Source organism: Manis pentadactyla (genome assembly GCF_030020395.1).
Source record: "Manis pentadactyla isolate mManPen7 chromosome Y unlocalized genomic scaffold, mManPen7.hap1 SUPER_Y_unloc_6, whole genome shotgun sequence".
NCBI lineage: Eukaryota > Metazoa > Chordata > Mammalia > Pholidota > Manidae > Manis > Manis pentadactyla.
This window is the reverse complement of record NW_026644611.1, coordinates 158,152-302,330: the sequence shown is the minus strand read 5'-3', so window position 1 is coordinate 302,330 and position 144,179 is coordinate 158,152. Positions and strand designations below refer to the sequence as shown.

At 42.2% G+C, this 144,179-nt stretch overlaps 1 protein-coding gene across 1 annotated transcript; it reads left to right on the top strand.

Annotated features, from left to right (window-relative positions):
* The first annotated feature begins 5,595 nt into the window (after positions 1–5,595).
* On the top strand, positions 5,596–8,921 carry LOC130682323 (vitamin K epoxide reductase complex subunit 1-like protein 1). Its single transcript, XM_057496705.1, has one exon. It carries the CDS (start codon positions 5,707–5,709, stop codon positions 6,235–6,237), a length of 531 nt encoding a protein of 176 aa, XP_057352688.1. The 5' UTR covers positions 5,596–5,706; the 3' UTR covers positions 6,238–8,921.
* The last annotated feature ends 135,258 nt before the right edge of the window (positions 8,922–144,179 follow it).

The following is a 144,179-nucleotide window of genomic DNA, read 5'->3' as shown; positions in this document are numbered from 1 at the left end:
GGAGAGATAGAAAGATAGATGATAGATAGATAGATAGATAGATAGATAGATAGATAGATAGATAGATAGATAGATAGTTAGGTAGTAAGAAGGATAGAAGGATTGATAGATAGACAGACAGACATACAGATAGATAGATACTTAGAAACAGATACTTTTCTATTTACACAAAGCTTTTGCTCATAACCAGGAGATCATTGGTGAAAGCACATAGCGAAACTACAAACAGAAAGTTAGAATGAAGTCCAGTTTAAAAACTGCAGTTAGCAGCCATAAGAAGAAAACAAATGGTACCATTAGCAATGACGTGGATGGAGCAAGACGGTAGTATGCTCAGTGAAAGAGGACAGGTGGAGAAAGACAAGTACCCAATGATTTCACTCGTGTGGAGTATAACAACAAAGAAACACTGAAGGAAAAAAATAGCAGCAGACTCACAGAATCCGAAAGTGGACTAACAGTTACGAAAGGGAAAGGGACTTGGCAGGGAGGTTGGGAAAGGAGGGATAAGGGCGGGGAGAAAGAAATGGGAGACTAGGATTAGCATGTATAATGCATTGGTTCAGTGGGGCATGGGGAGGGCTGTACAACACAGAGAAGACAAGTAGAAATTCTACAGAATCTTACTACTCGCTGATGGACAGCGATTGTAATGGGGTGTGTGGGGGGGAAAATAGTGAATGGGTCTACAGCATCCAACTCCGCTGATTGACAGCAACTGTAAGAGGTTTTTGTGGGGGACTTGGTGAACGGTGGAGCCTAGTAAACATAATGTTCCTCAAGTGATTGTAGGTTAATGATAACAAAAAAAATTTATTAAGTACAATAAGGGCACAGCTCTGAATCATCAGAATAAAAGGACAGGCTTTGAGAGCTCCAAATCAAAAGACGCAGGGTTCAAAGAAGGACGAAAACTCAAGACCACTTATGTGCTCCCTTACAGGAGACTCACTTGAGATCCAAGGAAACAGACAAACTACAAGCCGAAGGGGTGAGGACAGGTACCCAACACAAGTGAAACTGAAATACAAACAAACAAATGGACCCTGTTTGAGTCCACAGAGACAGTCAGTAGAAAAAAGCCCTATCTTTCCACCGTGAATTCTTTTCTTTTATTTCATCCGTGTCCAGCCATAGATTTAGTGGTAGAGCAACGTCCTTCTCATTTTCTCTCACCTCAACAACAGAATTTCTGTAAAAATATGCATCTGGGCCTTAGTAATCAGTGGGTTTTATGATGTTCATGAATGTAAAGAAGTAATAACTGTATAAAGAGGGAAGTTTGGACACTCAAATAAACACGTCACTCCACAACACACTCTTTGCTAACAACTGCTCCTGTCTAGTAATTGGTGTTCAATTTCATTTGTCGTTCCATCCTATCAGCGGTGATCACGCCGATGTCCCTCAAACATGGTGGTGAGCAAAGCACCAAGTTAACTTTTCTGTCAAGTACAGACCCAGGGGAAGGATACTTGTGAACATCAGGAAGACCTTAGTCAATGAATGTGACTAAATACAGTCAACAAGTGAGAAGGAGATAAAAGAGGAGAGAGGACAGAGACACGGGTTCAAGACCCTGCAGCAAACTTTCCCGGTTTTGTAGGAATATGCGGCTGACTCTTCCTGCAAGAGTCTCGGTGAACCAAGTGCTTTCCCTGCAGACTAGTTAGCTTGAAAGATTTTTGGAAGCACAACGTAAGCAAGTGACACAGGTTATGTTGATAACTCTTCTGTACAAAAGGACAGATGGGCAGACAAAAAGATGATTGACTGATTGATAGACTGATAGAGAGATAGACATACAGACAGATAGATAGATATAGGAACATATCGATTAAAACAAAGCTATTGCTCATAACAAGGAGAGCAAAGGAGAAAGCATATAGCGAAACTACAGACAAAAGAGAAGACAGAAATCCAGTTTAAAAAGTGCAGTAAGCAGCCATAAGAAGAAAACAAATCCTATCATTTGCAATAACGTGGATGGAACTAGAGGGTAGTATGTTCAGAGAAATAGGCCAGGCGGAGAAAGACAAGAACCGGATGATTTCACTCATGTGTGGAGTATAACAACTAAGAAAATCTGAAGGAAAAAAATAGCAGCAGACTCACAGAACCCGCGAGTGGACCAACAGTTACCAAAGGGAAAGGGACTGGGTAGGTTGGGTGGGAAGGGAGGGATAAGGGCGGGGAGAAAGAAAGGTTGCATTGGGGGCATTAGTATTAGCGTGTATACTATGTGTGGTAGGAGGAGCTTGGGGAGGGCTGTACAACACAGAGAGGACAGTAGGGATTATACACCATCTTACTACATGCTGATGGGCAGAGACCTAAGAGGTTTTACGGGGGGAAAGGTGAATCGGAAGCCTAGTAAACATAATGTTCTTCACGTGATTGTAGATTAATGATAACAAAAAAAATTTTTTTAATGCAATAAGGGAACAGCCCTGAATCATCAGAATAAAAGGACAGGCTTTGAGTGCTCCAACCAAAAGACACAGTGTTAGAAGAAGGGATGAAAACTCAAGACCACCTTTGTGCTCCCTTACAGCAGACTCACTTGCGATCCAAGGACACAGACAAACTTCATGCCGAATATGTGGAGATAGGTACCCTACAAGTGAAAATGAGAAACAAACAAATAAATGGATTCTGTTTGAGTCCCCAGAGACATTCAGTAGAAAATAGCCCCATCTAGCCACTGTGAATTCTTTTTGTTTGGTTACAGCAGTGCCCAGCCATAGATTTAGTGGTACACCAACGTCCTTCTCATTTTTTCTCACCTCAACCACAGAATTGCTGTAATAATATGAGTCTGGGCTTTTGAAATCAGTGGGTTTTATGATATTCACGAATGTAAAGAAGCAATAAACCCCTAAAGAGGGAAGTTAGGACACTCAAACAAACACGTAACTCCGCAACACTCTCCTTGCTCCCAAATGCTCCTGTCTAGACATAGGTGTTACTTTTTATTTGACCCTCCTCCTATCAATGGTGATCACGCCCATTTCCCTCAAACATGGTGGTAAGCAAAGCACCAAGTATACTTTACTGTCTACAACAGGCCCAGACGAAGAATACTTGTGATCCTCAGGAAGCACTTAGTCAATGAATGTGGCTAAATACAGTCAGCAAACGAGAAAGAGGGAAAAGAGGACAGAGGACAGAGATATGGGTTCAAGTTCCTGCAACACCATTTACCGGTTTTGTAAGCACACGTTGCTTACTCGAACTGCAAGTGTCTCAGTGAACCCAGTGCTCTCAATACAGCCTACTCAACTTGCAAGATTTTTGGAAGCATAATGTAGGAAGGTGATATAGGCTATGTTGTTAACTGTTCTGTACATAAGGATAGATGAGCAGACAAAAAGATGATTGATTCATAGATAGATAGATAGATAGATGACAGATGATAGATAGATAGATGATAGACATGATAGATAGATGATAGCCATGATAGATAGATAGGAATTAAAGGTAGATAGATAGATTGATTGATAGATAGATAGATAGATAGATAGATAGATACAGATACATATCAATTAACAGAAAGATATTGCTCATAACTGGGGATAAATGATGAAAGCACACAGCGATACTACAAACAAAAAGAAGAATGAAATCCCGTTTAAAAAGTAAAGAAAGCAGCCATAAGAAAAAAACAAATCCTACCATTTACAGTGATGTGGGTACAGCTAGACGGTAGTATGCTCAGTGAAATAGGCCAGGAGGAGGAAGACAAGTACCAAATGATTTCCCTCATGTGTGGAGTATAAAAACAAAAAAACTGATGGAAAAAACAGCAGCAGAATCCCAGAACCCGAGAGTGGACTAACAGATACCAAAGGGAAAAGGACTGGGCCGGGTGGGTGATAAGGGAGGGAAAAGGGTGGGAAGAATGAAAGGGGACATTATTGTTAGCATGAATAATGCGTTGGGTCGGCTGGGCATGGGGAGGGCTGTACAACACAGAGAAGAAAATTAGAGATTCTACAGCATCTTACTACATGCTGATGGACAGCGACTGTAACGGGGTGTGTGTGGGGGGACATGGTGAAGTTTTCTACAGCATCCAACTACGCTGAAGGACACCGACTGTAAGACGTTTTTGGGGCGAACTTGGTGAAAAGGGGATCCTACTAAACATAATGTTGTGCATGTGATTGTAGATTAATGATAACAAAAATACCATTTTAAAGTGCAATAAGGGCACAGCTCTGAATCATCAGTGTAAAAGGACAGGTTTTGAGTGCTCCAAACAAAAGACACAGGTTTAAAAGAAGGGATGAAAACTCAAGAACAACTACGTGCTCCCTTACAGGAGACTCACTTGAGATCCATGGACACAGACAAACTGCAAGCCGAAGGGGTGGGGAGAGGTACCCAACACAAGTGAATCTGTAAAACAAACAATCAGTCAAATGGATTCTGTCTGTGCCCCCGAGACAGTCAGTTGTAAATAGACCTATCTGGCCACTGTGAATGCTTTTTGTTTGGTTATCAGCAGTGCCCAGCCATAGATTTAGTGGTGCAGCAACATCCTTCTTATTTTCTCTCAACTCAACGACTGAATTGCTGTAATAATGTGCATCTGGTCTTTGGAAATCAGTGGGTTTTATAATGTTCTTAATGTAAAGAAGTAATAACCACCTAAGAGGGAAGTTTGGAGACTCAAACAAACACATATCTCCACAACCCTCCCATTGCTCCCAAATGCTCCTGTCTAGAAATAGGTGTTCCTTTTTATTTGTCCCTCCTCCTATCAGCGGTTCTCCACCGATGTCCCTCAAAGTTGGTGGTGAGCAGAGCACAATGTATACTTTTCTGTCTTCAACAAACCCAGAGGAGGGATATTTGTGGTCTTCAGGGAGCACTTAGTAATTGAATGTGGCTAAATACAGTCAGGAAGCGAGAAGGAGCTAAAAGAGGACAGAGGACAGAGATATGGGTGCAAGTCCCTGCAACACCACTTACTGGTTTTGTAAGCACACGTGGCTGACTTGACCTGCAAGTGTCTCAATGAACTCAGTGCTCTCCCTACGGCCTAGTTACCTTGCAAGATTCTTGGAAGCATAATATAGGGGAGTGACATAGGCGATGTTGTTAACTCTTCTGTACATAAGGATAGATAGGCAGAAAAAAAGATGATTGATTCATAGATACATAGATAGACAGATAGATAGATGGTAGAAGATAGATAGATAGATACATAGATAGAAGAGAGAAATGAGAGATAGATAAGATAGATAAATAGATAGAAAGATAGATACATAGAAAGAAAGATAGAAGGAGAGATAGATAGAAAGATAGATGATAGATAGATAGATAGATAGATAGATAGATAGATAGATAGATAGATAGATAGGTAGGTAGGTAGGTAGTAAGAAAGATAGAAGGATTGATAGATAGACAGACAGACATACAGATAGATAGATAGATAGAAACAGATACTTTTCTATTTACACAATGCTATTGCTCATAACCAGGAGATCATTGGAGAAAGCACATAGCGAAACTACAAACAGAAAGTTAGAATGAAGTCCAGTTTAAAAACTGCAGTTAGCAGCCATAAGAAGAAAACAAATGGGTGGCGGCGGAGGCGGTGGCGGTAGCGGCGGCGGCTGGGTCGGGCACCGACGGGCGGCGGTGGCTGAGGTGGAGGCGGAGGGAGGCGGCGGCGGCGGCGGCCGCGGAGGGGGGAAGATGGCGGCGCCCGTCCTGTTGAGAGTGTCGGTGCCGCGGTGGGAGCGGGTGGCCCGGTATGCAGTGTGCGCCGCCGGGATCCTGCTCTCCATATACGCCTACCACGTGGAGCGGGAGAAGGAGCGGGACCCCGAGCATCGGGCCCTCTGCGACCTGGGGCCCTGGGTGAAGTGCTCCGCCGCCCTTGCCTCCAGATGGGGTCGAGGATTTGGTCTTTTGGGTTCCATTTTTGGAAAGGATGGTGTATTAAACCAGCCAAACAGTGTCTTCGGACTTATATTTTATATACTACAGTTATTACTTGGCATGACAGCAAGCGCAGTTGCAGCTTTAATCCTCATGACCTCCTCCATCGTGTCTGTAGTAGGCTCTCTGTACCTGGCCTACATTCTGTACTTTGTGCTGAAGGAGTTCTGCATCATCTGCGTGGTCACGTACGTGCTGAACTTCATTCTTCTGATCGTCAACTACAAACGACTCGTTTACTTGAATGAGGCCTGGAAGCGACAACTGCCGCCCAAGCAGGACTGACAGCCTGACAGACTCTTAAATGACAGTCTGAAGTCCCTTTCTCCATTAAGTTTATTTTGCAGCAGTTTTTTTTTTTATTCTTCAGAACAGACACTTGACCTAAACTGATTTCCTTAAACTGATTTTTTAAAATCCTGTAAATTAGAAGGGGCCCTAGCTATTTCCTGTGTCACTCTTCATTTTAAATATGGATACAAGGCAAAAAGGACACACTGAGCCAGTCAAAGACAAGCTTTAACTTTACTTTGAAGATGTTTCTGAATAATAAAACATAATCCTAACTCCTTGCCTTCATTTGTAAAGTGAGCAACCATTGCTAGTAATTCTCTAATGTTTATAAACTCAATTTCAGGTATAACAAATGTGATCATGACAGAATATTTTAGAATAGATACTGTATTAAATATTGCCATGTTTACAATATGTAATGTTTTTAGCCAATGGATTTAAACACATAGATTCAACTAGAATCCATTTATGTGATATTTGTAAATAAAGGTAGAAATATTGGATCCATCCCTGAAGAACTTACTGTACAGTTTAGTTGAAGTGTAGCAATGAAGAATTGTTAGCTCAATGTTGACTGAAGAAATAATGAAAATAGTAAGTCCATACAGAGCATCTTGTGGAAAGTACTGACAGCTGTGGGTCCAGTACTGAAAGCAAAAAATAGTAGGGTGGTTGGTTCCCTTTCATTTCCTTCCTCTGAAAGGAAGAAACTAAATTTGGACATTCAATTCAAGCTTGTGTCTAGTCATAAAACTGGACCAATTATGACCTTATGGAATGTCATGTGACCAGACCTTCAGGTGCAAGGACTTCAATACATTAAAGATGGGAAAATGGGTAGATTTGTTTGGAGAAAAGCTGGAGATATTAAAATGGCACTTTTGGGTAAAGTCTCTTATAATGGTTGAATTTTCATGCAGATATTTTTCCTTAACATTGGTGTCAGTCAACCAAACAGTATTAGGACTTTGAAATAACCAGTATAAGCTCAGTCACTCCAGAGCAGGATCGCTTTTGGGTAGTTCCATAGTGTTTTCCCTGTTTCATTGTGCACTAACTAATCGGATGTCTAGTTTAATTGTTCTAAAGTCAGATACTGGGTTTGTAAACTTTAGGGCTGACATGCAGCTCAGTTTGCTTCATTGGGAAGAACACTACAGGTAGAAATATCTGAAGGTGAAATACAGTACTGGTGTCACTACTCTAAATAACCACACAAATGCAGAAATTTTCAACGCAAATAAACCCAAATGATATTGTAACAGTATGTTTTTATGGTTAACATCTTATATCAGAATGTTAAAAGTGCCTTCTGTCTTAAATCTCAAACCAAATATTTTGTGCTGTTGAACTTGGGCTGAAGTGTCCTTGCTTCCTTTCTTACATAAAGTAGAAAACGTGCATTCTATAGAAAGGTTCTGTATGATTTTGCTCCTTAGATTGAGAAGCAGTAGCTGTTTTTTGCTTCCAATTAGATTAATCATTATGTTAAGAATAGACCAGTAACTTTTGAGCACTTTATTTGCCTTCTCTTTGAAGGGAGGGGATAGACTCTGCTCTGTAAACCATAATGTGTAGAGTCAGCAACTCTTCAGTTTCCGACTGTCAGAATTGACACAACATATTCTTCTGGCCCAAGGTGGATATAAATCTGGATTGTGATGAACTTCTAACCAGTTCTAACCAGTTTTATAAATGACATGCTTAATTCTGATTTCATCAAGGCTTTTGTTTTCTCATAAACGTGAATATTTCAATGCCTGTTTTATTATGTATGTATTGTTCTTGTTTCTATAGTTGAAGAACTCTAGAAGCATTGATTGGATGTCTGGTGTTTATGGAGAAACAAGTCTTCATTTTCTGCACAGTGAGGTCATCTTGTCGCAGTGCTTCCAGTTCTACCAAGCAGTTTTCTGGGTTTTTTCCTAAGCAACAGTGGAAATGGCTTAATGGTTAAGATGTTTGTTATATATATAACACTGGTTCTGCCAAATAAGTTTTTCATGTCCGTTTAAAATGGTTTTTCATCATATTTTGTATCAATCAGCAAAGTACAAAGCTTGTCTTGATGTTAGTTCTTGCAAATGTCTTCAATCTCTTACATAAGAAAACAAAAATATTCAGTCAGAGCTTTCAAGTTTTTCCTTTGCTTTCCTAAGCCTTGGGGGAAACACCATCTCAGTTGTACAAAAATGTTTGCCACATTCCTGTGAACCAGTATAATTCCTATCCTTTCTCTCACTGAGTGATGAGTGGGTGCTGCCTGAAATAACCACATGGTAATGCCAGTGTCTCAGGAAGCAACCCAACCCCGGTGGCTGTTACTTGGTGTTTTTGCCCTGGAAGAATTTAGGCTCCCCTCTACATCCTCTGTTCTACCCCAGAAGGGGAAAACACGATGTTATAAAATCTGAGGATGGTTATGACTATTTTAGACTATTTAAACATTGCAACACTACTAGCCACCAATGTTGAATAATTAGGAAAAAGTTGAGTTCCTGGGTTTTGGCAGTAATTCCTTGCTTCTTGGCTTTTGAAATGATTTGTAAAAAATGAGGCCACTTACTTACTGGATAGTCACAATTTGAATAAGGGAAGTTGTGGTTAGATGATAAATTCCATGGAGTCTAGGTGGATTTGGAGGATTTCATTTGTTTTTTTCTACAGCTAGTTGTTGTCAAGTGAGGGTAAACTGGTGAAACAACTCAGGTTTAACCAGCTGCATGGCAGGAATTACTTTTACTTGATGTACGTAGCCTCTCCTTAAATCCATTACTTTTAAAGATATTGAGAGCAGTGACTCTTGTCACTGGATACCAGAGATCTTCAGACCGACTAGGTAGGATACAGGACCAAGACTACAGTGAAATTAAAACTGTTTGTTGGCTTTAGTTTGCTTATATTTATTTTTAAGACTATCCACAAAAATGCAAAGTTACCTTCAGTAATTACTTTGTAACTTCAGTTGGTAACCCACTGCCTGACACCAGTGAATGCTAATAGGTCTTGAAAATCAGTATTAAACAAATGCCAACAAGAAACCCACTATTTTTGGTAGCCTATTTGGGAAAGAATACCTTATGTGCAACCTTTGTGCTCTTTTCCCCCCAACACGCAAGCAATGGTGAACCATTCCTATTGAGACATTTTAGGCAGCACTTAACATTTGTGAGAACTACCCTTCATTAAAACAACAGGGGTGGGGTGGGAGTCCAGGCTACTTGAATACGTTTGTGACAGATTAGCCCAGAAAAGGTGAAATGTTGTTATAAACTATATTAAGCATGGCCTAAGGGTTAGGTATATGGTCTGTATAGTATGTCCCATCAAAAATATTTATTACTAGTGCTTTAAGCTCCAGAGTAAACATTCTTTTAAAATGGTGTCCACTAGGCAGATCTCCCCATTACTATAGGAAGAAATACTCCTTATCAGAGATTTAGGACAGTTTTGCTAACTGGTAAAAAAAAATGTAAATATGTAAGAATGTTTATTTGTTGCACATAACTTTTTTGGTATAAAATAAATGTAGAAGTCACATGTAAAAAAAAAAAAAAAGAAAACAAATGGTACCATTAGCAATGACGTGGATGGAGCAAGACGGTAGTATGCTCAGTGAAAGAGGACAGGTGGAGAAAGACAAGTACCCAATGATTTCACTCGTGTGGAGTATAACAACAAAGAAACACTGAAGGAAAAAAATAGCAGCAGACTCCCAGAATCCGAAAGTGGACTAACAGTTACGAAAGGGAAAGGGACTTGGCAGGGTGGTTGGGAAAGGAGGGATAAGGGCGGGGAGAAAGAAATGGGAGACTAGGATTAGCATGTATAATGCATTGGTTCAGGGGGGCATGGGGAGGGCTGTACAACACAGAGAAGACAAGTAGAAATTCTACAGAATCTTACTACTCGCTGATGGACAGCGATTGTAATGGGGTGTGTGTGGGGGAAAATAGTGAATGGGTCTACAGCATCCAACTCCGCTGATTGACAGCAACTGTAAGAGGTTTTTGTGGGGGACTTGTTGAACGGTGGAGCCTAGTAAACATAATGTTCCTCAAGTGATTGTAGGTTAATGATAACAAAAAAATTTATTAAGTACAATAAGGGCACAGCGCTGAATCATCAGAATAAAAGGACAGGCTTTGAGAGCTCCAAATCAAAAGACGCAGGGTTCAAAGAAGGACGAAATCTCAAGACCACTTATGTGCTCCCTTACAGGAGACTCACTTGAGATCCAAGGAAACAGACAAACTACAAGCCGAAGGGGTGAGGACAGGTACCCAACACAAGTGAAACTGAAATACAAACAAACAAATGGACACTGTTTGAGTCCAAAGAGACAGTCAGTAGAAAAAAGCCCTATCTTTCCACCGTGAATTCTTTTCTTTTATTTCATCCGTGCCCAGCCATAGATTTAGTGGTAGAGCAACGTCCTTCTCATTTTCTCTCACCTCAACAACAGAATTTCTGTAAAAATATGCATCTGGGCCTTAGTAATCAGTGGGTTTTATGATGTTCATGAATGTAAAGAAGTAATAACTATATAAAGAGGGAAGTTTGGACACTCAAATAAACACGTCACTCCACAACACACTCTTTGCTAACAACTGCTCCTGTCTAGTAATTGGTGTTCAATTTCATTTGTCATTCCATCCTATCAGCGGTGATCACGCCGATGTCCCTCAAACATGGTGGTGAGCAAAGCACCAAGTTAACTTTTCTGTCAAGTACAGACCCAGGGGAAGGATACTTGTGAACATCAGGAAGACCTTAGTCAATGAATGTGACTAAATACAGTCAGCAAGTGAGAAGGAGATAAAAGAGGAGAGAGGACAGAGACACGGGTTCAAGACCCTGCAGCAAACTTTCCCGGTTTTGTAGGAATATGCGGCTGACTCTACCTGCAAGAGTCTCGGTGAACCAAGTGCTTTCCCTGCAGACTAGTTAGCTTGAAAGATTTTTGGAAGCACAACGTAAGCAAGTGACACAGGTTATGTTGATAACTGTTCTGTACAAAAGGACAGATGGGCAGACAAAAAGATGATTGACTGATTGATAGACTGATAGAGAGATAGACATACAGACAGATAGATAGATATAGGTACATATCGATTAAAACAAAGCTATTGCTCATAACAAGGAGAGCAAAGGAGAAAGCATATAGCGAAACTACAGACAAAAGAGAAGACAGAAATCCAGTTTAAAAAGTGCAGTAAGCAGCCATAAGAAGAAAACAAATCCTATCATTTGCAATAACGTGGATGGAACTAGAGGGTAGTATGTTCAGAGAAATAGGCCAGGCAGAGAAAGACAAGAACCGGATGATTTCACTCATGTGTGGAGTATAACAACTAAGAAAATCTGAAGGAAAAAAATAGCAGCAGACTCACAGAACCCGCGAGTAGACCAACAGTTACCAAAGGGAAAGGGACTGGGTAGGTTGTGTGGGAAGGGAGGGATAAGGGCGGGGAGAAAGAAAGGTTGCATTGGGGGCATTAGTATTAGCGTGTATACTATGTGTGGTAGGAGGAGCATGGGGAGGGCTGTACAACACAGAGAGGACAGTAGGGATTATACACCATCTTACTACATGCTGATGGGCAGAGACCTAAGAGGTTTTACGGGTGGAATGGTGAATCGGAAGCCTAGTAAACATAATGTTCTTCACGTGGTTGTAGATTAATGATAACAAAAAAAATTTTTTTAATGCAATAAGGGAACAGCCCTGAATCATCAGAATAAAAGGACAGGCTTTGAGTGCTCCAACCAAAAGACACAGTGTTAGAAGAAGGGATGAAAACTCAAGACCACCTTTGTGCTCCCTTACAGCAGACTCACTTGCGATCCAAGGACACAGACAAACTTCATGCCGAATATGTGGAGATAGGTACCCTACAAGTGAAAATGAGAAACAAACAAACAAATAAATGGATTCTGTTTGAGTCCCCAGAGACATTCAGTAGAAAATAGCCCCATCTAGCCACTGTGAATTCTTTTTGTTTGGTTACAGCAGTGCCCAGCCATAGATTTAGTGGTACACCAACGTCCTTCTCATTTTTTCTCACCTCAACCACAGAATTGCTGTAATAATATGAGTCTGGGCTTTTGAAATCAGTGGGTTTTATGATATTCACGAATGTAAAGAAGCAATAAACCCCTAAAGAGGGAAGTTAGGACACTCAAACAAACACGTAACTCCGCAACACTCTCCTTGCTCCCAAATGCTCCTGTCTAGACATAGGTGTTACTTTTTATTTGACCCTCCCCCTATCAATGGTGATCACGCCCATTTCCCTCAAACATGGTGGTAAGCAAAGCACCAAGTATACTTTACTGTCTACAACAGGCCCAGACGAAGAATACTTGTGATCCTCAGGAAGCACTTAGTCAATGAATGTGGCTAAATACAGTCAGCAAACGAGAAAGAGGGAAAAGAGGACAGAGGACAGAGATATGGGTTCAAGTTCCTGCAACACCATTTACCGGTTTTGTAAGCACACGTTGCTTACTCGACCTGCAAGTGTCTCAGTGAACCCAGTGCTCTCAATACAGCCTACTCAAATTGCAAGATTTTTGGAAGCATAATGTAGGAAGGTGATATAGGCTATGTTGTTAACTGTTCTGTACATAAGGATAGATGAGCAGACAAAAAGATGATTGATTCATAGATAGATAGATAGATAGATGACAGATGATAGATAGATAGATGATAGCCATGATAGATAGATAGGAATTAAAGGTAGATAGACAGATAGATAGATTGATAGATAGATACAGATACATATCAATTAACAGAAAGATATTGCTCATAATTGGGAGATAAATGATGAAAGCACACAGCGATACTACAAACAAAAAGGAAGAATGAAATCCCGTTTAAAAAGTAAAGAAAGCAGCCATAAGAAAAAAACAAATCCTACCATTTACAATGATGTGGGTACAGCTAGACGGTAGTATGCTGAGTGAAATAGGCAAGGAGGAGAAAGACAAGTACCAAATGATTTCCCTCATGTGTGGAGTATAAAAACAAAAAAACTGATGGAAAAAAACAGCAGCAGAATCCCAGAACCCGAGAGTGGACTAACAGATACCAAAGGGAAAAGGACTGGGCCGGGTGGGTGATAAGGGAGGGAAAAGGGTGGGAAGAATGAAAGGGGACATTATTGTTAGCATGAATAATGCGTTGGGTCGGCTGGGCATGGGGAGGGCTGTACAACACAGAGAAGAAAATTAGAGATTCTATAGCATCTTACTACATGCTGATGGACAGCGAGTGTAACGGGGTGTGTGTGGGGGGACATGGTGAAGTTTTCTACAGCATCCAACTACACTGAAGGACACCGACTGTAAGACGTTTTTGGGGCGAACTTGGTGAAAAGGGGATCCTACTAAACATAATGTTGTGCATGTGATTGTAGATTAATGATAACAAAAAAACCATTTTAAAGTGCAATAAGGGCACAGCTCTGAATCATCAGTGTAAAAGGACAGGTTTTGAGTGCTCCAAACAAAAGACACAGGTTTAAAAGAAGGGATGAAAACTCAAGAACAACTACGTGCTCAATTACAGGAGACTCACTTGAGATCCATGGACACAGACAAACTGCAAGCCGAAGGGGTGGGGAGAGGTACCCAACACAAGTGAATCTGTAAAACAAACAATCAGTCAAATGGATACTGTCTGTGCCCCCGAGACAGTCAGTAGTAAATAGACCTATCTGGCCACCGTGAATGCTTTTTGTTTGGTATCAGCAGTGCCCAGCCATAGATTTAGTGGTGCAGCAACATCCTTCTTATTTTCTCTCAACTCAACAACTGAATTGCTGTAATAATGTGCATCTGGTCTTTGGAAATCAGTGGGTTTTATAATGTTCTTAATGTAAAGAAGTAATAACCACCTAAGAGGGAAGTTTGGAGACTCAAACAAACACATATCTCCACAACCCTCCCATTGCTCCCAAATGCTCCTGTCTAGAAATAGGTGTTCCTTTTTATTTGTCCCTCCTCCTATCAGCGGTTCTCCACCGATGTCCCTCAAAGTTGGTGATGAGCAGAGCACAATGTATACTTTTCTGTCTTCAACAAACCCAGAGGAGGGATATTTGTGGTCTTCAGGGAGCACTTAGTAATTGAATGTGGCTAAATACAGTCAGGAAGCGAGAAGGAGTTAAAAGAGGACAGAGGACAGAGATATGGGTGTAAGTCCCTGCAACACCACTTACTGGTTTTGTAAGCACACGTGGCTGACTTGACCTGCAAGTGTCTCAATGAACTCAGTGCTCTCCCTACGGCCTAGTTACCTTGCAAGATTCTTGGAAGCATAATATAGGGAAGTGACATAGGCAATGTTGTTAACTCTTCTGTACATAAGGATAGATAGGCAGAAAAAAAGATGATTGATTCATAGATACATAGATAGACAGATAGATAGATGGTAGAAGATAGATAGATAGATACATAGATAGAAGAGAGAAATGAGAGATAGATAAGATAGATAAATAGATAGAAAGATACATAGAAAGAAAGATAGAAGGAGAGATAGATAGAAAGATAGATGATAGATAGATAGATGGATAGATAGATAGATAGATAGATAGATAGATAGATAGATAGATAGATAGGTAGGTAGTAAGAAAGATAGAAGGATTGATAGATAGACAGACAGACATACAGATAGATAGATAGATAGAAACAGATACTTTTCTATTTACACAAAGCTATTGCTCATAACCAGGAGATCATTGGTGAAAGCACATAGCGAAACTACAAACAGAAAGTTAGAATGAAGTCCAGTTTAAAAACTGCAGTTAGCAGCCATAAGAAGAAAACAAATGGTACCATTAGCAATGACGTGGATGGAGCAAGACGGTAGTATGCTCAGTGAAAGAGGACAGGTGGAGAAAGACAAGTACCCAATGATTTCACTCGTGTGGAGTATAACAACAAAGAAACACTGAAGGAAAAAAATAGCAGCAGACTCCCAGAATCCGAAAGTGGACTAACAGTTACGAAAGGGAAAGGGACTTGGCAGGGTGGTTGGGAAAGGAGGGATAAGGGCGGGGAGAAAGAAATGGGAGACTAGGATTAGCATGTATAATGCATTGGTTCAGGGGGGCATGGGGAGGGCTGTACAACACAGAGAAGACAAGTAGAAATTCTACAGAATCTTACTACTCGCTGATGGACAGCGATTGTAATGGGGTGTGTGTGGGGGAAAATAGTGAATGGGTCTACAGCATCAAACTCCGCTGATTGACAGCAACTGTAAGAGGTTTTTGTGCGGAACTTGGTGAATGGTGGAGCCTAGTAAACATAATGTTCCTCAAGTGATTGTAGGTTAATGATAACAAAAAAAATTTATTAAGTACAATAAGGGCACAGCTCTGAATCATCAGAATAAAAGGACAGGCTTTGAGAGCTATAAATCAAAAGACGCAGGGTTCAAAGAAGGACGAAAACTCAAGACCACTTATGTGCTCCCTTACAGGAGACTCACTTGAGATCCAAGGAAACAGACAAACTACAAGCCGAAGGGGTGAGGACAGGTACCCAACACAAGTGAAACTGAAATACAAACAAACAAATGGACACTGTTTGAGTCCACAGAGACAGTCAGTAGAAAAAAGCCCTATCTTTCCACCGTGAATTCTTTTCTTTTATTTCATCCGTGCCCAGCCATAGATTTAGTGGTAGAGCAACGTCCTTCTCATTTTCTCTCACCTCAACAACAGAATTTCTGTAAAAATATGCATCTGGGCCTTAGTAATCAGTGGGTTTTATGATGTTCATGAATGTAAAGAAGTAATAACTATATAAAGAGGGAAGTTTGGACACTCAAATAAACACGTCACTCCACAACACACTCTTTGCTAACAACGGCTCCTGTCTAGTAATTGGTGTTCAATTTCATTTGTCGTTCCATCCTATCAGCGGTGATCACGCCGATGTCCCTCAAACATGGTGGTGAGCAAAGCACCAAGTTAACTTTTCTGTCAAGTACAGACCCAGGGGAAGGATACTTGTGAACATCAGGAAGACCTTAGTCAATGAATGTGACTAAATACAGTCAGCAAGTGAGAAGGAGATAAAAGAGGAGAGAGGACAGAGACACGGGTTCAAGACCCTGCAGCAAACTTTCCCGGTTTTGTAGGAATATGCGGCTGACTCTACCTGCAAGAGTCTCGGTGAACCAAGTGCTTTCCCTGCAGACTAGTTAGCTTGAAAGATTTTTGGAAGCACAACGTAAGCAAGTGACACAGGTTATGTTGATAACTCTTCTGTACAAAAGGACAGATGGGCAGACAAAAAGATGATTGACTGATTGATAGACTGATAGAGAGATAGACATACAGACAGATAGATAGATATAGGTACATATCGATTAAAACAAAGCTATTGCTCATAACAAGGAGAGCAAAGGAGAAAGCATATAGCGAAACTACAGACAAAAGAGAAGACAGAAATCCAGTTTAAAAAGTGCAGTAAGCAGCCATAAGAAGAAAACAAATCCTATCATTTGCAATAACGTGGATGGAACTAGAGGGTAGTATGTTCAGAGAAATAGGCCAGGCGGAGAAAGACAAGAACCTGATGATTTCACTCATGTGTGGAGTATAACAACTAAGAAAATCTGAAGGAAAAAAATAGCAGCAGACTCACAGAACCCGCGAGTAGACCAACAGTTACCAAAGGGAAAGGGACTGGGTAGGTTGGGTGGGAAGGGAGGGATAAGGGCGGGGAGAAAGAAAGGTTGCATTGGGGGCATTAGTATTAGCGTGTATACTATGTGTGGTAGGAGGAGCATGGGGAGGGCTGTACAACACAGAGAGGACAGTAGGAATTATACACCATCTTACTACATGCTGATGGGCAGAGACCTAAGAGGTTTTACGGGTGGAATGGTGAATCGGAAGCCTAGTAAACATAATGTTCTTCACGTGGTTGTAGATTAATGATAACAAAAAAAATTTTTTTAATGCAATAAGGGAACAGCCCTGAATCATCAGAATAAAAGGACAGGCTTTGAGTGCTCCAACCAAAAGACACAGTGTTAGAAGAAGGGATGAAAACTCAAGACCACCTTTGTGCTCCCTTACAGCAGACTCACTTGCGATCCAAGGACACAGACAAACTTCATGCCGAATATGTGGAGATAGGTACCCTACAAGTGAAAATGAGAAACAAACAAACAAATAAATGGATTCTGTTTGAGTCCCCAGAGACATTCAGTAGAAAATAGCCCCATCTAGCCACTGTGAATTCTTTTTGTTTGGTTACAGCAGTGCCCAGCCATAGATTTAGTGGTACACCAACGTCCTTCTCATTTTTTCTCACCTCAACCACAGAATTGCTGTAATAATATGAGTCTGGGCTTTTGAAATCAGTGGGTTTTATGATATTCACGAATGTAAAGAAGCAATAAACCCCTAAAGAGGGAAGTTAGGACACTCAAACAAACACGTAACTCCGCAACACTCTCCTTGCTCCCAAATGCTCCTGTCTAGACATAGGTGTTACTTTTTATTTGACCCTCCTCCTATCAATGGTGATCACGCCCATTTCCCTCAAACATGGTGGTAAGCAAAGCACCAAGTATACTTTACTGTCTACAACAGGCCCAGACGAAGAATACTTGTGATCCTCAGGAAGCACTTAGTCAATGAATGTGGCTAAATACAGTCAGCAAACGAGAAAGAGGGAAAAGAGGACAGAGGACAGAGATATGGGTTCAAGTTCCTGCAACACCATTTACCGGTTTTGTAAGCACACGTTGCTTACTCGACCTGCAAGTGTCTCAGTGAACCCAGTGCTCTCAATACAGCCTACTCAACTTGCAAGATTTTTGGAAGCATAATGTAGGAAGGTGATATAGGCTATGTTGTTAACTGTTCTGTACATAAGGATAGATGAGCAGACAAAAAGATGATTGATTCATAGATAGATAGATAGATAGATGACAGATGATAGATAGATAGATAGATGATAGACATGATAGATAGATGATAGCCATGATAGATAGATAGGAATTAAAGGTAGATAGATAGATAGATTGATAGATAGATAAATAGATAGATACAGATACATATCAATTAACAGAAAGATATTGCTCATTACTGGGAGATAAATGATGAAAGCACACAGCGATACTACAAACAAAAAGGAAGAATGAAATCCCGTTTAAAAAGTAAAGAAAGCAGCCATAAGAATAAAACAAATCCTACCATTTACAGTGATGTGGGTACAGCTAGACGGTAGTATGCTCAGTGAAATAGGCCAGGAGGAGGAAGACAAGTACCAAATGATTTCCCTCATGTGTGGAGTATAAAAACAAAAAAACTGATGGAAAAAAACAGCAGCAGAATCCCAGAACCCGAGAGTGGACTAACAGATACCAAAGGGAAAAGGACTGGGCCGGGTGGGTGATAAGGGAGGGAAAAGGGTGGGAAGAATGAAAGGGGACATTATTGTTAGCATGAATAATGCGTTGGGTCGGCTGGGCATGGGGAGGGCTGTACAACACAGAGAAGAAAATTAGAGATTCTACAGCATCTTACTACATGCTGATGGACAGCGACTGTAACGGGGTGTGTGTGGGGGGACATGGTGAAGTTTTCTACAGCATCCAACTACGCTGAAGGACACCGACAGTAAGACGTTTTTGGGGCGAACTTGGTGAAAAGGGGATCCTACTAAACATAATGTTGTGCATGTGATTGTAGATTAATGATAACAAAAAAACCATTTTAAAGTGCAATAAGGGCACAGCTCTGAATCATCAGTGTAAAAGGACAGGTTTTGAGTGCTCCAAACAAAAGACACAGGTTTAAAAGAAGGGATGAAAACTCAAGAACAACTACGTGCTCCCTTACAGGAGACTCACTTGAGATCCATGGACACAGACAAACTGCAAGCCGAAGGGGTGGGGAGAGGTACCCAACACAAGTGAATCTGTAAAACAAACAATCAGTCAAATGGATACTGTCTGTGCCCCCGAGACAGTCAGTAGTAAATAGACCTATCTGGCCACCGTGAATGCTTTTTGTTTGGTATCAGCAGTGCCCAGCCATAGATTTAGTGGTGCAGCAACATCCTTCTTATTTTCTCTCAACTCAACAACTGAATTGCTGTAATAATGTGCATCTGGTCTTTGGAAATCAGTGGGTTTTATAATGTTCTTAATGTAAAGAAGTAATAACCACCTAAGAGGGAAGTTTGGAGACTCAAACAAACACATATCTCCACAACCCTCCCATTGCTCCCAAATGCTCCTGTCTAGAAATAGGTGTTCCTTTTTATTTGTCCCTCCTCCTATCAGCGGTTCTCCACCGATGTCCCTCAAAGTTGGTGGTGAGCAGAGCACAATGTATACTTTTCTGTCTTCAACAAACCCAGAGGAGGGATATTTGTGGTCTTCAGGGAGCACTTAGTAATTGAATGTGGCTAAATACAGTCAGGAAGCGAGAAGGAGTTAAAAGAGGACAGAGGACAGAGATATGGGTGCAAGTCCCTGCAACACCACTTACTGGTTTTGTAAGCACACGTGGCTGACTTGACCTGCAAGTGTCTCAATGAACTCAGTGCTCTCCCTACGGCCTAGTTACCTTGCAAGATTCTTGGAAGCATAATATAGGGAAGTGACATAGGCAATGTTGTTAACTCTTCTGTACATAAGGATAGATAGGCAGAAAAAAAGATGATTGATTCATAGATACATAGATAGACAGATAGATAGATGGTAGAAGATAGATAGATAGATACATAGATAGAAGAGAGAAATGAGAGATAGATAAGATAGATAAATAGATAGAAAGATACATAGAAAGAAAGATAGAAGGAGAGATAGAAAGATAGATGATAGATAGATAGATGGATAGATAGATAGATAGATAGATAGATAGATAGATAGATAGATAGATAGGTAGGTAGTAAGAAAGATAGAAGGATTGATAGATAGACAGACAGACATACAGATAGATAGATAGATAGAAACAGATACTTTTCTATTTACACAAAGCTATTGCTCATAACCAGGAGATCATTGGTGAAAGCACATAGCGAAACTACAAACAGAAAGTTAGAATGAAGTCCAGTTTAAAAACTGCAGTTAGCAGCCATAAGAAGAAAACAAATGGTACCATTAGCAATGACGTGGATGGAGCAAGACGGTAGTATGCTCAGTGAAAGAGGACAGGTGGAGAAAGTCAAGTACCCAATGATTTCACTCGTGTGGAGTATAACAACAAAGAAACACTGAAGGAAAAAAATAGCAGCAGACTCCCAGAATCCGAAAGTGGACTAACAGTTACGAAAGGGAAAGGGACTTGGCAGGGTGGTTGGGAAAGGAGGGATAAGGGCGGGGAGAAAGAAATGGGAGACTAGGATTAGCATGTATAATGCATTGGTTCAGGGGGGCATGGGGAGGGCTGTACAACACAGAGAAGACAAGTAGAAATTCTACAGAATCTTACTACTCGCTGATGGACAGCGATTGTAATGGGGTGTGTGGGGGGGAAAATAGTGAATGGGTCTACAGCATCCAACTCCGCTGATTGACAGCAACTGTAAGAGGTTTTTGTGGGGGACTTGGTGAACGGTGGAGCCTAGTAAACATAATGTTTCTCAAGTGATTGTAGGTTAATGATAACAAAAAAAATTTATTAAGTACAATAAGGGCACAGCTCTGAATCATCAGAATAAAAGGACAGGCTTTGAGAGCTCCAAATCAAAAGACGCAGGGTTCAAAGAAGGACGAAAACTCAAGACCACTTATGTGCTCCCTTACAGGAGACTCACTTGAGATCCAAGGAAACAGACAAACTACAAGCCGAAGGGGTGAGGACAGGTACCCAACACAAGTGAAACTGAAATACAAACAATCAAACAAATGGACACTGTTTGAGTCCACAGAGACAGTCAGTAGAAAAAAGCCCTATCTTTCCACCGTGAATTCTTTTCTTTTATTTCATCCGTGCCCAGCCATAGATTTAGTGGTAGAGCAACGTCCTTCTCATTTTCTCTCACCTCAACAACAGAATTTCTGTAAAAATATGCATCTGGGCCTTAGTAATCAGTGGGTTTTATGATGTTCATGAATGTAAAGAAGTAATAACTATATAAAGAGGGAAGTTTGGACACTCAAATAAACACGTCACTCCACAACACACTCTTTGCTAACAACGGCTCCTGTCTAGTAATTGGTGTTCAATTTCATTTGTCGTTCCATCCTATCAGCGGTGATCACGCCGATGTCCCTCAAACATGGTGGTGAGCAAAGCACCAAGTTAACTTTTCTGTCAAGTACAGACCCAGGGGAAGGATACTTGTGAACATCAGGAAGACCTTAGTCAATGAATGTGACTAAATACAGTCAGCAAGTGAGAAGGAGATAAAAGAGGAGAGAGGACAGAGACACGGGTTCAAGACCCTGCAGCAAACTTTCCCGGTTTTGTAGGAATATGCGGCTGACTCTACCTGCAAGAGTCTCGGTGAACCAAGTGCTTTCCCTGCAGACTAGTTAGCTTGAAAGATTTTTGGAAGCACAACGTAAGCAAGTGACACAGGTTATGTTGATAACTGTTCTGTACAAAAGGACAGATGGGCAGACAAAAAGATGATTGACTGATTGATAGACTGATAGAGAGATAGACATACAGACAGATAGATAGATATAGGTACATATCGATTAAAACAAAGCTATTGCTCATAACAAGGAGAGCAAAGGAGAAAGCATACAGCGAAACTACAGACAAAAGAGAAGACAGAAATCCAGTTTAAAAAGTGCAGTAAGCAGCCATAAGAAGAAAACAAATCCTATCATTTGCAATAACGTGGATGGAACTAGAGGGTAGTATGTTCAGAGAAATAGGCCAGGCGGAGAAAGACAAGAACCGGATGATTTCACTCATGTGTGGAGTATAACAACTAAGAAAATCTGAAGGAAAAAAATAGCAGCAGACTCACAGAACCCGCGAGTGGACCAACAGTTACCAAAGGGAAAGGGACTGGGTAGGTTGGGTGGGAAGGGAGGGATAAGGGCGGGGAGAAAGAAAGGTTGCATTGGGGGCATTTGTATTAGCGTGTATACTATGTGTGGTTGGAGGAGCATGGGGAGGGCTGTACAACACAGAGAGGACAGTAGGGATTATACACCATCTTACTACACGCTGATGTTCAGTGACCTAAGAGGTTTTAGGGGGGGAATGGTGAATCGGAAGCCTAGTAAACATAGTGTTCTTCACGTGATTGTAGATTAATGATAAGAAAAAAATTTTTTTTAAGTGCAATAAGGGAACAGCCCTGAGTCATCAAAATAAAAGGACAGGCTTTGTGTGCTCCAACCAAAAGACACATGGCTAGAAGAAGGGATGAAAACTTAAGACCACCTATGTGCTCCCTTACAGCAGACTCACTTGCCATCCAAGGATACAGACAATCTTCATGCCGAATGTGTGGAGATAGGTACCTACACAAGTGAAACTGAGAAACAAACAAACAAACAAATGGATTCTATTTGGGTTCCCAGAGACAGTCAGTATAAAATAGCCCTATCTTGCCACCGTGTATTCTTTCTGTTTGATTTCAGCCATGCCCTGCCATAGATTACTGGTACACCAATCTACTTCTCATTTTTCCACAACTCAACAACTGTATTGCTGTAGTAATATGAGTCTGGGTTTTTGAAATCAGTGGGTTTTATGATGTTAACGAATTAAAAGTAGTAATAACCCCCAAAAGAGGGAAGTTTGGACCCTCAAACAAACACGTTACTCTGCAACACTCTCTTTGCTCCCAAATGCTCCTGTCTAGACATAGGTGTTTCTTTTTATTTGACACTCCTCCAATCAACGGTGATCACGCCGATGTCCCTCAAACATGGTGGTAAGCAAAGCACCATGTATATTTTACTGTCTACAACAGGCCCAGGGGAATTATACTTGTGGTCTTCAGGATGCACTTAGTCAATGAATGTGGCTAAATGCAGTCAGCAAGCGAGAAGGAGGGAAAAGCAGACAGAGGACAGAGATATGGCTTCAAGTCCCTGCACCACCATTTACTGGTTTTGTAAGCACATGTTGCTGACTCTACCTGCAAGTGTCTCGGTGAACCCAGTGCTCTCAATACGGCCTACTCACCTTGCAAGATTTTTGGATGCATAACGTAGTTAAGGGACATAGTCTATATTGTTAACTGTTCAGTATACCAGGAGAGATTTTCAGATAAAAAGATGACTGATTGATTGAATGATAGATAGACAGATAGCCAGGCAGATAGGTAAATATAGGTAAATATCGATTAACACAAAGCTATTGCTCATAACCAGGAGAGCAATGGTGAAAGCACTTAGCGAAACTACAGACAAAAGAGAAGACAGAAATCCAGTTTAAATAGTGCAGTAAGCAGCCGTAAGAAGAAATCAAGCCCTATCATTTTCAGCAACGTGAATGGAGCTAGAGGGTATTATGCTCAGTGAAATAGGCCAGGCAGTGAAAAACAAGTTCCAAATGATTTCACTCATATGTGGAATATAACAACAAAGAAAAACTGAAGGAAAAAAACAGCAGCGGACTCATTGAACCCGGGAGTGGACTAACAGTTACCAAAGGAATGTGACTGGCCCGGGTAGGTATGAAGGGCGGGATAAGGGCTGGGGAACGAAAGGAGGCATTAGGATTAGCATGTATAATGCGGGGGGTCGGGGGCACATGGCGAGGGCTGTACAAAACAGAGAAGACAAGTAGAGATTCTACAGCATCTTACTACATGCTGATGGACAGCGACTGTAACGGGGTGTGTGAGGGGGGACATGGTGAAGGGGTCTACAGCATCCAACAATGCTGATGGATAGCCACTATAATGGGTTTTTGGGGAGGACTTGGTGTACTTGGTGATCATAATGTTCTTTCGCGTGATTGTAGATTAATGATGACAAAAAAGATTTTTTAAGTGCAATAAGGACACAGCTCTCAATTATCAGAATAAAAGGACAGGCTCTGAGTGCTCCAATCAAAAGACACATGGTTAAAAGAAGGGATGAAAACTCAAGAACACCTACCTGCTCCCTTACTGGAGACTCACTTGATATGCAAGGACGAAGACAAACTACAAATTGAGGGGTGCAGAAAGGCACCCTAAACAAGTGAAACTGAAGAGAAAAAACAGAAAAAAGATGTGCTGATGGAATTAATGACGCAGGCTCACATGAGAGTGGAGCGGAAACCTTCTCCCAAGATCAAAACCACATAAATACGTACTATATGGAAATAGAACAACTATAACAAATCGTGGAAGAGCAGCAGGGAGGAATGCTGCTGCGGCAGCCTGTCACCTCAAGGAGAAGTGTGACATACAGCCGTGGAGATGTGCTCTCTGAGCATGAACCTACCGTACATGTGGTGCATACTGGAGGATCGGTGGGGTTGGAAAGCAAAGGGAGGCGAAAGACTTCGAGAGACTTGAGGTTCCAGCCACTTGTGGGACAACAGAGGGATCCACATCCGGCCGCTGTTTGACAAAAGAAAGGCGGACAGTCTGAGAGACTTCCTAACAGCGAGAGAACTGCTAAAGGGGCAAGGCTTCCACACGGCTTGCCACTCAGGATAAAGGACAGGTGCTTCCAAACTGCACGGGTGCACTCTGCCCGGCAGGCGGGTTAGCTTTCAGGAGCTCCGGTAGCTTCATTACCCTGGCTGGCCTCGCAGCTCCGAAGCCCCTTACCATGCTGTGACTGGTACATGGCCTGCCTCCCCGCCATCACCAGCCTGCAAAACGGCCGCCCCCACATACGGCAGCTTCTCCCTGCATGCTCCGCACTCTGTCCCTGGCAGTGGAGTTGGGTACTGAGGCCGTGAAGCAGGAAAAACCTCTTTACTCCCGGCGGGGATGGGCACCGGCACCGCTCCCCTTGAACCCCTGCCATCCAACCAAGGCCTGTGCATCTCCAGAGAGTAAAGCATCTGGTAGCTAGAGTGAACCACCTACAAATATGGACCTTCAAGGGAACCTGGTCACTGACCTCAAATCAATCTTCGTGAGAAAGGGTTCTCAAAATAAACATCAGGAGCTTGCTCATGGAGCTACAGAAAACAAAACAGTCAATTTCTCTAGAACGCAATTCTCTCTCTACTATCTCTCTCCAGGAAGTCCTGCTGAGGCCCTGTTCCAAGAGGGGTGCTGCAACTGCCAGCAGGAATGGCACAGCTGTCGGGTCCACCCCGGCCAGTGCTAGGACAGTCCCACACGGGCTCTGACTGAACTGCAATCGGGGGACCCTGCACGTCTAACTCCGCAGGAAAGACAACAGTGCCGCATGCTAGCTTTCCCATCAATGGCGAGAGGCTACGTGGCTCCATTGATACCAGGTGACATCAACACCCCAGGCTTCATATCCTTCGCAATCTTTTTTTACCTATGACACGTGAAAGCAGCACATGGAAAGATACAACCTACCAGTCTCCACATCACCTCACCTCTCAGTTTTACACTAGATGTTCCTGCATCACAGCTTCTCCTCTTCGTTACAGTTTTCTCGGCTGGTTTGTGTTCTTAAAAAAAATTTAGTCAGATTGGGAATGAAGTGGTAGGCGGTTTAGTAAGATTCTGTTTGACCACCATCAGTAGAACCAAAGGCATCCTTCTGTATGGGAGAATATATTCACTGATGACATATTTGATAAAGCATTACCATCCAAAACATGTATCAAGAGCTCATGAACCTCAACACACAAAAAGCAAATAAATCCAATTACAAAATGGGCAGAGGATCTGGACAGACACGTCTCCACAGAAGTAATTTCAGGTTGCCGACAGGCACATGAAAAGACGCTCCACATTGCTAACCATCAGAGAAATGCCCATTAAAACCACAATGGGGTATCACCTCACACCAGTTATGATGGCCACCACCCAAAAGACAGACAACAACAGATGTTGGCAAGGGTGTGTAGAAAGGGGAACCCTCCTACACTGCTGTTGGGAATGTCAGTCAGCTCAACCATTGTGGAAAGCAGTGTGGATGATCCCGAAAAAAACAAAGAACAGAAATACCGTCTGACCCAGGAATTCCTCTCCTGGAATTTACCCTAAGAGTGCAGGAGCCCATTATGAAAGAGTCAGATGCACCCCTATGTTAATACAGCACTATTTACACTACCCAAGAAATGGAAGAAACCTAAGTATCCTTCAGGAGATGAATGGATAAATGCCCCGGCCAGTGGGGAGTTCAACAAGGGCTCGAGGGGAAGTTAAACTGGATGAGAGACAAACCAGACACAAAGAAGGAGACCAAGTCGAAAGTCCTATCAAGGTCTCAAAGTTTATTGTTACAAGGTAGATTATATAGGAGATATGAGGGGGAAACAGCCCCAGCTGAATTGGCAAGGATTATCTAGGTTACTAGGATACCTAAATGAAGAATGTTCTCTGGAAAAGATCATGGGTGGGGGATTACTGAGAAAAGACAGAATGTTTTACTAAGGAGGAGATGTTATCACAGCAGCTGCTTAATCTCTATCCCAGCGTCTAATCTCAAGCTGCTCAATTGATCTTTCTTAAATGGGGCAGAAATTAGAGGCCTAGGCGAAAAGGGCGAGACCATTGTTTCTATGTCCTATGGCTCCCGATATCTCCTCCCTTCTTTTATAGAAAAGAGGGGTAGGCCTGCTATTTAGCGGTGGGCATTAACCAATTTGGGGATTAGTGACTTGGCTCCTCCGAGACTCCCCATTTATTGGGTCAACGTTGGCCCTTTTGTGGAGGGGAGGAAGGGCGTATATATTTTAGACACTAAACTCCATGCAAGCCAGGTTTTTCTCTCAGGGAATTCAGAGGCGGTTCATGGACCTTCCCTTGCAATGCTTAGCTTCGCAACCACATTGGTGCCCATATCGCACTCACTTTATTGTGAGCCGATATGCATAGGTCTGTATCCTATGCAGCTTCTAGAGGAGGGGAGTCATCGGGCACATCATAGCCTTGTTCCACCAGGACAAAATGGTGACAGTGGAATTGTATCTGTCTGCCGAGGGCCATATTGATCTGTTCTTTAATGAAGGTGGTAATTCTCTGGAAGGCCCAAGGGCCAAGGGAGAGCACAAGCATGAGACTAAGGAAGGGTCCTAGTATAGGGAGAAGATAAGGAAGAAACCTGCTCATCCAAGACCATAGGGTATTTTCAAACAGTTTTTTCTTTCTTTGCACGAGATCTTCTTGGAGTCTTTTTATTTTGTCACGAACTACTCCAGACTTGCTTGCATAGAAGCAGCATTTCTTTTCTAAGGCTAAGCAGATTCCGCCTTGTTCAGCGGTGAGAATGTCTAGGCCACGCCTTTTCTGTAAGACTACTTCTGCAAGGGAATCTATTTGGTCTTGAAGAACTTGTAAGGTTCCGCGAAGAAGGTGAAAATGAGAGAGTTGATGGGCTTCATCTTTTTATAAGGTGCTGTTAAGAAGTGCGAATACGCCAACAAGGATCCAGTAAGTGGTAACAAGAATGGTCTGCTGTACAAGGGTCCACTGGTGAGGGGTGGAGGCGGCGAGTCGTATGCCTAAGATAAAGGCAAGGACTAAACCGATGGATAGAATCTATGGAGAGAAGAAGAAAAAGGATGTCTCAGGGGATGTCACCACCCTGAACAGTTGGATAAGATTTTTAAAAATCTTCTGGTAGATCTATTGGTTTAATCAAATGCTCTGGCAGCCAGCGAGCAGCTCCTTCTTTGGTGTCGAAAACACAGGCAGATCCCTGGCCCCATATGAGTAAGGGCTCGGGGCCATTCCAATGGGATGTGAGGTTGTCTCTCCACATGACAGTGGCATATATTTATCATGTTGTGGGTGCCAAAGGCGACGAGCTGCAGGTTTGCCATGAGCATCCAAAGTTAGAAAATTAAGAATAAACAAGGCATGATGAAGAATGTTTCTTGGAGAGCCTTTCATGGGATATAAATCTCCCATTTTTAATTTGTGGAAGGTATGATTATTAGTTAAATGGGCTCGTTCGACAATCCCTTGACCTTGGGGATTGTATGGTATGCCTGTAACATGCTTAATTTGTAATTGGCGACAAAATTCTTGGAAATTTTTTCCAGTATATCCAGGACCATTAGCAGTCTTGATAATCTCGGGTTTTCCCATGACACTAAGACAATTGAGTACATGAGCAATAAGATTTTTTGAAGCTTCTCCAACGTGGAGGCTGGCAAAAATAAATCCACTAAATGTATCTACAGTAACAATAAGATATTTAAGATTTCCGAATGAGGGGATGTGTGTTACATCCATTTGCCAGATCTCATTGGGAACTAGGCCCCTAGGGTTCACACCAAAGTGAGGAACAGGCAGGAGAGTGACACAATTTGCACATTATTTAATAATCTGACAGGCTTGTTCTCTAGTAATTTTAAAAAGAAGACGTAAGGTTTGAGCATTATGGTGGTGTAAAGAGTGAGCTTCTTTGGCTTGAGCCGCAGGATCAAGCTCAATGAGAAGAGAAAAGTTGGGTAGCTTTATCGGTCACAGCATTGCCTGTGGCTAGAGGTCCAGGAAGACCAGAAAGGGCAAGAATATGGCTTATATAAAAAGAATGTTGCCTGGAATGTATGCACTGCTGCATGGAAAAAAACAGAGGGGTGGGGTTTGTAGTGGGTTTTATATAGGGCACGGTCTCTAAAAGGGGAATGGATTGAGCAATATAAGCACTGTCAGTGTATAGGTTAAATGGAGTATTTGGGAGTTGTTGAAAAACTTGTAAAATAGCGAAGTGTTCAACCAATTGAGTGGAGTGGAATGGGGATTGTAGGGAAGTGGTTTGATTATCTATGGTGAAGGCTGTCACTCCGTTGGAGGAGCCATCGGTGAGAACTTGGGGTCATGAGGATGGGGTTGGGAGGAGGTCAATGTAGGGAAAACAAATGGTTGGGTCCTTAGAAAATGGAGAAGCTTGTTAGCAGGGTAATGATTGTCAAGGGCTCCCTGAAAAGAATTGCAGGATGTTGCCCATTCATCGTCATTCTCTATCAACCACTGGATTTAGGTAAGGGAATAGGGTAGGATAATTTTGTCGGCATCTTTACCGAATATTTTCCTGCTCTGTTCGCATCCGATTTTTACCAGTTCAGCCACCCAGGAGGTATAGGGGTTAAGGACTTTGGCTGGGAAGGCGGGTAAATGGAACCAAAAAAGATGACCCTCTTGCAAGAACACTCTGGTGGGTGTAAAATCAGTAGCACAAATGACTAGGAGAAGAGGCTTCTCATAAGAGATAAAGGTGACCCTTTGGTTTAGAATTGCAGCTTAAACTGCCTTTAGGGCTTCTAGGGCGGGGGCTGTTAATGAGCAACTCGAAGTAGGATCTGGGTCCCCTTTAAGAATATTAAACAAGGGTTTAAGCTCTCCAGTAGTTAGCATGAGATAAGGCCTGAGCCAATTAATATCTCCAAGAAGTTTTTGAGAATCATTTAAAGTTTTTAAGCTAACGGTTCTAAGTTGAACCTTTTGTGAAAGAATCTTATTATGAAAGAGTTCAAAGCCTAAAAGCAAGTAAGGGGGTTTTAATTGAATTTTATCAGGGGCTATCTAAAGACAGCTCTGGTAAGGGCCCTAGAAAGCTCTTGGGAATAAGCAAGGAGTTCAGTGGGGTTAGGACCAGCCATGAGGATGTTGTCCATGTAATGAATTAAATATGTACAAGGCCATCTTTGTCTAAATGGGTCTATAATTTGAGCTGCAAATTTTTGGCACAGCGTAGGGCTGTTTGCCATTCCTTGGGGCAGAACTTTCCATTGGAATCTTGGCATAGGGCCTTTAAAATTAATCACCAGCAAACTAAATGCAAAATGCTTGCAGTCTTTAGGATGTAGGAGGATTGTGAAAAAGCAATCTTTTAGGTCAATTATGATTTCTCAGTATCCCACAGGAGACGCCACAGGAGTGGGAGGACTGGTGAAAGGGCCCCCATAGGTATCATAGCTTTATTAATTTTTCTAAGATCTTGAAGTAACCTCCATTATCCTGATTTTTCCTTTATGACAAAAATAGGAGTATTCCAGGGGAAGGTGGTAGGCTCGATATGGCCTGCAGCAAGTTGTTCCTGTACTAACATTGTGGCTGCAGCCAGTTTTTCAGTAGTTAAGGGCCATTGATCAACCCATACAGGATATGTTGTTTTCCAGGATATTTTATCTGCATGGGGTACAGGCATGTCAACAGCCGTTATGGTAAATTTTCATAGCCAATTCCAGCATGATCAGTTTTTATGGTGACCGGGACCGGCTCTTTTGAGCCCTGAGAGTGTTTGCCCAACCTTTGCCCAGGGCGAAAGCCTTAATTGAGCATCTGGTGAGTGACTAGCTCATTAGGGCTGCACATAATGAGCTTCACTTGAGAGAGAATATCTCTGCCCCAGAGGTTGATAGGTAGGCCTGCAAGCACGCAGGGCTAGACAGTACCATGATTGCCTTCTTCATCTTCCCATTGAATAACTTTTTATCTTTGTAGGGGGTTGGAGGTCTGTCCAATACCTCTAAGGTGAGTCATGGAAGCGGTGAGAGGTCAAGATGAAAGCCAATCCTTACTGGAAATAGTTGTGGCATCCACGCCAGTATCTATAAGGCCTTCAAAGGTTTTCCTTTTAATTTTAAGTTAAGAAGGGGTCTTTTTTGAGTGATCTATTGTGCCCAATAAACATCTGATGATCCAAACCCATGGGAGCCTCTCTTTTGCTCATAGCTAGGATTTTTATCATCGAGGGGGAGTAATATTAATTGAGCAATCCGTTTCCCAGGGGAAATGGTAACTGGTCCCTGAAAGGCTGTAGCCATAAATTTAATTTCTCCATTATAATCGTTGTCAATGACTCCTGGAGAAATAGTGAGGCCCTGAATAGTGGAGCTGGCACGACCCATTATAAGAACAAAGGTGCCTTGCGGCAAAGGGCCAAAAATCCCCATTGAAAGAATTTGATTTCCCATTTATGGGGTCAATATTGACTGGGAGGTGGAACAGAGGTCCAGTCTTGCGCTACCGGCAGTTGCTCCAGAGAGGAGAGTGATGCTGGATTTTGGACTGACTGGGGAACGAACCTGATGACACCAGGGTTCCGTCCTGGGTAGGCTTTGGGGCCCTGGGGTGGGCCCTTTATCAAGTTTCCCTGCTTTGGAGGCAGAGGATTACCCTGTATATCAGCCTTGGAGCGGCATTCGGAGGCCCAATGCTTACCCCATTTGCATTGCGGTCACAGGAATGATGGGAGCGATCGTTCGGTCCTAGGGGCTGTGCACTCTCTTGAAAAATGACCTGTTTGCTTGCAATTAAAGCAGGTCTTGGGCCTGGCTCCCTGAGTAAACTCTTTAAGAGCTCTTCCTATAGCTATTCCGATATTGCGAGAGGTTGGGTCATCGGCACAAAGTTTTATAAAATCAGAGAACTTTTTGCCACTGTGATGGGGACGCATAGCTGCTTGACAAGCTGAATTAGCATTTTCAAAAGCAAGATGTTTAATGAATTCATTATCTGTTTCCTCCGTTCCCATGAGGCGTTAGGCGGCCTCTGTAAGGCGGCCTATGAATTCACTGTAAGGTTCCTGCTTCCCCTCTCTAACATTGTCAAGAGAGGTGATAACTGACCCTTTAGAAGGGAGGCTCTTCAAGGCCTTAAGGGCTGCATGTTGGATTTGTGTGAGTAAGCCTGGAGAAAACTTAGCCTGTTTTTCATTTGTGTCATAGGGGCGATTTCCCAGAAGATTGTCTAACATCCAGGATTTGGAAGGACCGCCGGCAGCCATATTGCGGTATGCAGTATCCTGGCATCTTTCAGTGTAATCAGCTTTCCATAAGAGAAAGTCACCTCTTGTTAAGGTGGCTTTAGTTAACATACCCCAATCATTAGCTGTAAGCCAGTCTTCGCTTAGAGACTCTAACAATGAAATTGTAAAGGGGGCAACAGGGCCATATGAGGAAACAGCATTCTTTAAGTCTTTTATACTTTTAAATTTAAGGTGGCGGTTCCGCTGAGTCCTAATGGTTGAAGTTGCATTCTCGTCCTCTCCCTCAGTGCTTTCTGACTCAAGCTGGGCTATAGGCTCATCTGCATCCATATCTGCCCCTTCTGATTCTCGTGGTTCATCCTCATTTGACTCTCCCTCAGTCGGTTCTCCCTCAGTTGGTCTAGTTTGGGATTGGGTCACTGGGAAGACATGAAGGGTTTTATTTTTGGTTTTAACTTTCTGAACGGGGGGAGCAGAGGGGGAACTTACTTTTATTTTCTGAACAGGGTGGTCGGGGGGGAGCTTATTTCTAAGTCAAGGTCACATAATTGCCTAAGCAATTGGGATCTCTCCCTTTTGTTCTGAACCAGTGCCTTAAGGGACTGCGCCTCCCAAGAGAGTTTAACAGTGGCTTGTTAAAGGGGGTGGTATGCCATAGGGCAGTGGTATGTTATAGGGCGTTGTATGTTATAGGGTGGTGGACCTGCACCTAAAGTTGCTTGAGGGGACCAATCAAGATTATGGTGCTTACTGGCAGCGTCCTTTAGTTTGGCCACCTCTTCAGGTTAGAATGGATCATCATTAGGGCTGTTGGACCTGAGACCGGCAGGACTGGGTAAATAGATTTTTGGGGGCCGCTAGACGGTGGATCACCCTTAACCTCGGGCATGGGTAAGGAGACAGAGGGACAATTAGAGGCTGGGGAGGATGGATGAAGTTCCTCATACACTTCCTTTTATGGAGAGAAGTCTGACTGGTTTTAAACTTTCCCTTCAAATAATTTTCACTATCGTCAACAATCTTTGAAACATCTGGGTGACAGTGGCGGACCTGCAACATATCGTTTATGAGATTCCAATAGAAAATACCTGTACTGGGACCTTCTCAGGGCCAAAGGAATGATAATAATCATTGAGGCAGTTGCCAAATCGGCGCCACTGTTTTTCATCTATAGTTTCTTCCTGGGGGAACCATGGGCCGACATCCTCTAGCAAGATAAAGTATTTAACTAAATCTTTTTTCTTAACCCGTATTCCTCATGTCTTGAGAGAAGCCTTAAGTCCCTTAACAAATTACTCATGCTTATTTAGTGTTTGCCCCATGACTGCGTCTCATTCCTTACCTTTATCGATCTGTGTCACAGGCGGTTACTCCTGTGATGATCTTCATGCGAATCTTGTATCACCGGTGGGGTGGTGATCCAAAGAAACAATAATGCCCGTCCATATTAGCGATGACCAGATCAGGCTTCGTACCTCGAGCCCCACGTTGGTCGCCACATGCCCCAGCCGGTGGGGAGTTCAACAAGGGCTCGAGGGGAAGTTAACCTGGATGAGAGACAAACCAGACACAAAGAAGGAGACACAGTCGAAAGTCTGATCAAGGTCTCAATGTTTATTTTTACAAGCAATATTATATAGGAGCTAGGAAGGGGAAACAGCCCCAGCTGAAGTGGCAAGGTTTATCTAGGTTGCTAGGATACCTAAATGAGGAATGTTCTCTGGAAAAGATCATGGGTGGGGGATTACTGAGAAAAGACAGAAGGTATAACTAAGGGGGAGATGTTATCACGGCAGCTGCATAATCTCTATCCCAGCAATCTAATCGCAATCTGGGTCAATTGATGCTTCCTAAACGGTACAGGCTTGAGAAAATAGAGGCCTAGGTGAAAAGGGAGAGACCATTGTTTCTATGGCCTACGGCTCCCGACAATAAAGAAGCATTTGTACATACACACCATGGAATATTATTCAGCCATAAGAAGAAAAGTAATCCTACCACCATTTGCAAGAACACGGACGGAGCTAGAGGTTGTTATGTTCAGTGAAATAAGCCAGGTGGAGAAAGACAAGTACCCAAGGATTTCACTCCTCTGTGAGGTATGAGAACAAAGCAAAAACCGGAAGGAACAAAACATCAGCAGACTCACAGAACCCAAGAATGGACTAACAGTTACCAAAGAGAAAGGGACCTGGGAGGATGGGTGGGAAGGGAGGGATAAGGGTGTAAAGGGGCATTACGATCCACAAACGTAATGTAGGGGGTGGTGGGCCACGGGGATTGAAGCATAGCACACAGAAGACAGGTAGTGATTCTATAGCATCTAACTATATTGATGGACAGCAACTGTAATGGGGTGCGGATAGTGGACTTGATAATGGTGGGGAGGGGTGAGGAGGGGGAGTCTAGTAACCACAATGTTGTTAAAATAATTGTACATTACAGACACCAAAAAAAAAAAGTGACTCTGTTTGAGTGCCCAGAGAGACAGTCAGTAGAAAATAGCCATTCCCGCAACCGTGGATGCTTTGTGTTCAGTTTTGGCAGTGCCCAGTCATTAATTCAGTGGTACAGGGAGGAACTTTTCATGTTCTCTCACCTCAACAACTGAATTGCTGTAATAATGTGCATCTGGGCTTTTGAAATCAGTGGACTTTATGATGTTTACAAATGTAAAGAAGCAATAAGCAGATAACGACGGAAGTTTGCATGCCAAATAGAACACGTTACTCGAAAACACACTCTTTGCTCCAAACAGTTCCCTCTAGAACTCAGTGTTCATTTTTAATTGACCCTACTCCTATCAGTGGTGAACACGCCAATGTCCCTCAAACATGGTGGTGAGTAAGGCACCAAGTATACTTTTCTGTCTACAACAGGCCCAGAGGAAGTATACTTGTGCTCTTCAGTGAGCACTTAGTCAATAAATGTGGCTAAATACAGTTAGCAAGCGAGAAGGAGGTTTAAGAGGACAGAGGAGAGATATACGGGTTCAAGTCCATGCACCACCAAGTACACGCGGCTGACTCGATCTGCAACTGTCTCAGTGAGCCCAGTGCTCTCCCTACGGCCTAGTGACCTTGCAATGTTTTTGGAAGCATTATGTAGGGAAGTGACATAGGTGATGTTGTTAACTGTTCCGTACATAAGGATAGATGGGCAGACAGAAAGATGACTGATTCATAGATAGATAGATGACAGATGATAGATAGATGATACACATGACAGATAGATGATAGGAAGTTAGATAGATGGATAGATAAATAGAGAGATGGATAGAGAGATAGATAGGAGGATATATAGAAATATAGATAGATATACAGACAGACAGAGTGATAGATAGATACAGAAACATATCGATTGACACCAAGCTGTTGCTCATAACCAGGAGATGAATGGAGAAAGCACATAGATAAACTACAAACAAAAAGGAAGAATGAAATCCAGTTTACAAAGTGCAGTAAGCAGCGATAAGAAGAAAACAAATCCTACCATTTGCAATGACGTGGATGGAGCTAGACGGTAGTATGTTCAGAGATATAGGTCAGGCGAAAAAAGACAATATCAAATGATTTCACTCATGTGTGGAGTACGCTAACAAAGAAAAACTGAAGGAAAAAACAGAAGCAGACACACAGTACCCGAGAGTGGACTAACAGTTACCAAAGAGAACGGGACTGGGTAGGGTCTGTGGGAAGGGAGTGATAAGGGAGGGGAAAAAGAATGGGGTCATTAGGATTAGCAAGAATTATGTGTAGGGTGTAGGGTCATGGGGAGGGCTATACAACACAGAGAAAACAAGTAGTGATTGTACAGCATCTTACTACATGCTGACGTACAGCGACTGTAACTGGGATTCGGCAAGGACTTGGTGAAGGGGTTTGACTAGTAAAAATAACGTTCTGCATGTGATTGTGTATTAATAAGAACAAAAAATTTCAAAGTGCAGTAAGAGCAAAGCTCTCAAATATCAGAATAAAAGTACAGGCTTTCACTGCTCCAATCAAAAGACACAGGGTTAGAAGAAGTGATGAAAACTGAAGAACACCAACGTGCTCCCTTACAGGAGAGTCACTTGAGATCCAAGGACACAGACAAACTACAAGCTGAAGGGGCGGGTACAGGTACCCTATAAAGGTGAATCTGAGAAACAAAGAAACAAATGGATTCTGTTTGAGTCCCCAGAGACAGTCCCTAGAAAATAGTCCTACCTAGCCACCGTGAATTCTTTTTTTTGGTTTCAGCAGTGACCAGGTATAGATTTAGTGGTACTGCAATGTCCTTCTCATTTTTTCTCACATCAACAAATGAATTGCTGTAATAATATGTGTCTGGGCTTTTGAACTCACTGGGTTTTATGATGTTCATGATTGTGAAGAAGTAATAACCATATAAAGAGGGAAGTTTGGACACTCAACCAAACACGTCTCTCCAGAACACACACTTTTCTCCCTAATGCTCCTGTCTAGAAATAGGTGTTCCTTTTTATTTGTCCCTCCTCCTATCTGTGGTGAACACGCCATGTCCCTCGAACATGGTGGTGAGTAAAGCACCAAGTATACTTTTCTGTCTACAACAGGCCCAGAGGAAGTATACTTGTGGTCTACATTGAGCACTTCGTAAATGAATGTGGCTAAATACAGTTAGAAAGCGAGAAGGAGTATTAAGAGGACAGAGGACAGAGATACGGGTTCAAGTCCCTGCAACACCATTTACTGGTTTTGAAAGCACACGTGGCTGACTCGATCTGCAACTGTCTCAGTGAGCCCAGTGCTTTCCCTATGGCATAGTGACCTTGCAATGTTTTTGGAAGCATTATGTAGGGAACTGACATAGGTGATGTTATTAACTGTCTGTACATAAGGATAGATGGGCAGACAGAAAGATGATAGATTCATAGACAGATAGACAGATGACAGATGATAGATAGATAGATGATACACATGATAGAGAGATGATAGGAAGCTAGATAGATGGATAGATAAATAGAGAGATGGATAGAGAGATAGAAGGATATATAGAAAGATAGATAGATATACAGACAGACAGAGCGATAGATATATACAGATACATATCGATTGACACCAAGCTGTTGCTCATAACCAGGAGATGAACGGTGAAAGCACATAGCTAAACTACAAACCAAAAGGAAGAATGAAATCCAGTTTACAAAGTGCAGTAAGCAGCCATAAGAAGAAAACAAATCCTACCATTTGTAATGACGTGGATGGAGCTAGACTGTAGTATGTTCAGAGAAATAGGTCAGGCGGAGAAAGACAAGTATCAAATGATTTCACTCATGTGTGGAGTATAACAGCAAAGAAGAACTGAAGGAAAAAAACAGCAGCAGTCTCACAGTACCCGATCGTTGACTAAAAGTAGCCAAAGGCAAAAGGACGTTGTAGGGTGGTTCTGAAGGGAGGGATAAGTGCAGGGAGAAAGAATGGGGGCATTAGGATTAGCATGTATATTGCGTGGGTTCAGAGTGGGCCTGGGGAGTGCTGTAAAACACAGAGAAGTCTAGTAGAGATTATATAACATCTAACTACTCGCTGGTTGACAGTGACTGTAACGGTGACTGTGAAAGAGTACGTGGTGTAGGGGTCAATAGCATCCAACAATGCTGATGGACAGCGACTGTGAGAGGTGTTTCGGGTTGGACTTGGTGAAGGGGGAGCATAGTAAATATAATGTTCTTCACGTGATTGTAGTTTAATGATAACAAAAAAAATTTTTAAGTGCAATAAGAGCACAGCTCTGAATCATCACAATAAAAGGTCAGGCTCTGAGTGCTGCAAACAAAAGACACAGGGTTAAAAGAACGGATGAAACCTCAAGAAACCTTCGTGCTTCCTTACGGGAGACTCACTTGAGATCCAAGGACACAGACAAACTACCACCTGAAGATGTGGGAAGAAGTTCACAAAAGTGAAACTGAAAAACTAACAATCAAACAAATGGATTCTGTTTGAGCCCCCAGAGACAGTCAGTAGAAAATAGCCCTATGAGGCCTCCGTCAATTTTTTTGTTTATTTTCAGCAGTGCCCAGCCATAGATTTAGTGGTGCAGCAATGTCCTTCTCATTTTCTCTCACCTCAACAACTGAGTTGCTGTAATAATAAGCATCTGGGCCTTTGAAATCGGTGGGTTTTATAATCTTCACGAATGTGAAGTAATAACCACTTAAGAGGGAAGTTTGGACACTCAAATAAACATGTCACTCCACAATACACTCTTAGCTCTCAACTGCTCCTGTCTAGAAATTGGTGTTACTTTTCATTTGACCCTCCGTCCTAACATCATTGATCATGAAGATGTCCTTCAAACATGGTGGTGAGCAAAGCAACAAGTTTACTTTTCTGTCGACAACAGGCCAAGAGGAAGGATGGTTGTGGTATTCATGGAGTACTTAGTCAATGAATGTGGCTAAATACAGACAGAAAGTGAGAAGGAGTTCAAAGAGGACAGAGGACAGAGACATGGGTTCATATCCCTGTACAACCATTTACTAGTTTTGTAGTACACGCGGCCGAAACGACCTGCAAGTGTCTTGGTGTACCCAGTTCTCTCAATACAGCCTAGGTACTTTGCAGGTTTTTTGGAAGCATAATGTAGGAAAGTGACATAGGCTATGTGGTTAACTGTTCTGTACACCAGGACAGATGTTCATACATAAAGATGATTGATTGATTGATTGATTGATTGAAAGATAGATAGATAGACAGAGAGATAGATAGATATACGTACATATCGATTAAGACAAAGCTATTTCTCATAACCATTAGAGAAATGGTTGAAGCACGTAGCAAACTACAAACAAAAAGAAGAATAAAATCCAGTCTAAAAAGTGCAGTAAGCAGCCATAACAAGAAAACAAATCCTATCATTGGCAACAAAGTGGATGGAACTAGAGGGTATTAGGCTCATTTTAATAGGCCAGTAGGAGAAATACATGTACCAAATGATTTCACTCATGTGTGGAGTAAGATAACAAAGAAACACTGAAGCAAAAAACAGCAGCAGACACACAGTACCCGAGATTGGACTAACAGTTACCAAAGAGAAAGGGACTGGATAGGGTTTGTGGGAAGGGAGTGATAAGGGCGGGGAAAAAGAATGGGGGCATTAGTATTAGCATGACTAATGTGTAGGATGTAGTGTCATGGTTAGGTCTATACAACAGAGAGAAGACAAGTAGTGATTCTACAGCATCTTAATAGACACTGACGGACAGCGACTGTAACTGGGATTTAGCGAGGACTTGGGGAAGGGGGTAGACTAGTAAACATAATTTTCTGCATGTGATTGTATATTAATGAGAACAAAAAAAAATTTCAAAAAACAGGAAGAGCATAGCTCTTAAATATCAGAATAAAAGTAATGGCTTTGACTGCTCCCATCAAAATACACAGGTTTGAAGTACTGATGACAGCTCAAGATCACCTAAGTTCTCCCTTACTGGAGACTCACTTGAGATCCAAGGACACAGACAAACAGCAAGCTGAAGGAGCGTGGACAGGAACCCTATACAAGTGAATCTGAGAAACAAAGAAACAAATGGATTCTGTTTGAGTCCCCAGAGACAGTCACTAGAAAATTGTCCTACCTAGCCACCTTGAATTCTTTTTGTTTTGTTTCAGCTGTGTCCAGGTATAGATTTAGTGGTACTGCAATGTCCTTCTCCTATTTTCTAACATCAACAAATGATTTGCTGTAATAATATGCGTCAGGACTTTTGAAATCACTGGGTTTTACGATGTTCACGATTGTAAAGAAGTAATAACCACATAAAGAGGGAAGTTTGGACACTCAACCAAAAAAGTCTCTCCACAACACAGACTTTGTTCCCAAATGCTCCTGTCTAGAAATAGGTGTTCCTTTTTATTTGTAACTCCTCCTATCAGTGGTGAACAGACCAATGTCCTTCAAACATGGCGGTGAGCAAAGGAACAAGTTTACATTTCTGTCAACAACATGCCCAGAGGAAGTATAGTTGTGGTCTTCAGTGAGCACTTAGTCAAAGAATGTGGCTAAATACAGATAGCAAGCGAGAAGGAGGTTTAAGAGGACAGAAGACAGAGATACGGATTCAAGACCCTGCACCACTATTTACTGGTTTTGAAAGCAAACACGGCTGACTCGATCTGCAATTGTCTCAGTGAGCCCAGTGCTCTCTCTACGGCCTAGTGTCCTTGCAATGATTTTGGAAGCATAATGTTGGGAAGTGACATAGGTGATGTTGTTAACTGTTCTGTACATAAGGATAGATGGGCAGACAGAAAGATGATTGATTCGTAGATAGACAGATAGATAGATGACAGATTAAAGATAGATGATACACATGATAGAGAGATGATAGGAAGCTAGATAGATGGATAGATAAATAGAGAGACGGATAGAGAGATAGAAGGATATATAGAAAGATAGATAGATATACAGACAGACAGAGCGATAGATAGATACAGATACATATCGATTGACACCAAGCTGTTGCTCATAACCAGGAGATGAACGGTGAAAGCACATAGCTAAACTACAAACCAAAAGGAAGAATGAAATCCAGTTTACAAAGTGCAGTAATCAGCCATAAGAGGAAAACAAATCCTACCATTTGTAATGACGTGGATGGAGCTAGACGGTAGTATGTTCAGAGAAATAGGTCAGGCGGAGAAAGACAAGTATCAAATGATTTCACTCATGTGTGGAGTATAACAGCAAAGAAAAACTGAAGGAAAAAAACAGCAGCAGTCTCACAGTACCCGATAGTTGACTAAAAGTAGCCAAAGGCAAAAGGACGTTGTAGGGTGGTTCTGAAGGGAGGGATAAGTGCAGGGAGAAAGAAAGTTTCCTGTCTAGAAACTGGTGTTCCTTTTTATTTGACCCTCCGTCCTAATGGCATTGATCACGCTGATGTCCTTCAAACATTTTGGTGAGCAAAGCAACAAGTTTACTTTTCTGTCGACAACAATCCCAGAGGAATGATACTAGTGGTCATCAGGGAGCACTTACTCACTGAATGTGGCTAAATACAGATGGCAAGTTAGAAGGATATGAAAGAGGACAGAGGATAGAGACACGGGTTCAAGTCCCGGCATAACCATTTCCTGGTTTTGTAGGTACACGCGGGCGACTCGACCTGCAACTGTCTCGGTGAACCCAGTGCTCTCTCTACAGCCTAGATACTGTGCAGGATTTTTGGAAGCATAATGTAGGAAAGTGATATAGGAAATATGGTAAACATTTCTGTACACAAGGACAGATAGGCAGTCAAAAAGATGACTGATTGATTGATAAATAGATAGACGGACAGATAGATAGCTATAGGTACATATCGATTAACACAAAGCTACTGCTCATAACCATTAGAGCAATGGTGAAAGCACATAGCGAAAATACAAAAAAAAAAGAAGAATGAAATCCAGTTTAAAAAGTGCAGTAAGCAGCCATAAGAAGAAAACAAATCCTATCATTTGCAATAACGTGGATGGAGCTATAGGGTATTATGCTCAGTCAAGTAGGCCAGGCGGAGAAATACATGTAACAAATGATTTCACTCATGTGTGGAGTATGATAACAAAGAAAAACTGAAGGAAAAAACAGCAGGAGACTCACAGAACCCGAGAGTGGACTAACAGTTAACAAGGAGAAAGGGAATGGGTAGGGTTTGTTGGAAGGGAGTAATAAGGGCAGGGAAAAAGAATGGGGTCATTAGGATAAGTATGTATAATGTGTAGGGTGGGGTGTCATGGGTAGGGCTGTACAACACAGAGAAGACATGTAGTGATTCTAGAGCATCTTAGTACATGCTGACAGACAGCGACTGTACATGGGATTTGGGGGGGACTTGGTGAAGGGGGTAGACGAAATCATAAAGTTATGAATGTGATTGTACGTTAATGAGAACAAAAAAAAATTCAAAGTGCTGTAAGAGCACAGCTCTAAAATATTAGAATAAAAGTACTGGCTTTGAGTGCTCCAATCAAAAGACACAGGGATCGAAGAAGTGATGAAATCTCTAGACCACCTACGTGTTCCCTTACTGGAGAATCACTTGAGATCCAAGGACCCAGACAATCTACAAGATGAAGGGGCGGGGTCAGGTACCCTACACAAGTGAAACTGAGAAACAAACAAACAAATGGATTCTGTTAGAGTCCCCAGAGAGAGTCAGTTGTAAATAGCCCTATCTAGACACCGTGAATTCTTTTTGTTTGGTTTCAACAGTGCTCAGGCATAGATTTAGTGGTGCAGCAACTTCCTTCTCATTCCCTCTCACCTCAACAAATGAATTGCTGTAATAATATGCGTCTGGGATTTACAATCATTGCTTTTTATGATGTTCACGAATGTAAAGAAGAAAGACCCACCTAAAGAGGGAAGTATGGACACTCAAATAAACACTTCACTACACAACACACTCTTTGTTCCCAACTGCTCCTTTCCAGAAATAGGTGTTCCTTTATATTTGTCCCTCCACCTATCAGCAGTGATCACGCCGATGTCCCTCAAACATGGCGGTGTGCAAAGAAACAAGTACACTTTTCTGTCGACAGCAGGCCCAGACGAAGGATACTTGTGGTCTTCAGGGATCACTTACTCACTGAATGTGACTAAATAAAGTCACCAAGCGAGCAGGACGTAAAAGAGTACAGAGGACAGAGATAAGGGTTCAAGTCCTTTCACCTCCATTTACTGCTTTTGTAAGCACACGCGGCAGACTCTACCTGAAAGTGTATCGGTGAACACAGTGCTCTCCTTATGGCTTAGTTACCTTGCAAGATTTCTGGACGCATAATGTAGGGAAGAGACATAGGCTATGTTGTCAAATGTTCTGAACATAAGGATAGATGGGCAGACAAAAAGATGATTGATTCATAGATAGATAGGAAGACAGAAAACAGATGAAAGATAGATAGATAGGTACATAGATTGATATATGATAGACATCATAGATAGATGATAGGAAGATAGATATTTAGGTAGAATGATACACAGATACATATATACATACATACATAGATACATAGATAGACAGTCTGTTAGATAGATAGATACAGATACATATCGATTGACACAAAGCTATTGTTCATATACAGGAGTTGAATGGTGAATAACATAGTTAAACTACAAACAAAAAGGAAGAATGAAATCCAGTTGAAAAAGTGCAGTAAGCAGCCTTAAGAAGAAAACAAATATTACTATTTGCAATAACGTGGATGGATCTAGACAGTAGTATGTTCATAGAAATAGGCCAGGCGGAGAAAGACAAGTACTGAATGATTTCACTCATGTGTGGAGTATAACAACAAAGAAAAACTGAAGGAAAAAAACAACAGCAGACTCACAGAACCGGGGAGTTGTCTAAAAGTTACCAAAGGGAAAAGGACTGGTCAGGGTGAGTCTGAAGGGATGGATAAGTGTGGGGAGAAAGAATGGGGCCATTAGGATTAGCAGGTATAATGCATGGGGTCGGGTGTTCATGGGGAGTACTGTACAACACAGAGAAGACTAGTAGAGTTCATATAGCTTCTTATGACTCACTGATGGACAGCGACTGTCATGGGGTCTGTGTGGGGGACATGGTGAAGGGGTCTGCAGCATCCAACTACGCTGATCGACAGCGACTGAAGAGGTTTTTCAGGGGAACTTGGTGAAGGGTGGAGCATAGTAAACATAATGTTCTTCACGTGATTGTAATTTAATGATAAAAAAAATTTTTTAAGCGCAATATGTGCACAGCTCTGAATCATCAGAATAAAAGGTCAGGCACTGAGTGCTGCAAACAAAAGATACAGGGTTAAAAGAAGGGATGAAAACTCAAGGCACCTATGTGTTTACTTACAGGAAACTCACTTGAGATCCAAGGACACAGGCAAACTACAAACCGAAGGTGAGTGGACAATTACCCTACACGAGTGAAACTGAAAAACAAACAATCAAACAAATGGATTCTGTTTGAGACCCCAGAGACTGTCAGCAGAAAATAGCCCTATCTGGCCACCGTGAATTCTTTTTGTTTGGTTTCAGCAGTTACCATCCATAGATTTAGTTGTGCAGTAACATACTTCTCATTTTCTCTCACCTCAACAACTGAGTTACTGTAATAATAAGCATATGGGCCTTTGAAATCAGTGGGTTTTATGATGTTCACGAATGTTAAGATCTAATAACCATTTAAAGAGGGTTGTTTGGACACTCAAATAAACACGTCTCTCCACAATACACTCTTAGGTCCCTACTGCTCCTGTCAAGTAATTGGTGTTCCTTTTTATTTGACCCTCCATCCTATCGGCGTTGATCACGCTGATGTCATTCAAACATGGTGGTGAGCAAAGCAACAAGTTTACTTTTCTGTCGACAACAGGCCCAGAGGAATGATTCTCGTGGTCTTTAAGGAGCACTTAGTCAATGAATGTGGCTAAATTCAGACAGCAAGTTAGAAGGAGATGAAAGAGAACAGAGGATAGAGATATGGGTTCAAATCCCGGCACAACCATTTCCTTTTTTTGTTGGTACACGCCACCAACTCGACCTGCAAGTGTCTTGGTGAACCCAGTTCTCTCTCTACAGCCTAAATAATTTGCAGGATTTTTGGAGGCATAGTGTAGGAAAGTGATATAGGATATATGGTTAACTGTTCTGTACACAAGGACAGATGATCAGACAAAAAGATGATTGATTGATTGATTGATTGATAAATAGATAGAAAGATAGATAGATAGATATAGGTACATATCGATTAACACAAAGCTACTGCTCATAACCAGGAGAGCAATGGTGAAAGCACATAGCGAAACTACAAAGAAAAAAGAAGAATGAAATCCAGTTTTAAAAGTGCTGTAAGCAGCCGTAAGAAGAAAACAAATCCTATCTTTTGCAATAATGTGGATGGAGCTAGATTTTATTATGCTCAGTCAAATAGGTCAGGCGGGGAAAGACATGTACCAAATGATTTCCCTCATGTGTGGAGTTTGGTAACAAAGAAAAACTGAAGGAAAAACAGCAGCAGACTCACAGATCCCGAGATTGGACTGAGAGTTAGCAAAGGGAAAGTGTCTGGGCAGGGTAGGTGGGAAGGCTGTAATAAGGGCGGTGAGAAATAAAGGGGACATTAGGCTTAGCAAGTACAATGTGTGGGGTTTGGGGAGGGCTGTAGAACATAGAGAAGACAGGTAGTGATTCTAGAGCATCTTACTACTCACTGCCGGACACCAGCTGTAACGGGGTGTGTGTGTGCTGAAATGGTGAAGGGGTCTACAGCATCCAACTACTCTGAAGGACAGCGAGTGTGACAGGTATTTTGGGGGGGACTTGGTGTACTTGCTAAACATAATGTTCTTCGGGTGATTGTAGATTAATGATCAGAAAAAATGTTTTTAAGTGCAATAAGGACACAGCTCTAAATTGTCAGAATAAATGGACAGGCTTTGAGTACTCCAATCAAAAGACACAGGGATAAAAGAAGGGATGATAACTCAAGACCACCTACATGCTCCCTTACAGGAGACTGACTTGAGATCCAAGAACGAAGACAAACTATAAGTTGAGGGGGTGGGGACAGGTTCCCAAGACAAGTGAAACAGAAAAAAGAAAAAGAAAAAAAGATATGCTGATGGGTTTAAAGATGGCGGCTCATGTGAGAGTGGTGCAGAAACCTCCTCCAAAACCGAAAGCACATACATACGTATTGTATGGAAATAGAACAACTACACCAAATCCTGGAAGAGCAGCAGGGAAGAACGCTGCTGTGGCAGGCTGGCACCTCAAGTAGAAGTGTGATGTATAGCCCTGGAGATGTGCTCTAGGAGCACAAACCTACCGTGCACTTGCTGCCTTCTGGAGTATCGGTGGGGTTGGAAAGCAAAGACAGGTGGAAGACTTCGAGAGACTTGAGATTCCAGCCTCTTGGGGGTCAACCCAGGTATCCACATCCGGCCGGTGTGGGAAAAAGAAAGGCAGACAGCCTGAGAGACTTCCTAACAGCGAGAGAACTGCTAAAGGGGCAAGGATCTCACAGGGCATGCCGCTCAGGAGAAAGGACAGGTGTGCCAAACTGCCCAGGTGCACTCTGCTCGGCAGCCGGAGGAGCTTTCAGGAGCTCCGGCGCTCCATTACCCTGCCTTGCCTCGCAGCTCCAAGGCCCCTTACCGTGCTGTGACTAGTACATGGCGTGCTTCCCCGCTGGCACTGGCCTGCAAAACGGCCGCCCCCACCTGCATCAGCTTCTCCCTGCATGCTCTGCAAACTAGCCCTGGCAGTGGAGACAGGCTCTGCGGCCGGGAAGCAGGAAAGAGCTCTTTAGTCCCGGCGGGGGTGGGCAACGATACCGCTCCCCTGGGACCCCTGCCATCCCCCCAAGGGCTGAGCATCTCCAGACATTAAAACTTCTGGGAGGTAGAGGGCGCCACCTACAAATATGAACCTTCAAAGTAACCTGGTAACTGGACTCAACTCAATTTTCCTGAGAAAGAGATCTCAAAATAAACATCAGGAGCATGCTCAGGGAGCTACAGAAAATAAAATTGTCACTGTCTCTCGAGCGCAATTCTCTCTCTCTCTCTCACTCCTGGGAGTGCTGCTGAGGCCCTGTTCCGAGAGGGGTGCTGCGACAGCCCAGTAGGAATGGCACAGCTCTCTGGTCAACCATGGCTGGTGCCAGGACAGTCCCACAAAGGCTCTGACTGAAGTGCAAACGGAGGACGCCGCACTTCTAACTCCGCAGGAAAGACAACAGTGCCGCATGCAAGCCTTCACATCAATGGCTAGAGGCTACGAGGCTGCACCGATACGAGGTGACGTCAACACCCCAGGCTTCGTCTCCTTGGCATTCTTTTTTCCCTATGACCCTTGAAAGCAGCACATGGAAAGATGCATCCTACCAGTCTCCACAAAACTTCACGTCTTAGTTTTACGCTAGATGTTCCTGCATCACAGCTTCTCCTCTTTGTTCCTGTTTTCTCGGCTGGATGGTGATCTGGAAAAAAAAATTAGTCAGATTTGGAATGAAGTGGTAGGGGGTTTAGAAAGATTCTGTTTGACCAACATAAGTAGAACCAAAAGACATCCTTCAGTATGGGAGAATATATTCACTGATGACATACTTGATAAGGTGTTGCCATCCAAAACATGTATCAAGAGCTCACGAACCTCAACACACAAAAAGCAAATGAATACAATTACAAAATGGGCAGTGGATCTTAACAGACACTTCTCCACAGAAGCAATTTTAGGTGGCTGACAGGCACATGAAAAGACGCTCCACATGGATAACCATCAGAGAAAAGCACATTAAAACCACAATGTGGTATCACCTCACACCAGTTAGGATGGCCAGCACCCGAAAGACAGACAACAACAGATGTCGGGAACGGTGTGCAGAAAGTGGAACCCTCCTACACTGCTGGTGGGAATGTCAGTCAGCACAACCATTGTGGAAAGCAGTATGGAGGTTCCCCAAAAAACCAAAAAACAGAAATACCATTTGTCGCAGGAATTCCTCTCCTAGGAATTTACCCTAAGAGAGCAGGAGCCCAGTTTGGAAGGGTCAGGTGAACCCCTATATTGATCGCAGCACTATTTACAATATCCAAGAAATGGAAGCAACCTAAGTGTCCATCAGGAGATGAATGGATAAAGAAGAGGTGGTACATACACGCTATGGAATATTAGTAAGCCATAAGAAGAAAGCAAATCCAACCACCATTTGCAACAACAAGGAAGGAGCTAGAGGGTGTTATGCTCAGTGAAATAAGCCAAGTGGGGAAAGACAAGTATCCAAGGATTTCACTCCTCTGTGAGGTATGAGAACAAAGCAAAAATGGAAAGGAACAAAACAGGAGCAGACTCACAAAACCCAAGGATGGACTAGCAGTTTCCAAAGGGAAAGGTACCTGGGAGAATGGGTGCGAAGATAGGGATATGGGGGTAAAAGGGGCATTATGATCTGCACACATAATATAGGGTGTGGATGCCCACGGGTGTTGCAGTATAACACACACAAGACACATAGTGATTCTATAGCATCTTACTACATTGATGGACAGCTACTATAATGGTTTGCGGACTTGATAATGGAGGGGAGGGGGGTAGATGATGAGTCTAGTAACCATAATGTTGCTTATGTAATTGTACATTACTGACACCACACATGCTCTGCGCTCATCGCCGTTAAAGATAAGGTTGTGGGTTCGGCTCGCCTTGCCTCTCTCTAAGCACCTGGAGGCATACACAGCGGGGACTGAGGGGTCGTCGGTGGCCTCTCGCCCGCATTTATGTTCCGCACTGTTTGGAACCTAACGAACAGTTGGTGGAGGAGCGAGCGGCAGCAGGTACCACTGAACGGGTAGCTGAGCTTTGAAGCCGAGTCCAGTCATTCTCTGTCACCACTGTTCAACAGATACCATGACCTGAAGAGTGATGTGCACAAGCTGACACACTCACGTTTGATAAGGGAGGTTCTCACCAAGTACGGAGAAGGGAGAGGAAGGCATGTCTAAGTCAGAGTGCACGGGAAGCCTCCGTGAGGAGGTGACTAGAGAGGTGGGTCTTCAACGATCCATGTTCTTCTGCTGCGGTGAAAATTCTTAAAAACCAGAGGCAAGAGGTGGGAAACCCCATAGGAAATAGTTCAGAGACGAAAAGGCACGAGACAGGATCTTTTCAAGGAGCAGGGAGCTTGTCTCATAGGGATGGAGATGTAGACAAAGTGAAGGCCACACCGTGAGTTGGGGCTGGAGAATTTCACATTTTATTCTGTAACAATGTCAGTGCTTCCACAGTGAAGCAGTGAGCAAGCAGGGCCTAGGTCCACCAGGAAAGGCCTGAGAAACTAGAAACAGAGTTACTGACACGGGACACGAGCTTCACAGGTTATAACATAAAGGATGAACAGTCAGGATTGGGAAAGGAAAGGCTGACTGCTGAGAGGAGGCGAGGTTGCCCCCAAGCTTCCAGCCTGGCTGATGGGGAAGAACGGTGATGCCATCGAGAACAAGAGTCTAAAGGAGAAGCATTTTAAAAATAAAAAGTGTTTCCCAGTTTACTGTGTTGTGTTATTCATGTACGAGACACAGGCCCCCAAAACTAGATCAGAGAGAAAACCTGGGCGGCCGTGCCCAGTCACAATGCGGGATTTGGCTATGCTGAGTCCAGGTGGTCCCCGACCTATGCTTTCTGTGATAAGCAAAGAACGAACATGCCCTCTGGCTAGAAAGGCATGTCATGGGGTATGCGCCCTCCTCAGAAGTCAGCCGCCTGGCTGGCCATGGCCGAGAAGGCATGCCTGGTTCCAGGTTTCCCAGAGAAAATGGGAGGGCCCGGGAAAGGTCGGGCTGTGCCCCGGGCCGTCTCTGGGTGGCTCCGCGCCATGCCGTGGGCAGGAACTGTCCTCCGGCAGCGTGGGGGTGGGGGAGCAAAGCACTTGCCACTCGCCGTACCCCGGGTGATAAGCCCATGCAGAACCGGCAACCGGGTGGGCTGAGCTCTGATATACGCGGGCACCGCAGCCCTTTCCGGTCCGTATGGTGGCCTCGTTTGTCCGAACACCTGCACCGCCCTCAGAGGGAAGTCCCGGAGGCTAGGGATTCTACTGGGGTTGGCCTTTTGCCCCACTGTGGCCTTGGCCAGGGTCTCCTCTGGGCGGCGCTGGTGTGCTTAAGGCAGTGGGGGCTCGGTGATGCGGCCCCTAGGTGACATCACAGCATCCCTGGTCAATTTGTGATGTGTCCGCTGGCTGACATACATACCAGGCTGGCCCTTGCTGGACAGCTCAACCCGTGGTTGGCCTGAGAAGGAGTTAGTGGAAAAGGAGACCCTCTCCCTAGCTTCAGACCCATTTCTCAGATCGTTTGGCACACACCACAACACATTTATCCATGTGGACAGTTTCCTCCTTACTAAGGATCGTGCCCCACTCCACCCGACACCTCCCCAGCCCCAACTACTTCGCCCGCCAATCTTTCCTGTCCCCGGGACACTGCCCCCTATCCCTCCTACCTGGGAGCACCCTGCACCTGCCTGTTCCCCTGGTCACAGGCTGTTCCACCGGGCTCCTCTGCCTTTAGCGGCTGGCTTTACACACTTTTCCCTGCAGAGTTCCCACTTACACGGGGAACCTCCTAGGCTCTGGACCATCCTAGGCTCCCAGCAGATGGCTGGAGAGAGACCACCCAGACGAGGTCCTCTTCTTCAGTGCACACGGGCACCACTACCAGCCACCTCGAAATGTCCTGCCTCTGCAAAACCGACATCCAGGGTCAGCCAACAGACAAGGCCTTGGTCAGCACAAGCGCTGATACGATGACCTGTTCTGAGGCTCGGGACGAGCCGATGGACACGACGCCACCAAAGCTGGCCATCATCTTCTGGTCTCCACTGGCCCCACATGATGCTGTGGGCAGCACCACCGCCAGCCTCCTGTGCGCCTCAGAAAACCACTGCACGGGCAGTCGTCGTCTGGTCTTCCCTGGCCCCATACGATGCCGTGGGAGGCACAGACGACGGCATCGGCCCTAACTGCAAGGCGGACGATGACCTGAAGGGCCCGCCAGCACCTCAGGGTAAGGCACGTACAACTGCCCCCTGGCCACAGAGAAGTCCGTGTCCTGCACAGGCGCCAGCCTGAATGCTTATGCTCAAGACGAGCCGATGGACACGCACCACCCTCAATGACTGTTATCTTCCATTTGCCCCCGGACCCCCTTGAGGCTGTGGGCAGCTCCACCTTCTGTCCGAGGGCCGGCAAAGACACTCAAGATGAGCCCATGGACACGACACCTTCCTCGATGGCCATCATCTTCCGGTGGACACCGGCCCACATGGGGCCATGTGCAGCACCACTGCTGGCCTCCTGTGCACCTCAGACAACCACGGCGCAGGCGGTCGTCGTCTGATCTCCCCTGGCCCCTTACGATGCAGTGGGAGGCACAGGCGACGGCCTCGGCCCTACCCATAAGTCAGCCTTGGAACCGATGGGCACTCCACCGCCCTAGGGAAAGGCACCTACACCTGCCCTCTGGCGCCAGACAAGGCACAGGGCAGCCCAAGCGCTGGCCCAAAGGCTGACGCTGACGCTCAAGACGAGCCGATGTGACACGACACACCCCTCTATGGCCATCATCTTCCGGTCAACCCCAGCCCCACAAGAGGCCGTGGGAAGCAGCACCGCCTGCCTCCTGCACACCTCAGCCACCCAATTCATGGGAAGTCATCCTCCGGATTAACCTGGAACCACACGATGCCGTGGGAGGCATAGGCGACGGCCTAGGACCTACCTGCAAGTCGGACGATGACTTGATGGGCACACCCCCGCCCTCGGGAAACACACCTACTAGCATCCCAGGGCCCCACACGAGTTCAAGGTCAGCACCATCGCCGTCCTCATGCACACCTCAGAAACCCACCATGCGGGCGATCATCGTCCTATCTCCCCTGGCCACACAAAGCCGTGGGAGGCACAGACGACGGCCTCGGACCTACACGCAAGTCAGACTAGGGCCTGATGTTCACGCCACCGCCATCGGGAAAGGCACCTATTCGTCTCCCCGGGCCCCAGTACATGCAGTGGGCATCACAAGCACCGGCCCAAAGGCTCACTCTGACTCTCAGGATGAGCCAATGGACACGACAAAACCGGCGCTAGTTGTCATCTTCCGGTCCCCAGCAGGATGCACAACAAGCCGTGGGCATCACCACCACTGGCCTCCTGTGCATCACAGATACCCACCGCACAGGCGGTCAACGTCTGGTCTCCCATGGACCCACAAGATGCCGTGGGAGGCACAGACGACGGCCTCGGCCCTACCCCCAAGTCGGACGATGACCAGATGGGCACGTCACAACCTTGGGAATGGCACCTACAAATGACGCCCGGCCCCAGACAAGGACATGGGCAGTACAAGAGCCGGCCTTAAGGCCGACGCTGATGCTCAATACACACCAATGGAAATAACGCCACCCTTTCTATCTGTGAATTTGCAGTCTCCCCAGGCCCCACACGAGAAGATGGGCAGCACCACCACCGGCCTCCTGTGCACCTCAGACAACCACCGTATAGGCGGTGATTGTCTGTTCTCCCCTGGTCCCATATGATGCCGCAGGAGGCACAGCCAATGGCCTCGGCCATACACCTAACTTCACCTCTGACCCGGTGGACACGCCACAGCCCTTGCCAACGGCACCTACAGGTCTCTCCCAGCTCCAGACAAGGCCTATGTCCACCTATCCATTTAACAAAATCTTTCCCACAATATGTGTGTATATTATATATTCACACTACATCCTGCTCTTGCTAGTATGCCTCTGCTCTGTTTACCCTTTGACTCGGCGACAGAGGAAGAACACACATACATGAGTGATAATGTTCTAAGCCACACTTAACTATGCAACGTGTTCCATGCCCCAGTGACTGGGACGTGGAAGTAGCCGCGTTTTATGACTGCATGCTCACCGTGGGGTCTGCGCGCTGAGTGATTAATGGATGACAACCCAGGGGGAGGCAAATCCAGAGGAAGGAGACCGGGTTAGCATTTGTGGCTGTTTCCCTCTCCTCTCCCACTGTTCTGAGCTCACTGGAGGCTAGGGAATCCCTGCTGTGACACAGGAAAACACTCATCATATTGGTTTTTAAACATGTTTATTTCTGCACGTGTGTGCCTTGTGTAACTTAAGACTTTGGCTGATCATCCTCACACATTCCCACTTCCTCACGAGAGAACGGATTTGGCATAAAGTTCCTCGATTCTGAAGGAAGGACAGAAGGAAGTGCTTCTGCCTGCTGTGTGACTAGTGAAATTTAAGCTTACTTAGAATTTATCAAGTAGCTTAGTAATATCAGAAAATGTCCTCTTTAATGACTGTCTGGCTTGACTCTAACCTAAACTGCTAACATGTCAAACCATGTTGAGTTACAACTGTGCCCACTTCTTGCTGACCCTAGAGCCTGCACGGTGTCCAGCAGACTTAATACATGCAGAATTCATAACCTGTGGACACCACATTCTAGTTGGAGGGTAGGAAAGAGGAAATTAACATCTGTAAGTTTTCCGGTAGCTTAGCCATTAACAAACACTATGGAGAATAAAAAGCAGGATATGGAGGACTGAGATTATAGGCAGAGAAAAGCAGGGCTTTCAAAATAAACAGTGGACAGGGTAAGCCTCACCAGGGAGGTGGGACTTGAAGAGTCTAGCAGGAGCTGAGAGAACCAGGTATCTGAGGGAAAAGCATTCCATGCAGTGGGATAAATTACTGATAAAGCCAAGAGGAAGGATGCTTGTGGTCTTCAGGGAGCAGTCAGTCAACAAATGTGGCTAGAATACTGTCAGTAAGAAGGGCAAAGAGGACAGGGGACAGAGATATGGTTTGAAGTCCCCACACCACCACTTACAAGTTTTGTAGTCACACGCTGTTGACTCGATGTGCAAATGTCTCAGTGTACCTGGTGCTGTCTGTCTCTAGGACCTAGTTACCTTGCAGGCTTTTGGAAACATAAGTAGGGAAATGACATATAAGCCATCATGTGAACTGTTCTGTTTATAAGGATAGATGGGTAGAGAAAAAGATGATGAAAGGAGAGATAGACAGATAAATTGATGACAGATTAGACAGGATAGATGATAGGTATGGATAGATAGAATAGATAGGTGATAGGTAGGTAGATGATTGATAGATCGATAGATAAATAGATAGATAGAAAAACAGATAGATAGACAGATTGATAGATAGATAGCCATGTTAGATAGCAGTGCTGTTAACTGTTTGTAAGGCTGGGGGCACTGATGGGAGAAGTGAGCACATTGGACACTGATGATGTGCAAAGTCTCCGGCTGCTGCCCATTCCCACATTGGACACTGATGATGTGCCAAAGTTCTTGGCTGTTGCCCCCTCCCAACCTGAAAAATGTGCCTTGGGATAGAAAATTCTCGCACTGCTGTAAATCTAAGCTCTGCCTCCCCCTACCTTCTTTAAAATCTTGCTGCCTGTCCACTTAGTGTGAATTTCCCAGCCTCCATTTCTATAGACTGGGGAAATTTTGCCGTGTATTTACATTCAAATAAATTACCGGGCCCTTTGTTGCCTCTCTTCACCTGCTTATTTCAGCTAGAATTTATTTTACACTGTTCTGTACATAAGGATAAATGTGAAGACAAAAAGATGATGACAGACAGATGACAGGTGATAGGTGATAGATGAGAAATAGATACATTAGCTAGATGAAAGATATTCATAGATTAGATGAATAGATTGACAGTGATGATAGATCAGAAATATATAGATGACAGATGATAGACAAGATAGGATAAATGATATAGGTAGTTTAGATTAGACAGATAGATGATAGATATTGATAGATTTCATAAACAATAGATAGATGACAGTTACAAAGTTTTGGAATGAATTTTTGGGCCCTCACATCACCATCTTCCGCTCCTCCTAACTCCCCGCCGACACCACACACACACAAACACACACACACACACAAGTTCATGTTTGAAATGAGTCAGGGTTGAAGCCGTAAACCCACTGTCAAGGTATTGAGAGGTGGAGCCATTGGAGGTAATTAGGTTCGTAAGATATCATGAGGGTGTGGGTGGAGCTGAAATTATGCAATCAGTGCTATTAAGAGGAACAGAGGAGAGAGCTTTCTCCCTCGACCCAGTGAGGACAGAGCAGGGATGTGGCCATATGCAAGCCAGAGGAAGGGACCTCACCAGGAACTAAACATGCCTTGGTCTTGGACTTCTGGTTCCAGAATGGTGAGAAGTCAGTGTCCATGGATTAAGACCCAACTCAATGACACTCTGGTTATGAACTTCAATAGACTAACACAGATATATAGGTAAACAGAGATGCACTTAGATGATGGATGGAGAGAGTCTATGCATAGATATCGGTGCTTAGGTGAATGCGTAAGTATCTGTGTCCAACCACCTCTGCAGTTTGAAGTCTGCTCCCTATGGGGGGAACACTAGGAACACAACTTATGCACGTTTCTTTTTTAAAGTGTGGGCTGCAGTTTCCAATAACTAGGGTCTCCGATAACTCTCAGCCATGTGTGTGTGTGTGTGTGTGCGCGTGCGCATGTGCATGTGCGTGTGTCCACCACTGCCCCTATCGGTCTACAATCACAGGAGATGCAAAAGTAACAAAGAAACGCAGGATAGGGCAAACATCTTGCAAAATATGACCAGAAAGAGAAAAATTTTCCACTAGCCTCTGGGTATATCTTTGACAAGTGTTTCTAGGCATTTTTAGGAAGATCTTGCTGGAAATGTTGCTGGAAACACTCTGAAAAATCAAGTTATTTAAGGTAATAAGCCAGGACAGGAGAGCAGCAAAGAGCACCCACGGTGTGTCTCCTACGTATCAGGCCAAGGTGTACAGACTTTAATTCCACTACACCACTTCATCTCACCATGGCTGACGTGGGAAGACCTTATGCAACACCTTCATCTGTGAGTAAAAAGTTACTTCAGAAACACCTCCCTTAAGAGAAAATAAATAAGTGTGGGGACATATACATTCCTAGAATTCCTGCCATCATCACAGAGCACTTTATGCACAGCGCCCTTTTCATACGAACGGAAACATAGCTCTCAACACTACTCTCCCATTTCAGATAGACCTCACTCACATCTAAATGCCTAAGTGCACTGAAACTCCACCTACACCTTGACAGCAGAGGGGAGTAGTTTCCCCACAAGCTAGCTGGCCTGCCACCTCAGCAAGCCCATGGGCCACCAGCCCACAAGTACCCTGCATGTCACCAAAATGCAGTTCCCTTAACCAGTGACTACAGGAATGATCTCTGGAGATGGGCCACCAAGAAGAACCGCCGAGGTGACATCGGTGTACAGGCAAAAAGTCCTACTACTGGGCATGCACCTGCCTCGGACCCCGCAGGAAACCCACGTTTCTCCCTGTGTGGGGCCTCTGATATGCCCGTAAGCTCATGCAGCCACCACAGCACTAACGGCCCAGGGGCAGAACAGCCGGATGCCCTTTCCCACACAGGATCAAGAGCCCAGAATGCCAACCACACCATCCACACCCAGCAGACTCGTTCCCCCTATGCAAGAGAAGTTCCCACCCAAGGCCACTTCTCCCAAGATCCAAAAACACAGCTAACTCACATAAACAAACACAAGAAATTAGACTCAGAAAGACACAGAGGAATCAAAGTGCACCTAGTGACATAATGTTGACAAATGTGAGAAAACAGATACATAGACAGACAGATGATTGATACATAGATTGGACTGATATACATACATATAGATGATAGATTAATTAGATAAATACACAGACGATATTAGATAGATGATAGATCATAGATAGATAGATGACAGAGAGAGAGATAGGTAAATCGATTATATAGAGAGATAAAGATATAGGTAGGTAGGTAGGTTGGAAAGCATCATACTAAACAAAGCTATATTTCACTCAAGATCATCAACGTGCTCCCTTACAGGAGACTCACTTGAGATCCAAAGACAAAGACAAACTACAAGCCAAAGGGGCGGCGACAGGTACCCTACACAAGTGAAGCTGAAAAACAAAGAAACAAATGAATTCTGTTTGAGTTCACAGAGATGGTCAGTAGAAAATAGCGCTATCTAGCCACCATGAATTCTTTTTGTTTGGTTTCAGCAGTGCCCAGGCATAGATTTAGTGATGAAGCAACTTTGTTCTCATTTTCTCTCACCTTAACAAATGAATTGGTGTAGTAATATGTGTCTGGGCTTTTGAAATCCGTGGGTTTTATGATGTTCACGAATGTAAAGTTGTAATAACCAGATAAAGAGGGAAGTTTGGGCACTCAAATATACACGTCACTCCACAATACCCTCTTTGTTCCCAACTTCTCCTGTCTAGAAATAGGTGTTCCTTTTTATTTGTCCCTCCTCCTATCAGCGGTGATCACACCGATGTCCCTTAAACATGGGGGTGAGCAGAGCACCATGTATACTTTTCTGTCTACAACAGGCCCAGAGGAAGGATACTTGTGGTCTTCATGGAGCACTTAGTCAGTGAATGTGGCTAAATACAGTCACCAAGCGAGTAGGAGGTATAAAAGGACAGAGAACAGATATACGGGTTCAAGTCCCTGCACCTCCATTTACTGGTTTTATAAGCACATGCAGCTGACTCGACCTGGAAGTGTCTAGTGAACCCAGTGCTCTCCTTACGGCCTAGATACCTTGGAAGATTTTTGGAAGCATAATGTAGGGAAGTGACATAGGCAATGTTGTTAACTGTTCTGTATCTAAGAATAGATGGGCGGACAAAAAGATGATTGATTCATAGATAGATAGATAGATAGATGACAAATGATAGATAGATAGGTACATAGATTGATAGATGATAGACATCATAGATAAATCATAGGAAGATAGATAGATAGATAGATAAATAGATAGATAGATGGATAGATAGACAGACAGACAGATAGATAGATACAGATACATATTGATTAACAAAAAGCTATTGCTCATTAAAAGGAGATCAATGGTGAAAGCACATAGCAAAACTACAAACAAAAAGGAAGAATGAAGTCCAGTTTAAAAAGTGAACTAAGCTGCCATAAGAAGGAAACAAATCCTACCATTTGCAATGACGTGGATTTAGCTAGACGGTAGTATGCTCCGTGAAAAATGGCAGGCGGACAAAGACAAGTACCAAATGATATCACTCATGTGTGGAGTATAACAACAAAGAAACACTGAAGGAAAAAAACAACAGCAGACTCACAGAACCCGAAAGTGGACTAACAGTTAACAAAGGGAAAGGGACTGGGCAGGGTGGGTGGGAAGGGAGGGATAAGGGCGGGGAGAAAGAAAGGGGACAATTGGATTAGCATGTATAATGCATGGGGTCGGGGGGGCATAGGGAGGGCTGTACAACACAGAGAAGACAAGTAGAGATTCTAAAGCATCTTACTACACGCTGATAGACAGCGACTGTAACGTGGTGTGTGTGGGGGTGCATGGTGAAGGGGTCTCCAGCATCCAACTCTGCTGATTGAAATCAACTGTAAGAGGTTTTTTGGGGGGACTTGGTGAATAGGGGAGCCTAGTAAACATAATGTTCTTCACGTCATTGTAGATTAATGATAACTAAAAAATTTTTTAAGTGCAATAAGGGCAATGCCGTAATTCATCAGAATAAAATAACAGGCTTTCAGTGCTCCAGAAAAAAGACACAGGGTTACAAGAAGGGATGGATACTCAAGACACCTACGTGCTTCCTTACAGGAGACTCACCTGAGATCCAAGGACACAGACAAACTACAAGCCGAAGGTGTGGGTACAGGAACCCTACACAAGTGAAACTGAGAAACAATCAAACAAATGGATTCTGTTTGAGTCCCCAGACATTTTCACTAAAAAGTAGCCCTATCTGACCACCGTGAATTCTTTTTGTTTGGTTTCAGCAGTGCCCAGCCATAGATTAAGTGGTGCAGCAGTGTCTTTCTCATTTTCTCTCACCTCAACAACTGAATTGCTGTAATGATATGCATTTGGGCCTTTGAAATCAGTGAGCTTTATGATGTTTACGAATGTAAAGGAGTAATAACCACATAAAGAGGGACGTTCGGACATTCAAATAAACACGTCACTCCACAACTCACTCTTTGCTCAGAAATGCTCCTGTGTATAAATTGGTTTATCTTTTTATATGTCTCTCGTCCTATCACCGGTGATCATGCAGATGTCCCTCAAACATGGTGGTGAGCAAAGCACCATCTTCACTTCTCTGTCGACAACATTCCCAGAGGAAGGATACATGTGGTCTTCAGAGAGCACTTAATCAATGAACGTTGCTAAATACAGTCAGTAAGTGAGAAGGAGGTAAAAGATGACAGAGGACAGATATACAGGTTCAAGTCCCTGCACCACCATTTCTTGGTTTTGTAGGCACACGCTTCTGACTCGACCTGCAAGTGTCTCAGTGAACCCTGTGCTCTCCCTATGGCCTAGATACCCTGCAAGATTTTTGGAAGCATAATGTAGGAAAGTGACATAGGCTATGTTGTTAACTCTTCTGTACACAAGGATAAATGGGGAGACAAAAAGATGATTGATTCATAGATATATAGATGGAAAGATAGATAGATGATAGATGATGGATTGATAGACCGACAGATAGATATAGGTACATATCGATTAAGACAAAGCTGTTGCTCATAACTAGTAGAGCAAGGGTGAAAGCACACAGTAAAACTACAAACAAAAAGAAGAATGAAATCCAGTTTAAAAAGTACAGTAAGCAGCCATAAGAAGAAAACAAATCCTACCATTTGCAATGATGTGGATCGAGCCAGAGGGTATTATGCTCAGTGAAATATGCCAGGCGGAGAAAGACAAGTACCAAATGATTTCACTCATGTGTGGAGTATAACAACAAAGAAAAACTGAAGGAAAAAAACAGCAGCAGACTCACAGAACCCGAGAGTGGACTAATAGTTACCTAAGGGAAAGGGACTGTCCAGGGAGTGTGGGAAGGGTGGGATCAGGGCGGGGAGAAAGAAAGGGTGCATTAGGATTAACATGAATAATTCGTAGGGTGGGTGGTCATGGGCAGGGCTGTACAACACAGAGAAGTCAGTAGTGATTCTACAGCATCTTACTACACCCTGATGGACAGCGACTGTAAAGGGTTTTATGGGCTGGAATTGATGTACTTGGTGATCATAATGTTCTTTATGTGATTGTAGGTTCATGATAACAAAAAATAATTTTTAAGTGCAATAAGGTCACAGCTCTCAATTGTCAGAATAAAAAGACAGGCTCTGAGTGCTCCAATCAAAAGACACAGGGTTAAAAGAAGGGATGAGGACTCAAGACCACCGACGTGCTCCCTTACAGGAGACGCACTTGAGATCCAAGGACGAAGACAAACTACAAGTTGAGGGGATGGGGACCAGTACCCTAGATAAGTGAAACTGAAAAAAAAAAATGATGTGCTGATGGGATTAAATACCAAAGAACGAAAAAAAAAAATATTTTAATTAAAAAAAAAATGTGGCTGCTCGTTTTTCTTTATTCTCTGTTGCCAGCCTCAGGCATCTGCTCACCGGTCTTGCTGCCCTCTTTCACTAGCATTGGGGTCACTATCCCTTTATGACATCCAAAAAGCGCTAGCCAAAACAAAACAGGAAAAAAAAATTTTCGCTCGCTTTTCTTATGTCCTCCGGGGCCCGGCCTCCGGTGCCCGCTCACTATTCTTGCTGCACTGTTTTCCTAGTATCCAGGGCCCTGCACTCTGGCCCTGATTTCTGGGGCTGGGTGTTTGGCAGTCCTGCGCTCCGTCTCCCTCCCGCTCTGCCTATTCTTCTCTCGCCAGGAGTTGGGGGGATGGGCGCTCGGCTCCCACTGGGCTGTGGCTTGTTTCTTACCACCTTCGTGAAGTGCTAGGTTCTCTCTGGTGCGGATGTAGTCAGAATATTGTCCTGTGTCCTGTTGTCTTTATTCTAGGAGGTGTTGTCTTTGTTATATTTTCACTGATATATGTGGTTTTGGGAGGGGATTTCCACTGCTCTACACATGCCACCATCTTCCGCCCCTCTCCAATGTGCCATGCTTTAGATTAACCTCATGCAAGTAACATAATTTGAGTAAATCCGAATTCTACTCTATTAACTACAGGTTTTAAAGAATTGTGTAAAAAAAAACTTTCTGACATTCAAAAGTTTTTGAGTGTCCTGATGAATCTGAAATAAGAGGTTAAATTGTTTTCTTTGTCACATTTAAGCAGAGTAGGGGAGTGATAATCTAAAATCTAGGATTTATTAATAGTTAATAACTCCTTTCAGAGATAATAATATACAGTATGATGTGAAATAGTTTAAAATAGAAATTTAGAAATCACATCCTTTTAAGATATACATTCTTATATTTTGTCCTGAGGCATTCCCCAATAAAAGAGGAAGATCTGTTTTCTTATATTCACTTCACTTATCGGGCATCTATTTTTAAATATATATATTAGAGTTCATACTATGGAAATTAAAAATACAGTATTTTAAAAACTCACTATTGTCTCTAGATAAACTTGCTGAAATTCTTATGGTCAAAGATAGTGTCTCTGAAGTGCTTGTAAATGCACACCTGCAAATTGCACATTCTGGACAATCAACCTTCTGTAACTATAACAACAATGATCAGGTAATATGTCTTTTGAGAAGGCACAGACACACAAAGTGTATTCAAGATAAATTTGCCCCATTTCAGATGACAATACATTTTTATTTCATTTAGGAAATGGGATGATAAATTCACTTTGTTTGTAGTGCCAACTGCCTATGAAAAGAAAATTTCTGAATTATATAGATATCAGCATAACTGACACTTTTCTTAATGGCACATTTACCGAAACACTACAATTTTAAGAATAAAGCAAGCTAAACAGCTGTTAAAAAGGAAAAGAAAAAAAGCTTACTTCACCTGTACTTGTTTGTGTTCCAGTGAGAACCAGTGGGAGAGACATTCATAAGCTCCTGATAAAATCTCCAACTGGCAGAGCCCACAAGAGCCTTTCTTCAGGGCTCACTAAGGAACTCACCGGTTCTACAATGGGATGGTCATGGGCTCAACAACCATCTCAGACAGAGACAGGGATGTGATCCATCCACCCAGTGCCCCAGGAGCAGTGAGGAAGGCCCACAGCAGGCTCACTGGAAGGTTGTCCACTTCCCATGCTCTCTTGTGACACTTCACTGATAGGATGGTACAAGGAGCAAGAAAAGGAAAAGGATGAGGCCCGAGTGAACAGTGGCAACCACGGGTTCTCAGTGAGCCACAGCAAACCTGGTTTCCCACAGAATTTTTAAAGACATTCTTTCTAAGACTATGAGTTGCTGCAGCTGTGGAAAATGACCACAGGCTCCTTCTAAAAATGTCTTTTAAGCATGAGGGTAGCCTCTGGGCAGTTTCCTCATTTAGTGGATAAGGACCATTAATGCTATATTCCATTTTATGGAATCTGAGTATAGAAGGAAAACACAGTTGGCAGTTCTAATCCTGGTAGGATATGTGCGATGCAGTTGTCTGAAACAGCTTCATTCAGCAATTTTTATGCCAAATACAAAAAAAAAGAATATGCTGCTGAGGATTTTAAATTCCCAATTCAAACCCTACTGGTACAAGATGGAAGAGCAAGCAGGTGTGTCTACAAGCACCAACTGAAATTGCATGGGAAAAGTTTTCTTGTGCTCAAAAGGAAAAGAAACCAGTAATAAAATTTTAAGAAATATCAGAGGAGTAAGTGGAAAGAACAAAATCAATTAAGAAAGATAATCTCTTGGCTATTGACATTTATGTCCTTCTTAAACCACAGTAATTTAGTAAAATAGGATTATTTGCCCTCCTCTCACTGCTCACACAACTGAACAACTCTGTAGAGAACAGTATTTACCTGTCTAAAACAATACAAATATAACATGTATTGAATTTTTAATTTATAATAGTTATTAGTTACAGAAGAGAATGAGACTTAAAAACTAACAAATTTCCGTGTATAAATCAAATGGGTGAGATGAGAGAAGTTCTCAGAATGCAAATTTGTCATCTTTTAAAGAAAGAAGTAAATACTGTCCAAATTTAAAATCAAGGATTATAGACACTAGTATGAGGGACAGGGTGATCATAAAACTGCAAGCAGAACCTCATAAAGAAGATACATCTTGGGGACCTGGGAGAGGTCACATGAAAATAGGGGCAGAGGAAAACTTACTCGTTACCTTTGACCCTCCTGTCAACAGGCTTTACTGGGTGAACATTGGCATTAACATGGCCCTAGTATTTTAAGCGTTCTCTTTCCTTTTCATTCTTTGCTGCATAAGGCTAAGAATGAGAGAAAAATTTTAATGGAAAGAAAATCACCAGTTTGGATTACATAAGATAAATGGCTGGAATCACAACGGGGTGGCCTTTCAATATTCACAGCACAAGGCATTGTTCTAAAGAAAGACATGCCCCAGGGCCTCATCACTGTAGAACACTGTGGCAGACATCAAAGTAAAGTGAAAATGGAAGACTAAACTGCCGGGGACAAAAGGACCCCTCACCCACAAAATGGCGAACTCCCCACTTCTCTTCCGGGTCCTCTGCTCCCGCCGGTGCCAGCCAAGGCCCATTCACCCCTCTACACCTTCCCGCCGGCGCCACCTAAGGTCCAATTATTTTCTGACACACCCCTTCCTTGCTAACCTGTATAAATTGAGCCTGCAAACAATAAACTGTGCCAGCTTGATCAGACATCCTGTCTTGCTGGTCGTGCTTTGTGTCCCTTGCTTGTTTCATTTCTGCAGGTTTCTCATTCTGGCCCTCGTTGATAGACCCGCGGGACGGGACAACTGGCGCCCAACGTGGGGCTCGACGGGACTCCTGCTGAAACGTCTACTCGTAGGCCTGGCCAGGCACTTATTTGAGATGTCGTGCAGGTAGGAGCCTGACGCCGACTCTGCATTGACGATCACTGCGGCCCACCCGTCCGTAATACAGATCCGTGAGAGGTAAGTAGACGCATTTCACAAGCAAGCATTTCAAAATACCTCTTGCGAGTTCGATGTAGTAATTTAATTGGCTTTGGCACTTCCCCAGTCTCCTGCCGCGATTTATCCCTTGTTTTGTCCTCTGGGTGTCCCTCTCTGAAAACCTTGCGCTTACTTTGGGCTAACGGCCGTTCACCTCGAAGGCAAACCCAGGGGACTCTGACTATGGAGTCCCTGCCCTAGAGGGTCCGAGCAGGCGGATTATACCTGCCGGCTGTCCTACGTAAGCAAGGGCTCGCCTGAGCTGATGAGAGTGGCTTCACTGACTCAAGACATTGGTGTAGTCGCGGCTGATTTGGAGGAATTTAAATTTAGGCCGAGCGGAGGATGTAACCATAGCGATGGGCAATTCTCTGAACTCCCACGAGGTATTTCTTAACGGAGTTAAGGATTCTCTCAGGACACGAGGTGTAAGGGTTAAGAAAAAAGATCTTCGACACTTTTTTTAAACCTGGCAAATCTAATTCCCCCAAAATCCCCTCCATTTACCCCACACTCACGTCTTTAAGACATCAAAACAATCATTTAAGCCCGGATGATGAAGAGATATTAAGAGAACAAGCTTCTCATTATCATGATCATGAGAACCCCTGGCGTCTCACGGCGTCAGTCCTTTACACCTTAAGCCTCCCCCATACAAACCTATCCAACCCCCCCAATGCGTCCCTATGCAGCTAAATATATTTTGCCACAAGGGAAGAAAATAGTCAAAAGTTCCATGAACTACTACAATATAGAGCTAGTTTTTAAAATTCTTTTAGTGAACATCTATTCTACTTATTAAGTTCATCACTATCTTTGAGAATTGATAAGTCTTAAACTAAACTTCCTGAGATAGAACAAATTTATCTTCTGCAGTACAGCCTGGCTTTAAATGACTGGAGCTAGAGTTGTACTTGCATTTCATTTCCAGCCCCCTGGACCATACACACAGTCCCTATCAGTCCAGAGCCTTCAACGGCCCTGTTAGTCTGGGGCCGTCTAAACCTTAACCCAGTAATGTAAACTGCTTGCCCTTAGAGTGTATTCTTGAAAACTTAAGTACTTTTAATCAAACAAACTAAGAAAGAAGGCAATTGAATATTAGAAACTCAAATCTTTATGTCAGTTTGTCTGTGTATGTTTTTATATGAAAAGTGTTGCTAACTGTAGTCATTATGTCTTGGTCTGTATGTTTGTGTGTCTAAGTGTGTAAATAAAAAATGTTTTCTACCTCCGGATGGGATTAATAAAAATTGATTTAAAAACAAGCGCTTGTGAAAATTGGGCATTCTAAAACTTCCAGAAAATCTAATAAAAAATATTATGCATTAATGCTAATTTAAGCTTAACTGATACGGACATGTCCTTATAGTTATTAACTTCCAAAGTTTACTTAAAGTCATTTAAGTTGATGTTACCTGTTAAATATTTCAAGAAGATGATTAAAGAAAAGTTTGACTTTGATGTTTAGTAAAAGTTTTATAAGTAATCTGGCATGTTGCTAAAAATAAGTAAACAAGTGTAGCAAATAAACTTTTTAATAATATTACTGTATTAATGTATAAATGTATATATCTGCAAACAGCTTGAGAATTTTTGGGTAACCGAAATTCTTAAAGTTTGCTAAGCTATATAGACATATTTTGTACTTAATAAGAAATTGTGCTATAAGGCACATTTCCAAAAATGATAAAATATGTTCATAAATGTATCAATCTGAAGAATGTTGGTGTAACAGTTTACAGTGGCCTATTTTTCAGTGTTCACTGAAAGTTAAAGTATCAAATAGTTTTAAGTTCTAATGAAAACTACTTGATATAATAAGGAAAATATTTTGGTATGTTAAGATATGTGTTTTAATAAGAGAAAGTATAAAGAATGGAAATTCGTTTTGTTGAGAGAAAAGAAGGTTAATTGTTCTAAAGTACAGCTATTTATTTAAAGGGAGACAGAGAGACAGAGAGAGCAGTGTGGTGCAGCAGCATGGTGCCTTTTGTTGTGCAGATCCGCTCAGCCTGTTGCTTTGGGGGAGGGTCAAGATGTTTAGAGAGAAGGCGGGATAAACCCAGGCAAGCCCAGGCATAATTCTCACTGGCTTATCTGCTTGGGACCGTGGGGCAAATGAAGAATAAATTACTATATTCTTACAGATATAATCATGCTATGTGAAATTAAAGCAAGTGAGTCTTAATATCAAGAACACAGCAAAATCGGAGTTTTGTTTTCAGTTGGAAAGACAAAGTATTCTTTAACTGTTAGTCTGCTCTTAATATTGAAAGATTGCAAAGGGTTCTCTAATTGTTTTATTAAAACAGTTTCTTATGCTTAAAGTCTTAATGAATTGTCTGAGTATTTAAGAAAATACGATCTTAATATTAAAAAGACTAAGCTAAGTGTTTACAACTGTGTAACCTTCTGCATTTGCTTTTAAACTTTCTTATTATCATTCTAGTTCAATAATAAGTGTTATTTAATAACTATAATTCTATTTAGGCAAGTGCCTTAAAACCTTTTGACAACTTCCCAAGACCAAATTTTTAAAAAGTATTTTTACCTCTCAATTAACTCTGATATTTTCCAGAGGGCCCCTGGAACATATCAGTAGAATTTCTTCTCATCAAAGAAAATATTTGACTAATTTGGCTTATTTACCTGATATATACTTACCTAAAAAGTGCTGTCAAAAGGAATAATGCTAAACTTTATTACTGAATGTTTTATGTTACAGAAATATCACTCTTCCCCCTAAGACGCTTACTCCTGATGCCAAATTACATTTACCTGTTAGCACTACTATAATCACTGACTGTGTATGTATTAATTGTACTCTTGTACCCTCTACCAACGCATTTCCCTCTTTCAACAACTCCAAACCTACATATTACTTAGACAAGCCCCTTTCTATATAGGCCACCTGCGAGCCCACACCGACCTCCCTAGTCCCCTCTCCCAAGGTAATGACCTTGCAGATAAAAACACCCGCTTAATGTATTTTATTATGACCGATGCAGTCACCAAAGCTAGTCAATACCATTCTCTTCATCATGTGAATGCTCACACTCTTCGACTTTTATTTAAACTCACCAGAGAACAAGCTAGGCAAATTGTTAAAAATTGTCTGGGGTGTGTTACCTCACTGCCCCTTCCTCATTTAGGAGTTAATCCGAGAGGCCTACTCCCTAATGAAATCTGGCAGATGGATGTTACTCATATTTCTGAATTTGGTGCTCTTAAATATACTCATGTGACCATTGATACTTACAGTGGTTTTATATTTGCCACTCTCCACAGTGGTGAAGCCGCCAAAAATGTTATAGCTCATGTTCTTCAATGCATTACTGTTATTGGCAAACCTCAAATCATTAAAACAGACAATGGACCAAGATACACCTCACAAGCATTTTAAAATTTTTGCCATCAATTTCAAATTAAAAACATCACAGGTATCCCCTACAATACCCAAGGATAGAGAATAGTCGAACGAGCTCATCAAACTTTAAAAAGTATGATCAATAAACTCAAAACCAATACTGTGTATCCTGTAAAAGGCTCTCCAAAGAACCTCCTCAATCATGCCTTGTTCACACTTAATTTTCTGCAATTAGATGATCATGGTAAGTCTGCTGCAGATAAGCTGTGGCACCCTGAAACTAAGACAAAGTTTGCAGAAGTTCTATGGAAAGATCCGCTTACCTCCAGGTGGCACGGTCCCGACCCAGTTCTTATCTGGGGCAGAGGCCACGCCTGTGTATATGATACACTGGGAAATGGACCTCGATGGTTACCTGAACGCCTTGTCAAACCCATCAATACCACTGTGAAATAAAAAATACCTTAACACATCGCAGAGAGGAGAATCCTCCGAGAGCTTTCGTTTTGTGTTTTTGACTCTAAAGAAGGAGGAGCCAGATGGCTCCCTGAAAGATTAATAAAACCTGTTGATAAACCAGTAACAGATAACAAGAACCAAAAACCGCTAAAGTTTTATAAACGCCTCATAACCATCTCCCAGGGTGGCGCCTGAGAAGTACTTTGTATTGTGTTTTGTTTTAGATGATCCTGCTGCTGGTTGCCATCCTGACGTGCTCCATCACTATTGGGGGCCAGCGACTGGAACCCAGGGCTGGCTCCACATATCAAATATGGAATTACACATGGACAATAATTAACCAAGTGGGAGATGTTGTTTCAGCTAAAACAAACTTAGGAGACTCTCCCTCATGGGATCCTTTAGAAGTTCACCTGTGCAAATTAGCCTTGGGGGTCAGCCCAGATTGGGGAACACCGGATATTCTCTGGCCGCAAGCTAACGCTCCCCAACGAACACGCACAGATAAGCCTACACCAATGGACCATCTAGGCCCAGGGTGCGCTAACTCCTTCAACAGAAGGCGTTTAAGCCATTTTCTTGATTATCTAAAAAAGGGTACTGGTTTTTACGTATGCCCTGGGACCCATCGATCCCGCTCCCTTAATTGGAAGTGTGGGCTTGAAAATGATTTTTTCTGTGCTTCCTGGGGATGTGAGACCACAGGGATAACCTATTGGAAGCCCTCCTCTAGCTGGGATTATATTATTATTGGACTTAAGAAACAGAAAGTCCCTGCAGAGAATTGCTTCCCAGGACCCCCCACTATTAGAGGATGGTGCAATCCCCTACAAATTAACTTTACCTCCCATGGAAAAAAGGAGAGCTTGTGGACCTCTCGACCTCTCACCTGGGGTTTACGGCTTTATAAACGCCAATATGATCAAGGTCTACTCTTTAAAATAAAACTCCTAAAAGGAGTTCCGGTCCAGAACCAGGCCTCAGTGGGACCCAATAAACAACTACACCAACCCAGGACCCCACCAAAATCGGGGTGCTACCGCTTCAACCCACCCAAAAACTATGTACCAGCCTACTATTCCCCCAGGTCCTGCCTCCTCCGCGTCCCTCATCATGGCAGTTAACGCTTCGGCGCAAGCTCTATTAGCTGTGACCAATGCTACCACTAATGTCACCTATACAGAGTGCTGGATATGTTACTCCTCAGGCCCACCATTTTATGAAGGTATTGCCATATTTGATAATATTACCTATACCAATGACACCTCCCTGTTATCCTGGGGGCCTGTTGAATTGACCCTTACTGAGGTTTCAGGACTTGGCACTTGTCTCCTCGGACCAAACATGATTCCCCCTGTGCAATTATTAGAGATTTGTAACAAAACCCGAGTTGTTACCACAGCTCACTATGCGAAAGCACCTAATAACACCTATTTGGCCTGCTCCATGGGCTTGATTACCTTTATATCCACCAAGACCTTTATTACAAAAAAGGACTACTGTGTGCTGGTTTGCATATATCCCAAGCTCACCATACATGAAGCTAGTGAATTCTTAAACTTTTGGGAGAAAGGATTACAAGATAAACCTAGACAAAAAAGAGAGCCCCTCACAGCAATGACAATAGCTGTCCTTTTAGGGCTTGGAGCTGCTAGAGCCGGGACCGGTATTAGGAGCCCTTGTTACTTCTAGCCACAATTATAACCTGCTTAGCTTAGCAATAGATAAAGATTTAGCAGAACTAAGAGATGGGCTTGCGAATTTGAAAGTCTCAATTACATCTTTGTCAGAGGTAGTGTTACAAAATAGGCGAGGTTTAGATTTACTCTTCCTCCAGCAGGGTGGACTTTGTGCAGCGTTAAGGGAAGAATGTTGCTTTTACGTAGACAAAACTGGCCTCGTAGAAAATAGTCTTAAAAAAGTAACCGATAGTCTAGAGAAGAGAAAAAGGGAATGGGAACAACAAGAATCTTGGTATAAGAATTGGTTCTCTGTCTCTCCGTGGCTATCTACCTTGCTTCCTTCCATATTGGGGCCCTTGGTTGGTCTTATCCTGCTTATATCCTTTGGCCCGTGGGCTTTTAAAAAACTTACGTTGATCAAACAGCAAATTGACTCTTATAGCAAAACCTATTCAAGTCCATTATCATCGCCTTGACTTGGCGGACCAAGGTGAAGATCCTTAACCGGGGCCTCATACCCGAAGAGACCCAACAGTAACCAGGGAGTAAAACTAGACAAGCCATGTCAAGGTTACTTGACAAACATTCCTGGGCAATTAGACGGGTAGTCAATGATGGGTAACTAAGAGGATATACCTGCAAATAAACATAAGACCTCTAGGGGCTGATCTAATACTGGGGCAAGCTCCTATGCATATAGGCCGATTCAGTATTAGAGCAAGCTCCCCTGAAAACTCCAGGCCGACTCCAGAAGGAGGCAAGCTCCTGGAAGCAGAGGCCTGGTATAAAACCTCTAGACCTAAGACAGGCACCGTCTGCCCAGAAGATAAATGGCTTAAAACACTTCAATAAGTGCTCCACTCCCTCATAAAGGAATAAAAAAGGGGGAGATGCCGGGGACAAAAGGACCCCTCACCCACAAAATGGCGAACTCCCCGCTTCTCTTCCGGGTCCTCTGCTCCCGCCGGTGCCAGCGAAGGCCCATTCACCCATCTACACCTTCCCGCCGGCGCCACCTAAGGTCCAATTATTTTCTGACCCACCCCTTCCTTGCTAACCTGTATAAATTGAGCCTGCAAACAATAAACTGTGCCAGCTTGATCAGACATCCTGTCTTGCTGGTCGTGCTTTGTGTCCCTTGCTTGTTTCATTTCTGCAGGTTTCTCGTTCTGGCCCTCGTTGATAGACCCGCGGGACGGGACACTAAGCATTCGGACAGAAGGTAAGAGAAGTGAAGACCTCCTTGATTAGGTAAGTGATGTTTTAGACAGAATAATACTGATTTTTAAATTCAGATCAAATTTCCTAAGAAAATATTAACTGCAGGATATGCGAGCTTCTAATTGAGGCAATTTCACAAACAGATTTCATCATAAAAACCAGAAGGTTCAGTAAGCTTGCTTTGGAAACACTTGGCTCTGACTGCTATTAGAACAAGTGTGCAAATGCTGGATGAGGCGAGACCCAAAAGAACTGGTTACACACACTCAGCTGAAAACACCTGTAGCTATTGCCCCTTCACATAACAATTATTGTTGAGTACATTCTGTGTTCCTAGCATCACAACAGGTGACAGACACTACAGTAAAGACACCACAGAGCTAGCTGAGAACAAGCACAAGGCACTCAGAGCCCAGCTGAAGGCAAAGTCACGAAAAAAAAACACTCCAAGATAATAAATGTCCTAAGAGTAATAAGGTTTTCTGGGCACGGGGGAGAGAGAAATAATGAGAGTCCTGGTCAATTAGAGGAAGATCAACAACAAGGCCTGCTCAAATTGGGTTTTGAGACAGAAACAGTGCCGACTTATGCAGGAGGTGAAAAGACAGGATTTGGCAACCAACTGGGTAATGAGGTGAGGCAAATGGGGTGGGGCTACTTGCAGGGCTTCACTCTGTAGATGTAGCCATTAACCCTATGTTAATAATGTCTACATTTTAAAGACAGAGCAAAATCTCCTGTGAACAACAATGAAATTTGGAACTTTAGCTTCCCTTTTTGTCTCTGAAGAGTTCTATTAGCACATAACTGCTGCACCCAGTTGGGCTTCAACATAGGTCAAAATTTCTCTCCATCACTACATTCTTTTCCATTCTGCCTAAATATATGCTTAATTTTAATGAAGGAGAGTTTGGGAACAGCCAAGACTGTGTTTCTCATGTGTGATCACTCAGGAGCCCCAGGAGGTAGCAGGACATGTGAATGGACTGTCTACAGCAGGTGTTAGCAATGGAGGAGCCTGTGAGCAAGTGTGCTTTTGTCATTTTTAAAGGGTTAGGAACCAAAACAAAACAACCAAACAGAATATGCAGGAGAGAACTATGTGGCACACAAAGTCTAAAGTATTCACCAAATGGCCCAACCCATGATATAGGGGATTGGAGGATATACTTTGAAGTAGCCCTTGCTAATGTAAAATTTCTTAAATCTTAAATTTCTTAAGTTGAATATGGCATTTTAATCTTAAAAAATTCAGGGAAATCAGTCAAGGCATCCTGCCCCACAATATATCAGTGTTTGTCTTGCTACTAAAACTTGTTATGTTTCACAATGTATTCAAAATCCTCAAGTCAAATGGATGCTCTGGGCAGAGAGCTATCTTTATTCTGTGACTTTGGGAAGTCCTAGGCCCTGAGAAAAACAATTATGGTTTTGCCAGCAACACAGATAATAATCATCTTAACTTTTCCTAGTTTCCATTTCACCAAGTGACTATTTCTTGACCTTGAACTCATCCGGGGCCACCAACATAACCCATCATAGCCTGACAACAGTATGAACGAAAGTACTTTTTTTTTGTAGCAGATTACTAAAACAAATAGTGAAATAGCCTAATATGAAAATGTACTTTCTAAAATAACATTCAATTTAACAAACTCTTTGGAATAGCTTGCCAGTTGCAAACTAATATGGCTAGTAACAAACTAAATAGCCTATAGCAGAGAAATGATTACATTAAAGATAATAATCCTTTAAAGTAATGACATGTATCTAAAAATAAGTTACCTGTATTTGGAAACTATTTTTGTTAGACAACAAAGGAGGGCATAAAATGGTAAATACAGAATGATCCAAAAAAAAGATGTATGGGGGGACTCAATAATATGGGTGATTGTAGTAAACACACTGTTTTTCATGTGAAACCTTCATAAGACTGTATATCAGTAATATCTTAATATTTAAAAAAACACATAGACAAAATGTTTGCTGTCTTCCTTGAAAGATAAAACTGATTACTCCCACTCTTCTTTATCATTCTCATTTTTCTAATATTCTCTGCTTTCATATTCATTTTAGTGCTGGGAAAAAGAAATAATGACAAAAAGACCACTGAGTAACCAGTTCAGTTTGAAAACTTTAAATAACCGTTTCTAACAACTTCCTGTGAGACCGTTGTCTAAACAGCATTTCATATATTTATGTGTGGGTATGTGTGTGTGTGACACACATACATATGAATAACTCTTTCTTTTGAATAATATATGTGTGAATCAGGGATTTGAAAATCTGCTAATTAAGAGAGATGTTTCCTCATGCTTCAAAAGACAACCCCAAATACACTAAATATATCCCTCACAATGATCTTCCCAAAAGTCTTACATAAACACGTCACTTGGGAACAACACAGATTCATAAAACGTAGGAGATTTTGTGGTGCACTTCTGAGCCTCCACCAGTGTTTACAAGATGCCAATACCTCTTGTCTCTATTCATGGAAAAGAAAAGGAGAAGAGATGCCACAATGAACCACTGCTGGGTAATGAGCCTTTCTGCACCTCCTCAAGACGAGCTGCAACCATCTCCAGTCTACTTCAGGTTCCAATTAACAAAGTAAAATGGGGAAATGCTGTCACAGTTGGCCCCAAATCATTACTTACACAAGGAATCTTTTACATAAACATATTTGGTTACCAATATAACTAATGCTTAGGTACAAAGTTAGTACTCCACAAGTATCATCTAAAATTACAAAAATTCAAAAGTTTTTAAAGATAACTAATCTGTTAACTTGCTTTATGTAAAATGGCAAAAAGGTTATTCTTCTATAAAAACAGTCTTCTTTCTCTCAACTGAGCCATCCTCTCTTTATAATCATACAAGACTTACGTGAAAAAATTCTGGAACTGTGTTTTACAATGTGAATAAACTTAACATTACTGAAACGTACAATTAAAGAAGTTAAGGTAGTAAATTCCGTAATATGTTTTTACCACAAGAAAAATTTTTAATGAAAAACAAAATTAAAAAAAAATTTAATGAAACCCACATCAGTTTTTCCCTGAAAAGGTAAGACAAGAAAAGAAAGGGGAGCAAATATTCTCCTTTTGTGTAGAAGATGTGTGTGTTTTCATTTCTGGTGCATTCCACACATGCGAGTTCCACAGAGAAACAACAAAGTATAAAAACCTTGAACATGATTACCTGAGCTTCCTAAAGTCCGAATCAGTCACTGAAGCTCCTCCGAAAAGACTAGGTGTTGGGACACCATTTCAAGAGAGAAATCTAGCTCACTGTGGGTCACCAGAAGGAAATAGCAAGATCAACCAGTCTGTGCCAATCCGGTTCTTAACTACAAACAACAGAAATGAACACTGGCAACTTAAAAGGGAAAGGAAACCGTGGCGGTACAGTAGGAGGTCTCAGAATTCACACTAAAGGCAGAGGACCAGTTTACTTAGAAGGAATTTCCATGACTGTACCCAAGAACACACCTGGCCTTAACCCAGAATCAGCCCATTACCCCTGTGCACTTACTACCAACTCCAACTGGTCCTGTGTTTCTGTACTGTTCCCTCAGTGTTCAGTTTCTGGGGTGGGAGGAACCAAATGGGCATACCAGGGAGCTTCTTTTCAGTGGAGAATTCCTCCCAATAGACAGCATATTCAAATGCTGAGGAGAGAGAGAAGGCAATTTTCCACAGTGGATACCAAGGAACTTAGTAGCCATTTATGACTGCAGGTCTAGCTCATTCCGTTTAAAATAAGTAAGTTTCCAGCCAGTTCCAGGAAACAGAATCTTCATGCTGACTGGATCCTGCCACTTGCGATGCGGTAGGTTTCCACACATTATCACCAGATAAGACTAGTCATAGACCATCATGGGTTAAGCAAGCTGCACAAAAGCAGGTGGAATGAATGAAGCCATGGTTAGTTGCCCTCTAAGCCTTTTGCTTTTGTCTGTCAAACCTGCTTGACCTTGATCAGAGCAGACACTCTCTTCCAAATTCATGCCAGAACAGATTAAGGACAGAGTGTACACCGCAGCATTATGGGGCTAACAATACCCAAGCAGAAAATATGCCATTTATCTGGCACAGTTTGGTCAATATGAAAGCCTCTAACCAGCTTCCAGTCTATATGAACAAACTCCCACAGATACTGTAGGGCAAAGATGCACAGAGATTTAGAAAGTCACAAAGAGGTGAAAGTAAGGACAGAGGACTTTCATAACATTACATTCTCTTTTCATTCAATATATTTCTCTACTCAAAATCCTTTGAAATTCCTCTGTTCAAAGGGCTTCTACTTCTATGATGATAGAGCAAAGATATCTCTACCACCTTTATTTTCTTGAAAAGTCAACAGAACAAGCCTTTAGAAAAAACTGAAATCCATTTTTTAAAGTAAAAGTAGGAGACATCTAGATACCTGCACCACAACATATGCAAAATGTATGTTGAAATGGTGAGGAATGTGAGACACAGAGGATGGCCAAACCTCAGTGTCTGAGGAGGCAGCATCAACATAAACAGGCTGCAGGACCACCTGTGAAGGTGGCTTGTGGGCAAAGGCAGAAACAGGGAGACCATTTGAAAGCCTGTGCAAGGAGTAGTAAGACTCCAAGTCTACTCCACTTTCCCCTTTTTTGTAGAGCAACAATGTTGTAACACCGGCAGTGAAGAAAATAGGGGTGAAATCCAGGTTAGAAAGTATACATGTGCATGTCAGAGCACGAGATCTTCCAGGCCTACAGGAACTCTATCCACACAGGTCAAGAACTCCAGTATCTGGACTGATATTCCCAAAACAAGAGATCAAGGGGCCATCCTCTGGGAAAATTAACCCATCTACTGAAAAGACTTACAGATAAACTATCAGTATCTGCAATGAGAATGCCACCTGGGGACCCAGTCACCCTACAAAGTCTGGCAGAAAACAAGCCCACAGACATATAGGCGCACGTGCCACAAATGGGCACACTCCATTTCTTGATAGATCTCCAGTGCCTAACCTCTTAAATAAGCGAAAGAGAAGGATCACCAGACATCTGAGTAAGCCCACAATAATTAGGAGAACAGACCAAAATAACGTGAAAAAAAGTATAATAGTGGAAAAAGACAATACTGGTAAAAGAGGAAAACTTAAAAGAAATCATATTTAGTATCTCCATTGAGCTAAGATGCTGCATTCATCTCATAAGAGCCTATTATTAAAAAGAAAAAAATCAGAAAGAATGGAAAAGAAACAAAAAAATCAAGGAAAGGATTCAGAGTTTAAAGAAATCTCACGGAAAGGAGAACAAAAATTTAGAGAAGGGGACAATACAAAAAAAAGGTAAGAACACTGGAAAATCAATGTTAAAAAGTTTTATACCAAAATTAATATGCAGTCAAAAAAAGGGAAAAAGGAGAAAATCTTCAAAGGAAATACTATAAGAACATATTAAATAACTCAGAAACATAATTATTAGGTTGTAAGGACCCACTCAGCACTCAACTCAATGAAGGAAAAATAGTTTACATTGTGGTTAATTCACGAACAATTTCTAGGATAAACATGAGTAAGAGACCTAAAAAACTAGCACAGAAGAAAATGACAAAAACATGCAAAAGATCAAGGAAAACGACCTCAGACTTGTCCACTGCAGCACTGGAGAGCAGATGATAATAAATCTGGGTGGCCAGAAAGATTTCCCACCTAGGGTTCTGAACCCAGCAGAACTACCAGGCAGCCTGAGACCACTTTCATGCCTGCAAAGTCTGAGGAAGATGTCGAAAAAGGCTGGATTTTGTTTGAAGCCTCCTAGCTGTATTTGATAGCCTCACTCTATCACATTACCCTAACCCTAACACTAACCCATTCCCGTACCCTAACCCGTTCCTGTACCCTATCCATAGTTCTAACCCCTTCTCTTCCTATTGTCTTATTTCAAACAAAACCCCTACGACAAACCCTACTCTTCACTGTGTTCCAATCCTCCATTTATTAAATATTAGGCAGTATTATTTTAATCCTAAATATCTAAATTATTAAATCCCAACGCTCTGAACCCTTAAATTCCAAATGTAAGCTTCTAAATTAACTAAGCGAAGTTACAAGAAAAAAGGACATTACACAAACATATTTTCCTTGTATACATTAGCGATGAATAATCAAAAAAGGAATTTTTTAATTCTCTACTAAATAATGTCAACATTAATAATATACATGGGAACAGACTTAATTTAAGTGCAAGTATTATGCATTTAAAATTATAAAACATTGATAATACGAAAAATAAAGAAAAGCAAAATAAATGTAAGGTCCTGCTGTGGTGATGGCAGACTTAATATCTCTAAGATGGCAATGGCACAAATGCACCCTACAGACTCAATGTGGTTCCTATGAAAATTCCCAAAGCTTTTTGGGAAGAATTGCTCCTGCTGATCCTGTCACATATTAAATTGCAAGGGACCACAATGAGCCCTTGAGCAGAATCTTGAAAAAGAAAATTAAAGCTGGAGGCACAGGCTTCCCAAAATGTAATCTTAGTACAAAGTGAGCAGTAAATGAAACACTGTGACACTGTCATAAAGATACACAGTTGACCCTAGGGACAGTAGGCATATGAACTCCACAGGTCAAATTAAACTGATTTTTCCCCACAAGTATATTGGGAAAATGTAACGTCAACAATTTGAAACGTTACCTTTTCTCTAGCTTACTTTACTGTAAGAATATAGCACATAATAGGTATAATGTAAAAAATATTGTTAATTGTGTGTTTATATTATTGGTAATGCTTCCAGTCAAAATAGACCATCAGTTTTAGGATAACAAAGGTTTGGCAGAGTCACATGTTTTATGTAGATTGTGATTCTGTGGGGGAGTCAGCACCACTAGCTCCCATGTTGTTCAAGGGACGACTGTATATAAAGATCAACGTACCTGAATGGAAATATCCAGTTGATTTCTGACAAGGGTGGACAACATTAACTTATGGAGAGAAAGTGTCTTTCCAGTAAATGGTGCTTGGCAACCTCCTGTCCACATGCAGAAGAATGAAAATGAATCCTAACTTATATCACATACAAAAATTAACTCAAAATACATAACGGCTTACATGTAATAGGTAAAACATGGGGATAAGTCTTCATGACCTTGGATTTAGCTATGGTTTCTCAGATCTGAAACCAAAGTACAAGCAACAAGAGAAATAATAAATTAATTTCCTCCAAATTAAAATCTTTTCTGCATCAAAAGATTCCAAACAAGAAGTGAAAAAAGTCACGGAATAGAAGAAAATATCTGCACACTGTACATCTGACAAGAGCCTGTTATCCAGAATACACCATGAACTTGTACAGTGCAACAAGGCAACATCCCAACTTTTTAAATGGATGAGAGACTCCAAGACATACAAATGCTCCAACAAGCACATGGAAAGATGTCCCATAGAATTCCCTGCACACACATGGGAATGGCTATATTCAGGAAAACTGAAAATCACACATTGCCAAGGATGCAGAAGAACTGTAGCCCCTAAACTTTGCTTGTGGAAACGTAAAACGTGCAGCCTGTGTACAACACCTTGGTGTTTCCTCATAAAGATAAAATACAATTAATTATGGTTCTACATCCACTCCTAGATAATACTTCAAAGAAATGACTATGGTGTTCAAACAGAAAATTTCCCACGAGTTCTTGGCCGCATTGATCAGCACAGCAAAAAGTCAGAAACAACTCAAATGCCCATCAAGGTTTGAATGGATGGATAAAAACGCGTTGATCCATAAACTGCATTTTTCTGCCATATACAGAAAGAAAGGAAAATGGTCCACAGCCTCCTGGAAAACGGTGTGGAGAGTGGGGAAGGTGTCCCCAGAAACTTGAAGATACAGTTAATATATGAGCAGCAATTACATTTCAGAGCATCTGCCCAAACCACAGGGCATCTGCAATAGCAGGGACTTAGATATTTGGACACCTATGCTCACAACTGCATGACTCACAATGGTTAAAAGGTGGAGAAGACCCACGTGTCCACAGACAAATGGATGAACCAAGTGTCGTCTCCACACAGTGGAGTGAACAAGGGCATCCTGGCACCTGATGCAAGGATGGATCCTAAAGCCAATTTTCTCAGTGAAATGCACCAGTCACAGAAGGATGAATACTATGTGATCCCACTTACGTGAGATCTGGTGGAGCCCATCTGAGCGAAAGTCCCTGGAAGAGTTCCAGAAAAAGGAAATGTGATCAGAATAGAAAGGCATTTGCACACAGCTGGGGTAGATGGAAAGAGCTGTGCTGGGTCTGTGCACTGGATTATCATGTGGAGACCATAATACTTCCCTCATTTAGGGTCAGGTGGTGGCTCCCTATAAACTTGTCCCTATTTAGGGTAGAGGCCAAGAGAATTTTGTGTGAAGTGTCAGGTGTGGTAAAGTGGGACCATGGGACATTTAGTGTAAAGAGTGTTTGTACTGACACTGCAAGTTTTCTGTGTGCTTGAAATTCCTGTAACGTAAATTACTTTGCAGAACAACCATGTCAGTCCTGCACCAGAAATGCAGAGCAGACATCACACCCTGTCACAGAGGCCAAGCCCTCCCCATTCAGTTCACCCGAAGTGGACCACTACTTAGACTGCGGGAGTCACTACAAGGAACGTGGTAAAATTCCCTTGCAGACACTGGGCTTGGGTGTTGGGACGACCTGGAGTGGAACACTGGGATTTTTAAATTCCAATTTCCACACTGCTCCACCAAAAACCTGTTACAGCTAAAAATAAATTCAATAATCTTGCAGGATACAAAATCAACATACAGAAGTTGTTTGCTTCTGTTCACCAATAACCAACCGTCAGGAAGAGACATTAAGAAAACAATGCCCTTTACAACTGCATCATAAAGAATGAAGTACCTAAGGAGAAGCCTAACCAATGAGGCGGGAGGCTTGAAGCTTGAGGCCTGAACACTGTGGACACTGCAGTCCAGGATGGGGCGGGGTTTGGTTAGGTTATTACAAGTCTTGTCCACCAACAGGAACCTTCAGACTCCGTGGGATCCCCCCATCGAAATTCCACCACACTTCACAAAGAAGCAAACACCCAAAAGGCTGGATAGAACCACACAGGACCCCATCCCCACAGCCATCATGAGAAAGCAGAGCCCAGGCATCGTGCCCTAACCTCCCACTACACTGTGGACCTGTAGCAACGGAGACCCCATGTTACGCCCAAGCAGAAGCGGGAGTCTAAACAGAACACCAAGTGCCCTTCATCCCCCAACATGCTCGGCATGATGAACAGGCTCACCAGGCACCGGTCGCAGGCAGTGGGTGTTGGCCACCCTCAGGGAGCCAGGCTGGGTCAGCGCCATGCTGTGCCCAGGGGAGCCTCCCAGGTTGACCCCACTTTGGGGACCCTTCGAAAGAAACCACCCTGTGTGCTGGGCGCTCAGCAAAGGCTGAAGCACAGGTAAGCGAGCCGCTTAAGCAGCCAACTCCCCTCCACCCCCATTCCCATTTCAGAGCCTTGTTAGGAAGGATGCCTGCAGCCTGGAAGGTGTCCCGCAGGTGTGGACAATCCACCAATTGCAATGGGCCCGAGGCACGCAGCGTGGAGACACAGGCTGCCGGGGAAGCGCTGGACACCACATACCCTCCCCAGCCCGGTCTCAGCCTGGGCCCGAACTCTCCCTGAGTGCCGCGCGCCACACCCTGAACTCAGCTGCACCCGTCGTGGTCCAGACTCCGCAAATACTCCGTTAACCATCGCAGGCCTTTATCTCCCGGCCCCTGAAGAGTAGTGCTCAGTACGAGATGCACGGAAAGCTTCTCCTTACCTTTCCATACTGCAGCTCCTCAGGAAACCGAGGTGCCCCTGTGGACGCGGCCCGCGGTGTCACGGAGCTGCAGGGGATCCGGAGCAATAACGGCACCGGTCAGAGCCGGGAGAAAAGGCCTGCGTCATGACCGCGCATGAGCCCTGCTGGTCCACAAAGAGGGCAGAGGCGCCGCTTGCGGTTCACGGTGAGCATTGCAGGATGCGTGCTTACAGCTCAGGGAAGGTGGTGCCCCCTTGTGGCTAAACTGATGAACCACAAATCTTTGGAAATTCAAGCCGCAATGGGCACAAATTTCTTGTGACTTCTCCACTTTGATTGAGAGTGAAATGAATGAAATGAAGTAGGCAAAGGCTTTACAAGTTACACCAAAATTAACTCGAAATTCCCCATAGGCATGTTCCTTAGAAAACTAAAATTAGAAATACCATTTGATCCGGTAATTCCACTCTTTGGAATTTACCCAAAGAATATAGTTTCTCAGATTCCAAAAGACATATGCACCACTATATTTGTTGCAGCACTTTTTACAAGAGCCAAGATATGGAAGCAACCTAAGTGTCCATCAGGAGATCAATGAATAAAGAAGGTGTGGTACATAAACACAATGGAATACTACTTAACCATAAGAAAAAACATATCCTACCATATGCAAGAACATAGATGGAGATGGAAGATATTATGCTCAGTGAAATAAGCCAGGTGAAGAAAGACAAATGCCAAATGATTTCCCTCATTTGTGGAGTGTAACAGCAAAGTAAAAATGAAGAACCAAAACAGCAGCGGACTCACAGACTCCAAGAAGGGACTAGCAGTTACCAAAGGGGAGGGGTGTGGGAGGGCAGGTGAGAATGGAGTGAGAAGGGGATTGAGGGGTATTATGATTGGCACACATGGTGTGGGGGACCACAGAGAAGACAGTGTAGAACAGAGAAGACAAGTAGTGACTCTGCGGCATCTTACTACACTGATGGACAGTGACTGCAATGAGGCATGGAGGGGACTTGATAATATGGGTGGATGTAGTGACCGCAGTGTTCTTTCATGTGAAACCTTCATAAGAGTGTATGTCAATAATACTTTAATTTTAAAAAATCTTTAGTGGTACACTCATAAAAAATTTTTCATAGTCAAATTTTAGATGCAAAATTATAAAATTTGTAGGTAAAGCAAGAAAATCTACATAACCTTGCTGAACCCAACACCAAAGGCCTATCCACAAAAGAAAAATAATCACATGTGCTTTATAGAGTTATAATTTCTACTCTAAAAGACCTTGCTCAGAGAACCCAAACACAAGACACAAACTAAAAGAAAATATTTGCAAAATACATTTTTGATAAAGGATTTGTACTCAAGATATACAAAGATACGTAAAACAAAAATGAGCCATTTAAAATATTTTACAATTAAAAAAGGTCTCACCACGACATTCAAGAATTACATCACCAGTATTTATACAACTGCTTTGAAAAACAATGTCCCAACAAAAGCCACCATGCAGTTTTACATAATAGCTCTATTCATAAAGGCTAAAAACTTAAAGAAATCAGGATGTGTTTCAGCAGATGAATTCTTTGGCAAATTGGGGTACATCCATTACATTTCACTACAATTTGTACAGTGAAATGTACAGTAATTTGCCGAGTGAAGCTGGTGCCTTGATCACTGGTGCTCACAGGTGTACCCCACATGAGAAATGGTTTCTAATAGCTTCTTTGTAATTATGAAGTCTTTGGCCTTGGGCCAGGAGAAGGCTTCATTCTTCCCTGTGGGGTTGGAACACATCGCCCTCCCAGTACACGACATGGATGTGTTTGCCAACCTGGAAGCTCCCGAAAATCAGTATTTTGAGACACTTGTATGATGTATTATTAACTCCATTTTTATCTCGTCCCCTTTCTCTGGAGAATGGAGGTTTGAGGCTGAAAATTCCAAGTTTCTAATCATGGCATGGGTTTTCTGCCTGTCAGACACCTGAGCAGAACCCACCCAGAACCACCTACTTAGTATAAAAGACCCTCTTACCCAGGAATTTCCCAGGGATTTAGGAGCCCAGGATCAGGAATGAAGCAAAGACCAGAATATGTTTTCTGTTGTATTTCTGTGTTCACAGTGGCACATCCCAGGAAGAGGGTCAGGAAGTTCTGCTTCTGCTATCCTAGGATAAGGAGGATTTACAATAAAAACTGTTTACTTCTTTAAAATGTTATAATGTTTTACCCCAACGTGTATGGATTAGATTCGAACTAAAAGGCTGATATGGCTGTAGTGACAAGTATTAGCTTCCACAGCTATTTGAGGGTCTGACCGAGGCAGTTTCTATGACTGTTCATTCTCAGGTCTGGGTGGGGAGTGTAGGCCCCTCCCATGTAGTAGGAGAAAGAGCCCAGGGATCAGAGAAAAGTCTATCTTACAAAAGAACTGGGACTTTGGTCTAAAGTTGCCATAAAAACACAAATTAAATTTGAATTTCAGGGAACAAATAATTTTTTGGACATACTTATATTAACATAATTCTTGATATCATCTGAACTATATCCTGTGTTTTTACCCCAAGACTGGCAGCCCTATCTTAGTCCAGTCATCTAAATGCTTGGAGCTTCAATTTACTCATCTGAGAGATCGAATAATGCCCCCTGTAGAGTGCTGTGCTTAGTATCAACTGGGAACACTGCAAGGGCTGGGGGAGATGTTCTTGACCCTCTTAGGGTTGCAGGGTCTGAAAATGAAACTGACAAAGATTAACCAGAGAAAAGCACACCCATTTATTAATAGGTTTTATGTGATATGGGAGACTTCACAAGGAAGTGAAGACCCAGAGAAGCAGTTGGCCCTGAGCAATTTGTGCTGGGTTTGATAAGGAGTGGACATTTGTGGAGAAATATGACAGGTTCAGGAGTATGAGATAGTGTTGTAAATAGGGGGAACTTATCAAGGCCTGCTCATTAAGATTCCTCTTTCTGTCCCTTTGTCTTCAAAGAAAAGGATTTTCCTTTCCTCTTCGTATAGGGAGGGTACCTCTCACATAAGACTTAAGACAATTAGAAACACTTGATTTTCCTAGCTTACCTTACTGTTATAATACAGCACAAAACATGTGTAATGTACAAAGTATGTGTTAACTGTTTATATTATTGGTAAGTCTTCCAGTAAAAATAAGCAATGATTAGGATAATACTTAAGTTTGGGGGGAGTGAGATGTTTTATGTGTATTCTGATTCTGTGTGATATCAGCTACACAACTCCCCATTTTGTTCAAGGTTCAACTGTATGCACAGATCAACAGAAGTGAGTGGAAAGCCCAGAAGTGACCCAAACCATATACAGTCACTTGCTTTCTGACAAGGGTGGACAAAATTAAATTAGGGAAAGAATTGTCTTCCTTGCTAACGGTGCTGGGCAAATAGCTGTCCATATGCAGATGAATGAAACTGAACCCTTACCACATATCACATACAAAAATTAACTCAGAACAGACAAAGGGCTTACATAATATTTAAAAAACAACAGAGTCTAGAAGAAAACATGAGGATAAACGTTCATGACCTTGGATTTAGCCATGATTTCTCAGATCTGACACCAAAGGACAAGCTACAGAAGAGAGCATAAAATTAAAAACATTTCTGCGTTAAAAGTCACTAACCAGAAAGTGAAAAACAGTCACAGAATGAAAGGAAATATCTCCACGTTGTACATCTAAAAAGAGCCTGTAACCCAGGAAACACCACAAACTAGTACAAGGCAACAAGACAAGACAAATGTTTAAAGTGGATTAAGATTCCAAGTAAGACATACAAATGTTCAACAAGCACATGAAGAGGTCTCACACAGCGTCAGTTGCTATGGAAATGCATATTAGACCACAGAGACCCCCACCCAATGCAAGCACATGGCATTGGCCATACTCAGGAAAATTCAAAATCACATGTTACCAGGGACGCATTGGAATTAGAGCCCCTAACCTTGGCTTGTGGAAATATAAAACATGCAGCTTGTATACAACAGCTTGGCATTTCCTCATAATATATAATACAGTTACCTAATTGTGGATAAAGAACTGATCCTAGATAAATACCACAAAGAAATGAAAATGCTGTTCAAACAGAAACTGGCCCAAGAGTTCTTAGCAGCACTGCTCACCACAGTAAAAAGTTAGAAACAACTCAAATGCCCATCAAGGGATGAACAGATGAACAAAACAGGGTTGATCCATAAACTACATTATTCTGCCAAATATAGAAATAAAGAAGAATGGTCCAAAGCTGATTTGAAAACACTGTGTGTTAAGAGTTTCCCCCAAAACTCGAGCATAGTTAACATATAATTAGCAATTCAATTTCAGGGCATTTGCGCAAATGACAGGAAAGCAGGGACGTAGATATTGCACACCTGTGTTTACAGCTGCATGAGTCACAACAGCCAAAATGTGGAGACGACCCGGGTGTCCAAAGACAGATGAAAGCAATGTTGTCTCTACACAGTGGAGTTAACAAGGAGTCCTAGAACCTGCTGCACAGATGGACCCACAAAGCCATTATGCTCATGGAAATGCGCCCCTCCAAGAAGGACAAATATTATGTGATCCTGCTTATTCAAGGTCCCAGAGAAACCAACTGAGGTAAAGTCTCGGGAACAGTTCCAGAAAAAGGAAACTGCATCAGGATAGTAAGACATGTGCACACAGCTGGTGCGTATGGTGACAGCTGTGGTGGTTCTGTCCATTGCATTATCATGTGACGACCCTAATACTTCCCTCATTTGCAGTCAGATGTTGTTTCCCTGGAAACGTGTCCCTGTTTGGGGTAGACACCACAGAAATTTTGTGTGAAGTGGAAACTGTGGCAAAGTGAGATGCTAGGAAATTCAGTATAAAGTGAATCTGTACTGACACTACAAGTTTTCTGTAGGTTTTAAATTGCTGGAAAGTAAATTAGTTTGCAAAATTACCATAAGAAAAGCACAGCAGACATAACACCCTGTCAAGAGAGGCCAAGCCCTTTCACCCAGTTCAAACAAATGGCACCTTGCAGGGGTCCAGGGCTCATTAGAAGGCCTGTGGAAGGTTCCCCTGCAGCCACTTGGCCTTGGATGTTGGGAAGACCTGGGGTACAAAAAGTGGAATTTTGAAATTCCAATTTCCCGCCCTACTTAACCAAAGACCTGTTAGAACTAAAAATGAATTCAGTAAACTTGTAAGATACCAAACCAACTTATAAAAGTTGTTTGCTTGTATTCACTAATAACGAACCATCAGAGATTAAGAAAATAATGCCCTTTACAAGTGCATCATAAAGAAGAAAGTTTTTTGTAAGAATAAAACAATTCCTACCATTTGCAACAATTTGGATGGTGCTAGAGGGTATTATGCTCAGTGAAATAAGCCAGACGGAAAAAGTCAAGTACCAAATGATTTCACTCATAAGTGGAATGTAAGAATAAAGAAAAAAAAAGCGGAAGAAACAATCCAGCAGCAGATTCACAGAACACAAGAATGGACTAACAGTTACCAAAGAGAAAGGCCCTGGGGAGGGAGGGTGGGAAGGGAGGGTAAGCGGGGAAAGGCATTATGATTAGCACACATAATGTGCCAGGAGAGGTATGGGGAGGGCTGTCCAACACAGAGAAGACTAGTGATTCTACAGCATCTTACTACACTGATGGTCAGTGACTGTAATTGGGTGTGTGCTGAGGATTTGATGATGGGGGGAAACTAGTAACCATAATGTTGCTCATGTCATTGTAGATTAATGATACCAAAGAAATAAATAAATAAGACTAAAGTGCTGTGGAAAAAACTGTAGTATTTCCAAAGTATCTCACCTAGTCTTCGTGCATCTCCACATCAGTAGGTGCTTCCAAGAAGTGAAGAGAATTAGTCCATCTCTCTATCAACAGGTAATTACGAGGGCGAGAGAGGGCATATTTGGACTGGAGAAGTTTGGTGGGGCCCCTTCTTCTGAAGCCTGGTTGTGACAGACACGGGCAAGCCGAAGTGGATGACTACTAGTAAGTAACAAATGGGTTTCTCCCACTTTATTTCACCTTTTGAATGATTTCGGCTCAAAGATATTTAGTTCAGGAATTTTCTTCAGAAGTTACAGGTACCTAAGAACAAACTTAACCGAGGAGGGGGAGACCTGAAAATTGTGGACCCTGCAGACGTGGACGGGAAGAGTTAGGTTGTTACAAGTCCCTCCACACACAGCAATGTGCACAACCCCTGCGAACCTCACCAAAATTCCATCGCACTTCTCACAGAAATCAAGCAAACACCCTGCAGGCTTGGTGGAACTGCACGGAACCCCAAACCCACAGCCGTCCTGGGAAAGTGGAGCAGGAGCATGGCGCCCTATCATCCCATTACAATGCAGTGCTGCAGCAACCGAGACCCCGTGTAGCGCCCAAGCAGAAGTGGGTGTGGTAACAGAACACGGGGCTCCCTCTGCTTCACCAATCCGGCTCTTCCCTTGGAGGTAGCACACGAGGCCCGGGCACAGGCCACGGATGGGGGGCAGCCCTTGGGAAGCTGGGCTGTGTCTGTGCCGTGCTGAGCCTGGGGGAAGCCTCACAGGCGGTCCTCACACAGTGGACACTTCTCAGGAACCCACCCTGTGTGCTCGGCACACCGCAAGACCTGGACCCCAGGTAAGCAGGCCATTCAGCAACCAAGTCCCCTCTGCTCCACTACCGTCTCAGAGCCTTGTCAGGAAGGACGCCTGGAGCCTGGAGGGCCTACAGCAGGTGGGGCCAATCCACCCACCGCACGGGCTCCCGGGGACGCGCTGGCCGAGACTCACTCGCCCCGGCACGGACTCAGCTGTGTCCCGGACTCACCCGCCCCCTCAACTAGACCCGTCTTGTCAGACGCTCCCCCAAATTCAACTGCGACCCCTTTCCCTGCCGCAGGCCTTCCTCCAAAGGCCCGTGAAGGGGAGTGCTCTGCAGGCGACGCACGGGGAGCCTCTCCTCACCTTTCCGTCCAGTGGCTCCTCAGAAAACAGAGCTTTCATGGCGGCCGCGGACGGCAGTGTCCTGGACAGTGCCGCACGGGAGCCTGCGGAAACCCGGCTGCCGCCAGAGCCAGAAGGATGTCCTGGGGCCTGACTGCGCATGAGCCACGCAGGTCCACAGACAGGGCAAAGCCGTCACCTGAGGGCCACAGTGGGCGGAGTACACCCACTTATTTCTAAGTTTTATGTGATAGGGGCCGAGGGCTCACAGCTCGAGGAAGGATAGAGAGATAGAAGGATATATAGAAAGATAGATAGATATACAGACAGACAGAGCAATAAATAGATACAGATACACATCGATTGACACAAAGCTGTTCATCATAACCAGGAGATGAATGGTTACAGCACATAGCTAATCTACAAACAAAAAGGAAAAATGAAATCCAGTTTACAAAGTGCAGTAAGCAGCCATAAGAAGAAAACAAATCCTACCATTTGCAATGACGTGGATGGAGCTAGACGGTATTATGTTCAGAGAAATACGTCAGGCGGAGAAAGACAAGTATCAAATGATTTCACTCATGTGTGGAGTATAACAACAAAGAAAAACTGAAGGAAAAAAACAGAAGCAGACTCACAGAACGCGAGAGTTGACTGAAAGTTGCCAAAGGGAAAAGGACTGAGCAGGGAGGTTCTGAAGGGAGGGATAAGTTTGGGGAGAAAGAATGGGGACATTAGGATTAGCATGTATATTGCTAGGGGTCGGGACGGCATGGGGAGTGCTGTCAACACAGAGAAGTCTATTAGAGATTATACAGCATCTTACTACTCGCTGATGGACAGCGACTGAAGAGGATTTTCGGGGGACTTGGTGAAGGGGAGCATAGTAAACATAATGTTCTTCACGTAATCGTAGACTAATGATAACAAAAAAAATTTTTTAAGTGCAATAAGGGCACAGCACTGCATCATCAGAATAAAAGGTCAGGCTCTGAGAGCAGCAAACAAAAGACACAGGGTTAAAAGAATGGATGAAAACTCAAGAAACCTACGTGCTTCCTTACAGGAGACTCATCTGAGATAAAAGTAAACAGACAAACTACAAGCTGAAGGTGTGGGGACAAGTACCCTACAGGTGTGAAACTGAAAAACAAACAATCCAATAAATGGATTGTGTTTGAGCCCCCAGAGAGGGTCAACAGTAAATAGCCCTATCTTGCCATCGTGAATATTTTTTTTGTTTTCAGCAGGGACCAGCCATAGATTTATTGGTGCAGCAGTGTCCTTCTCATTTTCTCTCACCTCTACAACTGTGTTGCTGTAATAATTAACATCTGTGACTTTGAAATCGGTGGTTTTTATGATCTTCACGAATGTGAAGTAATAACCACCTAAAGAGGGAAGTTTGGACACTCAAATAAACATGTCACTCCACAATACACTCTTAGCTCCCAACTGCTCCTGTCTAGAAATTGGTGTTCCTTTTTATTTTAACATCCGTCCTATCAGCAGTGATCACGCCGATGTCCTTCAAACATGGTGGTGTGGAAAGCAACAAGTTTACTTTTCTGTCGACAACAGGCCCAGAAGAAGGATACTTGTGGCCTTCAGGGAGCACTTAGTCAATTAATGTGGCTAAATACAGACAGCAAATGAGAAGGAGATGAAAGAGGACAGTGGGTAGAGACACGGTTGCAATTTCCTGCACAACCATTTCCTGCTTTTCTAGGAACACATGGCCGACTAGATCAGCAAGTGTCTCAGTGAACCCTGTGCTCTCCCTAAATATTAGTTACATTGCAGTATTTTTGGAAGCATAATGTAGGAAAGTGTCTTAGGGTATGTCGTTAAATGTTCTGTACACAAGGACAGATGGGCAGACAAAAAGCTGATAGATTGATTGATTTTTTGATAGATAGATCGACAGACAGATAGATAGATAAAGGTACATATCGATTAACACAAAGATATTGCTCATATCCTTGAGAGCAATGATTGAAGCACATAGCGAAACTACAAAGAAAAAAGAAGAATAAAATCCAGTTTAAAAAGTGCAGTAAGCAGCCATAAGAAGAAAACAAATCCTATCATTGGCAATAACGTGGATGGAGCTAGAGGGTATTATGCCCAGTCAAATAGGCCAGTCGGAGATATAGATGTACCAAATGATTTCACTCATATGTGTAGTATGATAACAAAGAAAAACTGATGGTAAAAACAGCAGAAGACACACAGTACCTGAGTGTGGAGTAACAGTTACCAAAGAGAAAGGGTCTGGGTAGGATTTGTGGGAAGGGAGTAATAAGGACGGGGAAAAGGAAAAGGGGGCATTAGGATTAGCATGAATAATGTGTAGGGTGTACGGGCAAGGGGAGGTCTATACAACACAGAGAAGACAAGTAGTGATTCTACAGCATCTTACTAAACGCTGACGGACAGCGACTGTAACTGGGATTTGGTGAGGACTTTGTGAAGGGGGTAGACTAGTAAACATAATGTTCTGCATGTGATTGTATATTAATGAGAAAAATAAAAATTGTCAAAGTGCAGTAAGAGCATAGCTGTCAAATATCAGAATAAAGGTACAGGCTTTCACTGCTCCAATCAAATGACACAGGGTTAGAAGAACTGATGAAAACTCAAGATGACCTAAATGCTCCCTTACTTTAGACTCACTTGAGATCCAAGGACACAGAAAAATACAAGCTGAAGGGGCGGGGACTGGTACCCTATACAAGTGTATCTGAGAAACAAAGAAACAAATGGATTCTGTTTGAGTCCCCAGAGACAGTCACTAGAAAATAGTCCTACCTAGCCACCATGAATTCTTTTTGTTTGGTTTCAGCAGTGCCCACGTATACATTTAGTGGTACTGTAATGTCCTTCTCATTTTTTCTCACATCAACCAATGAATTGCTGTAATAATATGCGTCTTGGCTTTTGAAATCACTTAGTTTTATGAGGTTCACGATTGTAAAGAAGTAATAACCACATAAAGAGTGAAGTTTGGATACTCAACCAAACACGTGTCTCCACAACACACACTTTGCTCACAAATGCTCCTGTATAGAAATAGGTGTTCCTTCTTATTTGTCCCTCCTCCTATCAGCGGTGAACACGCCAATGTCCCTCAAACATGGTGGTGAGTAAAGCACCAAGTATACTTTTATGTCTACAACAGGAACAGAGGAAGTATACTTGTGGTCTTCAGTGAGCACTTAGTCAATGAATGTGGCTAAATACAGTTAGTAAGCGAGAAGGAGGTTTAAGAGGACAGAGATATGGGTTCAAGTCCCTGCACCACCATTTACTGGTTTAGTAAGCACACGCGGCTGACTAGATCTGCAATTGACTCAGTGAGCCCAGTGCTCTCCCTATGGCCTAGTGACCTTGGAATGTTTTTGGAAGCATAATGTAGCGAAGTGACATAGGTGATGTTGTTAACTGTTCTGTACATAAGGATAGATGGGCAGACAGAAAGATGATTGATTCATAGATAGACAGATAGATAGATGTCAGATGAGAGATAGACGATACACATAATAGATAGAAGACAGGAAGCTAGATAGATGGATAGATAGAGAGAAGAATAGAGTCATAGACAGAAAAATATAAAGAAAGTTTAATAGATATAGAGAGAGACAGAGTGATAGGTAGATATATATACATATCGATTGACACAAAGCTGTTGCTCATAACCAGGAGATGAATGGTGAAATCACAAAGCTATACTACAAACAAATAGGAAGTATGAAATCCAGTTTACAAAGTGCAGTAAGCAGCCATAAGAAGAAAACAAATCCTACCATTTGCAATGACGTGGATGGAGCTAGACGGTAGTATGTTCAGAGAAATAGGTCAGGCGGAGAAAGACAAGTATCAACTGATTTTACGCATGTGCGGAGTATAACAACAAAGAAAAACTGAAGGAAAAAAACAGTAGCAGACTCACAGAACCGAGAGTTGACTAAAAGTTGCCAAAGGGAAAATAATGGGCAGGGTGGTTCTCAAGGGAGGGATAAGTGTGGGGAGAAAGAATGGGGGCATTAGGATTAGCATGTATAATGCGTGGTGTTGGGTGTGCATGGGGAGTACTGTACAACACAAAGAAGACTAGTAGAGATCATATAGCATCTTACTACTCACTGATGGACAGCGACTGTAACAGGGTTTTTGGGGGGGACATGGTGAAGGGTTCTACAGCATCCAAATGCGCTGATCGACATTGACTGAGGAGGTTTTTCAGGGGGACTTGGTGAAGGGGGGAGCACAGTAATCATAATGTTCTTCACGTGATTGTAGATTAATGATAAAAAAATACTTTCAGTGCAATAAGTGCACTGCTCTGAATAATCAGAATAAAAGGTCAGGCCCTGAGTGCTGCAAACAAAAGACACAGGGTTAAAAGAACGGATGAAAACTCAAGAAACCTACGTGCTTCCTTACAGGAGACTCACTTTAGATCCAAGGACTCAGACAAACTGCAAGCTGAAAGTGTAGGGACAAGTACCTTTCACGAGTGAAACTGAAAAACAAACAGTGGAATAAATGGATTCTGTCTGAGCCCCCAGAGACATTCAGTAGAAAATAGCCGTATCTGGCCACAGTGAATTCTTTTTGTTTGTTTTCAGCAGTTCCCAGCCATAGATTTAGTGGTGCAGCAACGTCCTTCTTGTTTTCTCTCACCTCAACAACTGAGTTGCTGTAAAAATAAGCATCTGGGCATTTGAAATCGGTGGGTTTTATGATCTTCACGAATGTGAAGTAATAACCAACTAAAGAGGGAAGTTTGGACACTCAAATAAACATGTCACTCCACAATACACTCTTAGCTCCCAACTGCTCCTGTCTAGAAATTGGTGTTCCTTTTTATTTGACCCTCCGTCCTATCCACAGTTATCATGCTGATGTCCTTTTAAACATGGTAGTGATCAAAGCAACAAGTTTACTTTTCTGTTGACAACAGGCCTGGAGGAAGGATACTTGTGGTTTTCAGGGAGAACTTAGTCAATGAATGTGGCTAAATACAGATAGCAATTTAGAAGGAGATGAAAGAGGACAGAGGATAGAGACACGGGTATATCTCCCTGCACAACCATTTACTGGTTTTGTAGCACACGTGGCCGACACGACCTGAAAGTGTCTCGGTGAACCCAGTGCTCTCCCTACAGTATAGTTACCTTGCAGGATTTTTGGAAGCATAATGTAGGAAAGTGACATAGGCTATGTCGTTAACTGTTCTGTACACAAGGACAGATGGGCAGACAAATGATGATTAATTGATTGGTTGATTGATAGATAGATAGATAGACAGACAGACAGATAGATATATGTACATATCGTTTAACAAAAAGCTATTGCTCATAACCAAGAGAGCAATGGTTGAAGCACATAGCGAAACTAAAAAGAAAAAAGAAGAATAAAATCCAGTTTAAAAAGTGCAGTAAGCAGCCATAAGAAGAAAACAAATCCTATCATTGGCAATAACGTGGATGGAACTAGAGGGTATTATGCTCAGTCTAATAGGCCAGTCGGAGAAATACATGTACCAAATGATTTCACTCATGTGTGGAGTACGACGACAAAAAAAAACTGAATGAAAAAACAGCAGCAGACACACAGAACCCGTGAGTGGACTAACAGTTACCAAAGAGCAAGGGACTGGGTAGGGTTTGTGGGAAGGGAGTGATAATGGCGGGAAAAAAGAATGGGGTCATTAGGATTAGCAAGAATAATGTGTAGGGTGTAGGGTCATGGGGAGGGTTTTACAACACGGAGAAGACAAGTAGTGATTCTACAGCATCTTAATGCATGCTGATGGATATCGACTGTAACTGGGATTTGGCGAGGACTTGGTGAAGGGGGTAGACTAGTAAACATAATGTTCTGCATGTGATTGTATATTGATGAGAACAAAAAAATATTTCAAAGTGCAGTAACAGCATAGCTCTCAAATTACAAAAATAATAGTAGAGGCTTTGACTGCTCCAATGAAAAGACACACAGTTAGAAGAACTGATGAAAACTGAAGAGCACCTGCGTGCTCCCTTACTGGAGACTCACTTGAATTCCAAGGACACAGACAAACTACAAGCTGAAGGGGTGCGGACAGGTACCCTATACAAGTGAATCTGAGAAACAAAGAAACAAATGGATTCTGTTTGTGTCCCCAGAGACAGTCACTAGAAAATAGTCCTACCTAGCCACCGTGAATTCTTTTTGTTTGGTTTCAGCAGTGACCAGGTATAGATTTAGTGGTACTGCAATGTCCTTCTCATTTTTTCTCACATCAACAAATGAATTGCTGAAATAATATGCGTCATGGCTTTGAAATCACTGGGTTTTATGATGTTCATGACTGTAATAAGTAATAACCACATAAAGAGGGAAGTATGGACACTCAACCAAACACGTCTCTCCACAACAAACACTTTGCTCCCAAATGTTCCTGTCTTGAAATAGGTGTTCCTTTTTATTTGTCAATCCTCCTATCAGTGGTGAACACGCCAATATCCCTCAAACATGGTGGTGAGTAAAGCACCAAGTACACATTTCTGTCTTCAACAGGCCCAGAGGAAGTGTACTTGCAGTCTTTAGTGAGGACTTAGTCAATGAGTGTGGCTAAATACAGTTAGCAAGCGAGAAGGAGTTTTAAGAGGACAGAGGACAGAGATACGGGTTCAAGTCCCTGCAACACCATTTAATGGTTTTGTAAGCACACGCGGCTGACCTGATCTGCAACTGTCTCAGTGAGCCCGTTGCTCTCCCTACGGCCTAGTGACCTTGCAATGTTTTTGGAAGCATAATGTAGGGTAGTGACATAGGTGATGTTGTTAACTCTTCTGTACATAAGGATAGATGGGCAGACAGAAAGATGATTGATTCATAGATAGACAGATAGATAGATGACAGATGATAAACAGATGATACACATGACAGATAGATGATAAGAAGCTAGACAGATGGATAGATAGAGAGAAGGATAGAGAGATAGATAGATAGAAGGATATATAGAAAGATAGATAAATATACAGACAGACAGAGAGATAGATAGATACAGATACATATCGATTGACACAAAGCTGTTGCTCATAACCAGGAGATGAATGGTGAAATCATATAGCTAAACTACAAATAAAAAGGAAGAATGAAACCCTGTTTACAAAGTGCAGTATGCATCCATAAGAAGAAAACAAATCCTACCATTTGCAATGACGTGGATGGAGCTAGACGGTAGTATGTTCAGAGAAATAGGTCAGGCGGCGAAAGACAAGTATCAAATGATTTCACTCATGTGTGGAGTATAACAACAAAGAAAAACTGAAGGAAAAAAACAGCAGCAGACGCACAGAACCGGAGAGTTGACTAAAAGTTGCCAAAGGGAAAAGAACTGGGCAGGGTGGTTCTGAAGGAAGGGATAAGTGCGGGGAGAAAGAATGGGGGCATTAGGATTAGCATGTATATTGTGTGGGGTCGGGGGGGCATGGGGAGTGCTGTCAACACAGAGAAGACTAGTACAGATTATATAGCATCTTACTACTCGCTGATTGACAGCGACTGTAATGGTGTCTGTGAAGGGGTACATGGTGAAGGGGTCTAAAGCATCCAACTATGCTGATGGACAGCGACTCTAAGAGGTTTTTGGATGTGGACTTGGTGAAGGGGGAGCATAGTAAACATAATATTCTTCACGTGATTGTACATTAATGATAACAAAAAAAATTTTTTTTAAGTGCAATAAGGGCACAGCTCTGAATCATCAGAATTAAAGGTCAGGCTCTGAGTGCTGCAAACAAAAGACACAGGATTAAAAGAAAGGATGAAAATTCAAAAAACCTACGTGCTTCCTTACAGGAGACTCACTTGAGATGCAAGGACACAGACAAACTTCAAGCTGAAGGTGTGGGGACAAGTACCCTACACGAGTGAAACTGAAACACAAACAATCAAACAAATGGATTCTGTTTGAGCCCCCAGAGACAGTCAACAGTAAATAGCCGTATCTGGCCATCGTGAATTTTTTTGTTTGTTTTCAGCAGGGCCCAGCCATAGATTTAGTGGTGCAGCAACGTCCTTGTCATTTTCTCTCACCTCAACAACTGAGTTGCTGTAATATTAAGAATCTGGGCCATTGAAATCGGTGGGTTTTATGATCTTCACGAATGTGAAGTAATAACCAAGTAAAGAGGGAAGTTTGGACACTCAAATAAACATGTCACTCCACAATACACTCTTAGCTCCCTACTGCTCCTGTCTAGAAATTGGTGTTAGTTTTTATTTGACCCTCCATCCTATCCGCAGTGATCATGCCGATGTCCTTCAAAAATGGTGGTAATCAAAGCAAGAAGTTTAATTTTCTGTAGACTACAGGCCCAGAGGAAGGATACTTGTGGTCTTCAGGGATCACTTTCTCACTGAATGTGGCTAAATAAAGTCACCAAGCGAGCAGGAAGTATAATAGGACAGAGGACAGAGATACGGTTTCAAGTCCTTTCACCTCCATTTACTGGTTTTGTAAGCACACGTGGCTGACTCTAACTCAAAGTGTATCGGTGAACACAGTGCTCTCCTTATGGCTTAGTTACCTTGCAAGATTTCTGGAAGCATAATGTAGGGAAGAGACATAGGCTAAGTTGTTAACTTTTCTGTACAGAAGGATTGTTGTGCAGAAAAAAAGATGATTGATTCATAGATAGATGTTTAGACAGACGACAGATGAAAGAATGACAGATAGGTACATAGATTGACAGATGATAGACATCATAGATAGATGATAGGAAGATAGATAGACAGATACATAGATACATACATACATAGATACATAGATGGACAGACAGACCGTTAGATAGATAGATACAGATACATATCGATTGACACAAAGATATTTTTCATAACCAGGAGTTGAATGGTGAATAACATAGCTAAACTACAAAGAAAAAGGAAGAATGAAATCCAGTTTAAAGAGTGCAGTAAGCAGCCTTAAGGAGAAAACAAATACTACCATTTGCAATGACGTGGACAGAGCTAGACGGTAGTATGTTCAGAGAAATAGGCCAGGCGGAGAAAGACAAGTTCCAAGTGATTTCACTCATGTGTGGAGTATAACAACAAAGGAAAACTGAAGGAAAAAAACAGCAGCAGACTCACAGAACCCGAGAGTTGACTAAAAGTTACCAAAGGGAAAAGCACTGGGCAGGGTGGGTCTGAAGGGATGGATACGTGTGGGGAGAAAGAATGGGGGCATTAGGATATGCATGTATAATGCATGGGGTTTGGTGTGCATGGGGAGTACTGTACAACACAGAGGACTAGTAGAGATCATATAGAATCTTACTACTCACTGATGGACAGTGAATGTAACGGGGTCTCTGGGGGGGGACATGGTGAAGGGTTCTATAGCATTCAACTACGCTGATCGACAGTGACTGAAGAGGTTTTTCGGGGAGAGTTGGTGAAGGGGGGAGCACAGTAAACATAATGTTCTTCACGTGATTGATGATTAATGATAAAAAAAATACTTAAATGCAATAAGTGCACTGCTCTGAATCATCAGAATAAAAGGTCAGGCACTGAGTTCTGCAAACAAAAGACACAGGGTTAAAAGAACGGATGAAAACTCAAGAGACCTACGTGCTTCCTTACAGGAGACTCACTTTAGATCCAAGGACTCAGACAAACTGCAAGCTGAAAGTGTAGGGACAAGTACCTTTCACGAGTGAAACTGAAAAACAAACAATGAAACAAATGGATTCTGTTTGAGCCCCCAGAGACATTCAGTAGAAAATAGCCCTATCTGGCCACCGTGAATGCTTTTTGTTTGTTTTCAGCAGTTCCCAGCCATAGATTTAGTGGTGCAGCAACGTCCTTCTTGTTTTCTCTCACCTCAACAACTGAGTTGCTGCAAAAATAAGCATCTGGGCATTTGAAATCGGTGGGTTTTATGATCTTCACGAATGTGAAGTAATAACCAACTAAAGAGGGAAGTTTGGACACACAAATAAACATGTCACTCCACAATACACTCTTAGCTCCCAACTGCTCCTGTCTAGAAATTGGTGTTCCTTTTTATTGGACCCTCCGTCCTATCCGCAGTTATCATGCTGATGTCCTTTTAAACATGGTAGTGATCAAAGCAACAAGTTTACTTTTCTGTTGACAACAGGCCTGGAGGAAGGATACTTGTGGTTTTCAGGGAGAACTTAGTCAATGAATGTGGCTAAATACAGATAGCAATTTAGAAGGAGATGAAAGAGGACAGAGGATAGAGACACGGGTATATCTCCCTGCACAACCATTTACTGGTTTTGTAGCACACGTGGCCGACACGACCTGAAAGTGTCTCGGTGAACCCAGTGCTCTCCCTACAGTATAGTTACCTTGCAGGATTTTTGGAAGCATAATGTAGGAAAGTGACATAGGCTATGTCGTTAACTGTTCTGTACACAAGGACAGATGGGCAGACAAATGATGATTAATTGATTGGTTGATTGATAGATAGATAGATAGACAGACAGACAGATAGATATAGGTACATATCGTTTAACAAAAAGCTATTGCTCATAACCAAGAGAGCAATGGTTGAAGCACATAGCGAAACTAAAAAGAAAAAAGAAGAATAAAATCCAGTTTAAAAAGTGCAGTAAGCAGCCATAAGAAGAAAACAAATCCTATCATTGGCAATAACGTGGATGGAACTAGAGGGTATTATGCTCAGTCTAATAGGCCAGTCGGAGAAATACATGTACCAAATGATTTCACTCATGTGTGGAGTACGACGACAAAAAAAAACTGAATGAAAAAACAGCAGCAGACACACAGAACCCGTGAGTGGACTAACAGTTACCAAAGAGCAAGGGACTGGGTAGGGTTTGTGGGAAGGGAGTGATAATGGCGGGAAAAAAGAATGGGGTCATTAGGATTAGCAAGAATAATGTGTAGGGTGTAGGGTCATGGTGAGGGTTTTACAACACGGAGAAGACAAGTAGTGATTCTACAGCATCTTAATGCATGCTGATGGATATCGACTGTAACTGGGATTTGGCGAGGACTTGGTGAAGGGGGTAGACTAGTAAACATAATGTTCTGCATGTGATTGTATATTGATGAGAACAAAAAAATATTTCAAAGTGCAGTAACAGCATAGCTCTCAAATTACAAAAATAATAGTAGAGGCTTTGACTGCTCCAATGAAAAGACACACAGTTAGAAGAACTGATGAAAACTGAAGAGCACCTGCATGCTCCCTTACTGGAGACTCACTTGAATTCCAAGGACACAGACAAACTACAAGCTGAAGGGGTGCGGACAGGTACCCTATACAAGTGAATCTGAGAAACAAAGAAACAAATGGATTCTGTTTGTGTCCCCAGAGACAGTCACTAGAAAATAGTCCTACCTAGCCACCGTGAATTCTTTTTGTTTGGTTTCAGCAGTGACCAGGTATAGATTTAGTGGTACTGCAATGTCCTTCTCATTTTTTCTCACATCAACAAATGAATTGCTGAAATAATATGCGTCATGGCTTTGAAATCACTGGGTTTTATGATGTTCATGACTGTAATAAGTAATAACCACATAAAGAGGGAAGTATGGACACTCAACCAAACACGTCTCTCCACAACAAACACTTTGCTCCCAAATGTTCCTGTCTTGAAATAGGTGTTCCTTTTTATTTGTCAATCCTCCTATCAGTGGTGAACACGCCAATATCCCTCAAACATGGTTGTGAGTAAAGCACCAAGTACACATTTCTGTCTTCAACAGCCCCAGAGGAAGTGTACTTGCAGTCTTTAGTGAGGACTTAGTCAATGAGTGTGGCTAAATACAGTTAGCAAGCGAGAAGGAGTTTTAAGAGGACAGAGGACAGAGATACGGGTTCAAGTCCCTGCAACACCATTTAATGGTTTTGTAAGCACACGCGGCTGACCTGATCTGCAACTGTCTCAGTGAGCCCGTTGCTCTCCCTACGGCCTAGTGACCTTGCAATGTTTTTGGAAGCATAATGTAGGGTAGTGACATAGGTGATGTTGTTAACTCTTCTGTACATAAGGATAGATGGGCAGACAGAAAGATGATTGATTCATAGATAGACAGATAGATAGATGACAGATGATAAACAGATGATACACATGACAGATAGATGATAAGAAGCTAGACAGATGGATAGATAGAGAGAAGGATAGAGAGATAGATAGATAGAAGGATATATAGAAAGATAGATAAATATACAGACAGACAGAGAGATAGATAGATACAGATACATATCGATTGACACAAAGCTGTTGCTCATAACCAGGAGATGAATGGTGAAATCATATAGCTAAACTACAAATAAAAAGGAAGAATGAAACCCTGTTTACAAAGTGCAGTATGCATCCATAAGAAGAAAACAAATCCTACCATTTGCAATGACGTGGATGGAGCTAGACGGTAGTATGTTCAGAGAAATAGGTCAGGCGGCGAAAGACAAGTATCAAATGATTTCACTCATGTGTGGAGTATAACAACAAAGAAAAACTGAAGGAAAAAAACAGCAGCAGACGCACAGAACCGGAGAGTTGACTAAAAGTTGCCAAAGGGAAAAGAACTGGGCAGGGTGGTTCTGAAGGAAGGGATAAGTGCGGGGAGAAAGAATGGGGGCATTAGGATTAGCATGTATATTGTGTGGGGTCGGGGGGGGCATGGGGAGTGCTGTCAACACAGAGAAGACTAGTACAGATTATATAGCATCTTACTACTCGCTGATTGACAGCGACTGTAATGGTGTCTGTGAAGGGGTACATGGTGAAGGGGTCTAAAGCATCCAACTATGCTGATGGACAGCGACTCTAAGAGGTTTTTGGATGTGGACTTGGTGAAGGGGGAGCATAGTAAACATAATATTCTTCACGTGATTGTACATTAATGATAACAAAAAAAATTTTTTTAAGTGCAATAAGGGCACAGCTCTGAATCATCAGAATTAAAGGTCAGGCTCTGAGTGCTGCAAACAAAAGACACAGGATTAAAAGAAAGGATGAAAATTCAAAAAACCTACGTGCTTCCTTACAGGAGACTCACTTGAGATGCAAGGACACAGACAAACTTCAAGCTGAAGGTGTGGGGACAAGTACCCTACACGAGTGAAACTGAAACACAAACAATCAAACAAATGGATTCTGTTTGAGCCCCCAGAGACAGTCAACAGTAAATAGCCGTATCTGGCCATCGTGAATTTTTTTGTTTGTTTTCAGCAGGGCCCAGCCATAGATTTAGTGGTGCAGCAACGTCCTTGTCATTTTCTCTCACCTCAACAACTGAGTTGCTGTAATATTAAGAATCTGGGCCATTGAAATCGGTGGGTTTTATGATCTTCACGAATGTGAAGTAATAACCAAGTAAAGAGGGAAGTTTGGACACTCAAATAAACATGTCACTCCACAATACACTCTTAGCTCCCTACTGCTCCTGTCTAGAAATTGGTGTTAGTTTTTATTTGACCCTCCATCCTATCCGCAGTGATCATGCCGATGTCCTTCAAAAATGGTGGTAATCAAAGCAAGAAGTTTAATTTTCTGTAGACTACAGGCCCAGAGGAAGGATACTTGTGGTCTTCAGGGATCACTTTCTCACTGAATGTGGCTAAATAAAGTCACCAAGCGAGCAGGAAGTATAATAGGACAGAGGACAGAGATACGGTTTCAAGTCCTTTCACCTCCATTTACTGGTTTTGTAAGCACACGTGGCTGACTCTACCTCAAAGTGTATCGGTGAACACAGTGCTCTCCTTATGGCTTAGTTACCTTGCAAGATTTCTGGAAGCATAATGTAGGGAAGAGACATAGGCTAAGTTGTTAACTTTTCTGTACAGAAGGATTGTTGTGCAGAAAAAAAGATGATTGATTCATAGATAGATGTTTAGACAGACGACAGATGAAAGAATGACAGATAGGTACATAGATTGACAGATGATAGACATCATAGATAGATGATAGGAAGATAGATAGACAGATACATAGATACATACATACATAGATACATAGATGGACAGACAGACCGTTAGATAGATAGATACAGATACATATCGATTGACACAAAGATATTTTTCATAACCAGGAGTTGAATGGTGAATAACATAGCTAAACTACAAACAAAAAGGAAGAATGAAATCCAGTTTAAAGAGTGCAGTAAGCAGCCTTAAGGAGAAAACAAATACTACCATTTGCAATGACGTGGACAGAGCTAGACGGTAGTATGTTCAGAGAAATAGGCCAGGCGGAGAAAGACAAGTTCCAAGTGCTTTCACTCATGTGTGGAGTATAACAACAAAGGAAAACTGAAGGAAAAAAACAGCAGCAGACTCACAGAACCCGAGAGTTGACTAAAAGTTACCAAAGGGAAAAGCACTGGGCAGGGTGGGTCTGAAGGGATGGATACGTGTGGGGAGAAAGAATGGGGGCATTAGGATATGCATGTATAATGCATGGGGTTGGGTGTGCATGGGGAGTACTGTACAACACAGAGGACTAGGAGAGATCATATAGAATCTTACTCCTCACTGATGGACAGTGAATGTAACGGGGTCTCTGGGGGGGGACATGGTGAAGGGTTCTATAGCATTCAACTACGCTGATCGACAGTGACTGAAGAGGTTTTTCGGGGAGAGTTGGTGAAGGGGGGAGCACAGTAAACATAATGTTCTTCACGTGATTGATGATTAATGATAAAAAAAATACTTAAATGCAATAAGTGCACTGCTCTGAATCATCAGAATAAAAGGTCAGGCACTGAGTTCTGCAAACAAAAGACACAGGGTTAAAAGAACGGATGAAAACTCAAGAGACCTACGTGCTTCCTTACAGGAGACTCACTTTAGATCCAAGGACTCAGACAAACTGCAAGCTGAAAGTGTAGGGACAAGTACCTTTCACGAGTGAAACTGAAAAACAAACAATGAAACAAATGGATTCTGTTTGAGCCCCCAGAGACATTCAGTAGAAAATAGCCCTATCTGGCCACCGTGAATGCTTTTTGTTTGTTTTCAGCAGTTCCCAGCCATAGATTTAGTGGTGCAGCAACGTCCTTCTTGTTTTCTCTCACCTCAACAACTGAGTTGCTGCAAAAATAAGCATCTGGGCATTTGAAATCGGTGGGTTTTATGATCTTCACGAATGTGAAGTAATAACCAACTAAAGAGGGAAGTTTGGACACTCAAATAAACATGTCACTCCACAATACACTCTTAGCTCCCAACTGCTCCTGTCTAGAAATTGGTGTTCCTTTTTATTGGACCCTCCGTCCTATCCGCAGTTATCATGCTGATGTCCTTTTAAACATGGTAGTGATCAAAGCAACAAGTTTACTTTTCTGTTGACAACAGGCCTGGAGGAAGGATACTTGTGGTTTTCAGGGAGAACTTAGTCAATGAATGTGGCTAAATACAGATAGCAATTTAGAAGGAGATGAAAGAGGACAGAGGATAGAGACACGGGTATATCTCCCTGCACAACCATTTACTGGTTTTGTAGCACACGTGGCCGACACGACCTGAAAGTGTCTCGGTGAACCCAGTGCTCTCCCTACAGTATAGTTACCTTGCAGGATTTTTGGAAGCATAATGTAGGAAAGTGACATAGGCTATGTCGTTAACTGTTCTGTACACAAGGACAGATGGGCAGACAAATGATGATTAATTGATTGGTTGATTGATAGATAGATAGATAGACAGACAGACAGATAGATATAGGTACATATCGTTTAACAAAAAGCTATTGCTCATAACCAAGAGAGCAATGGTTGAAGCACATAGCGAAACTAAAAAGAAAAAAGAAGAATAAAATCCAGTTTAAAAAGTGCAGTAAGCAGCCATAAGAAGAAAACAAATCCTATCATTGGCAATAACGTGGATGGAACTAGAGGGTATTATGCTCAGTCTAATAGGCCAGTCGGAGAAATACATGTACCAAATGATTTCACTCATGTGTGGAGTACGACGACAAAAAAAAACTGAATGAAAAAACAGCAGCAGACACACAGAACCCGTGAGTGGACTAACAGTTACCAAAGAGCAAGGGACTGGGTAGGGTTTGTGGGAAGGGAGTGATAATGGCGGGAAAAAAGAATGGGGTCATTAGGATTAGCAAGAATAATGTGTAGGGTGTACGGTCATGGGGAGGGTTTTACAACACGGAGAAGACAAGTAGTGATTCTACAGCATCTTAATGCATGCTGATGGATATCGACTGTAACTGGGATTTGGCGAGGACTTGGTGAAGGGGGTAGACTAGTAAACATAATGTTCTGCATGTGATTGTATATTGATGAGAACAAAAAAATATTTCAAAGTGCAGTAACAGCATAGCTCTCAAATTACAAAACTAATAGTAGAGGCTTTGACTGCTCCAATGAAAAGACACACAGTTAGAAGAACTGATGAAAACTGAAGAGCACCTGCGTGCTCCCTTACTGGAGACTCACTTGAATTCCAAGGACACAGACAAACTACAAGCTGAAGGGGTGCGGACAGGTACCCTATACAAGTGAATCTGAGAAACAAAGAAACAAATGGATTCTGTTTGTGTCCCCAGAGACAGTCACTAGAAAATAGTCCTACCTAGCCACCGTGAATTCTTTTTGTTTGGTTTCAGCAGTGACCAGGTATAGATTTAGTGGTACTGCAATGTCCTTCTCATTTTTTCTCACATCAACAAATGAATTGCTGAAATAATATGCGTCATGGCTTTGAAATCACTGGGTTTTATGATGTTCATGACTGTAATAAGTAATAACCACATAAAGAGGGAAGTATGGACACTCAACCAAACACGTCTCTCCACAACAAACACTTTGCTCCCAAATGTTCCTGTCTTGAAATAGGTGTTCCTTTTTATTTGTCAATCCTCCTATCAGTGGTGAACACGCCAATATCCCTCAAACATGGTGGTGAGTAAAGCACCAAGTACACATTTCTGTCTTCAACAGGCCCAGAGGAAGTGTACTTGCAGTCTTTATTGAGGACTTAGTCAATGAGTGTGGCTAAATACAGTTAGCAAGCGAGAAGGAGTTTTAAGAGGACAGAGGACAGAGATACGGGTTCAAGTCCCTGCAACACCATTTAATGGTTTTGTAAGCACACGCGGCTGACCTGATCTGCAACTGTCTCAGTGAGCCCGTTGCTCTCCCTACGGCCTAGTGACCTTGCAATGTTTTTGGAAGCATAATGTAGGGTAGTGACATAGGTGATGTTGTTAACTCTTCTGTACATAAGGATAGATGGGCAGACAGAAAGATGATTGATTCATAGATAGACAGATAGATAGATGACAGATGATAAACAGATGATACACATGACAGATAGATGATAAGAAGCTAGACAGATGGATAGATAGAGAGAAGGATAGAGAGATAGATAGATAGAAGGATATATAGAAAGATAGATAAATATACAGACAGACAGAGAGATAGATAGATACAGATACATATCGATTGACACAAAGCTGTTGCTCATAACCAGGAGATGAATGGTGAAATCATATAGCTAAACTACAAATAAAAAGGAAGAATGAAACCCTGTTTACAAAGTGCAGTATGCATCCATAAGAAGAAAACAAATCCTACCATTTGCAATGACGTGGATGGAGCTAGACGGTAGTATGTTCAGAGAAATAGGTCAGGCGGCGAAAGACAAGTATCAAATGATTTCACTCATGTGTGGAGTATAACAACAAAGAAAAACTGAAGGAAAAAAACAGCAGCAGACGCACAGAACCGGAGAGTTGACTAAAAGTTGCCAAAGGGAAAAGAACTGGGCAGGGTGGTTCTGAAGGAAGGGATAAGTGCGGGGAGAAAGAATGGGGGCATTAGGATTAGCATGTATATTGTGTGGGGTCGGGGGGGCATGGGGAGTGCTGTCAACACAGAGAAGACTAGTACAGATTATATAGCATCTTACTACTCGCTGATTGACAGCGACTGTAATGGTGTCTGTGAAGGGGTACATGGTGAAGGGGTCTAAAGCATCCAACTATGCTGATGGACAGCGACTCTAAGAGGTTTTTGGATGTGGACTTGGTGAAGGGGGAGCATAGTAAACATAATATTCTTCACGTGATTGTACATTAATGATAACAAAAAAAATTTTTTTAAGTGCAATAAGGGCACAGCTCTGAATCATCAGAATTAAAGGTCAGGCTCTGAGTGCTGCAAACAAAAGACACAGGATTAAAAGAAAGGATGAAAATTCAAAAAACCTACGTGCTTCCTTACAGGAGACTCACTTGAGATGCAAGGACACAGACAAACTTCAAGCTGAAGGTGTGGGGACAAGTACCCTACACGAGTGAAACTGAAACACAAACAATCAAACAAATGGATTCTGTTTGAGCCCCCAGAGACAGTCAACAGTAAATAGCCGTATCTGGCCATCGTGAATTTTTTTGTTTGTTTTCAGCAGGGCCCAGCCATAGATTTAGTGGTGCAGCAACGTCCTTGTCATTTTCTCTCACCTCAACAACTGAGTTGCTGTAATATTAAGAATCTGGGCCATTGAAATCGGTGGGTTTTATGATCTTCACGAATGTGAAGTAATAACCAAGTAAAGAGGGAAGTTTGGACACTCAAATAAACATGTCACTCCACAATACACTCTTAGCTCCCTACTGCTCCTGTCTAGAAATTGGTGTTAGTTTTTATTTGACCCTCCATCCTATCCGCAGTGATCATGCCGATGTCCTTCAAAAATGGTGGTAATCAAAGCAAGAAGTTTAATTTTCTGTAGACTACAGGCCCAGAGGAAGGATACTTGTGGTCTTCAGGGATCACTTTCTCACTGAATGTGGCTAAATAAAGTCACCAAGCGAGCAGGAAGTATAATAGGACAGAGGACAGAGATACGGTTTCAAGTCCTTTCACCTCCATTTACTGGTTTTGTAAGCACACGTGGCTGACTCTACCTCAAAGTGTATCGGTGAACACAGTGCTCTCCTTATGGCTTAGTTACCTTGCAAGATTTCTGGAAGCATAATGTAGGGAAGAGACATAGGCTAAGTTGTTAACTTTTCTGTACAGAAGGATTGTTGTGCAGAAAAAAAGATGATTGATTCATAGATAGATGTTTAGACAGACGACAGATGAAAGAATGACAGATAGGTACATAGATTGACAGATGATAGACATCATAGATAGATGATAGGAAGATAGATAGACAGATACATAGATACATACATACATAGATACATAGATGGACAGACAGACCGTTAGATAGATAGATACAGATACATATCGATTGACACAAAGATATTTTTTATAACCAGGAGTTGAATGGTGAATAACATAGCTAAACTACAAACAAAAAGGAAGAATGAAATCCAGTTTAAAGAGTGCAGTAAGCAGCCTTAAGGAGAAAACAAATACTACCATTTGCAATGACGTGGACAGAGCTAGACGGTAGTATGTTCAGAGAAATAGGCCAGGCGGAGAAAGACAAGTTCCAAGTGATTTCACTCATGTGTGGAGTATAACAACAAAGGAAAACTGAAGGAAAAAAACAGCAGCAGACTCACAGAACCCGAGAGTTGACTAAAAGTTACCAAAGGGAAAAGCACTGGGCAGGGTGGGTCTGAAGGGATGGATACGTGTGGGGAGAAAGAATGGGGGCATTAGGATATGCATGTATAATGCATGGGGTTGGGTGTGCATGGGGAGTACTGTACAACACAGAGGACTAGTAGAGATCATATAGAATCTTACTACTCACTGATGGACAGTGAATGTAACGGGGTCTCTGGGGGGGGACATGGTGAAGGGTTCTATAGCATTCAACTACGCTGATCGACAGTGACTGAAGAGGTTTTTCGGGGAGAGTTGGTGAAGGGGGGAGCACAGTAAACATAATGTTCTTCACGTGATTGATGATTAATGATAAAAAAAATACTTAAATGCAATAAGTGCACTGCTCTGAATCATCAGAATAAAAGGTCAGGCACTGAGTTCTGCAAACAAAAGACACAGGGTTAAAAGAACGGATGAAAACTCAAGAGACCTACGTGCTTCCTTACAGGAGACTCACTTTAGATCCAAGGACTCAGACAAACTGCAAGCTGAAAGTGTAGGGACAAGTACCTTTCACGAGTGAAACTGAAAAACAAACAATGAAACAAATGGATTCTGTTTGAGCCCCCAGAGACATTCAGTAGAAAATAGCCCTATCTGGCCACCGTGAATGCTTTTTGTTTGTTTTCAGCAGTTCCCAGCCATAGATTTAGTGGTGCAGCAACGTCCTTCTTGTTTTCTCTCACCTCAACAACTGAGTTGCTGCAAAAATAAGCATCTGGGCATTTGAAATCGGTGGGTTTTATGATCTTCACGAATGTGAAGTAATAACCAACTAAAGAGGGAAGTTTGGACACTCAAATAAACATGTCACTCCACAATACACTCTTAGCTCCCAACTGCTCCTGTCTAGAAATTGGTGTTCCTTTTTATTGGACCCTCCGTCCTATCCGCAGTTATCATGCTGATGTCCTTTTAAACATGGTAGTGATCAAAGCAACAAGTTTACTTTTCTGTTGACAACAGGCCTGGAGGAAGGATACTTGTGGTTTTCAGGGAGAACTTAGTCAATGAATGTGGCTAAATACAGATAGCAATTTAGAAGGAGATGAAAGAGGACAGAGGATAGAGACACGGGTATATCTCCCTGCACAACCATTTACTGGTTTTGTAGCACACGTGGCCGACACGACCTGAAAGTGTCTCGGTGAACCCAGTGCTCTCCCTACAGTATAGTTACCTTGCAGGATTTTTGGAAGCATAATGTAGGAAAGTGACATAGGCTATGTCGTTAACTGTTCTGTACACAAGGACAGATGGGCAGACAAATGATGATTAATTGATTGGTTGATTGATAGATAGATAGATAGACAGACAGACAGATAGATATAGGTACATATCGTTTAACAAAAAGCTATTGCTCATAACCAAGAGAGCAATGGTTGAAGCACATAGCGAAACTAAAAAGAAAAAAGAAGAATAAAATCCAGTTTAAAAAGTGCAGTAAGCAGCCATAAGAAGAAAACAAATCCTATCATTGGCAATAACGTGGATGGAACTAGAGGGTATTATGCTCAGTCTAATAGGCCAGTCGGAGAAATACATGTACCAAATGATTTCACTCATGTGTGGAGTACGACGACAAAAAAAAACTGAATGAAAAAACAGCAGCAGACACACAGAACCCGTGAGTGGACTAACAGTTACCAAAGAGCAAGGGACTGGGTAGGGTTTGTGGGAAGGGAGTGATAATGGCGGGAAAAAAGAATGGGGTCATTAGGATTAGCAAGAATAATGTGTAGGGTGTACGGTCATGGGGAGGGTTTTACAACACGGAGAAGACAAGTAGTGATTCTACAGCATCTTAATGCATGCTGATGGATATCGACTGTAACTGGGATTTGGCGAGGACTTGGTGAAGGGGGTAGACTAGTAAACATAATGTTCTGCATGTGATTGTATATTGATGAGAACAAAAAAATATTTCAAAGTGCAGTAACAGCATAGCTCTCAAATTACAAAACTAATAGTAGAGGCTTTGACTGCTCCAATGAAAAGACACACAGTTAGAAGAACTGATGAAAACTGAAGAGCACCTGCGTGCTCCCTTACTGGAGACTCACTTGAATTCCAAGGACACAGACAAACTACAAGCTGAAGGGGTGCGGACAGGTACCCTATACAAGTGAATCTGAGAAACAAAGAAACAAATGGATTCTGTTTGTGTCCCCAGAGACAGTCACTAGAAAATAGTCCTACCTAGCCACCGTGAATTCTTTTTGTTTGGTTTCAGCAGTGACCAGGTATAGATTTAGTGGTACTGCAATGTCCTTCTCATTTTTTCTCACATCAACAAATGAATTGCTGAAATAATATGCGTCATGGCTTTGAAATCACTGGGTTTTATGATGTTCATGACTGTAATAAGTAATAACCACATAAAGAGGGAAGTATGGACACTCAACCAAACACGTCTCTCCACAACAAACACTTTGCTCCCAAATGTTCCTGTCTTGAAATAGGTGTTCCTTTTTATTTGTCAATCCTCCTATCAGTGGTGAACACGCCAATATCCCTCAAACATGGTGGTGAGTAAAGCACCAAGTACACATTTCTGTCTTCAACAGGCCCAGAGGAAGTGTACTTGCAGTCTTTATTGAGGACTTAGTCAATGAGTGTGGCTAAATACAGTTAGCAAGCGAGAAGGAGTTTTAAGAGGACAGAGGACAGAGATACGGGTTCAAGTCCCTGCAACACCATTTAATGGTTTTGTAAGCACACGCGGCTGACCTGATCTGCAACTGTCTCAGTGAGCCCGTTGCTCTCCCTACGGCCTAGTGACCTTGCAATGTTTTTGGAAGCATAATGTAGGGTAGTGACATAGGTGATGTTGTTAACTCTTCTGTACATAAGGATAGATGGGCAGACAGAAAGATGATTGATTCATAGATAGACAGATAGATAGATGACAGATGATAAACAGATGATACACATGACAGATAGATGATAAGAAGCTAGACAGATGGATAGATAGAGAGAAGGATAGAGAGATAGATAGATAGAAGGATATATAGAAAGATAGATAAATATACAGACAGACAGAGAGATAGATAGATACAGATACATATCGATTGACACAAAGCTGTTGCTCATAACCAGGAGATGAATGGTGAAATCATATAGCTAAACTACAAATAAAAAGGAAGAATGAAACCCTGTTTACAAAGTGCAGTATGCATCCATAAGAAGAAAACAAATCCTACCATTTGCAATGACGTGGATGGAGCTAGACGGTAGTATGTTCAGAGAAATAGGTCAGGCGGCGAAAGACAAGTATCAAATGATTTCACTCATGTGTGGAGTATAACAACAAAGAAAAACTGAAGGAAAAAAACAGCAGCAGACGCACAGAACCGGAGAGTTGACTAAAAGTTGCCAAAGGGAAAAGAACTGGGCAGGGTGGTTCTGAAGGAAGGGATAAGTGTGGGGAGAAAGAATGGGGGCATTAGGATTAGCATGTATATTGTGTGGGGTCGGGGGGGCATGGGGAGTGCTGTCAACACAGAGAAGACTAGTACAGATTATATAGCATCTTACTACTCGCTGATTGACAGCGACTGTAATGGTGTCTGTGAAGGGGTACATGGTGAAGGGGTCTAAAGCATCCAACTATGCTGATGGACAGCGACTCTAAGAGGTTTTTGGATGTGGACTTGGTGAAGGGGGAGCATAGTAAACATAATATTCTTCACGTGATTGTACATTAATGATAACAAAAAAAATTTTTTTAAGTGCAATAAGGGCACAGCTCTGAATCATCAGAATTAAAGGTCAGGCTCTGAGTGCTGCAAACAAAAGACACAGGATTAAAAGAAAGGATGAAAATTCAAAAAACCTACGTGCTTCCTTACAGGAGACTCACTTGAGATGCAAGGACACAGACAAACTTCAAGCTGAAGGTGTGGGGACAAGTACCCTACACGAGTGAAACTGAAACACAAACAATCAAACAAATGGATTCTGTTTGAGCCCCCAGAGACAGTCAACAGTAAATAGCCGTATCTGGCCATCGTGAATTTTTTTGTTTGTTTTCAGCAGGGCCCAGCCATAGATTTAGTGGTGCAGCAACGTCCTTGTCATTTTCTCTCACCTCAACAACTGAGTTGCTGTAATATTAAGAATCTGGGCCATTGAAATCGGTGGGTTTTATGATCTTCACGAATGTGAAGTAATAACCAAGTAAAGAGGGAAGTTTGGACACTCAAATAAACATGTCACTCCACAATACACTCTTAGCTCCCTACTGCTCCTGTCTAGAAATTGGTGTTAGTTTTTATTTGACCCTCCATCCTATCCGCAGTGATCATGCCGATGTCCTTCAAAAATGGTGGTAATCAAAGCAAGAAGTTTAATTTTCTGTAGACTACAGGCCCAGAGGAAGGATACTTGTGGTCTTCAGGGATCACTTTCTCACTGAATGTGGCTAAATAAAGTCACCAAGCGAGCAGGAAGTATAATAGGACAGAGGACAGAGATACGGTTTCAAGTCCTTTCACCTCCATTTACTGGTTTTGTAAGCACACGTGGCTGACTCTACCTCAAAGTGTATCGGTGAACACAGTGCTCTCCTTATGGCTTAGTTACCTTGCAAGATTTCTGGAAGCATAATGTAGGGAAGAGACATAGGCTAAGTTGTTAACTTTTCTGTACAGAAGGATTGTTGTGCAGAAAAAAAGATGATTGATTCATAGATAGATGTTTAGACAGACGACAGATGAAAGAATGACAGATAGGTACATAGATTGACAGATGATAGACATCATAGATAGATGATAGGAAGATAGATAGACAGATACATAGATACATACGTACATAGATACATAGATGGACAGACAGACCGTTAGATAGATAGATACAGATACATATCGATTGACACAAAGATATTTTTCATAACCAGGAGTTGAATGGTGAATAACATAGCTAAACTACAAAGAAAAAGGAAGAATGAAATCCAGTTTAAAGAGTGCAGTAAGCAGCCTTAAGGAGAAAACAAATACTACCATTTGCAATGACGTGGACAGAGCTAGACGGTAGTATGTTCAGAGAAATAGGCCAGGCGGAGAAAGACAAGTTCCAAGTGATTTCACTCATGTGTGGAGTATAACAACAAAGGAAAACTGAAGGAAAAAAACAGCAGCAGACTCACAGAACCCGAGAGTTGACTAAAAGTTACCAAAGGGAAAAGCACTGGGCAGGGTGGGTCTGAAGGGATGGATACGTGTGGGGAGAAAGAATGGGGGCATTAGGATATGCATGTATAATGCATGGGGTTGGGTGTGCATGGGGAGTACTGTACAACACAGAGGACTAGTAGAGATCATATAGAATCTTACTACTCACTGATGGACAGTGAATGTAACGGGGTCTCTGGGGGGGGACATGGTGAAGGGTTCTATAGCATTCAACTACGCTGATCGACAGTGACTGAAGAGGTTTTTCGGGGAGAGTTGGTGAAGGGGGGAGCACAGTAAACATAATGTTCTTCACGTGATTGATGATTAATGATAAAAAAAATACTTAAATGCAATAAGTGCACTGCTCTGAATCATCAGAATAAAAGGTCAGGCACTGAGTTCTGCAAACAAAAGACACAGGGTTAAAAGAACGGATGAAAACTCAAGAGACCTACGTGCTTCCTTACAGGAGACTCACTTTAGATCCAAGGACTCAGACAAACTGCAAGCTGAAAGTGTAGGGACAAGTACCTTTCTCGAGTGAAACTGAAAAACAAACAATGAAACAAATGGATTCTGTTTGAGCCCCCAGAGACATTCAGTAGAAAATAGCCCTATCTGGCCACCGTGAATGCTTTTTGTTTGTTTTCAGCAGTTCCCAGCCATAGATTTAGTGGTGCAGCAACGTCCTTCTTGTTTTCTCTCACCTCAACAACTGAGTTGCTGCAAAAATAAGCATCTGGGCATTTGAAATCGGTGGGTTTTATGATCTTCACGAATGTGAAGTAATAACCAACTAAAGAGGGAAGTTTGGACACTCAAATAAACATGTCACTCCACAATACACTCTTAGCTCCCAACTGCTCCTGTCTAGAAATTGGTGTTCCTTTTTATTGGACCCTCCGTCCTATCCGCAGTTATCATGCTGATGTCCTTTTAAACATGGTAGTGATCAAAGCAACAAGTTTACTTTTCTGTTGACAACAGGCCTGGAGGAAGGATACTTGTGGTTTTCAGGGAGAACTTAGTCAATGAATGTGGCTAAATACAGATAGCAATTTAGAAGGAGATGAAAGAGGACAGAGGATAGAGACACGGGTATATCTCCCTGCACAACCATTTACTGGTTTTGTAGCACACGTGGCCGACACGACCTGAAAGTGTCTCGGTGAACCCAGTGCTCTCCCTACAGTATAGTTACCTTGCAGGATTTTTGGAAGCATAATGTAGGAAAGTGACATAGGCTATGTCGTTAACTGTTCTGTACACAAGGACAGATGGGCAGACAAATGATGATTAATTGATTGGTTGATTGATAGATAGATAGATAGACAGACAGACAGATAGATATAGGTACATATCGTTTAACAAAAAGCTATTGCTCATAACCAAGAGAGCAATGGTTGAAGCACATAGCGAAACTAAAAAGAAAAAAGAAGAATAAAATCCAGTTTAAAAAGTGCAGTAAGCAGCCATAAGAAGAAAACAAATCCTATCATTGGCAATAACGTGGATGGAACTAGAGGGTATTATGCTCAGTCTAATAGGCCAGTCGGAGAAATACATGTACCAAATGATTTCACTCATGTGTGGAGTACGACGACAAAAAAAAACTGAATGAAAAAACAGCAGCAGACACACAGAACCCGTGAGTGGACTAACAGTTACCAAAGAGCAAGGGACTGGGTAGGGTTTGTGGGAAGGGAGTGATAATGGCGGGAAAAAAGAATGGGGTCATTAGGATTAGCAAGAATAATGTGTAGGGTGTACGGTCATGGGGAGGGTTTTACAACACGGAGAAGACAAGTAGTGATTCTACAGCATCTTAATGCATGCTGATGGATATCGACTGTAACTGGGATTTGGCGAGGACTTGGTGAAGGGGGTAGACTAGTAAACATAATGTTCTGCATGTGATTGTATATTGATGAGAACAAAAAAATATTTCAAAGTGCAGTAACAGCATAGCTCTCAAATTACAAAAATAATAGTAGAGGCTTTGACTGCTCCAATGAAAAGACACACAGTTAGAAGAACTGATGAAAACTGAAGAGCACCTGCGTGCTCCCTTACTGGAGACTCACTTGAATTCCAAGGACACAGACAAACTACAAGCTGAAGGGGTGCGGACAGGTACCCTATACAAGTGAATCTGAGAAACAAAGAAACAAATGGATTCTGTTTGTGTCCCCAGAGACAGTCACTAGAAAATAGTCCTACCTAGCCACCGTGAATTCTTTTTGTTTGGTTTCAGCAGTGACCAGGTATAGATTTAGTGGTACTGCAATGTCCTTCTCATTTTTTCTCACATCAACAAATGAATTGCTGAAATAATATGCGTCATGGCTTTGAAATCACTGGGTTTTATGATGTTCATGACTGTAATAAGTAATAACCACATAAAGAGGGAAGTATGGACACTCAACCAAACACGTCTCTCCACAACAAACACTTTGCTCCCAAATGTTCCTGTCTTGAAATAGGTGTTCCTTTTTATTTGTCAATCCTCCTATCAGTGGTGAACACGCCAATATCCCTCAAACATGGTGGTGAGTAAAGCACCAAGTACACATTTCTGTCTTCAACAGGCCCAGAGGAAGTGTACTTGCAGTCTTTATTGAGGACTTAGTCAATGAGTGTGGCTAAATACAGTTAGCAAGCGAGAAGGAGTTTTAAGAGGACAGAGGACAGAGATACGGGTTCAAGTCCCTGCAACACCATTTAATGGTTTTGTAAGCACACGCGGCTGACCTGATCTGCAACTGTCTCAGTGAGCCCGTTGCTCTCCCTACGGCCTAGTGACCTTGCAATGTTTTTGGAAGCATAATGTAGGGTAGTGACATAGGTGATGTTGTTAACTCTTCTGTACATAAGGATAGATGGGCAGACAGAAAGATGATTGATTCATAGATAGACAGATAGATAGATGACAGATGATAAACAGATGATACACATGACAGATAGATGATAAGAAGCTAGACAGATGGATAGATAGAGAGAAGGATAGAGAGATAGATAGATAGAAGGATATATAGAAAGATAGATAAATATACAGACAGACAGAGAGATAGATAGATACAGATACATATCGATTGACACAAAGCTGTTGCTCATAACCAGGAGATGAATGGTGAAATCATATAGCTAAACTACAAATAAAAAGGAAGAATGAAACCCTGTTTACAAAGTGCAGTATGCATCCATAAGAAGAAAACAAATCCTACCATTTGCAATGACGTGGATGGAGCTAGACGGTAGTATGTTCAGAGAAATAGGTCAGGCGGCGAAAGACAAGTATCAAATGATTTCACTCATGTGTGGAGTATAACAACAAAGAAAAACTGAAGGAAAAAAACAGCAGCAGACGCACAGAACCGGAGAGTTGACTAAAAGTTGCCAAAGGGAAAAGAACTGGGCAGGGTGGTTCTGAAGGAAGGGATAAGTGCGGGGAGAAAGAATGGGGGCATTAGGATTAGCATGTATATTGTGTGGGGTCGGGGGGGCATGGGGAGTGCTGTCAACACAGAGAAGACTAGTACAGATTATATAGCATCTTACTACTCGCTGATTGACAGCGACTGTAATGGTGTCTGTGAAGGGGTACATGGTGAAGGGGTCTAAAGCATCCAACTATGCTGATGGACAGCGACTCTAAGAGGTTTTTGGATGTGGACTTGGTGAAGGGGGAGCATAGTAAACATAATATTCTTCACGTGATTGTACATTAATGATAACAAAAAAAATTTTTTTAAGTGCAATAAGGGCACAGCTCTGAATCATCAGAATTAAAGGTCAGGCTCTGAGTGCTGCAAACAAAAGACACAGGATTAAAAGAAAGGATGAAAATTCAAAAAACCTACGTGCTTCCTTACAGGAGACTCACTTGAGATGCAAGGACACAGACAAACTTCAAGCTGAAGGTGTGGGGACAAGTACCCTACACGAGTGAAACTGAAACACAAACAATCAAACAAATGGATTCTGTTTGAGCCCCCAGAGACAGTCAACAGTAAATAGCCGTATCTGGCCATCGTGAATTTTTTTGTTTGTTTTCAGCAGGGCCCAGCCATAGATTTAGTGGTGCAGCAACGTCCTTGTCATTTTCTCTCACCTCAACAACTGAGTTGCTGTAATATTAAGAATCTGGGCCATTGAAATCGGTGGGTTTTATGATCTTCACGAATGTGAAGTAATAACCAAGTAAAGAGGGAAGTTTGGACACTCAAATAAACATGTCACTCCACAATACACTCTTAGCTCCCTACTGCTCCTGTCTAGAAATTGGTGTTAGTTTTTATTTGACCCTCCATCCTATCCGCAGTGATCATGCCGATGTCCTTCAAAAATGGTGGTAATCAAAGCAAGAAGTTTAATTTTCTGTAGACTACAGGCCCAGAGGAAGGATACTTGTGGTCTTCAGGGATCACTTTCTCACTGAATGTGGCTAAATAAAGTCACCAAGCGAGCAGGAAGTATAATAGGACAGAGGACAGAGATACGGTTTCAAGTCCTTTCACCTCCATTTACTGGTTTTGTAAGCACACGTGGCTGACTCTACCTCAAAGTGTATCGGTGAACACAGTGCTCTCCTTATGGCTTAGTTACCTTGCAAGATTTCTGGAAGCATAATGTAGGGAAGAGACATAGGCTAAGTTGTTAACTTTTCAGTACAGAAGGATTGTTGTGCAGAAAAAAAGATGATTGATTCATAGATAGATGTTTAGACAGACGACAGATGAAAGAATGACAGATAGGTACATAGATTGACAGATGATAGACATCATAGATAGATGATAGGAAGATAGATAGACAGATACATAGATACATACATACATAGATACATAGATGGACAGACAGACCGTTAGATAGATAGATACAGATACATATCGATTGACACAAAGATATTTTTCATAACCAGGAGTTGAATGGTGAATAACATAGCTAAACTACAAACAAAAAGGAAGAATGAAATCCAGTTTAAAGAGTGCAGTAAGCAGCCTTAAGGAGAAAACAAATACTACCATTTGCAATGACGTGGACAGAGCTAGACGGTAGTATGTTCAGAGAAATAGGCCAGGCGGAGAAAGACAAGTTCCAAGTGATTTCACTCATGTGTGGAGTATAACAACAAAGGAAAACTGAAGGAAAAAAACAGCAGCAGACTCACAGAACCCGAGAGTTGACTAAAAGTTACCAAAGGGAAAAGCACTGGGCAGGGTGGGTCTGAAGGGATGGATACGTGTGGGGAGAAAGAATGGGGGCATTAGGATATGCATGTATAATGCATGGGGTTGGGTGTGCATGGGGAGTACTGTACAACACAGAGGACTAGTAGAGATCATATAGAATCTTACTACTCACTGATGGACAGTGAATGTAACGGGGTCTCTGGGGGGGGACATGGTGAAGGGTTCTATAGCATTCAACTACGCTGATCGACAGTGACTGAAGAGGTTTTTCGGGGAGAGTTGGTGAAGGGGGGAGCACAGTAAACATAATGTTCTTCACGTGATTGATGATTAATGATAAAAAAAATACTTAAATGCAATAAGTGCACTGCTCTGAATCATCAGAATAAAAGGTCAGGCACTGAGTTCTGCAAACAAAAGACACAGGGTTAAAAGAACGGATGAAAACTCAAGAGACCTACGTGCTTCCTTACAGGAGACTCACTTTAGATCCAAGGACTCAGACAAACTGCAAGCTGAAAGTGTAGGGACAAGTACCTTTCACGAGTGAAACTGAAAAACAAACAATGAAACAAATGGATTCTGTTTGAGCCCCCAGAGACATTCAGTAGAAAATAGCCCTATCTGGCCACCGTGAATGCTTTTTGTTTGTTTTCAGCAGTTCCCAGCCATAGATTTAGTGGTGCAGCAACGTCCTTCTTGTTTTCTCTCACCTCAACAACTGAGTTGCTGCAAAAATAAGCATCTGGGCATTTGAAATCGGTGGGTTTTATGATCTTCACGAATGTGAAGTAATAACCAACTAAAGAGGGAAGTTTGGACACTCAAATAAACATGTCACTCCACAATACACTCTTAGCTCCCAACTGCTCCTGTCTAGAAATTGGTGTTCCTTTTTATTGGACCCTCCGTCCTATCCGCAGTTATCATGCTGATGTCCTTTTAAACATGGTAGTGATCAAAGCAACAAGTTTACTTTTCTGTTGACAACAGGCCTGGAGGAAGGATACTTGTGGTTTTCAGGGAGAACTTAGTCAATGAATGTGGCTAAATACAGATAGCAATTTAGAAGGAGATGAAAGAGGACAGAGGATAGAGACACGGGTATATCTCCCTGCACAACCATTTACTGGTTTTGTAGCACACGTGGCCGACACGACCTGAAAGTGTCTCGGTGAACCCAGTGCTCTCCCTACAGTATAGTTACCTTGCAGGATTTTTGGAAGCATAATGTAGGAAAGTGACATAGGCTATGTCGTTAACTGTTCTGTACACAAGGACAGATGGGCAGACAAATGATGATTAATTGATTGGTTGATTGATAGATAGATAGATAGACAGACAGACAGATAGATATAGGTACATATCGTTTAACAAAAAGCTATTGCTCATAACCAAGAGAGCAATGGTTGAAGCACATAGCGAAACTAAAAAGAAAAAAGAAGAATAAAATCCAGTTTAAAAAGTGCAGTAAGCAGCCATAAGAAGAAAACAAATCCTATCATTGGCAATAACGTGGATGGAACTAGAGGGTATTATGCTCAGTCTAATAGGCCAGTCGGAGAAATACATGTACCAAATGATTTCACTCATGTGTGGAGTACGACGACAAAAAAAAACTGAATGAAAAAACAGCAGCAGACACACAGAACCCGTGAGTGGACTAACAGTTACCAAAGAGCAAGGGACTGGGTAGGGTTTGTGGGAAGGGAGTGATAATGGCGGGAAAAAAGAATGGGGTCATTAGGATTAGCAAGAATAATGTGTAGGGTGTAGGGTCATGGGGAGGGTTTTACAACACGGAGAAGACAAGTAGTGATTCTACAGCATCTTAATGCATGCTGATGGATATCGACTGTAACTGGGATTTGGCGAGGACTTGGTGAAGGGGGTAGACTAGTAAACATAATGTTCTGCATGTGATTGTATATTGATGAGAACAAAAAAATATTTCAAAGTGCAGTAACAGCATAGCTCTCAAATTACAAAACTAATAGTAGAGGCTTTGACTGCTCCAATGAAAAGACACACAGTTAGAAGAACTGATGAAAACTGAAGAGCACCTGCGTGCTCCCTTACTGGAGACTCACTTGAATTCCAAGGACACAGACAAACTACAAGCTGAAGGGGTGCGGACAGGTACCCTATACAAGTGAATCTGAGAAACAAAGAAACAAATGGATTCTGTTTGTGTCCCCAGAGACAGTCACTAGAAAATAGTCCTACCTAGCCACCGTGAATTCTTTTTGTTTGGTTTCAGCAGTGACCAGGTATAGATTTAGTGGTACTGCAATGTCCTTCTCATTTTTTCTCACATCAACAAATGAATTGCTGAAATAATATGCGTCATGGCTTTGAAATCACTGGGTTTTATGATGTTCATGACTGTAATAAGTAATAACCACATAAAGAGGGAAGTATGGACACTCAACCAAACACGTCTCTCCACAACAAACACTTTGCTCCCAAATGTTCCTGTCTTGAAATAGGTGTTCCTTTTTATTTGTCAATCCTCCTATCAGTGGTGAACACGCCAATATCCCTCAAACATGGTGGTGAGTAAAGCACCAAGTACACATTTCTGTCTTCAACAGGCCCAGAGGAAGTGTACTTGCAGTCTTTATTGAGGACTTAGTCAATGAGTGTGGCTAAATACAGTTAGCAAGCGAGAAGGAGTTTTAAGAGGACAGAGGACAGAGATACGGGTTCAAGTCCCTGCAACACCATTTAATGGTTTTGTAAGCACACGCGGCTGACCTGATCTGCAACTGTCTCAGTGAGCCCGTTGCTCTCCCTACGGCCTAGTGACCTTGCAATGTTTTTGGAAGCATAATGTAGGGTAGTGACATAGGTGATGTTGTTAACTCTTCTGTACATAAGGATAGATGGGCAGACAGAAAGATGATTGATTCATAGATAGACAGATAGATAGATGACAGATGATAAACAGATGATACACATGACAGATAGATGATAAGAAGCTAGACAGATGGATAGATAGAGAGAAGGATAGAGAGATAGATAGATAGAAGGATATATAGAAAGATAGATAAATATACAGACAGACAGAGAGATAGATAGATACAGATACATATCGATTGACACAAAGCTGTTGCTCATAACCAGGAGATGAATGGTGAAATCATATAGCTAAACTACAAATAAAAAGGAAGAATGAAACCCTGTTTACAAAGTGCAGTATGCATCCATAAGAAGAAAACAAATCCTACCATTTGCAATGACGTGGATGGAGCTAGACGGTAGTATGTTCAGAGAAATAGGTCAGGCGGCGAAAGACAAGTATCAAATGATTTCACTCATGTGTGGAGTATAACAACAAAGAAAAACTGAAGGAAAAAAACAGCAGCAGACGCACAGAACCGGAGAGTTGACTAAAAGTTGCCAAAGGGAAAAGAACTGGGCAGGGTGGTTCTGAAGGAAGGGATAAGTGCGGGGAGAAAGAATGGGGGCATTAGGATTAGCATGTATATTGTGTGGGGTCGGGGGGGCATGGGGAGTGCTGTCAACACAGAGAAGACTAGTACAGATTATATAGCATCTTACTACTCGCTGATTGACAGCGACTGTAATGGTGTCTGTGAAGGGGTACATGGTGAAGGGGTCTAAAGCATCCAACTATGCTGATGGACAGCGACTCTAAGAGGTTTTTGGATGTGGACTTGGTGAAGGGGGAGCATAGTAAACATAATATTCTTCACGTGATTGTACATTAATGATAACAAAAAAAATTTTTTTAAGTGCAATAAGGGCACAGCTCTGAATCATCAGAATTAAAGGTCAGGCTCTGAGTGCTGCAAACAAAAGACACAGGATTAAAAGAAAGGATGAAAATTCAAAAAACCTACGTGCTTCCTTACAGGAGACTCACTTGAGATGCAAGGACACAGACAAACTTCAAGCTGAAGGTGTGGGGACAAGTACCCTACACGAGTGAAACTGAAACACAAACAATCAAACAAATGGATTCTGTTTGAGCCCCCAGAGACAGTCAACAGTAAATAGCCGTATCTGGCCATCGTGAATTTTTTTGTTTGTTTTCAGCAGGGCCCAGCCATAGATTTAGTGGTGCAGCAACGTCCTTGTCATTTTCTCTCACCTCAACAACTGAGTTGCTGTAATATTAAGAATCTGGGCCATTGAAATCGGTGGGTTTTATGATCTTCACGAATGTGAAGTAATAACCAAGTAAAGAGGGAAGTTTGGACACTCAAATAAACATGTCACTCCACAATACACTCTTAGCTCCCTACTGCTCCTGTCTAGAAATTGGTGTTAGTTTTTATTTGACCCTCCATCCTATCCGCAGTGATCATGCCGATGTCCTTCAAAAATGGTGGTAATCAAAGCAAGAAGTTTAATTTTCTGTAGACTACAGGCCCAGAGGAAGGATACTTGTGGTCTTCAGGGATCACTTTCTCACTGAATGTGGCTAAATAAAGTCACCAAGCGAGCAGGAAGTATAATAGGACAGAGGACAGAGATACGGTTTCAAGTCCTTTCACCTCCATTTACTGGTTTTGTAAGCACACGTGGCTGACTCTACCTCAAAGTGTATCGGTGAACACAGTGCTCTCCTTATGGCTTAGTTACCTTGCAAGATTTCTGGAAGCATAATGTAGGGAAGAGACATAGGCTAAGTTGTTAACTTTTCTGTACAGAAGGATTGTTGTGCAGAAAAAAAGATGATTGATTCATAGATAGATGTTTAGACAGACGACAGATGAAAGAATGACAGATAGGTACATAGATTGACAGATGATAGACATCATAGATAGATGATAGGAAGATAGATAGACAGATACATAGATACATACGTACATAGATACATAGATGGACAGACAGACCGTTAGATAGATAGATACAGATACATATCGATTGACACAAAGATATTTTTCATAACCAGGAGTTGAATGGTGAATAACATAGCTAAACTACAAAGAAAAAGGAAGAATGAAATCCAGTTTAAAGAGTGCAGTAAGCAGCCTTAAGGAGAAAACAAATACTACCATTTGCAATGACGTGGACAGAGCTAGACGGTAGTATGTTCAGAGAAATAGGCCAGGCGGAGAAAGACAAGTTCCAAGTGATTTCACTCATGTGTGGAGTATAACAACAAAGGAAAACTGAAGGAAAAAAACAGCAGCAGACTCACAGAACCCGAGAGTTGACTAAAAGTTACCAAAGGGAAAAGCACTGGGCAGGGTGGGTCTGAAGGGATGGATACGTGTGGGGAGAAAGAATGGGGGCATTAGGATATGCATGTATAATGCATGGGGTTGGGTGTGCATGGGGAGTACTGTACAACACAGAGGACTAGTAGAGATCATATAGAATCTTACTACTCACTGATGGACAGTGAATGTAACGGGGTCTCTGGGGGCGGGACATGGTGAAGGGTTCTATAGCATTCAACTACGCTGATCGACAGTGACTGAAGAGGTTTTTCGGGGAGAGTTGGTGAAGGGGGGAGCACAGTAAACATAATGTTCTTCACGTGATTGATGATTAATGATAAAAAAAATACTTAAATGCAATAAGTGCACTGCTCTGAATCATCAGAATAAAAGGTCAGGCACTGAGTTCTGCAAACAAAAGACACAGGGTTAAAAGAACGGATGAAAACTCAAGAGACCTACGTGCTTCCTTACAGGAGACTCACTTTAGATCCAAGGACTCAGACAAACTGCAAGCTGAAAGTGTAGGGACAAGTACCTTTCACGAGTGAAACTGAAAAACAAACAATGAAACAAATGGATTCTGTTTGAGCCCCCAGAGACATTCAGTAGAAAATAGCCCTATCTGGCCACCGTGAATGCTTTTTGTTTGTTTTCAGCAGTTCCCAGCCATAGATTTAGTGGTGCAGCAACGTCCTTCTTGTTTTCTCTCACCTCAACAACTGAGTTGCTGCAAAAATAAGCATCTGGGCATTTGAAATCGGTGGGTTTTATGATCTTCACGAATGTGAAGTAATAACCAACTAAAGAGGGAAGTTTGGACACTCAAATAAACATGTCACTCCACAATACACTCTTAGCTCCCAACTGCTCCTGTCTAGAAATTGGTGTTCCTTTTTATTGGACCCTCCGTCCTATCCGCAGTTATCATGCTGATGTCCTTTTAAACATGGTAGTGATCAAAGCAACAAGTTTACTTTTCTGTTGACAACAGGCCTGGAGGAAGGATACTTGTGGTTTTCAGGGAGAACTTAGTCAATGAATGTGGCTAAATACAGATAGCAATTTAGAAGGAGATGAAAGAGGACAGAGGATAGAGACACGGGTATATCTCCCTGCACAACCATTTACTGGTTTTGTAGCACACGTGGCCGACACGACCTGAAAGTGTCTCGGTGAACCCAGTGCTCTCCCTACAGTATAGTTACCTTGCAGGATTTTTGTAAGCATAATGTAGGAAAGTGACATAGGCTATGTCGTTAACTGTTCTGTACACAAGGACAGATGGGCAGACAAATGATGATTAATTGATTGGTTGATTGATAGATAGATAGATAGACAGACAGACAGATAGATATAGGTACATATCGTTTAACAAAAAGCTATTGCTCATAACCAAGAGAGCAATGGTTGAAGCACATAGCGAAACTAAAAAGAAAAAAGAAGAATAAAATCCAGTTTAAAAAGTGCAGTAAGCAGCCATAAGAAGAAAACAAATCCTATCATTGGCAATAACGTGGATGGAACTAGAGGGTATTATGCTCAGTCTAATAGGCCAGTCGGAGAAATACATGTACCAAATGATTTCACTCATGTGTGGAGTACGACGACAAAAAAAAACTGAATGAAAAAACAGCAGCAGACACACAGAACCCGTGAGTGGACTAACAGTTACCAAAGAGCAAGGGACTGGGTAGGGTTTGTGGGAAGGGAGTGATAATGGCGGGAAAAAAGAATGGGGTCATTAGGATTAGCAAGAATAATGTGTAGGGTGTACGGTCATGGGGAGGGTTTTACAACACGGAGAAGACAAGTAGTGATTCTACAGCATCTTAATGCATGCTGATGGATATCGACTGTAACTGGGATTTGGCGAGGACTTGGTGAAGGGGGTAGACTAGTAAACATAATGTTCTGCATGTGATTGTATATTGATGAGAACAAAAAAATATTTCAAAGTGCAGTAACAGCATAGCTCTCAAATTACAAAACTAATAGTAGAGGCTTTGACTGCTCCAATGAAAAGACACACAGTTAGAAGAACTGATGAAAACTGAAGAGCACCTGCGTGCTCCCTTACTGGAGACTCACTTGAATTCCAAGGACACAGACAAACTACAAGCTGAAGGGGTGCGGACAGGTACCCTATACAAGTGAATCTGAGAAACAAAGAAACAAATGGATTCTGTTTGTGTCCCCAGAGACAGTCACTAGAAAATAGTCCTACCTAGCCACCGTGAATTCTTTTTGTTTGGTTTCAGCAGTGACCAGGTATAGATTTAGTGGTACTGCAATGTCCTTCTCATTTTTTCTCACATCAACAAATGAATTGCTGAAATAATATGCGTCATGGCTTTGAAATCACTGGGTTTTATGATGTTCATGACTGTAATAAGTAATAACCACATAAAGAGGGAAGTATGGACACTCAACCAAACACGTCTCTCCACAACAAACACTTTGCTCCCAAATGTTTCTGTCTTGAAATAGGTGTTCCTTTTTATTTGTCAATCCTCCTATCAGTGGTGAACACGCCAATATCCCTCAAACATGGTGGTGAGTAAAGCACCAAGTACACATTTCTGTCTTCAACAGGCCCAGAGGAAGTGTACTTGCAGTCTTTATTGAGGACTTAGTCAATGAGTGTGGCTAAATACAGTTAGCAAGCGAGAAGGAGTTTTAAGAGGACAGAGGACAGAGATACGGGTTCAAGTCCCTGCAACACCATTTAATGGTTTTGTAAGCACACGCGGCTGACCTGATCTGCAACTGTCTCAGTGAGCCCGTTGCTCTCCCTACGGCCTAGTGACCTTGCAATGTTTTTGGAAGCATAATGTAGGGTAGTGACATAGGTGATGTTGTTAACTCTTCTGTACATAAGGATAGATGGGCAGACAGAAAGATGATTGATTCATAGATAGACAGATAGATAGATGACAGATGATAAACAGATGATACACATGACAGATAGATGATAAGAAGCTAGACAGATGGATAGATAGAGAGAAGGATAGAGAGATAGATAGATAGAAGGATATATAGAAAGATAGATAAATATACAGACAGACAGAGAGATAGATAGATACAGATACATATCGATTGACACAAAGCTGTTGCTCATAACCAGGAGATGAATGGTGAAATCATATAGCTAAACTACAAATAAAAAGGAAGAATGAAACCCTGTTTACAAAGTGCAGTATGCATCCATAAGAAGAAAACAAATCCTACCATTTGCAATGACGTGGATGGAGCTAGACGGTAGTATGTTCAGAGAAATAGGTCAGGCGGCGAAAGACAAGTATCAAATGATTTCACTCATGTGTGGAGTATAACAACAAAGAAAAACTGAAGGAAAAAAACAGCAGCAGACGCACAGAACCGGAGAGTTGACTAAAAGTTGCCAAAGGGAAAAGAACTGGGCAGGGTGGTTCTGAAGGAAGGGATAAGTGCGGGGAGAAAGAATGGGGGCATTAGGATTAGCATGTATATTGTGTGGGGTCGGGGGGGCATGGGGAGTGCTGTCAACACAGAGAAGACTAGTACAGATTATATAGCATCTTACTACTCGCTGATTGACAGCGACTGTAATGGTGTCTGTGAAGGGGTACATGGTGAAGGGGTCTAAAGCATCCAACTATGCTGATGGACAGCGACTCTAAGAGGTTTTTGGATGTGGACTTGGTGAAGGGGGAGCATAGTAAACATAATATTCTTCACGTGATTGTACATTAATGATAACAAAAAAAATTTTTTTAAGTGCAATAAGGGCACAGCTCTGAATCATCAGAATTAAAGGTCAGGCTCTGAGTGCTGCAAACAAAAGACACAGGATTAAAAGAAAGGATGAAAATTCAAAAAACCTACGTGCTTCCTTACAGGAGACTCACTTGAGATGCAAGGACACAGACAAACTTCAAGCTGAAGGTGTGGGGACAAGTACCCTACACGAGTGAAACTGAAACACAAACAATCAAACAAATGGATTCTGTTTGAGCCCCCAGAGACAGTCAACAGTAAATAGCCGTATCTGGCCATCGTGAATTTTTTTGTTTGTTTTCAGCAGGGCCCAGCCATAGATTTAGTGGTGCAGCAACGTCCTTGTCATTTTCTCTCACCTCAACAACTGAGTTGCTGTAATATTAAGAATCTGGGCCATTGAAATCGGTGGGTTTTATGATCTTCACGAATGTGAAGTAATAACCAAGTAAAGAGGGAAGTTTGGACACTCAAATAAACATGTCACTCCACAATACACTCTTAGCTCCCTACTGCTCCTGTCTAGAAATTGGTGTTAGTTTTTATTTGACCCTCCATCCTATCCGCAGTGATCATGCCGATGTCCTTCAAAAATGGTGGTAATCAAAGCAAGAAGTTTAATTTTCTGTAGACTACAGGCCCAGAGGAAGGATACTTGTGGTCTTCAGGGATCACTTTCTCACTGAATGTGGCTAAATAAAGTCACCAAGCGAGCAGGAAGTATAATAGGACAGAGGACAGAGATACGGTTTCAAGTCCTTTCACCTCCATTTACTGGTTTTGTAAGCACACGTGGCTGACTCTACCTCAAAGTGTATCGGTGAACACAGTGCTCTCCTTATGGCTTAGTTACCTTGCAAGATTTCTGGAAGCATAATGTAGGGAAGAGACATAGGCTAAGTTGTTAACTTTTCTGTACAGAAGGATTGTTGTGCAGAAAAAAAGATGATTGATTCATAGATAGATGTTTAGACAGACGACAGATGAAAGAATGACAGATAGGTACATAGATTGACAGATGATAGACATCATAGATAGATGATAGGAAGATAGATAGACAGATACATAGATACATACGTACATAGATACATAGATGGACAGACAGACCGTTAGATAGATAGATACAGATACATATCGATTGACACAAAGATATTTTTCATAACCAGGAGTTGAATGGTGAATAACATAGCTAAACTACAAAGAAAAAGGAAGAATGAAATCCAGTTTAAAGAGTGCAGTAAGCAGCCTTAAGGAGAAAACAAATACTACCATTTGCAATGACGTGGACAGAGCTAGACGGTAGTATGTTCAGAGAAATAGGCCAGGCGGAGAAAGACAAGTTCCAAGTGATTTCACTCATGTGTGGAGTATAACAACAAAGGAAAACTGAAGGAAAAAAACAGCAGCAGACTCACAGAACCCGAGAGTTGACTAAAAGTTACCAAAGGGAAAAGCACTGGGCAGGGTGGGTCTGAAGGGATGGATACGTGTGGGGAGAAAGAATGGGGGCATTAGGATATGCATGTATAATGCATGGGGTTGGGTGTGCATGGGGAGTACTGTACAACACAGAGGACTAGTAGAGATCATATAGAATCTTACTACTCACTGATGGACAGTGAATGTAACGGGGTCTCTGGGGGCGGGACATGGTGAAGGGTTCTATAGCATTCAACTACGCTGATCGACAGTGACTGAAGAGGTTTTTCGGGGAGAGTTGGTGAAGGGGGGAGCACAGTAAACATAATGTTCTTCACGTGATTGATGATTAATGATAAAAAAAATACTTAAATGCAATAAGTGCACTGCTCTGAATCATCAGAATAAAAGGTCAGGCACTGAGTTCTGCAAACAAAAGACACAGGGTTAAAAGAACGGATGAAAACTCAAGAGACCTACGTGCTTCCTTACAGGAGACTCACTTTAGATCCAAGGACTCAGACAAACTGCAAGCTGAAAGTGTAGGGACAAGTACCTTTCACGAGTGAAACTGAAAAACAAACAATGAAACAAATGGATTCTGTTTGAGCCCCCAGAGACATTCAGTAGAAAATAGCCCTATCTGGCCACCGTGAATGCTTTTTGTTTGTTTTCAGCAGTTCCCAGCCATAGATTTAGTGGTGCAGCAACGTCCTTCTTGTTTTCTCTCACCTCAACAACTGAGTTGCTGCAAAAATAAGCATCTGGGCATTTGAAATCGGTGGGTTTTATGATCTTCACGAATGTGAAGTAATAACCAACTAAAGAGGGAAGTTTGGACACTCAAATAAACATGTCACTCCACAATACACTCTTAGCTCCCAACTGCTCCTGTCTAGAAATTGGTGTTCCTTTTTATTGGACCCTCCGTCCTATCCGCAGTTATCATGCTGATGTCCTTTTAAACATGGTAGTGATCAAAGCAACAAGTTTACTTTTCTGTTGACAACAGGCCTGGAGGAAGGATACTTGTGGTTTTCAGGGAGAACTTAGTCAATGAATGTGGCTAAATACAGATAGCAATTTAGAAGGAGATGAAAGAGGACAGAGGATAGAGACACGGGTATATCTCCCTGCACAACCATTTACTGGTTTTGTAGCACACGTGGCCGACACGACCTGAAAGTGTCTCGGTGAACCCAGTGCTCTCCCTACAGTATAGTTACCTTGCAGGATTTTTGGAAGCATAATGTAGGAAAGTGACATAGGCTATGTCGTTAACTGTTCTGTACACAAGGACAGATGGGCAGACAAATGATGATTAATTGATTGGTTGATTGATAGATAGATAGATAGACAGACAGACAGATAGATATAGGTACATATCGTTTAACAAAAAGCTATTGCTCATAACCAAGAGAGCAATGGTTGAAGCACATAGCGAAACTAAAAAGAAAAAAGAAGAATAAAATCCAGTTTAAAAAGTGCAGTAAGCAGCCATAAGAAGAAAACAAATCCTATCATTGGCAATAACGTGGATGGAACTAGAGGGTATTATGCTCAGTCTAATAGGCCAGTCGGAGAAATACATGTACCAAATGATTTCACTCATGTGTGGAGTACGACGACAAAAAAAAACTGAATGAAAAAACAGCAGCAGACACACAGAACCCGTGAGTGGACTAACAGTTACCAAAGAGCAAGGGACTGGGTAGGGTTTGTGGGAAGGGAGTGATAATGGCGGGAAAAAAGAATGGGGTCATTAGGATTAGCAAGAATAATGTGTAGGGTGTACGGTCATGGGGAGGGTTTTACAACACGGAGAAGACAAGTAGTGATTCTACAGCATCTTAATGCATGCTGATGGATATCGACTGTAACTGGGATTTGGCGAGGACTTGGTGAAGGGGGTAGACTAGTAAACATAATGTTCTGCATGTGATTGTATATTGATGAGAACAAAAAAATATTTCAAAGTGCAGTAACAGCATAGCTCTCAAATTACAAAACTAATAGTAGAGGCTTTGACTGCTCCAATGAAAAGACACACAGTTAGAAGAACTGATGAAAACTGAAGAGCACCTGCGTGCTCCCTTACTGGAGACTCACTTGAATTCCAAGGACACAGACAAACTACAAGCTGAAGGGGTGCGGACAGGTACCCTATACAAGTGAATCTGAGAAACAAAGAAACAAATGGATTCTGTTTGTGTCCCCAGAGACAGTCACTAGAAAATAGTCCTACCTAGCCACCGTGAATTCTTTTTGTTTGGTTTCAGCAGTGACCAGGTATAGATTTAGTGGTACTGCAATGTCCTTCTCATTTTTTCTCACATCAACAAATGAATTGCTGAAATAATATGCGTCATGGCTTTGAAATCACTGGGTTTTATGATGTTCATGACTGTAATAAGTAATAACCACATAAAGAGGGAAGTATGGACACTCAACCAAACACGTCTCTCCACAACAAACACTTTGCTCCCAAATGTTCCTGTCTTGAAATAGGTGTTCCTTTTTATTTGTCAATCCTCCTATCAGTGGTGAACACGCCAATATCCCTCAAACATGGTGGTGAGTAAAGCACCAAGTACACATTTCTGTCTTCAACAGGCCCAGAGGAAGTGTACTTGCAGTCTTTATTGAGGACTTAGTCAATGAGTGTGGCTAAATACAGTTAGCAAGCGAGAAGGAGTTTTAAGAGGACAGAGGACAGAGATACGGGTTCAAGTCCCTGCAACACCATTTAATGGTTTTGTAAGCACACGCGGCTGACCTGATCTGCAACTGTCTCAGTGAGCCCGTTGCTCTCCCTACGGCCTAGTGACCTTGCAATGTTTTTGGAAGCATAATGTAGGGTAGTGACATAGGTGATGTTGTTAACTCTTCTGTACATAAGGATAGATGGGCAGACAGAAAGATGATTGATTCATAGATAGACAGATAGATAGATGACAGATGATAAACAGATGATACACATGACAGATAGATGATAAGAAGCTAGACAGATGGATAGATAGAGAGAAGGATAGAGAGATAGATAGATAGAAGGATATATAGAAAGATAGATAAATATACAGACAGACAGAGAGATAGATAGATACAGATACATATCGATTGACACAAAGCTGTTGCTCATAACCAGGAGATGAATGGTGAAATCATATAGCTAAACTACAAATAAAAAGGAAGAATGAAACCCTGTTTACAAAGTGCAGTATGCATCCATAAGAAGAAAACAAATCCTACCATTTGCAATGACGTGGATGGAGCTAGACGGTAGTATGTTCAGAGAAATAGGTCAGGCGGCGAAAGACAAGTATCAAATGATTTCACTCATGTGTGGAGTATAACAACAAAGAAAAACTGAAGGAAAAAAACAGCAGCAGACGCACAGAACCGGAGAGTTGACTAAAAGTTGCCAAAGGGAAAAGAACTGGGCAGGGTGGTTCTGAAGGAAGGGATAAGTGCGGGGAGAAAGAATGGGGGCATTAGGATTAGCATGTATATTGTGTGGGGTCGGGGGGGCATGGGGAGTGCTGTCAACACAGAGAAGACTAGTACAGATTATATAGCATCTTACTACTCGCTGATTGACAGCGACTGTAATGGTGTCTGTGAAGGGGTACATGGTGAAGGGGTCTAAAGCATCCAACTATGCTGATGGACAGCGACTCTAAGAGGTTTTTGGATGTGGACTTGGTGAAGGGGGAGCATAGTAAACATAATATTCTTCACGTGATTGTACATTAATGATAACAAAAAAAATTTTTTTAAGTGCAATAAGGGCACAGCTCTGAATCATCAGAATTAAAGGTCAGGCTCTGAGTGCTGCAAACAAAAGACACAGGATTAAAAGAAAGGATGAAAATTCAAAAAACCTACGTGCTTCCTTACAGGAGACTCACTTGAGATGCAAGGACACAGACAAACTTCAAGCTGAAGGTGTGGGGACAAGTACCCTACACGAGTGAAACTGAAACACAAACAATCAAACAAATGGATTCTGTTTGAGCCCCCAGAGACAGTCAACAGTAAATAGCCGTATCTGGCCATCGTGAATTTTTTTGTTTGTTTTCAGCAGGGCCCAGCCATAGATTTAGTGGTGCAGCAACGTCCTTGTCATTTTCTCTCACCTCAACAACTGAGTTGCTGTAATATTAAGAATCTGGGCCATTGAAATCGGTGGGTTTTATGATCTTCACGAATGTGAAGTAATAACCAAGTAAAGAGGGAAGTTTGGACACTCAAATAAACATGTCACTCCACAATACACTCTTAGCTCCCTACTGCTCCTGTCTAGAAATTGGTGTTAGTTTTTATTTGACCCTCCATCCTATCCGCAGTGATCATGCCGATGTCCTTCAAAAATGGTGGTAATCAAAGCAAGAAGTTTAATTTTCTGTAGACTACAGGCCCAGAGGAAGGATACTTGTGGTCTTCAGGGATCACTTTCTCACTGAATGTGGCTAAATAAAGTCACCAAGCGAGCAGGAAGTATAATAGGACAGAGGACAGAGATACGGTTTCAAGTCCTTTCACCTCCATTTACTGGTTTTGTAAGCACACGTGGCTGACTCTACCTCAAAGTGTATCGGTGAACACAGTGCTCTCCTTATGGCTTAGTTACCTTGCAAGATTTCTGGAAGCATAATGTAGGGAAGAGACATAGGCTAAGTTGTTAACTTTTCTGTACAGAAGGATTGTTGTGCAGAAAAAAAGATGATTGATTCATAGATAGATGTTTAGACAGACGACAGATGAAAGAATGACAGATAGGTACATAGATTGACAGATGATAGACATCATAGATAGATGATAGGAAGATAGATAGACAGATACATAGATACATACGTACATAGATACATAGATGGACAGACAGACCGTTAGATAGATAGATACAGATACATATCGATTGACACAAAGATATTTTTCATAACCAGGAGTTGAATGGTGAATAACATAGCTAAACTACAAAGAAAAAGGAAGAATGAAATCCAGTTTAAAGAGTGCAGTAAGCAGCCTTAAGGAGAAAACAAATACTACCATTTGCAATGACGTGGACAGAGCTAGACGGTAGTATGTTCAGAGAAATAGGCCAGGCGGAGAAAGACAAGTTCCAAGTGATTTCACTCATGTGTGGAGTATAACAACAAAGGAAAACTGAAGGAAAAAAACAGCAGCAGACTCACAGAACCCGAGAGTTGACTAAAAGTTACCAAAGGGAAAAGCACTGGGCAGGGTGGGTCTGAAGGGATGGATACGTGTGGGGAGAAAGAATGGGGGCATTAGGATATGCATGTATAATGCATGGGGTTGGGTGTGCATGGGGAGTACTGTACAACACAGAGGACTAGTAGAGATCATATAGAATCTTACTACTCACTGATGGACAGTGAATGTAACGGGGTCTCTGGGGGCGGGACATGGTGAAGGGTTCTATAGCATTCAACTACGCTGATCGACAGTGACTGAAGAGGTTTTTCGGGGAGAGTTGGTGAAGGGGGGAGCACAGTAAACATAATGTTCTTCACGTGATTGATGATTAATGATAAAAAAAATACTTAAATGCAATAAGTGCACTGCTCTGAATCATCAGAATAAAAGGTCAGGCACTGAGTTCTGCAAACAAAAGACACAGGGTTAAAAGAACGGATGAAAACTCAAGAGACCTACGTGCTTCCTTACAGGAGACTCACTTTAGATCCAAGGACTCAGACAAACTGCAAGCTGAAAGTGTAGGGACAAGTACCTTTCACGAGTGAAACTGAAAAACAAACAATGAAACAAATGGATTCTGTTTGAGCCCCCAGAGACATTCAGTAGAAAATAGCCCTATCTGGCCACCGTGAATGCTTTTTGTTTGTTTTCAGCAGTTCCCAGCCATAGATTTAGTGGTGCAGCAACGTCCTTCTTGTTTTCTCTCACCTCAACAACTGAGTTGCTGCAAAAATAAGCATCTGGGCATTTGAAATCGGTGGGTTTTATGATCTTCACGAATGTGAAGTAATAACCAACTAAAGAGGGAAGTTTGGACACTCAAATAAACATGTCACTCCACAATACACTCTTAGCTCCCAACTGCTCCTGTCTAGAAATTGGTGTTCCTTTTTATTGGACCCTCCGTCCTATCCGCAGTTATCATGCTGATGTCCTTTTAAACATGGTAGTGATCAAAGCAACAAGTTTACTTTTCTGTTGACAACAGGCCTGGAGGAAGGATACTTGTGGTTTTCAGGGAGAACTTAGTCAATGAATGTGGCTAAATACAGATAGCAATTTAGAAGGAGATGAAAGAGGACAGAGGATAGAGACACGGGTATATCTCCCTGCACAACCATTTACTGGTTTTGTAGCACACGTGGCCGACACGACCTGAAAGTGTCTCGGTGAACCCAGTGCTCTCCCTACAGTATAGTTACCTTGCAGGATTTTTGGAAGCATAATGTAGGAAAGTGACATAGGCTATGTCGTTAACTGTTCTGTACACAAGGACAGATGGGCAGACAAATGATGATTAATTGATTGGTTGATTGATAGATAGATAGATAGACAGACAGACAGATAGATATAGGTACATATCGTTTAACAAAAAGCTATTGCTCATAACCAAGAGAGCAATGGTTGAAGCACATAGCGAAACTAAAAAGAAAAAAGAAGAATAAAATCCAGTTTAAAAAGTGCAGTAAGCAGCCATAAGAAGAAAACAAATCCTATCATTGGCAATAACGTGGATGGAACTAGAGGGTATTATGCTCAGTCTAATAGGCCAGTCGGAGAAATACATGTACCAAATGATTTCACTCATGTGTGGAGTACGACGACAAAAAAAAACTGAATGAAAAAACAGCAGCAGACACACAGAACCCGTGAGTGGACTAACAGTTACCAAAGAGCAAGGGACTGGGTAGGGTTTGTGGGAAGGGAGTGATAATGGCGGGAAAAAAGAATGGGGTCATTAGGATTAGCAAGAATAATGTGTAGGGTGTACGGTCATGGGGAGGGTTTTACAACACGGAGAAGACAAGTAGTGATTCTACAGCATCTTAATGCATGCTGATGGATATCGACTGTAACTGGGATTTGGCGAGGACTTGGTGAAGGGGGTAGACTAGTAAACATAATGTTCTGCATGTGATTGTATATTGATGAGAACAAAAAAATATTTCAAAGTGCAGTAACAGCATAGCTCTCAAATTACAAAACTAATAGTAGAGGCTTTGACTGCTCCAATGAAAAGACACACAGTTAGAAGAACTGATGAAAACTGAAGAGCACCTGCGTGCTCCCTTACTGGAGACTCACTTGAATTCCAAGGACACAGACAAACTACAAGCTGAAGGGGTGCGGACAGGTACCCTATACAAGTGAATCTGAGAAACAAAGAAACAAATGGATTCTGTTTGTGTCCCCAGAGACAGTCACTAGAAAATAGTCCTACCTAGCCACCGTGAATTCTTTTTGTTTGGTTTCAGCAGTGACCAGGTATAGATTTAGTGGTACTGCAATGTCCTTCTCATTTTTTCTCACATCAACAAATGAATTGCTGAAATAATATGCGTCATGGCTTTGAAATCACTGGGTTTTATGATGTTCATGACTGTAATAAGTAATAACCACATAAAGAGGGAAGTATGGACACTCAACCAAACACGTCTCTCCACAACAAACACTTTGCTCCCAAATGTTCCTGTCTTGAAATAGGTGTTCCTTTTTATTTGTCAATCCTCCTATCAGTGGTGAACACGCCAATATCCCTCAAACATGGTGGTGAGTAAAGCACCAAGTACACATTTCTGTCTTCAACAGGCCCAGAGGAAGTGTACTTGCAGTCTTTATTGAGGACTTAGTCAATGAGTGTGGCTAAATACAGTTAGCAAGCGAGAAGGAGTTTTAAGAGGACAGAGGACAGAGATACGGGTTCAAGTCCCTGCAACACCATTTAATGGTTTTGTAAGCACACGCGGCTGACCTGATCTGCAACTGTCTCAGTGAGCCCGTTGCTCTCCCTACGGCCTAGTGACCTTGCAATGTTTTTGGAAGCATAATGTAGGGTAGTGACATAGGTGATGTTGTTAACTCTTCTGTACATAAGGATAGATGGGCAGACAGAAAGATGATTGATTCATAGATAGACAGATAGATAGATGACAGATGATAAACAGATGATACACATGACAGATAGATGATAAGAAGCTAGACAGATGGATAGATAGAGAGAAGGATAGAGAGATAGATAGATAGAAGGATATATAGAAAGATAGATAAATATACAGACAGACAGAGAGATAGATAGATACAGATACATATCGATTGACACAAAGCTGTTGCTCATAACCAGGAGATGAATGGTGAAATCATATAGCTAAACTACAAATAAAAAGGAAGAATGAAACCCTGTTTACAAAGTGCAGTATGCATCCATAAGAAGAAAACAAATCCTACCATTTGCAATGACGTGGATGGAGCTAGACGGTAGTATGTTCAGAGAAATAGGTCAGGCGGCGAAAGACAAGTATCAAATGATTTCACTCATGTGTGGAGTATAACAACAAAGAAAAACTGAAGGAAAAAAACAGCAGCAGACGCACAGAACCGGAGAGTTGACTAAAAGTTGCCAAAGGGAAAAGAACTGGGCAGGGTGGTTCTGAAGGAAGGGATAAGTGCGGGGAGAAAGAATGGGGGCATTAGGATTAGCATGTATATTGTGTGGGGTCGGGGGGGCATGGGGAGTGCTGTCAACACAGAGAAGACTAGTACAGATTATATAGCATCTTACTACTCGCTGATTGACAGCGACTGTAATGGTGTCTGTGAAGGGGTACATGGTGAAGGGGTCTAAAGCATCCAACTATGCTGATGGACAGCGACTCTAAGAGGTTTTTGGATGTGGACTTGGTGAAGGGGGAGCATAGTAAACATAATATTCTTCACGTGATTGTACATTAATGATAACAAAAAAAATTTTTTTAAGTGCAATAAGGGCACAGCTCTGAATCATCAGAATTAAAGGTCAGGCTCTGAGTGCTGCAAACAAAAGACACAGGATTAAAAGAAAGGATGAAAATTCAAAAAACCTACGTGCTTCCTTACAGGAGACTCACTTGAGATGCAAGGACACAGACAAACTTCAAGCTGAAGGTGTGGGGACAAGTACCCTACACGAGTGAAACTGAAACACAAACAATCAAACAAATGGATTCTGTTTGAGCCCCCAGAGACAGTCAACAGTAAATAGCCGTATCTGGCCATCGTGAATTTTTTTGTTTGTTTTCAGCAGGGCCCAGCCATAGATTTAGTGGTGCAGCAACGTCCTTGTCATTTTCTCTCACCTCAACAACTGAGTTGCTGTAATATTAAGAATCTGGGCCATTGAAATCGGTGGGTTTTATGATCTTCACGAATGTGAAGTAATAACCAAGTAAAGAGGGAAGTTTGGACACTCAAATAAACATGTCACTCCACAATACACTCTTAGCTCCCTACTGCTCCTGTCTAGAAATTGGTGTTAGTTTTTATTTGACCCTCCATCCTATCCGCAGTGATCATGCCGATGTCCTTCAAAAATGGTGGTAATCAAAGCAAGAAGTTTAATTTTCTGTAGACTACAGGCCCAGAGGAAGGATACTTGTGGTCTTCAGGGATCACTTTCTCACTGAATGTGGCTAAATAAAGTCACCAAGCGAGCAGGAAGTATAATAGGACAGAGGACAGAGATACGGTTTCAAGTCCTTTCACCTCCATTTACTGGTTTTGTAAGCACACGTGGCTGACTCTACCTCAAAGTGTATCGGTGAACACAGTGCTCTCCTTATGGCTTAGTTACCTTGCAAGATTTCTGAAAGCATAATGTAGGGAAGAGACATAGGCTAAGTTGTTAACTTTTCTGTACAGAAGGATTGTTGTGCAGAAAAAAAGATGATTGATTCATAGATAGATGTTTAGACAGACGACAGATGAAAGAATGACAGATAGGTACATAGATTGACAGATGATAGACATCATAGATAGATGATAGGAAGATAGATAGACAGATACATAGATACATACGTACATAGATACATAGATGGACAGACAGACCGTTAGATAGATAGATACAGATACATATCGATTGACACAAAGATATTTTTCATAACCAGGAGTTGAATGGTGAATAACATAGCTAAACTACAAAGAAAAAGGAAGAATGAAATCCAGTTTAAAGAGTGCAGTAAGCAGCCTTAAGGAGAAAACAAATACTACCATTTGCAATGACGTGGACAGAGCTAGACGGTAGTATGTTCAGAGAAATAGGCCAGGCGGAGAAAGACAAGTTCCAAGTGATTTCACTCATGTGTGGAGTATAACAACAAAGGAAAACTGAAGGAAAAAAACAGCAGCAGACTCACAGAACCCGAGAGTTGACTAAAAGTTACCAAAGGGAAAAGCACTGGGCAGGGTGGGTCTGAAGGGATGGATACGTGTGGGGAGAAAGAATGGGGGCATTAGGATATGCATGTATAATGCATGGGGTTGGGTGTGCATGGGGAGTACTGTACAACACAGAGGACTAGTAGAGATCATATAGAATCTTACTACTCACTGATGGACAGTGAATGTAACGGGGTCTCTGGGGGCGGGACATGGTGAAGGGTTCTATAGCATTCAACTACGCTGATCGACAGTGACTGAAGAGGTTTTTCGGGGAGAGTTGGTGAAGGGGGGAGCACAGTAAACATAATGTTCTTCACGTGATTGATGATTAATGATAAAAAAAATACTTAAATGCAATAAGTGCACTGCTCTGAATCATCAGAATAAAAGGTCAGGCACTGAGTTCTGCAAACAAAAGACACAGGGTTAAAAGAACGGATGAAAACTCAAGAGACCTACGTGCTTCCTTACAGGAGACTCACTTTAGATCCAAGGACTCAGACAAACTGCAAGCTGAAAGTGTAGGGACAAGTACCTTTCACGAGTGAAACTGAAAAACAAACAATGAAACAAATGGATTCTGTTTGAGCCCCCAGAGACATTCAGTAGAAAATAGCCCTATCTGGCCACCGTGAATGCTTTTTGTTTGTTTTCAGCAGTTCCCAGCCATAGATTTAGTGGTGCAGCAACGTCCTTCTTGTTTTCTCTCACCTCAACAACTGAGTTGCTGCAAAAATAAGCATCTGGGCATTTGAAATCGGTGGGTTTTATGATCTTCACGAATGTGAAGTAATAACCAACTAAAGAGGGAAGTTTGGACACTCAAATAAACATGTCACTCCACAATACACTCTTAGCTCCCAACTGCTCCTGTCTAGAAATTGGTGTTCCTTTTTATTGGACCCTCCGTCCTATCCGCAGTTATCATGCTGATGTCCTTTTAAACATGGTAGTGATCAAAGCAACAAGTTTACTTTTCTGTTGACAACAGGCCTGGAGGAAGGATACTTGTGGTTTTCAGGGAGAACTTAGTCAATGAATGTGGCTAAATACAGATAGCAATTTAGAAGGAGATGAAAGAGGACAGAGGATAGAGACACGGGTATATCTCCCTGCACAACCATTTACTGGTTTTGTAGCACACGTGGCCGACACGACCTGAAAGTGTCTCGGTGAACCCAGTGCTCTCCCTACAGTATAGTTACCTTGCAGGATTTTTGGAAGCATAATGTAGGAAAGTGACATAGGCTATGTCGTTAACTGTTCTGTACACAAGGACAGATGGGCAGACAAATGATGATTAATTGATTGGTTGATTGATAGATAGATAGATAGACAGACAGACAGATAGATATAGGTACATATCGTTTAACAAAAAGCTATTGCTCATAACCAAGAGAGCAATGGTTGAAGCACATAGCGAAACTAAAAAGAAAAAAGAAGAATAAAATCCAGTTTAAAAAGTGCAGTAAGCAGCCATAAGAAGAAAACAAATCCTATCATTGGCAATAACGTGGATGGAACTAGAGGGTATTATGCTCAGTCTAATAGGCCAGTCGGAGAAATACATGTACCAAATGATTTCACTCATGTGTGGAGTACGACGACAAAAAAAAACTGAATGAAAAAACAGCAGCAGACACACAGAACCCGTGAGTGGACTAACAGTTACCAAAGAGCAAGGGACTGGGTAGGGTTTGTGGGAAGGGAGTGATAATGGCGGGAAAAAAGAATGGGGTCATTAGGATTAGCAAGAATAATGTGTAGGGTGTACGGTCATGGGGAGGGTTTTACAACACGGAGAAGACAAGTAGTGATTCTACAGCATCTTAATGCATGCTGATGGATATCGACTGTAACTGGGATTTGGCGAGGACTTGGTGAAGGGGGTAGACTAGTAAACATAATGTTCTGCATGTGATTGTATATTGATGAGAACAAAAAAATATTTCAAAGTGCAGTAACAGCATAGCTCTCAAATTACAAAACTAATAGTAGAGGCTTTGACTGCTCCAATGAAAAGACACACAGTTAGAAGAACTGATGAAAACTGAAGAGCACCTGCGTGCTCCCTTACTGGAGACTCACTTGAATTCCAAGGACACAGACAAACTACAAGCTGAAGGGGTGCGGACAGGTACCCTATACAAGTGAATCTGAGAAACAAAGAAACAAATGGATTCTGTTTGTGTCCCCAGAGACAGTCACTAGAAAATAGTCCTACCTAGCCACCGTGAATTCTTTTTGTTTGGTTTCAGCAGTGACCAGGTATAGATTTAGTGGTACTGCAATGTCCTTCTCATTTTTTCTCACATCAACAAATGAATTGCTGAAATAATATGCGTCATGGCTTTGAAATCACTGGGTTTTATGATGTTCATGACTGTAATAAGTAATAACCACATAAAGAGGGAAGTATGGACACTCAACCAAACACGTCTCTCCACAACAAACACTTTGCTCCCAAATGTTCCTGTCTTGAAATAGGTGTTCCTTTTTATTTGTCAATCCTCCTATCAGTGGTGAACACGCCAATATCCCTCAAACATGGTGGTGAGTAAAGCACCAAGTACACATTTCTGTCTTCAACAGGCCCAGAGGAAGTGTACTTGCAGTCTTTATTGAGGACTTAGTCAATGAGTGTGGCTAAATACAGTTAGCAAGCGAGAAGGAGTTTTAAGAGGACAGAGGACAGAGATACGGGTTCAAGTCCCTGCAACACCATTTAATGGTTTTGTAAGCACACGCGGCTGACCTGATCTGCAACTGTCTCAGTGAGCCCGTTGCTCTCCCTACGGCCTAGTGACCTTGCAATGTTTTTGGAAGCATAATGTAGGGTAGTGACATAGGTGATGTTGTTAACTCTTCTGTACATAAGGATAGATGGGCAGACAGAAAGATGATTGATTCATAGATAGACAGATAGATAGATGACAGATGATAAACAGATGATACACATGACAGATAGATGATAAGAAGCTAGACAGATGGATAGATAGAGAGAAGGATAGAGAGATAGATAGATAGAAGGATATATAGAAAGATAGATAAATATACAGACAGACAGAGAGATAGATAGATACAGATACATATCGATTGACACAAAGCTGTTGCTCATAACCAGGAGATGAATGGTGAAATCATATAGCTAAACTACAAATAAAAAGGAAGAATGAAACCCTGTTTACAAAGTGCAGTATGCATCCATAAGAAGAAAACAAATCCTACCATTTGCAATGACGTGGATGGAGCTAGACGGTAGTATGTTCAGAGAAATAGGTCAGGCGGCGAAAGACAAGTATCAAATGATTTCACTCATGTGTGGAGTATAACAACAAAGAAAAACTGAAGGAAAAAAACAGCAGCAGACGCACAGAACCGGAGAGTTGACTAAAAGTTGCCAAAGGGAAAAGAACTGGGCAGGGTGGTTCTGAAGGAAGGGATAAGTGCGGGGAGAAAGAATGGGGGCATTAGGATTAGCATGTATATTGTGTGGGGTCGGGGGGGCATGGGGAGTGCTGTCAACACAGAGAAGACTAGTACAGATTATATAGCATCTTACTACTCGCTGATTGACAGCGACTGTAATGGTGTCTGTGAAGGGGTACATGGTGAAGGGGTCTAAAGCATCCAACTATGCTGATGGACAGCGACTCTAAGAGGTTTTTGGATGTGGACTTGGTGAAGGGGGAGCATAGTAAACATAATATTCTTCACGTGATTGTACATTAATGATAACAAAAAAAATTTTTTTAAGTGCAATAAGGGCACAGCTCTGAATCATCAGAATTAAAGGTCAGGCTCTGAGTGCTGCAAACAAAAGACACAGGATTAAAAGAAAGGATGAAAATTCAAAAAACCTACGTGCTTCCTTACAGGAGACTCACTTGAGATGCAAGGACACAGACAAACTTCAAGCTGAAGGTGTGGGGACAAGTACCCTACACGAGTGAAACTGAAACACAAACAATCAAACAAATGGATTCTGTTTGAGCCCCCAGAGACAGTCAACAGTAAATAGCCGTATCTGGCCATCGTGAATTTTTTTGTTTGTTTTCAGCAGGGCCCAGCCATAGATTTAGTGGTGCAGCAACGTCCTTGTCATTTTCTCTCACCTCAACAACTGAGTTGCTGTAATATTAAGAATCTGGGCCATTGAAATCGGTGGGTTTTATGATCTTCACGAATGTGAAGTAATAACCAAGTAAAGAGGGAAGTTTGGACACTCAAATAAACATGTCACTCCACAATACACTCTTAGCTCCCTACTGCTCCTGTCTAGAAATTGGTGTTAGTTTTTATTTGACCCTCCATCCTATCCGCAGTGATCATGCCGATGTCCTTCAAAAATGGTGGTAATCAAAGCAAGAAGTTTAATTTTCTGTAGACTACAGGCCCAGAGGAAGGATACTTGTGGTCTTCAGGGATCACTTTCTCACTGAATGTGGCTAAATAAAGTCACCAAGCGAGCAGGAAGTATAATAGGACAGAGGACAGAGATACGGTTTCAAGTCCTTTCACCTCCATTTACTGGTTTTGTAAGCACACGTGGCTGACTCTACCTCAAAGTGTATCGGTGAACACAGTGCTCTCCTTATGGCTTAGTTACCTTGCAAGATTTCTGGAAGCATAATGTAGGGAAGAGACATAGGCTAAGTTGTTAACTTTTCTGTACAGAAGGATTGTTGTGCAGAAAAAAAGATGATTGATTCATAGATAGATGTTTAGACAGACGACAGATGAAAGAATGACAGATAGGTACATAGATTGACAGATGATAGACATCATAGATAGATGATAGGAAGATAGATAGACAGATACATAGATACATACGTACATAGATACATAGATGGACAGACAGACCGTTAGATAGATAGATACAGATACATATCGATTGACACAAAGATATTTTTCATAACCAGGAGTTGAATGGTGAATAACATAGCTAAACTACAAAGAAAAAGGAAGAATGAAATCCAGTTTAAAGAGTGCAGTAAGCAGCCTTAAGGAGAAAACAAATACTACCATTTGCAATGACGTGGACAGAGCTAGACGGTAGTATGTTCAGAGAAATAGGCCAGGCGGAGAAAGACAAGTTCCAAGTGATTTCACTCATGTGTGGAGTATAACAACAAAGGAAAACTGAAGGAAAAAAACAGCAGCAGACTCACAGAACCCGAGAGTTGACTAAAAGTTACCAAAGGGAAAAGCACTGGGCAGGGTGGGTCTGAAGGGATGGATACGTGTGGGGAGAAAGAATGGGGGCATTAGGATATGCATGTATAATGCATGGGGTTGGGTGTGCATGGGGAGTACTGTACAACACAGAGGACTAGTAGAGATCATATAGAATCTTACTACTCACTGATGGACAGTGAATGTAACGGGGTCTCTGGGGGCGGGACATGGTGAAGGGTTCTATAGCATTCAACTATGCTGATCGACAGTGACTGAAGAGGTTTTTCGGGGAGAGTTGGTGAAGGGGGGAGCACAGTAAACATAATGTTCTTCACGTGATTGATGATTAATGATAAAAAAAATACTTAAATGCAATAAGTGCACTGCTCTGAATCATCAGAATAAAAGGTCAGGCACTGAGTTCTGCAAACAAAAGACACAGGGTTAAAAGAACGGATGAAAACTCAAGAGACCTACGTGCTTCCTTACAGGAGACTCACTTTAGATCCAAGGACTCAGACAAACTGCAAGCTGAAAGTGTAGGGACAAGTACCTTTCACGAGTGAAACTGAAAAACAAACAATGAAACAAATGGATTCTGTTTGAGCCCCCAGAGACATTCAGTAGAAAATAGCCCTATCTGGCCACCGTGAATGCTTTTTGTTTGTTTTCAGCAGTTCCCAGCCATAGATTTAGTGGTGCAGCAACGTCCTTCTTGTTTTCTCTCACCTCAACAACTGAGTTGCTGCAAAAATAAGCATCTGGGCATTTGAAATCGGTGGGTTTTATGATCTTCACGAATGTGAAGTAATAACCAACTAAAGAGGGAAGTTTGGACACTCAAATAAACATGTCACTCCACAATACACTCTTAGCTCCCAACTGCTCCTGTCTAGAAATTGGTGTTCCTTTTTATTGGACCCTCCGTCCTATCCGCAGTTATCATGCTGATGTCCTTTTAAACATGGTAGTGATCAAAGCAACAAGTTTACTTTTCTGTTGACAACAGGCCTGGAGGAAGGATACTTGTGGTTTTCAGGGAGAACTTAGTCAATGAATGTGGCTAAATACAGATAGCAATTTAGAAGGAGATGAAAGAGGACAGAGGATAGAGACACGGGTATATCTCCCTGCACAACCATTTACTGGTTTTGTAGCACACGTGGCCGACACGACCTGAAAGTGTCTCGGTGAACCCAGTGCTCTC

What these genes read in the sequence shown, in the direction of transcription:
- LOC130682323 (XM_057496705.1), top strand. Translation starts at nt 5,707, where the DNA reads ATGGCGGCGCCCGTCCTGTTGAGAGTGTCGGTGCCGCGGTGGGAGCGG.